Here is a 144,179-nt window from a genome sequence, read left to right as displayed (position 1 = left end):
TCCGGTGCATCATGTCGCAGCAGCATGTTATCAACGTAAAACTTCGCCACTTCGGCTGCGCTGCCTTTTGGTAGAGCTTTAGTTTCAGCGAAGCGGGTGAGATAGTCCGTCGCCACGACGATCCACTTATTCCCGGATGTTGACGTCGGGAACGGCCCCAACAAATCCATCCCAATCTGCTGGAATGGTCGGTGAGGAGGTTCGATCGGCTGTAGTAATCCTGCTGGCCTTGTCGGTGGTGTCTTGCGTCGCTGACAGTCTCGGCATGTCTTGAAGTAACGGGCGGCGTCGGCGGTCAGACGCGGCCAGTAATACCTTTCCTGAATCCTCGACAGCGTCCGGGAGAATCCGAGATACCCTGCGGTTGGATCGTCGTTTAGGGCGTGCAGTACTTCTGTACGGAGCGCTGACGGTACAACAAGAAGGTTGCTGGCGCGGACTGGTGAGAAGTTCTTCTTCACGAGCAGGATGTTTTGTAGCGTGAACGAAGACAACCCGCGCTTAAATGCCCTAGGGACAACGTCGGTGTTCCCTTCCAAATACTCGACGAGGCCTTTTAGTTACGGGTTTACTCGTTGCTCTTTAGTGAAGGCTTCCGCGCTTATTATTCGAAGGAAGGCGTCGTCGTCCTCGTCGTCTTGCGGCGGGGGATCGATGGGGCACGTGATAAGCAGTCGGCGTCAGAGTGTTTTTTTCCGGACTTGTATATTACCGTGATGTCATATTCTTGCAGTCTGAGGCTCCACCGCGCCAGCCGTCCTGAAGGGTCCTTTAAGTTAGCTAGCCAACACAACGCGTGTTGGTCGCTGACGACTTTGAATGGCCTATAGAGGTAAGGGCGGAATTTTGCTGTAGCCCATATGATGGCAAGGCATTCCTTTTCAGTCGTAGAATAATTGCCTTCCGTTTTTTCAGCGACCGGCTAGCGTAAGATATCACCCGTTCAAGTCCGTCTTTCCTCTGTACTAGGACGGCATCGAGACCTAGGCTACTGGCGTCAGTGTGGATTTCGGTATCGGCGTCCTCGTCGAAGTGTGCACGTACCGGCGGCGACTGCATGCGTCGTTTGAGTTCTTGAAATGCGTCGGCCTGCGGCGTTTCCCAATTGAACTCAACATCACATTTGGTTAGATATGTTAGCGGCTCCGCAATGCGTGAAAAGTCATCGACAAAGCGCCTATAGTAGGCACACATACCAAGGAATCTGCGCACTGCCTTCTTGTCGATTGGCTGCGGGAACTTTGCCATGGCAGCTATCTTCTGCGGGTCGGGGCGTACTCCAGATTTTCTGATGACGTGGCCTAGAAACAGAAGCTCATCGTAAGCGAAGCGGCACTTTTACGGCTTCAGAGTGAGCCCTGATGACTTGATGGCCTCTAATACTGTTGCAAGCCGCCAAAGGTGATCGTCGAAATTTCTGGCGAAGACAACGACGTCATCCAAGTAAACAAGACACGTCTGCCACTTCAATCCTGCTAACACCGTGTCCATGACGCGCTGAAACGTTGCAGGCGCCGAGCACAGTTCGAATGGCATGACCTTGAACTCGTAGCGTCTGGCGTGATGAAGGCGGTCTTTTCGCGATCTCTCTCGTCGACTTCTACTTGCCAGTAGCCAGACTTGAGGTCCATCGACGAGAAGTATTTAGCGTTGCAGAGCCGATCCAATGCGTCGTCTATCCGTGGAAGGGGGTACACGTCCTTCTTCATGGTCTTGTTCAGTCGACGACAATCGACGCAGAAGCGTAGGGTTCCGTCCTTTTTTCTTCGCCAGGACTACAGGAGATGCCCACGGGCTTTAAGACGGCTGGGTGATGTCGTCGCGCAGCATTTCGTCGACTTATTGCCTAATAGCTTCACGTTCTCGCGTCGAGACACGGTAAGGGCTCTGACGGAGTGGTCGAGCGCACTGTTCGGTTATTATGCGATGCTTTGCAACTGGTGTTTGTCGAATCCTCGATGACGTCGAAAAGCCCGCTTTGTATCGTCGGAGAATACTTCTGATCTGCTGCTGCTTACTCATAGGAAGTCTTGGATTAACGTCGAAGTCTGGTTCGGGAACTATGCTCATCGGGGTAGATGCGGCATAATCCGAGAGGACAAAGGTATTGCTGGTTTCCACAATTTCCTCGATGTACGCGATTGTCGTGCCCTTGTTGATGTGCTTGAACTCTTGGCTGAAGTTGGTTAGCATAACTTCCGCTTTCTCCGTGGAGTCGAGCGATCCCTCTTGCGACGCAAATTTCACGGTTTAGCAGTAGATGTTGGTCGCCCTCGTTGACGCCTTCTACGTCAGCGGGTGCTTCGGTGCGATGGAAATAATAATGCCGGAGCGCAGCGGGATGCTCACTTGATCTTCGAGCACACTCAAGGCGTGGTGACTACGAGAGCTGTCCGGTGGTATCGCTTGATCTTCCGACAGCGTTATCGATTTTGACTTCAGGTCTATGATTGCGCCGTGTTGGTTCAGGAAGTCCATGCTGAGAATGACGTCTCGTGAACGCTGTTGGAGGATAACGAAGGTGGCAGGGTAAGTCCGGTCACGAACAGTAATTCTTGCCGTGCAGATTCCAGTCGGCGTAATGAGGTCTCCTCCAGCAGTTCGAATTTGAGGCCCTTCCCATGCAGTTTTAACTTTACTCAACTGGAGTGCGATGTGTCCACTCATTACGGACTATTCGGCCCCTGTGTCCACTAAGGCGGTAACTGTGGTCGTCGAGAAGCACGTCGAGGTCGTTGGTTCTTTGTCTGGCGTTGCAGTTAGGTCTTGGCGTCGGACCACTGCTGCGTCGTGTTGAACTGAAACTGGAACGTCGCGTCGTCAAGTCGTTTTTCGTCGGTGTAGTATTGGCTTCCCGATTTCGTCGGGACGGCGGCGTGTCGTTATTATGTCGTCGAGATGGTCTCTTCTTCGTCGTCTTCGTCAGCGGTGGAGGATCTTCGTCAGTTCGACGAACAGCCAGCGCACCTCCATCGGTTGCTGCTTTTAGTTTTCCGGTTATGGGCTCGCAGAGCGGCCACGGGCTGGGCCTGTGTATGGTGGGCGGTGCGGCGACAGGTAGCACCGCCCACCATAGACGGCGAACGGGACGGTCGTCGAGGGCTCCATTGAGTAGCGGCGAGGTAGTCGGCGATGTCACGTGGGCGTTCTCTAAGCTGTGGACGCGGCGCGTTGACGGCGAACCCTCTCAGTCCCAAGTCGCGGTATGGGCATCGGCGATACGCATGGCTGGCTTCTCCGCAGTGACAGCAGAGCGGGTGGTGGTCGGGGGCTCTCCAAATGTCTGTCTTCCTCGGTTAGCTGCGCTGGGCGACGGGTGGTCGTGCTGGCGGCGGCAGCGGTGGTCGACGGAATTGCGGCGTTGCAGGGCCCTGGCGCGGTCGTGGAGGGGGACCTTGACTGCGGGCGACGGCGGCGTAGGTCATCGCTTCTGGCTGGGGCTGCGATGATTGTGGTTGTAACTCGGGAACTCCGAGCGATCGCTGAACTTCTTCTTTGACAATTTCGGCGACTGTGGCCACTTGAGGTTGCGATGAAGGGAAGATCCTGTGAAGCTCCTCTCGTACGACTGCCCTGATGGTCTCGCGCAGGTCGTCGGTGGCCAGTGACTGAACTCCGGCGTAGTTTGTCGAGCTCGTGCGGCGGTTGAATTACCGGTTTCGCATTTCGGGTGTCTTCTCAATGCTGGTGGCCTCGCGAATGAACTCTTCTACGGTCGTCTGTGGGCTTCGTATCATTGCGCCGAAAAGTTCCTCCTTTACACCACGCATCAGCAGGCGGACTTTCTTCTCCTCGGACATTTCCGGATCAGCGTGGCGGAACAGATGGTTCATTTCCTCAGTGAAGATCGCGATCGTCTCATTCGGCAGCTGCGCTCTGGTCGCCAGTAGAGCTTGGGCACGCTCTTTTCGCACGACGCTTCTAAATGTTTGCAGAAAGCCGCTTCGGAACAGGTCCCACGTCGTCAAGGTGGCTTCTCGATTCTCGAACCACGTCCTGGCGGCGTCCTCCAATGCGAAATAAACATGTCGCAGGTTGTCGTCGCTTGCCCAGCTGTTAAACGTAGCGACCCTCTCATACGTTTCCAGCCAGCTTTCCGGGTCCTCAAATGTGGAACCGCGGAACGTCGGTGGTTCCCTGGGCTGCTGCAGCACGATGGGGGACGCTGGGGCTGCCATTGGAGTTGCCTTGGACACAATCTTCTTGGTCTCAGGTAGAAGTCCGTGCTCCGGGGGCAGCTGTTGAAGACGGCGGCTTGCTCGATGTTGCGGGACGGCGGTGGTGTTGTCTTTGAGGTCCGGGCTTGAATTACGGCTTGTCGGGGGCGTCCGGTACATGAACTTAAAGCGCCTCCACCAGATGTCACGTGGTGGTGACGTTGAATAACACAGTAGCAATACTGTGAACGACAAAGCTAACTTTTATTGGGCGAACCTGTGCCCACAAAACAGGCTACATTTATAGCACAACGATAGCGGCGAACACGCTCGGCGATCGTCGAAACTCTGATCAGCGGGTCAAGCGCGTCGGCTTTTATACAGCAGTCATAGAATGTTCCAGACTAATCGTTGGGACCCGCATGCCTTCTACAAAGTTCTACACCATTCGTGTCAAGCGACGAAATCAGATAACACAAGGTTTGGCGACAACAGACAGCGGATAGAAGCATCGATAACTTTCCAGAAACTTCGGATACATGCAGGCGCGTCCCGCGCTGTGCGATAACATTTGTTAGGCGGCAAAACGTCTCGCCCGATAAAGGCAAGTACACGTGTCACTATAAAGAAAGGGGTCAGACAAGGAGACACAGTCTCTCCAATGCTATTCACTGCCTGCTTGGACGAATTATTCAAGCTATTAAACTGGGAAGTTTTAGGAGTAAGGATCGACGGCGTATACCTCACACTGTTCTATTCAGCAACACTGTGCACGAGTTGCAACAAATGATTCAGGACCTTAACAGGGAGAGTCTAAGAGTAGGGTTGAATATTATATTGCAGAAGACAAAGATAATGATAAATAATCGGGCAGGAGAACAAGAGTTTGAGAACACAAGTTAGCCTCAAGAGTCTGTGAAGCAGTACGTTTACCTAGATCAACTAATCACAGGTAACCCTGACCATCAGAAGGGCATTCACAGAAGAATAAATATGGGTTGGATCGCATACGGCAGGTATTGTGAGATTCTGACTTGCAGCTTACCGTTATCATTGAAAACGAAAGCATACAATCAGTGCATTTTACCGGTGCTGACATATGGGGCAGAGGCTTGGAGACGGACAAAGAAGCTTGAGAACAAATTAAGGGCCGCGAAAAGAGCGATGGAACGAAGAACGCTAGACATAACTTTAAGAGACAGAAAGAGAGCGGTTTGAATCAGAGCGCAAACGCGTATAGACAATATTCTAATAGACATTCAGAGAAAAAAATGGCTCTGCGTAGGTCATGTAATGCACAGATTAGATAACCGCTGGACCATTAGGGTGACAGAATGGGCACCAAGAGAAGAGAAGCGCAGTAGAAGACGGCAGAAGACTAGGTGGTGCGAAGAAATTAGGAAATTGGCGGGTGCTAGTTGAAATCAGTTGGTGCAGGACAAGGGTAACCGGAGATCGCAGGGAGAGGCTTTTGTCCTGCAGTGGACATAAATAGGCTTATGACGATGATGACATATATCAGGGATCCGGAGTAAGGTCACGTGTACGGGCTGGACTTAGGTCCGCATGCGAGAAGCGGAGCTTGGGTCAATGGACGATCAGTCGGCAATTATCGTGCACGCTTGTCAACTTCGCGTGCGCATTTGCTTAGAAGGTGCGGCGCAAGCTCATGCATAAATTTTGCGCAGCACATTCTAAACGAACAGAGTTGCAGAGGCTATGCCACGTGCACATTATCGGCACTTCGCGACGACACGCGACGGGAGAATCCGAAATTTACCAACGCTTGTGACTATCACGAAACTTAAAGTATACATATTATGTTAAGTACAATTTCACGCTGACAGAAACAAAGTATGCAAGTAACTTTCGGCTGTGGTGGATTTCACAAAGTTATTTATTTGCAGCGCAGCATCGCGATCATTGGCAATGCTGCGCTGTAAAAACCTATAATTCTTCACTGCTTCATCATTTTACTTCTCCGCTCAAGCAAGGTAAGCGGCGATGATATAAAACATCGATCTCGGGGCTTGTCTCGAGACATTACGGCCGAAATTACGGAGAGTGGAGACTGTCCAGACATCCCGAGACGCAAACAGCCGAGCAGACGACGCGAGCGCCGGAGCAGTGGCGAACCGCACTGGAGTCGCTTGACGGGCGGGGCTAATCGCAGACTCCGGCATAACCTTCACTCATTTGCTTTTTTGTGTGCTTGTTTCAGTATGGAGTAGATATATGAATCAAATAAAAAAGTTATAGAAACTGAAAATGTGATTTTCGATTAAATCAATTTTTTGACCATTTTTCACGACTTAAAAGCAGCGTCCCCTCTTAAGACACAGCACAGTGAGCAGAGGAACACTTGGAACAGCAAATACAACCCAGATGAAAGAACCTGTTTTATTGCGATAGGAATTATATGGACACTCCAGGCGAATTTTCAGCGTCGCCGTGGGTTACGTGTAAAGTTCAACTCTGATAAGATCGCTCCCTGCGTGCCATATGCTGAGGGTGCGAGGGAAACGTTGAAAGTGTGAGCCAAGAAGGATGGTGGCTTGATGCGCACAATCCTCCCAAGCGCCCACCATTGGAGGTCACGTGATCAAGTGCATACAAGTAGGGGGAGGGGAACGCGCGCCTCCTCCTTTCGCCTGGCAGTGGCTGCGGATGGCTGTCTATGCAGATGAGTGCATACATGACCGATGCACCATACCTTGGAAGTAATCTGCGAAGGCTCATGGCTTCCAAGACCTCGTGTGCAAACATGTGAGCACGCGCGATCTCGGAGACCATTAAAGGCTCGGCGAACTGAGATGGCTGGTAGATTACAGTGCGCTGTCTTTACGCATATTTGCTGTTCGAGGTTGCCTAATGTCAAGTTTCGGTGAAGCATTGAAGCAAGAGGCAGCACGCATCATTCGTTCCCCTCTGTTACACGAATGGCATTAATGTAACAAGCAGACGTAATTTTTCGTCGTCTTGCAGCGGGTTAGACCAGAACTGATGATGCACCCCTATCCAATTTATTATATCAGATTTTTTCTATTTTATTTTTCATAATATGTTTTCTCACAAGCAATGGCTTGCTAATCTGCTGCCTTCCCCAGTATAGATGTATTTTAACTTATTTAATTCTTGATCAATCTCGTTTCTTTCTCCCTCAGCTTTCAAGAAGATGTGCATTTGTACTTTTACTCCTAACCGAACACTTTTTGTTAGAATAGTTCCTTCTAACAATTTCCATTTTCTCTTTCTTTATTCTTTTTTTTTCCACGCGCTCAACCAGCAGAACTTCTTATTCCTTCTTATGCGGAAGATGGGCCTGCGGTATTGTCAGCAACTGCTTTCATCTTTGTATCCGCTCACGTTTCTTGTCGGCCTTGCTTCTAAACCAGTATCAGTTTGCCTATCTGTTCTCTCTCTTTAATGAATAAAGGCCATTCACTGTTTTCTTTTTCTCCTTCCTACCCGCTTTTTGAGCATTTTGACTTGCGCTTACTCGGCACACCAGCTTACTCTCCTCTTCCTTCATTCATTTAGTGAGGAGGAGAGCAAGCTATGCGTACATAAAAATGTTGCCAAGGTAGGCAGTTGTTCTGACAAAATCAAAAAAGGCACCAATTTCCTTAAAGGTTACTCAGCTGTAGCCGAAAAACGCGATTGTCGTGTAGCAATGATTTCTCTTTAGCTGGGTTTTCATAAGCATCTGTCATGTGCAGGCGTGGCCCATATTTATTTATTTATTTATTTATTTATTTATACAAGTACCTGCAGCGCCACAAGGGCATTATTGCAGGGGGGTGTTGCGTTTCGCCTGCGACACGTGGTTTTGCCGGCGCGACTGCGGCGGGGCGGCAGACATTTTGGCCCGATCGTCGTCGCCGCAACGCTCCCCGCCAGATGTTTCCAGGCGCGACTGCGGCGATGCGACCGCATAGGGATCATCCTCGCATTCCAGTCATTGTGCCAGAACCAGGCGATGCGAAAGCAGGGATCATCCTCTCATTACAGTCATTGTGCCCGACGGGCAGCGCTACAATAGGGTGCTACGAGATCGTGCTCGACATGGTGCTACGGCAGCGCTACAACAGGGTGCTACGAGATCGTGCTCGACATGGTGCTACGGCAGCGCTACGACAGGGTGCTACGAGATCGTGCTCGACATGGTGCTACGGCAGCGCTACGACAGTGTGCGTCACCATTAGCCCATTGTACATTCACGTGCTCGTCTTTTGAGGGGTTCCTTCTTGCCCTCAACTGCGAGAGTATAAAAACAGCTGCCCCGGACGCCAAAAAAGGGGCTCCGATTTCTTCTGTTGAGTGAAGTGCTCTCCCGTCTCTCTACTTCGGTCAAACCTGACCGCCAACTCTTTGCGATGTTAAAATAAACAAGTTGTTTCGTTGTTACCAGTCGACTCATGCTTTGCCGGGACCTTCGGATGCTTCCAGTTGTACCCCAGGCCGCCAGGCCAACGCTACCCTTGGGGCTTGCGACCCAGGTGCAACCACGGGCGTCAGCGCCGAGTTCCCAACAGATCGTACCAGCAGTCCGATCGAAACATCTGGTTGGCAGCGGTGGGATCGCCTACGACATCAAACAACTGTCTGCCAGCGGTGAGATCGCGACAACGGAGGCCAGCAGCGAAGAGATGCAGTTGACTGTATGCTGAGCAGCTCAACGACGATCCGGGAGCAGTGCAACGAGCCCTGTGTGACGACTGGTTGCCTGCAGCGGAACGACTGCGCGGAATTCCTGCCTGCGAGGTTTGGTGAGTGCGGGACTTTCTTCTTCTGAGCTTTGCCAGGCTTTTGTTAGTGTTAGAAACAGAGCTGGTAATTGTGGTTGTCGTTGCTGCCGGGTTAGTTTGCGGCAAGACAATAGTAAGCAGTAGAGAAAGCAGCATTCAGAGCAGCCATGGATTTGAAGTCGTTGCGCAAACCGAAATTGTTGGAGCTTGCAAGAGAGTTGGGTCTGGATGTCTCGGACAAACTCAGAAAACCAGAACTGCTAAAGGCTATTCTTGAGTTAGAGGCTGAGGATGACGAGCTGTCGGAATGCCTTGAGACTATTGAGGAGAGGTCAAAAAGACAGGAGCGCGAACTTAAAGAGCAAAAAGAGAAACAAGAGCGCGAACTTAAAGAGCAAAAAGAGAAACAAGAGCGCGAACTTAAAGAGCAAAAAGAGAAACAGGAGCGCGAACTTAAGGAGCAGAAAGAAAAAGAAGAGCGTGACCGTCAACACGCTTTGGAAATGAAGCGTCTTGAGGTAGAGATGGAACGCGCTCGTAATGGAAGTCAGGCACACGGTGCAGGAGAACGCGTATTGTTCAAAATGACTGACCTGATGCGGCCGTTTAAGCTTGGAGAGGACATTGGTTTGTTCCTGGTTAACTTTGAGCGAACGTGCGAGAAGCAGGGGTTCTCTCGGGAAACGTGGCCACAGCGCTTGCTCACTTTGTTACCCGGCGAGGCGACCGACGTAGTCGCTCGCTTGGATAGAGAGGAAGCAGAGGATTTCGACAAAGTAAAATCGAGTCTGCTAAAAAAGTACCGGCTGTCTGCGGAGGCGTTCCGTCGGAAGTTTCGGGAAAATGAGAAAGGCAGAAGTGAGTCATATACAGAGTTTGCGTATAGGCTTATGTCGAACATGCAGGAGTGGCTCAAAGAAGAGAAAGCGTTTGGTGACCACGATAAAGTTCTGCAGTATTTCGGGCTAGAACAGTTTTATAGTCGGTTACCGGAGAACGTGCGATACTGGGTCTTGGATAGGCCAGACGTTTGTACGGTGGCTAAAGCCGCTGAGCTAGCCGAGGAGTTTGTGACGCGTCGGGCTCGCGGAGCTAAGGACGGTCAAAAGGGTGAATTTGGCTCGAAGTTTGAGAGGCCGAAGTTCACACCCATGAGAGCAAAGGGGAACACGCGTAGTGCGGATGCGAGTGGAAGCAGTGCGACCGAACCTAAGGAGACGGCAGCAGCCGAAGCCGAACGCAGAAAGCGGTTCGAGATGAGGCAAGCGCGCGTTTGTTATACGTGCCAGAAGCCGGGTCACTTTTCGGCGCAGTGTCCGGAAACAACACCAAAAGTAGTGTTTTTTTTCAATAGGCAGCACTGACGAGAACATGAAGCTTCTCGAGCCTTACATGCGAGACCTCCTCGTGAACGGGAAAGAGTGCCGAGTGCTTCGCGATTCCGCAGCTACGATGGATGTAGTTCACCCGTCTTACGTAGAACCCCATATGTTCACGGGCGAGTGCGCATGGATCAAGCAAGCCGTGGAAGCTCATAGCGTGTGTCTGCCGGTAGCAAAAGTGCTTATTGAAGGACCTTTCGGAGCGCTTGAGACGGAGGCGGCAGTGTCATCTATGCTGCCCCCCCCAGTACCCGTACCTATTTTCAAACAGGTCCGATCACCTCCTGCGCGAGAAGGGGCTTTTGTTTGGTGAAGCTAGTGTTCAGGCCTTAACCAGATCGAAGGTTCGGGAGCTCGCTGCAAAGGCGGTAGTTGCGGGGCCGACGTTATCAAACAACGAAAAAGGGTCAGAGGCGCAGCAAGCTGATATTCCGAGCACGCCCGAACTGAATAAACTTGAGTCTGTAACGTTAAAGGCGCCAGATACTGGAGAGGAAACGCCCGACGCGGGAAAGTTAGAAGAGCTATCTACTGATTTGCTCATCGCGCCTACGTCAGACGGACTTGATAGGTTGCTAAAAGTCAGCCGGACGGCTTTGATAGCCGAGCAAAAAAAGGATGGCAGCCTGGAAAACGTGCGCTGCAATGTCAAAGAAGGTATCGCCAGGAAAACTGCGCGTTTTGTGGAAAGAGGTGGAGTCCTGTACCGGAAGTATCTAGACCGCAGAGGAGTGGAGTTCGATCAGCTGATCGTGCCTCAATGCTATCGTCAGGATCTGTTGCGCTTGTCACACGGGGGTTCGTGGTCCGGACACCTTGGAGTTAAGAAAACTAAGGACCGTCTCTTGCAAGAGTACTATTGGCCAGGGTGTTTTCGGGACGCAGACCATTTCGTGAGGACATGTGACACTTGTCAGCGGGTGGGCAAACCATGGGACAAATCAAGGGCGCCGTTGAAATTTGTACCTATCATAACGGAGCCTTTTAGACGGCTCGTTATTGATACTGTGGGACCTCTGCCGGTAACAGCCACGGGGTACAGACACATTTTGACTGTGATCTGCCCAGCGACAAAGTTCCCTGAAGCAGTGCCGCTTAAAGAACTCAGCTCAGTTGAGATAGTTAATGCACTACTGTCCATATTTGCGCGAGTTGGTTTCCCTGCGGAAATCCAATCAGATCAGGGCACAGTGTTTACTAGCGCTTTGACGACAACTTTTCTCGAAAGGTGTGGGGTAAAGCTGTTACACAGCTCAGTGTGCCACCCACAGTCGAATTCCGTTGAGAAGCTCCACTCCGTCATGAAGCGCGTGTTGAGAGCGTTGTGTTTTGAACATCGAACTGACTGGGAGCTGTGTCTGCCTGGGGTGATGTTTGCTTTAAGGACCGCGCCGCATGCGGCTACGGGGTTTTCGCCAGCTGAACTGGTGTACGGTCGCTCGCTTCGATCTCCGCTTCGCATGCTTCGAGAATCGTGGGAAGGTAGGGGCGACGACCCAGTCGTGGTGGAGTACGTGCTTAAGCTCCTCGAACGCTTAAGAAGGGCACAGGAGTTGTCGGGTGAAGCAATGACAAAGGCCCAGCAGAGGGCCAAGGTTTATTATGATCGGACGCCAGGGCCCATCGTTTTGAGGTTGGCGATGAGGTCATGATATTGCGCACATCGCTAAACAACAAACTAGACGTGCAGTGGGAGGGCCCAGCACGAATTGTTCAGAAACTGTCGGACGTTAACTACGTGGTAAGTCTGCCAGGAAAGCGGAAAGCACAGCAAGTTTACCACTGTAATCTGCTCAAACCTTATAGACAAAGGGAAGCAGTGGTGTGCATGATGGTAAACGTTCCTGAAGAGCTTCCGGTCGAGCTTCCGGGACTAGGCTCAGTGACGAACAGGGAAGACACCGGTCAAGTCATTAGTGACCTTATCAGTAAAGCACCGCTGTCGCCTGAGCAGAAAACCGAACTACACCAGCTATTACAAGAGTTTCAAGGTCTGTTCTCTGAGAGGCCTGGTAGGACTTCGGTACTTACTCATGATATAGAACTTACCTCCACAGAGCCAGTACGATCCAAGGCGTATCGGGTGTCACCCCGCCAGAGCGATATTATGGAGGCTGAGGTAAAGAAAATGCTACAGCTCGGTGTTATTGAGGCAGGTGAGAGTGATTATACCTCCCCTTTAATTTTAGCTGAGGTACCGGGCAAGGAACCTCGTCCTTGCGTCGACTACCGCAGGCTTAATTCCATCACTAAGGATCAAATTTATCCGATCCCTAACATCGAGGAGCGCCTTGAGAAAGTTAGTAGCGCTCAGTTTATTTCCACCCTAGATCTTGTCAGGGGTTATTGGCAGGTTCCACTTACAGAAGAGGCTAGTAGGTATGCGGCGTTCATTTCACCAATGGGAACATTCCGTCCTAAAGTGTTGAGTTTTGGTTTGAAGAACGCGCCATACTGTTTTTCAAGTCTCATGGATAAAGTGTTGCGGGGACAGCAAGAATTCGCTTTACCGTATCTAGACGACGTAGCGATATTCTCCGCATCCTGGTCTGAGCATATGACACACTTGCGGGCAGTGCTAACCCGCCTGCGCGAAGCGGGCTTGACAGTAAAGGCTCCTAAGTGCCAGTTAGCACAGGCCGAGGTTGTCTACCTCGGTCACGTGATTGGTCAGGGTCGTCGCCGCCCCTCTGAAATAAAAGTGGCCGCTGTGCGAGGCTTTCCGCAACCGCGCACAAAGACCGATATTCGGTCGTTCTTGGGTGTCGCCGGCTACTATCAGAGGTACATCCCTAGGTACTCTGATATCGCGGCTCCCCTGACGGATGCTCTAAGAAAGACAGAGCCTCAAACAGTCGTCTGGGACGAGACAAAGGAAAGAGCTTTTAGCGCCCTAAAGAGTGCCCTAACAAACCAGCCTGTGCTACGATCGCCAGACTATACAAAAGGGTTCATTGTTCAGTGCGATGCTAGTGAGCGAGGCATGGGCGTTGTACTGTGCCAACGGGAAAATGGAGAAGTAGAACACCCCGTCCTGTATGCTAGTCGTAAGCTGACCAGTCGTGAGCAGGCGTATAGCGCCACCGAGAAAGAGTGTGCGTGTCTCGTGTGGGCCGTTCAGAAATTGTCATGCTATCTAGCCGGCTCGAGGTTTATCATTGAGACGGATCACTGCCCTCTCCAATGGCTGCAGACCATCTCTCCCAAAAATGGCCGCCTCCTGCGCTGGAGCCTCGCTTTACAACAATATTCCTTTGAGGTGCGTTACAAAAAGGGGAGTCTCAACGGTAACGCCGATGGCTTAAGTCGAAGCCCCTAACGTAGGAATCAGCCTCAAAATTGTTGGTTACTGATGTTTTTCTTCCTGAGGCAGGATTTTTTTTAACATATTGCTTTTGTTTAGTGTTTCAAAGTGATGATATGCTTTCTAGTGCAATTTTCCAATTTGTGGACGCGTTCTGAGTGATGCTAGACTACTGTAAGGAACTAGGCAGTGGTATAAAAAGGGGAAAGAGCCTGGCAGGGCTTAGTGAGGGTTGTGCCGTGCTTGCTGACTGAGCGGTTGAGTTTCAGCGTAGTTCTAACGCTTGCCGGGAACGAGAACAAAAATGTGAACTCTCCCGAAGTCACTTTGCAGTGTCCCGTGCGAACCTGAACGAGAGAACGAGGCCTTCTCTGTGCGCTGCGCTCAAGAAACGTCGAGGGACGCCCGACTTCGGTTATGTGCATCATCGAGCGACATCCCTCCGGACAGCGGATGCAGTCCCCTGTCCATCGGGATCTCCTTCCCCCGGCGGGGCGGTCTGTTGCGTTTCGCCTGCGACACGTGGTTTTGCCGGCGCGACTGCGGCGGGGCGGCAGACATTTTGGCCCGATCGTCGTCGCCGCAACGCTCCCCGCCAGGTGTTTCCAGGCGCGACTGCGGCGATGCGACCGCATAGGGATCATCCTCGCATTCCAGTCATTGTGCCAGAACCAGGCGATGCGAAAGCAGGGATCATCCTCTCATTACAGTCATTGTGCCCGACGGGCAGCGCTACAATAGGGTGCTACGAGATCGTGCTCGACATGGTGCTACGGCAGCGCTACAACAGGGTGCTACGAGATCGTGCTCGACATGGTGCTACGGCAGCGCTACGACAGGGTGCTACGAGATCGTGCTCGACATGGTGCTACGGCAGCGCTACGACAGTGTGCGTCACCATTAGCCCATTGTACATTCACGTGCTCGTCTTTTGAGGGGTTCCTTCTTGCCCTCAACTGCGAGAGTATAAAAACAGCTGCCCCGGACGCCAAAAAAGGGGCTCCGATTTCTTCTGTTGAGTGAAGTGCTCTCCCGTCTCTCTACTTCGGTCAAACCTGACCGCCAACTCTTTGCGATGTTAAAATAAACAAGTTGTTTCGTTGTTACCAGTCGACTCATGCTTTGCCGGGACCTTCGGATGCTTCCAGTTGTACCCCAGGCCGCCAGGCCAACGCTACCCTTGGGGCTTGCGACCCAGGTGCAACCACGGGCGTCAGCGCCGAGTTCCCAACAGATCGTACCAGCAGTCCGATCGAAACAGGGGGGACAAATTGAAGAAAAGTGAACATGTGACAAAAACTTGATACAGCAGAGCACAGGTGGTAAAAGTAACAAAATACGTAACATAGATGAGTCATCTCGACGGCAAAACGGTCTTGTGAAATGCGGTGCAAATTTGCAAGACAGAAATGGAAAGGGTACACAATCGCATGAAGTGCAATGCCAGCCAAATGATATAAATAAAACGGGATAATATACTACGATAGACTGCGTGACAATAAAGACAGAAACTCTGAACACGTTTTACATTCACCAATGCTCGCAAGGCATGAGTTGCTCGCAAGGCTGCTCCGGTAGGAGCTGACCCCACACCTGATCATTACTGCTTGAACGAGCTTGTGAAAGGTACATATAAATAAATACAGGAATACATAGTTAAATAAATCATGTTGGATGACATTGCATCCATCTTCAATCGTGAAACATTCCGTGATATCCTGAATTCGTTGCGTGTTAATGTTCTATAACGACGTTGCAGTTTGCTATTTTTGTCATGTAATTACTGTTACCCCCCTTACTCAAGACCCTTCAATGGGGCGGTAAGGTAATGTGAATAAATAAGAATATATTCCTTTCTTTGACAGTTTCGGCCCTTGCTCCAATTTTATTGTTTCTTCTTGCATTACTTTAATAGAACACGTATGCTGGTATACTTTCCTGCCTCACAATTATTTCCGTACGTCGTGATGAAGAAAAGTGAATGCCGACCAAGAACTAAAAAAAAGATTAAGTGATGAATTAAAACGCGTTTTTATTACGAACAATCCTCGCGTTTCAAGGTGACAATGATTGTGATCAAGGCTCTTCTGTGGCAGTCAGAACGTTTTTTTTTTTTTTTCATTCGATGTTTTTTTTAACTCTTGGTTGACGTTATTTTCATCACGTTTCTCCACGACCAGGCTAGATTTCGTCAAGGCCTGGGTTTCATTTCCATATTTCCTTTTTTATTCTTCTGCCTTTCATCTGACTGCGAAAAACACCCGTGTACTTAGATTTAGGTGCACTTTAAGGAACCCCAGGTGGTCGAAATTTCCGAAGTCCTCCACTACGGCGTGCCTCATAATCAGAAAGTTGTTTTGGCACGTAAAACCCCATAATTTAAGTTTTTTTTCATCTGACTGAACATTAAACTGATTGTAAAAACGTTTAGGTAATGTGTATAAGGGATCCCATATTGGCTAATATATAATGTGATGTGGTTCTGTTTAACTGGTAATGCAAATGTATCTATATTTTTGTGCACTCATATTTGTGTGTATGTAATGAATCTTGCCTTTAGATGGTCACTGGATACCTATCCTAAGCATGTTTTGATTTCAAGCTGCCCATTGCTGCCAAATAAGGGGGCAGCCCCCTCCTTCAAGATGCTCAGTGCAGTAGCTTCTGTACGGCTCCTACCTTCTTGCTATGAAGAAAAAATAAAGTGGGTTTTAATTGAAACTTCTGATACTCGGCCAGGAAGTGTGGTTTTCTTTTCTTTTAATGAAAAAAAAATAACAGTGAAGGGAGGGACTTATGTGTGGAGTACGCAAGATGACGCGAGCATGGTGCGCCGGAAGGCAGGGAGAAACACAAGATGAAGACGACGACGCGCTGCGTGACTTTGGCACGAGCGCGCCAAGCGTCACAACAAAAAAACATAAAAACAAGTACCAGTCGGCGAGGCACACGGGATGAAAACGAAAGGAGCCGAGAAGAGGGAGAGGAGAAGACACGTCGGCGGTTGGAACAGGTGAAGGCGGATAGGGTGCTGAGGTGTGAGCTGGACGGGTTGCTTGGACACGGGCTCACGAGGCCTCTACCTGGCCGGCTCTGCTCTTGCCAATGACCGGGCGTCTTCCTACAGCAGGCTGCGGTTTGCACGACAGCGAGTGTTCTCCGCTCCGAGGCGCGGAGGAGTGAGGTGGAAGGCGACTGAACCTGGGACCCTACACCTTCCTCTCGACCACAGCGGGCCTGCCGGGGAAGTTCGAGGCGTCGGGCGCTGACGACTTCTCAACGGCAAGGCGTCGGATAAGCACGTCGTCACGTCGGCTCCCTTCCTCACCTGCGTCACCTGCTCCCTTCTTCGGACCTCATGCTTGATTTTGGTGGTGCTATACCGAAATGGAATCCTGGGGAGGTAATTCTGTAAGTATCTACCTAGTGGACATGCCATTTTGTTCTGCTGCTGAAGTTTTGCTTGGCTGGGTTGAGGTACGTGTCAGAAGCAGACAGGTGCCATCAGCTAATCAGCACTTTAGCAGCATATTAAATGGACATGTCCAATAAGTGGACACTTATAAAACCTGGATCGCCATCACCGCCTATAACCGGTGAACACCTTACTTGCACACGACCTCTGGTTTTTTTGTTGCCACTATAGGTAACTCAGTGAACTCTATCTTTGCTCTTGAACTTATCAGTGTGTCTCGTTGTGAAACTGTCATTGTAATTTCTTTGCTTTGTAATTCCTAGCCCGTGTTAATAAGGGAGTGGTATTTTTTAATGATAAGGTTATCTCTGCCTGTGGCTTGCAGTCAGCCTTGTCCGTTATCGGAAGCACCGAAAGGCAACACTTTGGATGCGTTGTCTGTCAATCTCTAAAGAATATAATCATCACAGACTTACACTTAAACAGCAATGGGCGATGACGCATCGTCCTAATTTTCCTAAAGCAGATGACGAATCAATAATGGATAATCTGCATGGCCTTTCAATATGATAATTTTCATACAAGTAAGTCTACTGTTGTTATGTAGCTTTGTTTCAAAGGTACAGTTCAAAGTTGCGTACAGCGTTTCATCCCTTTGATATCTAAAAAAGTTGAAAATCGCAATCCTTGGATAAAAGAGAAAGAAGCTTTGCAGCTGAGGCGAAAGTTGAAGTGGTTAAAGAAAAGTGGTACAAGGCGAGCACTCCTATTTTCAGAACACCGATTGGTGACATGCGCGAAGAAATAAAAGAAACAAGTCCTCGGGAAAAAGAAAAATATTACAATGACAAATTACCAGCATTTATTAAAACCTGGCCAAACAAATTTTGGAGAGAGGTAAGTCCGGACACGTGCTCTACCAACGCATTCCTTTTAAATGGAAAATTAGCGACTGATGACGCTGCTGTTTCTACGGCCTTTAATAACCATTTTAATAGTGTTTTAATACAGGATGACGCCTATATTCTGTCCTTTAACGTAAGTCTACCTCCAGTATAAGATTTCAGCTTTTCTGATGGTGTTTTTAATTTATTGTTTAATCTGGATATTAAACATACCGAATGCCTTCCTAAAACGGTACGCAGAATGGTGAGCAAGATAATTTTGTTTGTTGTACGCTATATCTCTGAACGAAGGTGCGTTACATGAAGATTGGATGATTTTCAATATTAAGCCTCTGAATAAAACAGATGACAAAACATAATTTTATATTTACCGACTAATTTCGATAACCTCAACAGCCTGCAAAATTTTAGAGTACATAGTTCATAAACACATTGTTCAATTTATTGAAGTACACAATGTACTAACAACTGTACAGATTGGTTTCGACGTGGATATTCAACCAGCAGGCAACTTCTTGAAATGATCCGCAACTTTGCTACAGCATTATATGAAGGAAAGCAGGTAGATGCCATTTTTATGAACTTTCAAATGTCTTTTGATAAAGTTTCGAACAAAACATTACTCCACAAATTGTAATATATTCTAGAATATGTAAGATTGCTATTATGGATGTGAGCCTACCTTTATTATCGACAACAATTTGTTTCCCTAGATGAACCACATCTTGGTAATGTCCCAGTTTATTCTGGCCTTAACTAGAGCTCCGCCCTCGGGCCGCTTTTGTTTCCGTTGTTTAATAATTCTATTTTTTGCACCGATATTTCTGTAAATATGAACTCGTATGCTGAAGATTGTGTGTTGTACATGAAAAGATTTTCAGGTGAGGATCAGATTAGAATGGAATAATAACTTTGGCAATGGGATTGTTTGGTGCCAGGAGTTACAAATGGAAATTAATTACCGTAGAACATCCTATATGAAAATAAAACTGAATAAAAGCCTTTTATGCTGGCAGTACGGCACTAATAGCGTCTCTCTATCAGAAGTTATAAAATACAAGTATTTTGAATTGGGGATAACAATTCATCTAAGTGGCAGCAATTAGATTACATTGACCCAATTACAGGAAGCTGCCTTCGTAGAGCCTCGTTCGCATGCTAGCAGATAAAACAATTATTCGTCCAATTTTGGAATATGCACTGGTAATAGGGGATCCTTTCAGTAAGTGTAATATTAAAAAACCAGGAAATGTGGGAAAAAAAGCCTTGCGATTTATCTACAACTGTTACGGTCAGACATCAGTCACTGAGCTGTTGACAAGTGGCCTGCAATCTATTGTGGAGAGAAACCGCATTGGTTGTCTAAAGTTGTTCTTACAGTCCTTGAATCTACATATAAAATTCAAAACCTCAGGAATAAATTGCGTATTCTTCGGGTTACGTCTCTCGCAAGCGACACAGTAAAATAAGACCTTTAACTTCATGGATTAATTGTTATAACACTTTTTTCCTAGGAGTGTTATTGACTGGAATAATCTTTTTACTGATGGCGTATTACGTAGCATACGGTCATTGTTCGAAAGCAGCATGACTTGACCCTCGATAATGATTGCATTATACTGTAATTACTGTATATATATTATTGTACTTTTATTCTTTTCGTATATTAATTAATTATGGGGTTTTACGTGCCAAAACCACTTTCTGATTATGACGCACGCCGTAGTGGAGGACTCCGGAAATTTTGTCCACCTGGGGTTCTTTAACGTGAACCTAAATCTAAGTACACGGGTGTTTTCACATTTCGCCCCCATCGAAATGCAGCCGCCGTGGCGGGGATTCGATCCCGCGACCTCGTGCTCAGCAGCCTAACACCATAGCCACTGAGCAACCACGGCGGGTTTTGTATATTGCTTTGTTGTATTCTATCTTGGTTATTCATTCATACCTGAACCTTTTGTAGTCTTCTGTACCCACCATGTCAAGAGCTATTTAAAAAGATCGCAGTATTCATAAAATGAATTAGGATGAAGCCTGAACGTCTTGGCAAGTTTTACTGAATATAACGTCATCAATACTTAGCCGAAGATAGCATTTTCGTTTTGAACAAAACAGACATTATTTTCGTACAAGCCTAGCAATTACATTAACGGACCGAAAGCACTTGATCTGTAAGCCGACACCACTCGACAAGGCTCTATTTCATAGGTGAGGTATGAGGCCAAGCGCTGGCTTCACAGATCTGCTTGTAAGGGGCGGGAGCTTCCACTCCAGCAAATTTGGTTCTATGGGATGTCTGAAACAGCTAGTTAGTGACGGCACGAGAAACGGACACGTGCGATTGTGGTCTAAGGTTGCGAGAATATACATAGTTATCGCCGCGTTCATTTGGAGCTCGCGATGTGAGCCTATATGAGGCGTGATAAGATAATGTTTTCATTCCGCTTGAACGTCTTAGGTTGCGACTTGCTCATCTCTTTGCTAGATAAATTGCTTCTCGGTTGTTCTAACTTCGTGGAGTCGAAAACCCATTTTTTTTGTGTCGAATGCTACTTCCCCAAGAGCAACCACCCCGAATGCAACTGGCCGAAATTCAACTGGCCCAAATGCAACTACCCCAAATGCAACTACCCCAAATGCAACTACCCCTAATGCAACTGAAATGCGACGTGAAATGCAACCTTGGGGTTTTCTCAAAGAATTACTTGAAGCAATTTATTTTTTTAAAGTACGATTAAGCCTCGAATTTATTCTCACTGGTTCCGGCAAAGCAATCTCTCCTGCATTGGTGTAACTGGCCTTTCTGGTTCACTTCTATCGCGTACCTTTAGTGCAATGTCATTATCAGGACGTTCTCTGGAGATGTGCATTCATCTTAGGACATTGAGCCACAAGAACATTTAATTGGTTCTCTTCCATTTAGAAATGCCGGTGACCTGCCTTACGATACGTTTGTGTTCCTCGTTTCGCGTAGCCTCTGGTGGAACAGGATGCGTGATGGGTGTCCCAAAATCCCGATATGTACCAGATCCTCTCTCCTGGACTATAGAACTTATGTGCATGTGCGGGGTACTTATGCTGCTCAGGAGGAGCCGCCAGAATTTATGTCGATGCGTAATGCATACGCATGCTTGGATGGATGGATGGATGGATGGATGGATGGATGGATGGATGGATGGATGGATGGATGGATGGATGGATGGATGGATGGATGGATGGATGGGTGGGTGGGTGGGTGGGTAAGTGGGTGGGTGGGTGGGTGGGTGGGTGGATGGATGGATGGATGGATGGATGGATGGATGGATGGATGGATGGATGGATGGATGGATGGATGCATGGATGGATGGATGGATGGATGGATGGATGGATGGATGGATGGATGGATGGATGGATGGAAAACTTTAATGAAGGTTCTGAGGTACGCGACTCAGCGCGCTGCGGGCCGCTCCCACGTTGGGACAGTCAGGCCATGCCCGACCGCCGCATCGTGGGCCTTCTGGACAGCCCATAGGTGCGCCCCGGCATCGGGGCTCTTGATAGCGGAGAGCCACTTGCCCTCATTGATTTGTTCTGTGCCTCGCAACGAGGGGCAACGCCACAGCATATGGTCTAGACTAGCGAAGTCATTGCAGTTCCTGCAAGAGCTAGTGGCATAGGCGTCGGGATAAAGCTTGTGGAATAAAGCCGGGCTGGGATACGAGCCTGTTTGCAATAAAGTGAGGGCCAAAGCCTGTGCTCTATGTAACTTCTTGTGTAGAAGGGGAAAGTCTCTCCTGCTGAGGTAAAAGTGCTGCGTAATTTCATTGTATGTGGTCGTTTGATCTCTGTTCTCCACCACTGCGGGCCGGCGTTGGAGTTCTCCGTGGTCGCGGAAAGCGAGACCTCACGCCTTGGAGTGAGCCAGCTCGTTGAGGTTTGTGGGGCCTCCCATGATGGATCCCATGTGAGCGGGGAACCACGTGAGAGTGTGGGTGGCGATGCTTTTGCCGTCGACGATGCGACAGGCTTCCTTACACACGGCGCCAACGCTGAAGGCGCGGATGGCTGCTCTGGAGTCGCTGAACATATTGGCACGTTTGTCGTCCAGGAGGGCCAAGGCAATGGCCACTTGCTCGGCCGCACGCGACAACGTGCTTCGTACCGAAGCGGCGTTAACGGTCGAACCCCTGTGGTTGATCGACACTACCGTGAAATTGTTGCTGTTGCCATACTTGGCCGCGTCAACGATGCAGCTGCCGCCAGGGAGTTCTGTCGTTGGGCGTAGGAGCACCACCGCCCTGGCCTTCCCTCTTTCTACGTTGCGCTGGGGATGCATATTGCGCGGGGCGGGCGATATGATGATGTTATCTTTCTGCTCTTTCGGAAGGCCCTGGTAGGCGTCTTCGACTCTGGCCGGGGGGACGCCCATCTCTGTTAGGAGTCCTCTGCCCGCCCTGGTGCCGGAGAGTCTGATAATCTGGGCCCTCTCTTGTGCTTCTGCAATTTCTTCCAGGGTATTATGAATACCCAACTACAGGAGTCGGTCGGTACATGTGTAGTTTGGTAGTCCGAGCGCGCTCTTGATCCCCCTCCTTATCGTGGCATTTAGCTTGTCTCGCTCGGCCCTCTTCCAGACGTGCATGGCCGCTACGTACGTGAAATGGCATAACAAGAAAGCGTGGACTAGCCTTATCAGATTCTTTTCGCTCAGGCCTCTCCTTCTGTTAGCTACCCGCTTGATTAGACCGATGACGCTATCCGTCTTCTTTGCTAGTTTGTGAATGGTGATGTTATTTGTGCCCGCCCCTTCGAGTGTCATTCCCAAGATTCGAATGGACGCGACTTTGGGAATCGGATCTCCGCACTTCGTGTAGAGATTAATGTCGATTTCAGTGGGGGGTTTCCAGATTGCGGTCCTTTCTAGTTGGGCTGTAGAGAAGGAGCTCCGATTTCCTTGGGGAGCACCGGAGTCGCTTGTCTGTTATAAAGTGCTCTGTTGTGTCGACAGCTTCTTGGAGAGCGGCTTTGACTTGTCCGTCACTGCCACCCGCGCACCAGACAGTGATGTCGTCCGCGTAGATCGTGTGAGCGGTGCCCTGGACCTTGCCTAGTTATCTTGAGAGGTCGACCATTTAGATGTTGAAGAGGAGCTGTGAGATGACTGACGCCTGGGGGGTGCCTCTTCTGCGCAGCCCCATTTTCTCCTATTCCAAATCTCCAGCCTGAGGATGGCGCATCGTTTACTCAAGAAAGACCTGATGAAGGCATGGAAAGACGAGCCTAGGTCGAGTTTGCAGATGGCGTCGTGAACGAACTCGTGACGGATGTTATCAAAGGCCTTCTCTGGGCCCAAACCAAGGATGGCTCTCTCGTGTCCCGAGGGCAGCGTTCCACTATTTGGATCTTGACAAGCTTCATGGCGTCCTGGGTGGAGAGGCCTGGCCTGAAACCTACCATGTCGTGAGAGAGAAGCTCATTTTTCTCGGTATACTCGGCAATTCTATTATGGATGGCATGCTCGGCCACCTTCCCTACACATGACGTCAAAGAGATGGGGCGGAGGTTGTCCAAGCTCGGCGATTTACCGGGCTTTGGGATTAGTATGACCTTCGCCAACTTCAGGTATTTTCTGTACAAGTTGCACTGTTTTCAAAACTGTGTTATCTGCACTAGTCATCTTCCATATATAAATGAAAAAGTAAGTGCGATTTTGGCCTGTAATTTAGAGGATGGGGCTGTCGTGCCGGGCGACTGAGGTTCGATCCCGTCATCTAACGGTTGATTCTTTTTTTTTACTTTTTGTTGAAGAAGCGCGAAACGATGCTAGACATGTAAGAACCTACGCCTACCTACCTACTTACCTCAAAGTGCCTAGAACTGAGCCAAAGAATATTTCACACTGAAAGGAAAAAAAAAGGATATACTTTGCTCTTCAGATCCACTCATCTCTCTATGCGACAGCTTCCACCACTACGAAAAAAAGTGAATTATAGTAATAACTATAAATGCATAACTAGATACAAAAATTAATACGGAAGAAATGAGAGAGCTAGAGTAATCTTTTATTTCAGAACCCATGCAGGCAATCGCAGTAGCCATGCGGTTCATGAACATATTCAGGACGCCTCGTCATACGTGGGCACCAGTCACTGCTGGGCAATATCGAAGATACGTGTATCTTAGATACTCTTTGAGTATCTCTATCACGATACGTCTGGCAAGGCGTGTATTACAATCTGTGTTTCTGATACATTAAATAATATATCGTGTCTCTTAAGATAAATGATGCTGGCTCTCGCAGCATCACCGTTCTAAACTATAAACGCTGGCTCAACTCCGCTTCTCAAGCTTTTACTGCTGCCATTAAAAGCCACCTGAATAAAACTAAACGCAGCGACGTCCTTTTATCGTTGCGTCAGAGCCCTCCAGCGAGGGCCGGCGATGAGGTCTGCGCGTCCCAATTGGTGGAGCAGAGTCACGTGGTGGCGGTCACGCTGTCACGAAAACAAGCACGCGAACATCTGCGTGCAGCCGACTTTTCCTTTATTTCTTGTTTTTGGTTGCGTTGAGGCTGTGACACTTGCTCGTCGCCACCGTACCGTGCTGCGTAGGCCAATGGGTGCGGAGTATTTCGCGCTAATTCTTGTGCCGCTATATGGTCGTTATCGAAGTTTCTCTTGCGCGGTGCTTTGTTGCGAAGTCCGAAGAATGCAACAATTAGGTTGCCTATAGCGTCTAGTGGCTTTCACACATTCTTTTGGAATGAAAATATTGCACCTTGAGCAAGAAAGACAGAATATTGAGATACAGACATTTCATTCAAATGAAACAAGATTGGTCGGAGTTAAGAAATTTCGAAAGCAAAACATGTTGCGCGTACGCCATTGCGGCTACATTATAAATATCTATAATAAGAAATTTGCGAATGCATTGAAGCATCCTAAAATCTATGTGGGAAGTGTCATTTCGGATACAATAATTGCGGTGGTATCTTGTATCAGTACATGAAATGCTTGTTGTCCGAGTATCTTGTATCGTATCATGATACAATTGCAAAACGTCTTTGCCCAGCCCTAGCGGCAGTGAAGACTTCACTTACGCTGCATGCTTTACCAATGGTGGGGGCATACTCAGGCAAAATATGTTTCTTCGTTAAGAATTTCACCTCACAAAACCCAAGCACCCTCCATCCTACTTCAAGAAAGGAAGAACAACTTGTTGATCTTTATATATGGCCGCGGAGATTACATCCGTAAAAAAAAAAAAGGTGTCATGCGAGTAAAATAACATATTTGTCACTAACTGAACTAGGTATTTAGGACGGAGAATTCGCTTCAGCGCATGAAAAACTCCGCTATTTGTTTGCTTTCAATAAGAAACTTGAGGTACATCAAACTCAACTGAGCAAATACGATACGTTGGGTTTTGTGGAGAAGCACACACAAACGGATGGTGATTGGTATCCGAGAGAGAGGCGTATACGAGGGCAGGTTTGACCGTGCACTGTCGTCTCGTCTCAGACATATCTGCAATGACCCTGAGTCTATAGTGAGCTTATCTTTCTAATCAGCCGCCGATGTTCAAGCAAAAGAAGATCACGCTATGAGATTCACTCCGTCAACCGAGTTGTTCGTATTCGTCGGTTATCCTTTCCGTCGAACGTCGGGCGCTTCACAAACATCAAATTCTTGCGTCGCCAAATTTCCCGCCGCGCAGGAAGATTGCGGTAATAACTTCCTAAAATTGTTCCTACATTTATTAAATCTGAAAATTCCCAATTATTAACGAAATAGTTTGAATTTTCGCAATATTTCTACCTTTCTCGGGAAATTGTGTAGAACCTTTCGGTTTAATATTGCAAGTTTCCTTTGGACATTTACGTATTCCTTATTATTTACCGTACGTCCGCTTAACTTAAAGCTTATGTCCCTCCTTTTCCTGCTATACCGCCTGTTCGATCCTCTGTAGCGGGTCAGCGTCAATAATTGGGAGCACCCGAGCAGGCAAGGAAGAGAAACAAAAGGCACGGCTGGTGGTTGCGAAAGGCATATAAGTTATTTCTGAAAAAAGAAGGCAGATGTAGTCCTTGTTGCTGTAAATCATATTCAGAGTCACTAATAACGTAATCACCAGCGCGGGCTGAGCGTAAGATGTCAATGAAAAACTCGGCGAAGAAGGAAGAAACAGACAGGAAGGTAAAAAATAACAAATGCTGCATTGAAAAAAAAAAAAGCAGGTCTCACCGAGATTTGAACTCGGATCGCTGGATTCAGAGTCCAGAGTGCTAACCATTACACCATGAGACCGAAACTCTTCCGACGCCGGGAATCGAACCCGGGCCTTCTGGGTGAAAGCCAGATATCCTAGCCACTAGACCACGCCGGAGATGGCGGCGATGGAGCGAGCGCTCGAACCGGCCTCCGTTTGCGGCCGCCGCGCCGCGTCGCCACCGCAGCCCTTGCTGCACGGAATTCGTGTGCGGGTTGTCGCTGCAGGAATAGACACTCACTGCGGGAGACCTGCAGCTATGTTGGCGCCGGTGCCGCACGCAAGTGCTTGCGATAAAATATCTTTCAAGGTTTTTGAGGATTTGTGTTCGTGGTCTTCCTCTCTCTCATAATCGCGGGTTCAAGTGGCGAAATGACCACGTTACCAAAAAAAAAAAACCTTTGGAGGCTTAATACGACCGGGCTGCCGGCCTCGAAACGACACTGTAGGCAATGCCAAAGTGCTCTAGATGTGTCTGTGGGTTGCTTACCACAGTCACGCGCTATCAGATGATCGGTGCTAGAATCACACGAGGCTCTTCAAAGGCTTTTTTAGGTATGTTACAGATTGATTGTTTGGCTTGCCTGCACCAACAAACAAACATCAAATATATCGTCCACATTGTCGAACTTCGTTATCTAACATTTCGCCCTTAATCCCCCCCCCAACCCCCATCCAGCCCTAACCTTAAAGGAGCATCGGACAGGTAGCTGCCAGCCGAGGATCAAGTCGGCACTAATGAGGAATGGTAAATGAAGTTGTATGAGTAAATTACCCGCTCAGGATAGCAAAAGGGTTATTTTGAGCGTGACGGGAGGCCTTGGACATAGCCCAGAAAAGACGCAGGAAAGAAAGGCGCATGGTTCCCCGCCACATCGATATTATGTCATGGATTTAGAAAGCGACAACCCTGGTCAATTGTTTATCGGCAAATAAAGATGGTTTAAATGACGTCATCACGCCGCCATCTTGAGGTGCTAGCATGTCGAAATAAAAAAATTAAATTATAGGGTTTTACGTGCCAAAACCACTTTCTGAATATGAGGCACGCCGTAGTGGAGGACTCCGGAAATTTTGACCACCTGGGGTTCTTTGCCGTGCGCCTAAATCTAAGTACACGGGTGTTTTCGCATTTCGCCCCCATCGAATTGGGGCCGCCGTGGCGTCGGAATACGGTGATATATTTTGATATCCTTGACATCACGCTAACCTACTCGGGCTGAGGTATATATAGGAGGAAAACTCGAGTGAAGAAACTTTTCCCTCAGTTTTCTTCAGTAATCGTCATTTTCCCACTCGTTGCTGCCCTGGCACATCTTGGTGAGCGACGAGGGCTGTATGGACCCTTTTCGCGGAGATAGTTTGCTACAGAAGAACGAAATGGCGCTACCGGCGAGGCGCCGCGCGATTCCTAAGGCGAAAGCGTGCAAAAGCGCACGGATCAGGAACCATTACTGCGTCTTCCTTGCTTCCGTGCGATCAGCTGTCAGAAATGCAACTGGGTGATGATGGCGAATTTGTTGTTTTATGGCACAGGGGCCAAGTATGACCACAGAGCGACACTGCAACTGGGTAATCGCTGAGGCACGATGGTCAATTGATACTGCAGCGTGCGGAACGGAAGAGGGACGACTTGTGCTGCAAGAATGGTGACTGCAATGCGCGAATAGTGTGACTGGCAATAGAATAGTGACTGGCATATAGAAGAATGGGACGAATCTGTGTGTCCAAGTTCACGGACCGCTGCTACACAAGTACTGCCTGTGTTGCCGGCCCTTAGCGATGCACGGCTTTCCTCGAGGATAAAAAGAATTCGCTCATCTGCCAACCTTGCATCGCTAACCTCCAGAGAAATGACTTCAACCCCGTCACACCGGCAAGAGTAAGTACTGCTGGTTACACAGTGACAAAGGAGTAGCGCCGTTTCCTGGCATAGTAAGTTTTTCGCACGTTATCTATGCACATTTTCCCCGACACACACTCATACTTGTGCCCCCTCTCGCCCACGTATCGAGAATAATTAAATGGAGTGAACGCGCTGAAGCGTGTCCGATGACGAAGACACCAACGCTCATGAATGTTCGAAGCTGAAAGTTTTGTGACGGTGCTAAGGAGCAAGCGAGTGGCTAACGATAATGCGTATTTGGTACAAGCTATTACAATGTCTAAAATATCTACGTTTCAAGCCTTTATTATGTGCGGCAAGAACAAATCTACCACAACTTATCACATCTGTGAGCGATATTAGCCAGAAAATAAACTATCAGCGACCACACCGACGAACGTTACTGAGTCAGAACGTGACAAGCCACTGCTTCGAAGCGATTTCCGAATAAAAAACCAAGAACAAAAGACACTATAATACTGATTTAAGTCAGAAGCGAAACGTTTGGACAGCTTGGAATACATTTCTACTCCCGCTTCTAGTACAAACACTGTATGCGCTGCATGTCCCGTTTGGGCAAGGTGTAATAAGCCTAGAAAGCGGTTACGTGTCCTCAAAAGCTGCGACCAAAGCATCGTGTCATCCCCCCAGTCAGAGACCACGATATGCACCCAAAAAATAGATTTGCTGAGCAGCACCAACCTCATGCACATCCATTGCAAACACGGAGGTAGCGGAGACAACTGAGGTAACTAATGGTCAAGTTACCACGTGATCAAACACGGCGGCTCCTGTGGGAACGCCGTGAAAATGGTCTCATGGCCGCGGGCTCTATCGCACGAAGAAATTATATCGGTGAGATCGCACGAACGCGCAATGCGCTATATTGCTTTCTTTAGCTGATACAAGAAACTCGCTGTAAATTGGAAACTGCTTGAAGCTGGCGCATATATTTTATCAGAAGAGGCAATAAGAGATGCCGTACCAACAAGTCCATGTAGCCACACTCATCGATATCAGAAGCGAGTCACACTAAGAAGCTCAGCTATTTAGAATGAGGCGTGCTCATTTGTACCGCAACGACGCCAGTCCCATCAAGAACCTCTGAAGCCGAGCAGCAGTCGCGGTTTTTCTCTAAACTGGGCGGCCTTGAACGAGAAGATGCGCAGCTCATTCCGGGTCGCAGCTACACGCATATAAGAAATTCGCATGTCGTACGTGTTCGACACCGTGGTAGCACCGTATATTTAACTATCTAAAAAAATAGTTTACCATCTTTAACTGGTTTCAAGCGGGCTGCAGTGGAGAATCTATACATTTCTGGCTGTTCGTTTCCCACCGTTTCATACACAGGGTGTTTCATTGAACACTTTCAAAATTTTTTAAAGGTTGCCTGTGGCAGATAGCTAGAATTCTAGTTTATGAGCCGTTCTACTCGAAGTGGCGGACAGCACTTGCAAAAAAAAAATAAAAATTCGTCGATTCATGCACTGTTCTTCAGTGCATGAATCGACGTTTCTTTAACAAATCAACTGGAACGCCAATGCATTTCTCCGTAAAGTTCGGGAATGTATATCTCAAAACTGATGTCATCTTGAAAATTCGTTCCAACTGGATCCGCCTTGCGAACTCCACGGCTATAATTTGTAAACTGCAATATGGGCCATAATGTAAACAGTTAGAAACTTAATTAGTGAATTTCTTATTAATTAGTCGATTTCGCATCTCAATTTATTGAACAAGTATTGTCCACCGCTTCGAGTAGACCAGCTCATGAACTATAATTGCGATATCTGCCACAGGCAACCTTTAAAGATTTTTGAAAGTGTTCGCTGAAACACCCTGTGTGCGTCTGAAAGCGCCCACATGTTTGAGACAGTCTTTCTTTTTTCTTTTTTTCTTTTTTTTAACCAGTGCGTGTTATCTGCTTGACCTCGTGGCGCACAAAAATCTGAAAATCTGAAAAGCTTAAGTTACTGAGGTGTGCAGGAATTGCGCCAGCCTCCGCTTTCTAATAGAATAAGGTGCTCAGCTTCCATGACCGGTAGGCTAGAATTCCGAAGGCTCTAGCAGGAACCTCCGAGCCAATAAATAAGTGCGGTATTTGCTATAGAATCTTCACATTTTGCGAAAGCTTTTAGAAAAATATCCTTGCATGCACCATCATATGCTGTTATTCTACTTCCGTATGCTATAAGAAAAGCTAGGATACTATTCCACTGCTCCCGAAATTTCCGGAAAATGCTTTCTTTTTTTTTCTTTTTCTTTTCTCGTGCACGTTTCGAAATTTCCGGAAATTTTACATCTCTATCTACAAGGAAGTATTCTAGGACGGCGTATACGCGCTAGTGTCAGTTGCGCGGTGAAAGACCTGGCAGACTGCTATCCTTGCGGTCCCGTGACGATTGAGGTGCCCTTGAGCCGTGGCAGGCAGCCACATGCATTTTGATCAAACAACCATTAGCACAACCTCATGTGAAGTCACGTGTTCGCTCTTCACACACACACACACGCTCTTCCTCTCTCTCTCCCTCTCTCTCTCTCTCTGGGTGCTGTGCCGCGTTGGAGACTGGCGCCAAAAAACAATTGCCTCAGCGATAACTTGTTAAGGCCTGCAAAATAAGCAGACAAGGAAGCGAAATTAAACGCCGAAAGATTGCACGAGAGAAGCCTAAAATGAGAGGAAAGGGGCATGGGCCGCGGAGAGTCGTCTGCTATTTTCTTTTCGTTTCCTCGTGCGTAATTCGTGAGCTTTTCTGAACCAAACGATGACGGCCATGAGATCACGGCCGCCCCAAGTTCGTCGCTGTGGTTGCAATTGTCCAGATTTACGATGGGGAGATAAAAAACAACCAAATACTTGGGAGATTGCCATAGGTTTGATCCTGAATGAACAGGCAGCGCACAAACGTGAAAATAAAAAGAAAAAGCGTACGCGCAGTGCTCAAACGAATACGAGGAAGACTACTGATGCGGGAGAGCGCTAGCTTAAGTATTATATATAGTGTTCTGTGGCGAGATGGCGGGTCATGGAAACGCCGCTCTCCCTTTGTTATCTTATTTTTTTCTTTTTCGGCTCGCGGTTCATGCGCTTTCCCGACTCGTAGAAAGTTGACATCCGAGAGCGAAGGCGTCAGGACGCCACGTTTGCCGAAGCAAGGCAGCTGACTCGAACCCGGGTGCTTGTCGCAAGGGGCGGTGCTTTGGAAATGCGTGGCATTCACCGGCGAACCGATCGTGCGAAGAAAGATCTCGCGTGTAGTGCACGAGAGCCCAATTCGTTCTTCGACCAAGAACTACGTCCTGCGTATTTTCCTGGTGAGTGTCATCGACCAGTTGCTATAAGATATATAGCATCGTACGGAACAGCTAATGAGACCAAGACATGACATTGTAAATATGGCACTGAGTGACTATCGAGTCCTCCTCGCTAGCGAATTCGGGTAGTGCGCAGGATATTCAGCAGGAGTTCCAGTATTGTGCACCAGAACCCATATTTATGCAAGGAAGTGTATTAGAACATCGTGCATGAGATGGTGCAGATAAGCCCTGGTCGTTGCGCCTAAAATTAAACAAATATGACGACCAAGAGACTTGCGCCGGCAAGCTTCGGGAAAGCAATAAGGATCCCGTAGAAGTTTACTCGTATCTCCTACTTTCCCGAGCGCATTTAGATGTAAAAATTAATGTGTAGAATTAATGCATGCCTGAGAGGGGGAATCCTTACAGCGAAAGTACTTACTTGAAATCAGCGAGAGCCAAACGCCTTTATAACGAAGCGCTCAGGACGTTTAAAGTATTTCGGTATATGCAGGTCACTTCGTTGTAAGGATCTGGTGCCGTGCCGCCTCCGACAGAGCAGGGTAAAGCACATCCAGCAAAAATAAAACACTTATTTACCGTGAATTCAAGATAGGCTTAGTGAAAGTTGCTAATTTTCTTATGCGCACTTTCCTCCTGCTGAACGTCACGAGTACGGCCGACCCTATGTTATGGAGATTGACGCACGCTTCGTGTCGAAACCCGGCAGTTATGCAGTGTGTGGCTGCAGAGCGTCGGATGACTCTGTTGCCACCGTTGTCATTAAGCATTTCTTGTTCGTCTTCAGGCGGTTAACTACTGTTGCCATCGCCCGTAAGGGCCTCTGCATCAGCAGGTGCTTGGTGTGTTCACCCGAGCACACGAGGCTTGGACCTTCCCATGCCTATCTGCCCGCGGCTTAGCTATGTCCGGGTAGAAGGGGATTCTGGGGTTTGATCCGATGCTGGGGGTGTTGAACTTTAATGCCCCTCTGCGGCGGGGGGCAACACACCCCTTTGACCTCGGCTTCACGTAGACGGCGCCTCCAGGCTGACCCTTGCGGGGGAAATTGGTAGTTGAATTTTCCTGTTCCCCTCTCCAGTCTTCGTCTTTCTCTCTTACTTTCAATCTTTCCTACTCACTCCGCTTTACTTCCAATTTGCCAGGCAGCAAGGGTTAACCTGGTATAGTTCATTAGGTTATTAGGTTATGTTAGGTTATAGGTTCCGTAGGGTTTATTAGTTTATAGCGACTATGTACAGGCGCGTCCACTGCTAGTGGGAACACGGGAGTCGTGGCGTCCCCCGACGCCTTGTGGCGCAGGTGCAATAAATGCGATTGGCGAAAAGCCCTGTGAGTCCTCTGCTGTGGTGAGTCGTCTGCCAAGGCTTCACGAGGCTCCGGTGGTGGTGCTTCTTGGAGACGTCTGCCCAGCGGTCGATTTAGGCACCACTGGCCTCCTTGAAGCTCTTGGGTTCAGCGAGAGCAATGGAAAAGTAAACATATCCGCAATAGGGATTAGTAAGAGGCCCAATTGGAGAATTGGTGGAAGAAAAGTAGGGAAACGACAAAAAAACGGATAAGTACAAAAGCACAGTTGGCAATAGGGGATCAGAAAATTTGGTTGGGGGAGTTAACCGTGTTTTTTTTCTTTTTTTCTTGTTTTAGGTAGGTTATTAGGCAGTATATATTAAGGGCTTGGTGGCGCAACCCACCGCCCGTTCCAAAGGGTACGCTCATAACATCCATCCATCCATCCAAGGTCCATCTAAATAGGTCGCGAAGCTTGGAACGAAAAGCGTGCCAAAACCCATCGCCAGAGATATCAGTTAGTGGTGCACGGTTGAAGCGCGACTATGTGAGGGGAGGGGGGGGGGGGGACACAGACTGAAACTAGAAAACCTATGCAAAAGAAAAAACGTTCGAAAATTTTTAATCAGAATGCTGTTGTACGAGTAAATATTCCGTTTCAACCATTTTGGCTGTGCTATAACAACAAATGTTTTTTTTCTATTTCTCAATTTATTAGCTTATTCTTAGTGACCCCTACCAACCAGCGAACATGGCGCGAGACTTGGCAAGGATGTGCAAACAGTCTACTATGTCGTGCGGAATGGCGTTGCACACTTGAATGCGGTGGTGTCATACGAGTTTTTTTTTTTATTTCCTTGCGTGTTTGTTCAAAGTGTGGCGTGCGCTCGAATTCCAACTTTGCGTGACCTGGCAAACGGCATTCATTGGCGAAACGTGTGAGTGCAGGTTTTTTGTGTTCATGCAAGTTCACGCTGCGTTATCCTACGCGCTTGTCTCGTCGTCGCGGTGAATGCGGAACGCTCCGTGAAGAAGCGTCGCGATATGTTCGTTTACTCTCCGTAACACAGGCTCTGAGGCAGCAGAATTAGTAATCGAATGTTTCCTAAATGATAATATGGGGCAATGTTGACCTGTCTGATAACTGTTGCATATGAATAGATGGTGTCGCAAGGAATAACGTATGATTCTGTGAAAAGGATCCGCATATACAGACGGACGACAACGAAGTGTCCTTGCTAAGGTGGCTGCTAATCGCTCCTGTGAAAACTGTCGCCGTCCGCGTAAATACGTTCCATACTTCAGGGGGTTAGACCACAAGCCATCCAAGGACGCTCCGGACGCTCATGCACAGTCTGATTTCCTGGCATTCAGCGAGTGTGACTCCGTCGGTCCTGCAGCTGAATTGTGCACCGGCACTAGGCCTAGTGCCTCCGGTGACGCGCTGGCAGCGGCAGATTCGCCGGCGCCGCTCGTCACGACGGAATTACTGGCGGCACAATTGACGCCTGAGCCTGGCTCCTGGTTCCTGCTCCAAGTCCTTCGGCTACAGCCCGCCCGCCGCCTTCCCAAAATGTACATCCGACCGTGAGTGATCTGCCCTCAGGTCGGAGCCCGGCGATGGCTTCCCAGTCACCGATTGGGAATGGGGCTCCAGTTGTTGTGCATGACGAACCGAATACCCCTATGGGCTTTTCTTATGTGCTACCATCTGCGCCGTCGGCTCCCCGTGGTCCTCAGAAACGTCCTTCGGGAAAATCTGCACCACATTCGTCTTCGGCGAACAGCGGCTCCCTAGGCAAGCGTTCCTGTCTAACGGCTGAGCGCCCAGTTGTGTCGACACCGGGCTCGGTTTGCTATAAGGCAACCATTAAAGCTCTGGCCCCCACAAGCCCCACGGAGATTCCGAACAGGATTTTTCAGGCGAATCTAGACGCTTTTCTTGGCACCACAGGCTTCTGCTGCTTCACGGCCAGGAAGAAGTCAAATACCATCGCTGTGTGGCTCCCGACATTGGCTGCTGTCGAGCGTTTGCAAACGCTTCAGCGTCTCTCGATCACAAGCGAAGTCACCGTGCCGGTACAGGTGTACCTGGCAGAGGGCTCGGACTTACAGCGCTGTGTCGTTTACAACGTTAACGTTGGCGAGGACCAGGCTTCTCTCCAGTGTGAGCTCTACTGTCCTACTCACCGTGTCATTCAAGCGCGTTACATGGGAAAGGGGCTCTCTTGCATCGTCACTTTGCAGGGCCCACCGACTCCCCCAGCCCGCCTGTATAACTATGGCTGCATTCTACGACCTCAGCTATATAAACCCAGTGTCTATTGTTACAACTGTTTCCGACCTGGCCACATGCGCCGATCCTGTCCGTTTACAGCGCCAGATGAAGCTGTACTAGCTGGCACAGTGTCTTACCGATGTGGACTCTGCAGGACCGACGACCACGAGATCACTTCTCCAACTTGTCTCACAAAGCAAAAGGCCACTCAGAAGGTTTGTTGCGGGATTCATAAGCAATGGCCTCAATATGCTGCCACACAACCAGTGTCGACATCTAACAGGTTTTTAAACATTTAACAGTGGGATGATGACTACTGGCCAGAGCTTCCCGAGCCCGACCCGCCTTCACCCCATTCCCAACAGACTTAGAGTGACAAAGTTCAAAAAGAACGCCGTCGCCCACTGGTTACACAGAATCAGAGCGTGCCGGAACATCCGTGTGATTCTATGGTAGCAGTTGACGATCAAATTTCCCGCCTTTAACCGCAGGTTTCCAAGCTCCGACAACACCGTGAACTACTTGCGCGTCGCCGACGTGCAATGGAATCTCACACCACTACAACTATCGATTCCGCGGCATCATCGTCTCTGTCACGCCCTGCTGTATCGTTCAAAGATTCTACCAGGTATTCTGCTCTGTTGCCAGATAACTCTACAACATCCCTTCTGAGGTTCATTGTCAGCCAGTTATCCAACCTAGCTGACATCTGTGATTTTACAACGCCTGGACTCGTAATCAAAATGGCAGGTACAGGTGTTTGTGGTGTGCTGCAGTGGAACTGTAGAGGTCTCTGCACGAAAGTGGGGGAGCTTAAATCCCGTCTTCGTATGAACCAGCAGCAGCTGTGGGCCCTGTTACAACAGGTGTCCAACGCCTTGCCTGCAATTCCGGGCTTCAGTGGATACGTGTCTCCTTCGATGAGTGACCGTCACGTGCACACAGCTGCCCCTCCAGGAAAGGAGGCAGCGTATGTTGATACGCGCTGTGCTCAGGCCTGCCTTTCTCTTGAAAACTGGTGTAACTCATATCAGGAGGTAGTGGCAGTAGCTGTGAAGTTACCCAAGGCAACTGTTGTGGTAGTGTCATACTACGTAGGACCACCCAGTGGCTCTTTTTCACACATTAATCTGGGCTGGTTACTGAATGTCCGTCGAAAACACCCAGCGTGTCCTATTTTAGTTGGTGGTGATTCCAACGCCCCTCACCCAGATTGGGGGTACCCCACTTCTAGCCTCCGAGGTAGGCGTTGAGAGACGCCTTCACGGATGCGTTTCTACTACTGAACCATCCCGATTGAGCAACGCGGGCTGTGCCTCAAGCTCGACGTACAACGTACGCACCAGATCTTACGTGGTGGTCGGTTCCCGGCACTCCCACTTGGCACCTGGAGTCCGACTACTGGGGTAGTGACCACTACCTTATCGTCACCGGCCTTCATCCGTCGCAGGCCCGCCGTTTGCTCCGCAAGTGCCCTGTGGTCAACTGGGACACCTTTCGCTCCAATCTCCAAGATACCTCTGTGGACTCGTCACCACTACTTGTTGATCGCGCTCAATGAAGCCACAACCATCAGCTGGGTAGACATCGATCGACCGGCACCGGATATCGGCCTGCTCAACTTGTGGGCTGCTCACAGACAAGCTGAGCTGGCAGCATCCCGAGACCCCACTTCTGCACAAGCACGTTCAAGACTGAATTTCCTTACTGCTAAGGCCCTAAGATATGAACGCGACCTCTCGCGGTGGCACTGGCATACGTAGTGTGAGCGGTTTTCATCCAAGACATCGAATGCTTCTCTCTGGCGAGCATTCCGTGCCATGAACACGGTTGCCGCCGTCCAGACGCGGCGGCCACAGCCTGCTTCGCTGCTGGCTTGTCGCCGGATGATTTGGCCACAGAAGCAGCCCGGAAGTTTTTCCCCCAGTTTGACCTGTTGCCTTAAACAATCAATGGGGCGTCCTTGGCAGGCATTCCGACACATATCGAGAGGTTACCATCTACAACAGACTCCGAGGGGGTTGCAAGCTCTTTCCCCATGCCTGAGTTGCTTGCAGCGATAGATGGTACAAGTCGCAAGACAGCACCCGGTCCAGACTCTATTAGTTCTGAGGCTTACAAGAACTTGGGGTTGAGCTGTGCTGCCTCAACTCCTTGACCTCATTAACAAGGTATGGCTAGATGGCGTTGTCCCTCCGGGATGGAAATCGGCTATTGTGATCCCGATTCCGAAACCAGGCAAGCAGCCGACCGACCTTGGCAACTTCCGACCCATTTCTCTAACGTCAGCGTTGCGCAAGCTTGCTGAGAAAATGCTAGCAACACAACTGTAATGATGGCTAGAGCCCCGCGGTTTCTACCACCTTGCTCAAATTGGCTTCCGTCCATCCATAGGTACTGAAGATGGGCTGGCCGTCTTGGCATCCTCAGTTTTATCGTCAACTCTTAGCCACACTGTCCATACTGTCCTCGCTATGGACGTCGAAAAGGCGTATGATAACGTCGGTCACGCTGCCATCTGGGCTTCAATTGACGTGCTGCATTTCCCCCTACGGTGCGCAATTTTGTCAAATCTTTCCTTGAAGACCAACACTTTGCGATTCGCCTCAGTGGTGACGCCGTCGGCCCATTTGTCCCTCTTCGCGGCGTACCCCAGGGATCGGTATTGTCACCCACATTATTCAATATTGCTTTCATCCCGCTTGCATGGCGCTCACACGATGTACCCGACATAAAGTTCTTGTACGCCCATGACATGATGTCATGGGCGGTTTAGAGCACTCATCGTGACCTGCAGACTCAAGTCACTGCCCTTCAATCAGTTTTAGATATTACGTCGACTTACGCTTCTTGGGTCAGCCCTAAGCTTTCCGTCAGCAAATCTGCTTACATGTCAGTCGCCAATCGCTGGACCCGGCGTAAACTCTCTGCAACACCCATTCGTCTTCATCTATCCGGAACCACACTTCAACAATGTTCAACAATAAAAATTCTGGATCTGACGGTCCACGAGTCGGGAACCGGAACTGCTCGGCACTCCAGCGCTAAGAAGCAGGCAATTCAGACATTGGGCCTGATTAGGCGCGTTGCTCCTAAAACGGGCGGCGCCCGCTCATATGTTGCGCGACAGTTGCTGAAGGCGGTAGTGCAACCATGCCTTGTTTATCAAGCCCAATCGCAGCATTTGACGAGGGCACAATGGGACCGCCTTGAAGCTGTTAATCGCGAGGCAATAAAGGTCATCACCTGCCTTCCTCGCATCAACCCGATCGTGGCTCTCCAAGAAAATGCACAGCTGAACACACTAGATGAGCTGGTGCAGCAGCGTCGTGATGCTCGCAGGCATAGGGCCAGCCTTTCACACGCAACGTGTGCTCTCAGGGCTTCCGTTTTCTCGTGCTTCCTTCTACCACCACCATCGCCAGTTCTTCCTTTCTGGAGTTTCGTACAGATGAGCGATAACAAGCCAACTGATACACGTCGCCCGACATCAGCTCACGCGGCAGCGTCGCTTCGTGACCGAATTATAGCTTAAGACGCCCACCTGTCGCTTGGATCCATCGTGCTTTACGTTGATGCAAGCATTCAGGACTGTGAAACGCACTTCATTGCCCTTGCGCACCTGCCCTTAATAAGACGTCCCGGTTTCAAATCCAAGAGCCTCCTTTCTCCTTTTGTGCTGAGCTCCTCGCTCTTCGAGAAGTGTTGTGCTCTGTGGCCGCCTTTCCCATGGTCCCCACAGCCCGCATCGTCATCCGCACTGATTCCCTCCAGGTGACGTGGCTTCTGCGACACGTCAGTCGCAGCCCTGTAATATGTCAACAGATCCATCTTCTAGCGGCACGCATCCCGCAGCTAACATCTATCGACTGGAACCCACGCGACCTTCTAAGCTTTCAAAGCCGTGCGGATTCTGCGACCCGTCGAGCGACCTCTCCATCGTCACTGCCTCAACTCTTTCACCTAGATGATGCCACCCTCCTTTTAACAAGAAAGGAGCACCTCCGGCGCCGCACACGTGCTCTCATACCTCCGTATGCGGTAAACCTCCCCCGCGGTCTGACCCGGGCAGAGGAGGTTGCGCTTCGGAGGATCCGGGTCGGGGTTACCCTCACTCCTGCCGTGATTCGGAAGTGGCCGCACTTTCGCCTTATATCCTCGCCCTGGGTGTCCAGTCTGCAAGTCGCGAAATGCTGAAACCGACATTCACCATTTGCTGTGGGTTTTCCCTGCATTGAAACCGACGAGGCTCCGGCACCTCGCAGCAGCGGGACTTTCGCCGCATAATCCTAGCGATTACACTGCGTGGACGCAGGGACCACATTATCGATCCCTATTGGAGTTAATTAGATCCGCAAATATTTTTTGATTCATTTAATCATCCTTATTCACCCCCACTCCATACCCCTGTATGCCCTGAGGCATTTACCGTCGCATTAAAAAAAATATCCGCATATGTTGTTATACATACGACTGTCTGCTCGCCATAGTACTTTTCATGCATTCAGACATGTTTTGTTTGGTTATATATATTGGCTGCATTATTCTAGGCGAATAACAGCGAAGTTGCTTTGTAAACCTCTGTGGCAGTGTCATTTATCCTATTCGTTCACTTTCCTAAGAAAGCTACTGGAGCAATAGCCGTGAATAACAACCTGATTACGTTCACATTAAGAGATACGCCACTCCTGTAGTAAAAGGACACGCTGACGTTTCAGCTGAGGCGAGTCGCAAGCTCTCCTCAGCCTCAAAAGAAAAATAACTTTAGCGTAGCGGTCGAAATGCCGAACGCTAAAAAAAATTCAAACATTCGCGCCAAACAGCATAAAATGGTGACGCCACTGCCATTCTTGGCTGTGACGTCACTTTTATTTGGCTTGCTGTTAGTTTTCCCCACGATAGGTAGATGGCGACGGTTGCTACGAGCCGCCATTCTCTTGACATGTGGGCTTCTATGGAAGCTTCACTACCAGTTTACATACACCTTGCGATGCCACGAGCTCCCGTGTTCCCGCTAGCAGTGGCCGCGCCTCTACAGTTGGCTCCTTCGTTTCCTTCGCGTCTTGTAGCGTCCCCTTGTTGGACACGATGGTGGATGGCTGGCATGGCCACCAAAATTAAATAACTATGTGTGGATCTATCATCCCCCGTCTGCCTGATCGCCCTCTTCATGCTCATAACAGTCTTTGGAGAGACTCGCGGAGTGATTCGAGCAGTCGATTGATCGAAACCTTTTTTGTGACGTCTGGCGTGTTTCTATTTAATAGGAAAGAACCTACCTGCTATAATACTGCACATAATTTATATTCATCGATAGATTTAGCGCTTGGATCTTCCGTACTTTATTCTTACAGTGCAATGTAGTAGAAAATCCATTGGGGAGCGGCCATTTCCCGGTGACTCTGAACTTACTAACACAATACGAGATTCCTCTGCTTGTTCCTCGCTGGAAACTTGACTCGCCTGACTGGAAGCGTTTTAATGAATCTATTTACTTATCACAAGATTTTAGACGCGATTTTAGCGTAGATTACGCTGAAGCATATTGACACGTCTATTTGTTTATCTTTCTTGGTCGACCACTTTTCGCCGTCTAACAAATGTTATTGCTAAGAACAGGACGCGCCCGCATGTATCGGAAGCCTCGGAAGTTTCTGGAAGGTTATCGACGGTTCTATCCGCAGTCTGTTGTATCTCAACCTTGTTTAATTGATCGTGTGCGCGACACGAATTGTGTAGTGCTTTCTGGAAGACACGCAGGCGCCAGCGATTACTCTGGAACTTTCGATGACTTACGTATAAAAGCCGACGCGCTTGACCAGCTGATCAGATTTTCGACAATCCCCGACTGTGTTCACCGCTGTCGTTGTGCTTTGAGTGTAGCCTGTTTTTTCTGGGCACAGGTTGGCCCAATAAAGAGTTAGTTTCATCATGCACAGTTTTGCCACTGTGTTCTTGACCGTCGCTACCACGTGACAATAATTTAACCCTTTTATTTTTGATGCAGCCACAAGCACACTTCATTCCACAAGCAAACGGCCAGTCATGTAAGAGACGTGTTCCTTGGTACAATGAAGACGGCAGAGATGCACGAAAGAGACAAAATAAGGCATGGAGCACACTGCGCCATTATCCAATGGCCGGAAATCTCAATGCATTTAAACATACAAAGTCACAAGGACGGCGCACGAGGCGGCAGCCTAGAAGAGCAAGCTGGCAGAGGTTACTCTCAGGCATGAATTTCTATGCCCAGGAGGGTAAAGTATGGAATGGGCTAAGAAGGCTAAAAGGGCAACAAATCAACCCACTACCTTTGATCGATGACCAATGACATACCTTGGAAAACCAGACCGATGCCCTTGGCATGCATTTCGTGCGTGTATCCAGCTTCATAAACTACTCGGAATCAATCCTTAAATACAAGCAAGTAGCAAAACTTGAGCCAATGAAACTAAGTGCCATTCCACTCTGTGAAGAAGGATGACTAGCGAAACTGTGTATGTGGGCCCCTTAATTACGAAATGCACCTCCGCCGCCAGTCAGCCCGGCATTGCGCTGTCTTCGCGGACGGCTCACGTGTGGGGAGCGCTTAACGCCTGCTCACCTTTGCCGTGGGTCAGCCCGGCATTACTCTATCTTCAGGAGCGGCCCACTTAAGGGGAGTTTTGTGTCTACACATGGACACGATCCTGGGGGAACAAGCCCTTAACAGCTTCACTGTAAAATTGGTTAAGTTTGGGAACTAGCCCTTAACAGCTTCACTATAAAATTGGTTAAGTTTTTGTTTTTCTAAGTTGTTTATTTATTTACTGATGACGACGAACGCAGGAGCAGTTGCGCGATCACGCGGTAGATACGAAGGGCGCCAACGAGCCAGCTGTGAAAGGAGACGACGACGCTGGAGCCAATCCTGATGGCGATAGTTTTGTGTCTACGCACGGACACGATCCTGGGGGAACTAGCCCTTCACAGCTTCGATGTAAAACCGTAAATACAAACCAAGCCTGCCGTACAACTGTCCTTTTATTATTGCCGAGCTTAGAGCCGCCTTGGGTGTATGTGTGAGCTCTACACCGAGAGTTGACAAAATCATGTATGGCATGACTAAATACCTACACACTGGCACACACACGACATTTCTGGCACTTTTCAACTCTGAAAATTATGGTGTTTTACGCGCCAGAACCATTTTCTGATTATGAGGCACGCCGTAATGAACGACTTCGGAAATTTCGACCACCTAGGTATCTTTAACGTGCACCTAAATCTAAGCAAGCGGGTGTTTTCGCATTTCACCCCCATCGAAATGCGGGCGCCATGGCCGGGAATCGATCGTGCGACCTCGTGCTCAGCAGCCCAACACCATAGCCATTGAGCAATCACGGTGGGTACTTTTCAACTATATTTGGGCTGCTGGATATCATCCATCCTCATGGAGGGAAGGTATCATAGTCCTGGTTTTGAAACAGGGCAAAGACCCATCCGACGTCTCAAGCGCCGTCCAATAGCACTTACGAATTGCTTATGCGAACTCTCCGGGAAAATACTAAATCATCTTTCACATGTCCTTCAATCGAAGAGAATGCTTTACCCTTATCACTGCTGCTTCAGAGAGGGTCGGTCGACTATACTGACCATCTCGTGCGAATTGAGGCAAACATTAACTACGTCTTTATGTATAAGCGGTTCTTCGCTTCTGTTTTCTTAGACATGGAAAAGGCATATGACACAACTTGGAGATATTGGATTTGGCGAGACCTCTCGGAAATGGGTACTCGAGGCAATATGCTTAATGTAATTGAAAGTTACTTATCACACCGTACATTTCGTGTTATGGCTGGCAATAGTCTGTCCAGGCCATTTTGCGTAAGAAATTGGGGACCACAGAGTGTGGTATTAAGCTGTACCATTTTTATCGTCAAAATTAATTCCTTGCGCTTATCTATACCGGGTATGTTTTATTCGGTATACGTAGATAACGTACAATTAGATTTCAAGTCATGTAACCTTGCTATTTCTGAGAGACATGTCGAGCTTGGCTTGAACAAAGTGTGTAAATGGTCACTGAAATGGTCACTGAATGGTCACTGAACTGAATTCTCTTAAAAACTCCTGTGTCCTTTTCAAATACAAAAAGAGGCTTACTTACAAAGTCCAATGTAGAACTGCATAGACAGCACACACCAGATGCCACAAAGCACAAATGTTTAGGTGCCATATTATACTCGAAACTAAGCTTCATTCCGTACTTAGGACCTCTCAAAGAGTAATGTCTAAAAACAATGAACCTTCTTAAAATTTTATCAGATACAACATGGGGCAGCGACAGGAAGTATCTGATGAACGTGTACAAAAGTCTCATAGTGTATGGGGCCATAGTGTATAGTGTAGTGAGCCTTGAAGATGCTTGACCCTGTTCACCACCTAGATATCCGCTTGGCGGCCGGTGCCTTCAGAACAAGTCCTGTAGAAAGACTCTACGCTGAAGGTAATGAGTGGTCGCTTCATACTCAGATGTCGTACTCCAGTTTGATGTACTTTCTGAAAGTGAAAGCAAACCGCGACCATCCTTCTTATATAGCCATAAATGTCGTGAGATCTGCAATCCAGTTTAATGACCAACAAGCAGCTAGAGAACCATTCTCTTTGCGCGTAAGAAAGCTTTCTGAGGAAATGGGAGTTCCAATTCTCGAGCATAACCAGACGTTCCCAATGAAGCCACTGCCGCCGTGACAGTGGCAGCTCCTGGAATGAGATACATCATTCGTAGAGATGAGAAAACACGCCCTAGTGGCACATATTCGAATGTATTTCCTAAGACTTCAATCGAAGTACTCGTGCATAGAGTTTTACACTGACGTTTCTAATTCACATGCTGGCGTGTTTCATGCAGCAATCGGACTGTCCTTCTCAGAATCCGATGCCTTTGACCCGGAAACAAGCATCTTTACAGCGAAGGCCTATGTACTATTGTGGGCTGTATAACATATAAGGAAATTAAAACTTCAAAAAAGAATCATTATATTTACAGACTCACTAAGCGTCGTAAAAGCCTTAATGTCACTGCTTGAACGCGGAAACCCTGTACTTACCGAGCTTTATTCCCTTCTTGCAGAATCATTTAAACTGAATCCTATTAAAAGCTCCTGAGTTGTTTTCACGCGAAAAATAGGCTTATTTGTAGAGCCCTATGTAGAACTACATAGACCGCACATACCAGAAGCCACACAACAGAAAATTTAGGCGTCATATCGTGCGTGTGGTGATGCAATGAAACGGGCAGCATATATGCAGAAAACTCGTTAAGTTCCGCACCCGCCTACGCGAACATTAGTGCACCCTAGACTGCATTCGTGAATGAAAGCGCTGAACTTTCCAGTAAGTGGTGTTTGTGTATACGGTTTGAAGCAACTCCGGCTACAAACTGGTCTCTGACAGCACCGTCCTATGACATAAAGCAGCACGACGATGCAAGTTCTTGTAACACAGTGACAAAGTCAGCAACAGAATAGCCTGTACTTTGCCAGCGGCAGTGCAACCAGTGACATTCAACGATGAGACTGCTCGCTGTGAACTGGTGCCCCAAGGCAGCGATGACCTCGTAGTATACATTCAGTGCGGTGACCGCGCCTGACAATGATAGTTGCAGCATCATTGGCCCAGGCATTGCCCAAGGCCAGCCATTGCCCAGGCAGTGTATAAGAATGGCCTTGTGTCATTCTGGTGAAATGTCAGCAGCTCCAGAAGCTAGAAGGCAATATTCAAACATGTGGTGCCTTTTTCTCGAGGCGCAGCTAGACTGCGGTAGGAAAGGCGGCGAGGCAGACCAGCGCAGCTCGCGGTGGGCTGATCCTGATAACTATGGCAAGGAAGATTATTTGCGGGGAGAGGTCAGGGAATGATGTCAAAACGGCATAGCCTTCAAACCCTCGTCGCCATTGTACTGTTTGACGCACAATGATACTCACACTCTTGAGCCTGGACTGAAAATGCACCTTTTATTCCAAACACACACAGATATTGATGAATGTGCAGTGATATATCTACGATAGAAATGCTACCTCTCGGGCAAGAACAACAAAGTGAAACTGAAACAAATCGCAACAGGCATTTAAGATGACAGTGCTTGGAAGTTTATTGCTGTCAAATTCAGCACATGTTCCTGGTAGGTGACAACCATCACTGCGACAGTTCAACCTCGAACAGGCTTGGAGTGACGCATGACACCGGCGAAAGATGCCAAGGACGAGTGGGGCTATAGTAATAGAGGTACAACTAAATTAGGTAGGCCCACTAAGCTTGAACAAAGACACTCCCTTACCAGAACAGGAATTGGCCTCCCTGGTGCATTATTCGGCCGCGGCCTCACTAATGATCTCCTCAATGAACCAATGGCCCTCAGGCCCCAGCGGCTGCGGAGCACCTGACCAAGGCGGCGCTCAGACTTGCAACGCAGCAGAGGGTGCTAAGAATCTCTAGGTCCGGACAGGCCGCCAATGGAAATTGACCCTTGCAACGTTTAACACCCGAAGCCTCTCGAGTGAGACTATAGCTTAGCAGGACTCTTCGAAGAACTATCAGACATTGTTTGGGATATTATCGGCCTTAGTGAGATTAGAAGAACTGGTGAGGCTTACACATTGCTGAATAACGGCCATGTCCTCTGCTATAGAGGTGTCCCGGATAAAAGGCAATACGGGATAGGATTCCTAATCCATAAGGACATAGCGGGCAACGTTGACAAATTTTACGGCATCAACGAGAGCGTAGCAATAGTCGTAATCAAACTCAGTAAGAGGGAGGTATAGATTAAAGTTAGTACAAACCTACGCTCCAACGTCCAGTCACGACGATGAGGAAGTAGATCAGTTTTATGAAGATGTTGAATTAGTGATGAGAAAAGTGCAAACGTGGTATACAGTAGTAATGGATGACTTCAATGCAAAAGTGGGGAAAAAGCAGGCGGATAAACAGGCAATTGGTCACTACGGTGTCGATTCGAGAAACGCTAGAGGAGCGATGTTGGTAGAATTCGCAGAAAGGAATAAGCTTTGAATAATGAACACCTTTTTCAGGAAGTGTAGCAACAGAAAGTGGACCTGGAAAAGCCCTAATGGTGAAACAAGAAATGAAATTGTTTTCGTACTTTCTTCCGATCCCAGCATAGTGCAGGATGTAGAAGTGATAGGTAGGGTAAAGTGCAGTCATCATAGGTTAGTGAGGGCCAGGATTCACCTCAATTTGGACAGAGAAAAAGTAAAATTGGTAAAAAAAAGAACAGGTCAACTTAGAGGCAGTAAGGGTAAAAGCAGACAAATTTAGGCTGGTACTTGCAAACAAATATGCAGCCTTAGAACAGAGAGATGATGATGATGACATAGAGGTAATGAATGAAACCGTAACGAGGCTGGCTTCAGAGGCAGCAATTGAAGTGGAAGGCAAGGCACCAAAGCAACCAGTAGGCAAGCTCTCCCAAGTAACAAATGACGTAATAAAGAAACGACAAAGAATGAAAGTGTCCAACTCAAAAGATAAGATAGAATTCGCGGAACTGTCAAAACTGATCAGCAGAACGAAGATATGCGATATTAGAAATTACAACGTCAGACAGACTGAAGAAGCTCTAAAAATGGACGCAGCGTGAAATAAATGAGAAGGAAACTTGGCATAGGACAAACCAAGATGTATGCACTGAAAGATAAGCAGGGAAACACCATCAGCAATCTCGAAGGTATAATAATAGCAGCAGAAGAATTCTATACTGACCTGTACAGTACCCAGAGGACTCAGGAGTACTCTATTCGAAACAATAATGAACAATATACAGAAACTCCTCCTATATCTAGAGATGAGGTCAGAAGGGCCTTGCAAGGCATGAAACGGGGAAAAGCGGCAGGAGAGGATGGAACAACAGTCAATTTAATCAACAATGGAGGAGACATAATGCTCCTGACTGGGAACTTACCGTTATCATTGAAAAGAAAAGTATACAATCAGTGAATTTTACCGGTGCTGACATGTGGCGCAGAGACTTGGAGACTGACAAAGAAGCTTGAGAACAAGTTAAGGACCGCGCAGAGTGCGATGGAACGAAGAATGCTAGGCATAACTTCAACAGACAAAAAGAGAGCGGCTTGTATCAGAGAGCAAACGGGTATAGACGATATCCTAATAGACATTAAGAGAAAAAAATGGCGCTGGGCAGGTCATGTAATGCGCAGATTAAATAATCCTTGGACCATTAGGGTGACAGAATGGGTACCAAGATAAGGGAAGTGCAGTAGAGGACGGCAGAAGACTAGGTGGTGCGACGAAATTAGGAAATTTGCAGGTGCTAGTTGGAATCGGTTGTCGCAAGACAGGGTTAATTGAAGATCGAAGGGAGAGGCCTTCGTCCTGCAGTTGACATAAATGGTATGATGGTGGTGATGATGATGATGATGATCATGATGATGATGATGATTGTGACGATGATGATCGTGCGTGTGCCCCGCTGAACAATTATTCAATGTTCTGAAGTTTCCTACGTGCGACTTTTTGTAATGCGCCTGTTTGATATGTATGCGAATGTTTAATCATTGTCTAGCTTATTGTGCGTCACTGCTTCTTCCACGCCCTACGAGATGATGGCCCAGTGACGAGGCTAGTTTGCCCTTCAGTCCTGGCTCATGGGCTCATTTCAAGTCTATTGCCTGAAACAATAGACTTGAAACCTCAAAATGTCTCTGTTTTTCAGCAACAGTGAAGTGTACATAACTGTGATGAATAGATCCAAATATACCGTATCCCTCACAAGAAAGATTTTTTGCACTCGCAGCCCTGTAAACGCAGACAAAAGTAAATGACAAATCACCAAAACATGTTGCGCAAACAAGACCGCTGATTGCTTAGAAGTTGTGGGAGATTGTAGCCGCAAACAGGCACGAGTTTGCTGTATCCACTGCTTCCGCACAACAAGTAACTTTGGTTGCACGTCAATTTAATCAGCTTATCCTGCAGTGGCACTCTAGCTATCTCCTGTTCTGTTTCGCGACAAAATGCTTTAAAGATTCCGATGAGAGATAAGGCCTGCGTTGCGCGTATTCACGTGGCAGACGTGAGAAAGGAAGAGCCATACTAAGCCGCAGACGACGCGCACGAAGGCACTGGGAAGTCACGAAGTTGCCAATTCATTTGAAGACAATTACGCCCACGTCTCTCGCCGTAAGAATTTTGACTTTTTCGGTAATATACGCGAGCGCATCGTATTTCATCGTCCAGCAACAGCGCTTCAATGATACTAATGTTACGTTGGGTGCATAATGCGTAGAACAAGTTGGCAGCGAGGCGGGTATGTATGTACAGGCTGCGTGTGGCTGATATTTGTTGTATAGGAGACAAAAGAATGGTGCATGCAAAGGTTTTACAACTCAAAGTGAACACATGTATCAAAGTGTTCAGTTTTCATTCGTTCGGAAGACCAGCTCCGGTTGAGGCAGGTTGCCAATAAGATAACGCACGTTTCTCTGACAGTTACAGCGCGAGCAAGCAAATTTAACTTAGGAGCATCGAGCTTACTGGTTTCTCCTGCATGCCGGGCTCTCGCAGATGGCTGTACAAAAGTTCTCGGCCGGCATGACTACCAACCGAATAAGAAGATGACTGCCTGCCGTCAGCTCTAGAAGCTGTTTCCTACCTCGGAGACCTGCACGCGGGCTATCTATAAAGACATGGAGGGAAGCCAGGGGCATCAGCAGCTGCGACAGTCTCAACAGCAGCGCGAGCGGAAGGGAAGGCCGTCGCCGGCTGAACCTGACGACATGCGATCCTGGTTGGTGGCTGTCGCCTGCGGGTGGAACCTGCTCTGGAGTAGTCTCTTTCGTCGCTCCACTGGAGTCATCTACGTCGCCCTAGTCCGCGCGTTCGGCGCCACACGCGAACAAAGCAGCTGGGTACTCAGCGTCAGCACCAGCATCGCTTGGCTGATCGGTAAGTCATCTCTTTGCAAAGACTGGCAGCTAAGTGTATATTGCACGCAGAGTTCGTGCCGTCTGTCACAAGTGCATCATAGTCACGTTTGTCATCACGATGTTTTCTTTCCAGAGGGAGCCACTATAAAAAAGGCTCTGCAGAAATAATTGACAGTTACTGTCAATGTAAGCAAATAACCGGAACTAACTAAAGAACGAGAGAACGAGTAAGCGAACGAACGAGCAAATGAACCAGCGAATAAACGATCGTTTTCCTTTCCCAGTCCGACCACCAGCCATCGACCACCGTTCACTGACCAACTACGAAAACGGGGGAAAGCAGCACAGAAAGCTATCTTCGCTTTAAAAATGCCGCCATTTCTTCTCACTTAGGATTGAATCCTGCGAGTCCACGACGTTGTTGTTACCGCCGTGCCATCATCGACATCGCCGTCGCGCCATTATTGACGGTCATTCTTACTTCGCTTATTTTCGTCACCCGTCGCTACCATCGTCGTGCCGTTATATGCCCGTCGTTGCACTATAGCTCTAGTCGTCCTCTACAATTTCTTTTTCATGGCCCAGAAAGGGGGCTGACATATTTCTGAAGTTCATACTGCCAGATCAAACCAACTTGAAGTCCACCGCTTCAACCCATATCCCTCTGGTGAACTTGTCTAGAAGAAAAACCTTAAAACTGCCCCGGATCGGTAGTATAAAGACATCCAAACGATCGTTAGAAAAGTACAGTGACTGGCGAAGCTTTTGTCGGGATTGTCGCGATCACATCCATGGTCCATTAGGGAAACGGCGGACTAATAATAGCCGCAGCCAAGCGAGGACGCCAGAGCAGATGCAACGGTGGTGAATTTGTCATACGGGGTTCACTACGTGACTGGCGTAGCGTTTCTCACGGCACTCGAGAGCCCGGCTTAAGATATATACTGTATATCTTACTCCGTGTTTCGAGACATAGGGAAACGACGGGCAGTTGCGTGGTGGTGCGTATATGCCAAAGCAGAGAAAGAGCTGGCAAGTTTGTCAGGTAACATTCAAGTAAGCGCCATCCATGCTCGTTGGTGGAAGTGGCGGGAAAGGAATCTCTTTAAAGTTTGATTCAAGCTTGTTCGAGACCGCGTCATCCTTTGTGGCTATAGTATACGCTGGTCAGCAGCACAGTTTTGAGGAGAGCTGGACAAACATTTACGCCGTTTCAACGCCATAGCGTTAAAAAAGAAACCTTCGTGGAGTCTTCGTTGATACTTAGCGCATTTCCGATAGCAAAATGACACTGTTAGCATGCGAACAGTCTCGAAGACACGGGAAAAAGACTTAGAAGTGAAGGACTGGTGGCGGTAGCGTTCTTAGATAACGCAATTTCTCGCCGCTACGTCGCATCTATTTTTGTTGGTAGCGTTTACTGGCGAGCTTAACTTCGAAGATGGACTTCGTTGCATTCGAAACATACTCAACGTAGGAAGCTCCGAGAACTGATTCTCTACGAGGGCCCGAACACATGAAAACCGTTCTAAAATTCTTGACGTGCAGCAAGTTGACGCACCAGTAATGAGGTTCCGGGCGCGAACTTAAAAAAAAGAAATTATAATAATCGGCGCATCCCACGCATATGTGCAAATCAGTGATAAGGTGATCTTTCTTTCTTGTTTAGAGAAATGTATTCACTTCTTCATGTCTTCATCGACGCCGCTACGCGCGCACGCTAAAGAGACGAGGTGGTGGGCGTCATCGCTGCACCTTTAGGGGATGCCCCGAACCAGCAATTGTAGCAGAGTATCTTGGACCGCATCACGGCACCTGATAGCGGGCGTCTTCTAGCACCTCCGAGGAGCTTGGAGATCGTCGCCCTCCCAACTGTTCAACAGCATGCGACGGCTCCTGGGCTCAAGCAACGAAGGCTGAACATTCCTCGCGCGGCATCTTCTGTCACTGACTTATTCATCACTTCCTGTAGCCGACTTCTCCAATTTTCCGTTGCCATCTTCTTTACTTCTCTGTAGCTCAATGCAACTAGCTGAATGCACGCTATCGTCCGATTTTAGTCCCTTGCCTTCCTTCTCCGCACTCGGTTGCATCTGTTGCTGAATTCATAACTTCTCTATAGCCGAATTCTTAACCTTGCTCTTGCCGAATCCTTCATTTCTCTGTAGCTTAACGTAACTCGATCAAAGCATCATCTGGTCTTAATTTGTTCCCTTCACTTTCTTCTCAGCATTAGGCTGTTTCTGTTCCCCACTTCGTCACTTCTCTATATCCGACTTCAATTTGACGTTCGCTTTTTCCAGTAGTAATAACTTTTTTATGCAACTATATGGACATGCCAGGCGTATTTATGCCGTAGCCGTCGTCGTCACCATGATGTTTCATTGGAAGTTCAGGGGCGATAACACCGTCGCCGCGTGTCGTATGCTGTATTTGCGTGAAAGCACGCGAGGGAAGCCGACGATCGCGGCGCATGTGGCGCGCGCTAAGAAAAGCGGAGAGCAAACGCGCCGTCTTCCGTCGCGCGAAAGGCCCTGGGGGGATGGGAGGAAGCGAGGGCAGTTGGCGTTGTGCTAGGGCAGCAACTGCGCAGTTCGCGACCGGGCGCAAGGAGAACTACTGATCGCGGCTCACTCTCAATAAAGCGGGGAAGTAGCGCGGAAGGGACGGGGGGAGACAGCTTCAACTCCGCCAACAAGTGCGTACTCTGCACGTCGGCGTGCAGTCACGGGTGCCGTATCTCGAAAGCGATCTGCAGACAGTTCATACCTTTTTGCGCGCTGTGTTCTCGCCGCGCTTGCGTTGAAGCGACAGACCGCACGAAAGTCAGTTCGCTCCCTGCTGCTGCCGCGCTTCCTCACACCAGCGTTTTGAGAGCGTGTGTCGGGGCTCATCGCGTGATGTGTTCATGTTTGCTTGTGCGCGTTGACACCATGCTTGTTAATTCAGTTAGTAAGCTAATGTTTCGAAGTTCGTACGGCCGATAAAGCTTGCTTCGATAATCCCTACATCGTATAACTGGCTACTGATTTGCTATCGTAATCGATGCTTTGCCTTTCTTGACAAATCCATGAACATAAAGTTTTGAAAACTACTTCAAAAGTCCAAACTTTTCTAGTTTTAGCCTTTGATGTCATTTTAATACCGTGCAGCAGTCGAGAAAAAAATTTAACAGAAATATGTTGATAAGCAAGTTGGTAGCGCTCTAAATTATTTTATTCTGCAGTGCATCTATTGCATTGTTTCTGCTGTGCTGTAGTAAGCTCCATAAGCTACTCGCAATCATTCCTGAACTCTGAATTCTGAATAGCGGAATGGAACTGAAGGTGGTGTTGCATGCATTGCGTCATTCTGCAGGTCCCCTCGTCGGCTTCCTCACGAAGCATGTACCGCTGATGGCGTTGTCTTTCGCGGGAAGCCTCGTGACTGCAGTGAGTGCCATAGGCTGCGCCTTTGCCGGGGACATGACGGCCGTCTTCCTGCTGCTTGGAATCTGCAGCGGTAAGCGTATCACTTTCCAAGGCGGGCAAGCACAGTCACTATGCGTTCGTCGCAACAGAGCAGAACGTAAAACCAACAAAGCCAAAGCAGGAGTGAAGGGTTAAAAAAATTTATTAAAGGCCATAATCATCACCATAATCAGCCTGGTTACGCCCACAGCAGGGCAAAGGCCTCTACCATACTTCCCCAACTACACAGGTCATGTTCTAATTGTGGCCATGTTGTCCCTGCAAACTTCTTAATATAATCCGCCCACCTAACTTTCTGCCGCCCCATGCTAGGCTTCCCTTCCCTTGGAATCCAGTCCGTAACCCTTAATGACCATCGGTTATCTTCCCTCCTCATTACATGGCCTGCCCATGCCCCCCCCCCCCCATTTCTTTTTCTTGATTTCAACTGATATGTCCTTAAGTTGCGTTTGTTCCCTAACCCAATCTTCTCTTTTCTTATCCCTTAACATTACACCTATCATTCTTCTTTCCATAGCTCGTTGCGTCGTCCTCAATTTAAGTAGAACCCTTTTCGTAAGCCTCCAGGTGTCTGCCCCGTACGTGAGTACTGGTAAGAAACAGTTGTTATACACTTTTCTCTAAGGTAAAATGCCCCAAATCAACACACGCGGGGATCATGAAGGACGCCGTGTAGTGCAAGTCTCCGGAATAATTTTGATCGCTGCCTAAACCCTAATTCCCTAATCAAAATGACCCCAAATTCCCTAATCAAAACGCGAGTGGGAATCGAACCCACGACGTCGTGTTCAACAGCAGAACGTCATACAGCTACGGAGCCAACGCCGCAGATCATGCGGCAACGTGTCTGCAGCTGGACTTGTCCACTTCGGGGTCTCCGAGGAACCAGTTCATTTGTACAACAACAGCCGCTCGATCAAAACGCATAAGGCTGTGCGCTTTGATCGAGCGGCTGTCGTAATGCTTACACCGAGCGTTGCGTAGAGGAGTTGTCACCAGTTATGTCGCTGATAAGCCCTTGTCTTGTAAACGCGTACACGGGATTTTGTCGACGCTAATACCATTGCAAACGGTTTGTCATGTTTGCACGAGTACCTTTACCTACGAACATACTTACGCGAACTCTGGCGTAAGTATGTTCGGTTCTACTGCCGGAACGCGTTGTCACCGGGTGTGCCGCCGATAAGTTCCTGTCCTACAGACGAGGACTCAGAACCTTGCCGACGCTATAAACAGTACCGGAATTTTATCAAGTGGCCTTGCCAGTATCTGGACCTCATGCGTATCCGCTATTGGAAACGTTGCCACCGAGCCACTGCAATTTTCGGGGTCTCAGCTGCTGGCTAGTGACGTAGATGTATAGCTGCTAGTTTCTGTTCTTGGTTTTGTTCCAAAAACAATTCCGCTTTTTCTGAGTGTACCTTGGAGTCCGAACGAAAGAGACACTTTCCAGTTTCTCTATGCAATGCGTTACTGGGAGACTCTAATGATAGTTGCATCTACGTCTCTCTTGGGCATCTGTAAATGTCATGAGCGATTGTTTCGTTTGCGGAAAAAATAAAATGGTGTGATCAATGAGTCCCTGTATCGATCATATAACACATTAGTAAAGAGTCAAACGTAAAAGGAACGCCGACTACAAGCATTAATAAAAAGACGTCTCGGTACTTGTACGGGGGCCTCTTTGACAAACTTGAGACAATAACTGCCGAAACGTCTTGTTATTTTATGTGCTTGTGGTAGGCGTTAATTTTACCTTTGGCTATGATTAATACCGAACAGAGGACTTTTCGTCAACCAATTAAAATATTTTTAAAGGAGAATTGGCATGGACGACTGTATAACCAGCGAACGGCATTCTACTGGAAAAATAGGGTTTCTCATATGAACCAAAAAAATTTTGTTAAATATCACCAACGCGCTGTTATTTTACGCCTACTGCGAGTCCGAATGAATTCGATAATCATCCATTAACGGCATCAGCTTTTTAATGTCAGATAAATTATTAAATTAAAATGAATATGATATGTTCCACACAGACGCGAGATCGGTACTTACGCGCTCCGTATAAGCTATAAGGCCCGAGTGCGTGGCTAAGCGCTCTCCCAGGTTGGATAGATAGCACCGATTGGCACCGTGTTCCCGACATAAAGGGAGGTGGTTCCGCTGTTCTTGGTTGGAACATCGCCTCTTCGAGCCTGATTTCGCCCTCTCTCCCAAGTTATCCCTGGCTTGAGGGAATATTTGTCCCGCGAAAATGGTCGCCACAGGCAGGTGGTTCCCTTTGTGCGAGCTGTGCGTCATTTATGTTTCTGAAAGTGAGAGCTGCCGTCACCTCATAATTTAACGTTTGGTTTGTCAGCCCTCGATGCGCTGACACAGAGATTTCTGTAGTACTGCTTGACGCCTAATTTACCATTTCTCTCTTTCTAAATGGAATCGCAATATAAACGTCGCTGCGAACTCGCTCTTTCTTATCTGCGGTATTTCACAGCACAAAAAGCGGCCGCCGTCTGTCCAGACCGTTTTCATCAGACCAAGAGTTGTCACATGAAACTATGAGAGAGGGCGAGAGAAGGAGCGATTCTCGAAGCAACAACAGCGTAACTCTCTCCCATTAGGTCAAGGATACCGCACTGATTGGCGCCTCTATCCGACCTGGGAGCGCGCTTGGCAACGCCTAGCGCGTTCTAGACCACATTGAAGAGCAGTGTATGTACCTATGGAGGTCCTGCCCGCCATGTCTTGGGATGTCTGGGTTGCCCCCAGAGACAAAGAAGCCACGAAAGTGGCATATACCGAAGAGAGTATGCTTCCATCTATAGATCTAAGAATTATGAAGCAGCTGCCTCTATACAACCTCCGTCTCCCAATTTCTTGATAACTCTTACGTTGCGCATTTAGACCACGCGCCTCCGTAATCACTTACTGATTGATTAATTCACTTAATAGTATCTTTAATTATAGCCTCTTTCTCTCTTTGTCTTTTTTTTATTCTTTAAGCCAAACTTCTTATCCAGATGTTCGTCTGACATTTGTAGCGTCTGGTCTGTCCTTCTTCACATCTGTTTTTATTACCACTAAGATTAAGTTAACTATACCGCCTAACCAACTGGCCCAACAATATTCAATTACATTGCTTCGATTTCGCGTCCCGCCCCGTTCCTTCAAACTAAATTTACATTGTTTAAACCTGTAGCCTTAGTATACCGCTTTCAACACCTTTCGCGTATATGTCGCGCGCACGCCCGAATGTCCTATGTGCCAAGATCTTCTTCACGGGATCTCAATCTCTCGTCGTTGCAGGCATCGGCAACGGCATCGGTATGTCTACCAACGACGTGATCATTGGCAAGTACTTCAAGCGATACCGAGGCTCGGGCAACGGCATCTACTACACGGGTGGCACATTGGCTGGGTTCGCTTTCCCACAGATCCTGCACCTCCTGCTGCAAGTAAGGCATTATTTGCGAGTCCAGGCCCGCTTGCATATAGTACTTCCTCTTGATTATGCGAGATAAACAGAAACTAAAAGACAAGCGTACTTGTAGGCTCAAAGAATAGGTTGAAAGCCCGTTGTATAACGTTAAGGTCTACTGCATAAAGCAAATGCCCTATGCGCTTCTCGATGACGCTCCGGTCACATGCCTGAAAACATTCGTTCGTGATCCATATATTGACACGTGACGCGTGGTGGTCGTCCCTTGCATGCATCGGGTGGACATCGTTCGAAGTTATCTTGGCCCCTGAAAAATGACATTTCAGATGTTAGTCTTTTGAATGCCTATGCATTCCTCTGTCCCCAGCCGTAAATTGTGAAAGTTTTGAGGTTGGAGTGTGAATTGCACCGAATTAATTGTAGAAGCCTGAAATGAACAGGGAATTAACCGGGTTTGTTTGGCCTAGGTCATACAGGTATACGTGACATTCCATTCTTGTATGGAGCACCGACGAATGAGGACTACAGGACAAGAAAAAGGAGGACATGAACAGCGGCGCAATCTAAAGTGGGAGCACCTCAACGATGATATTTACGTTCTCATCACTTGCGAGGACTCCATCTCCCTCTCGTGCCATCCCCTTTCTCTTTCCGGTTTTCTGGTCCCAAACATCCGCCCGCTCTCATGTTGATGGCAACGCCCAGCTTTACCCTCCTTTGTTCAGGCGCATCCTCATTCCAAGCCTTTTGCCTGCTGGTGCATCACACTGAAGAGTTGCAACATGCAGAGGGCTGTGTGACAAGGTCACTCAGATATGGTTTGAGTCCACTTTCTTGAAACTTCGATTGTTTGTGGCTTTTCTGTTCTATGTCTTATTTTTCTACGGTTTTCTTTTTGAGATGTTTGAGTTTGTCAAACTGGACAACGAAAGGTTCTTTCCCACTAAAACATAGCTGACTTCGGGATTCTTGCCACCTTCCGGTTGTTCATTAACGTGCATACAGGGCACAGCTTTGTTGAATGTCACATGGTGCTGTAATGAAAAGATGTGGTTGACAAAGCCTTGCTGCACCTCAAAATAGCTTGTTTGATGCCTGTTGCGAATTTTTTCCTTTTTTTTTTACTTACCCTTCATTGTTTGCTAGCCTGACAGGCTCTCTTCGAACAGTTTTTTTCCACGCACGGCTGTCTGAGAATTCAGTATCTTGCTGCACTCGACAGAAAGCTTTCGTAATGCGTCGGCACTACTAATGAGAGAGCCTTGCCTGGTGTCAGCGCTAGCTCTCTTATGTGCACACTATGTGTGCTGTGTGTTGTGTCCCTGTTGTGTTGTGTTGTGGCTTTGGAAATCAACAAAAGAGGAGCGGGTCTCAGCTGCATGGGTGGGACTTGTTGGCCTCAATGTCTGGCATCGTGCTGGCGCATGCAGTTTTTCTAGTCAAGTTCGAAAACGCTTGAACACGCCTGGGCTGCGGTGAAACTTCTTTCTATGCAGCTGGAATAGTGTTCTTGCAATTAAAGTCCAACCTGTCTGCGCAGAAGGCAGCGTATCACAAGACGAACGACAACATTATCTTTGCGCTGAGCACGCATGCAAGTCCACTGTTCCTTGTGTAGAGCGGTCGTAGAAAATGCCTTTGCATTTCATCGCGTAGATAACTTTTCTGTAAACAGAAACATCTGTGGCCACTATGCCTCGCTTAACATTTACCGTCTACTTCATCAACCCCGAATGTCCAGGCGCCGTCCTGCTCCTCGCCGTTCCTTTGTCTGCGTGTGCCGAGTCAAAGTGCACACTGGCGCGAGGCGCACGGTCGGTGTTTATGTCTTCTTTCTTGCGCTGTCACTTCGATTAGTATACCACAGAATGCGCCGTCGAACAAATCGTTCCGTCTGTCTGAAGTTAGCCGGCCTGCGCACAAGCACTGCGTGATGCAGCCACCAAGCCACACAGGGCAGTTCGTAACCACGCTATTTTTTTTTCCTTTCGCTCCTTCCAATTTTTCACAATTAAGCCTACATACATCGACCTATACGCGTCGATGTCTAGCTCGAACAAGTCATTTACAGGTATGTTCATGGGTGTGTGACAGTCTCCTGTAGTACCTACAATTTTCCCACCATCCGCGGAGACACACAGGCAGCATCTAGACTTCGGACTCCCATACTATACCTCCCTGATAGTCAAGCGACCTCCGCCATCTTCCTTGGGAACGTCAGAAAGCTCCAACAATTGCGACATGAGGCTAGAGAATTCTGCAAGTCACTTAGGCGAAAACAAGCTGGAGTGGCTCACGAAACTCTTCCGGGGCACCTTGCACAAAATAGTTTATACACGTGGGTTAATTTGGCTGCATGGATCAGACATCAAATACCCATAGCTGTTAGTTTACAGACCTTTGAGGTTAAGTGGCAGCAGCAGGATTGGGCAGGTCACGTTATGCTTATAGCACACAAACCGTGGTGTCCTAATAGAAATGGGCGCCGCGGGAAGGTATCACCACGGGAAGGCGCCACGGAAAGTTATCACCACTACCACCACCACCTTTTTTTAAAGGTGGTGGTGGTAGTGGTGATAACTTTATTGCACACAGGGGAGTTGCGGACACGCAGGTCCTTGGGCCCCCGCACGGCCCCACTGCACTCAAACGTTCGTGTCCCGGAGGCTCATGACGCTGGCAGCCCGGCCTGTGGCGATGGCTAGCTTGGCCGGGCCCTCGGAGCGCAGTAGGGTCTCCCGAGCCTCTCAAGTGGTAAGGTGCTCCAGGCCCCGCGGGGGAGGATCCGCCGGGCAAAGGAAAAGGATGTGATCAAGAGTGGCTTTGGGGTGGTGTCAGGGGGTACAGGAGGGTTCGGTGTGGACGTGGTGATAGCGCGAGCGTATATAAGGGGAGGGTAGGGTGCGTGTTTGGAGCCGCCTCCAAAGTATCTGGTGATAATTGTCGAGGGAGGGATGGGGTGGGAGGTAGAGCCGACGCTCGGCTTTGCAGGCTTGCTTCAGTTCACTGAATGAATGCATGCGCTCCCGTGAGAACCTTGGATCGGAGGCCGCCGGTGCCCGGTTGAGAGAGCCTCGGGCTAAAGCGTTGGCAGCCTCGTTTCCAGGATTCCCAGAGTGGGCAGGCACCCATATGAGCTCCATGTGGCGGGGCGGGTGCGCGGCGAGGGAGTTCAGTATGCGAAATACAGGGACGTGAACTCTCCCGCGAGCAAATGTAGTATCGCAGTTTTAGAGTCCGATAGTATATACCGGGCCTCCGTGCGCGTAATAGCTAGGGCAATGGCGGTCTCTTCAGCCTCCTCCGAAGTGGCAGTTGGGGATATGTGAAGGGTGGTAATCGGTTGTAGGGAGGGATTCGTGATGGCAACAACCGCATCCTCACCTGTGCATGCGGCACCCACCCACACAGCATCCGGTTCCGTGCCATAGTGTTTGTGGAGCGCCCGTGCGCGAGCTCTGCGGCGGGGTTCGTGGTAGGTGGGGTGCATGTTTTTAGGGAGAGGTTTAATAACAAGTTCGCGGTGAATGTGATGGGAAACCTGGAGCTGTGTGGGATCCGTGGCTGGTATCCTGATACCGAGGGTGTGTAGGATGTGTCTGCCGGTGGTGGTTCTCGCGAGACGTATGTATTGTGTCTGTCGGTTGGCCTCAATAAGCTCACCTATCGTGTTATGTAGGCCTAGCTGGAGGAGTTTTTCGGTGGAGGTATTTAGGGGTAGGTGTAGTGCTGTCTTAAATGCTGTTCGGATCATGGCATCCAGGGTGGAGATTTCGCTGCTTTGGAGTTTAAGGTAGGGGAGCGTGAAGAGAAAGCGGCTGAGGACGAAGGCATGAGCGAGACGACATAGGTCATGCTCCTTCATACCCCGGTGGTGTGCAGAAACTCGGCGGATTAGGTGGGATATCAGCACCGCCGTCCGCTTGAGTTTGTGGATGGTGAGAGTGTTTTTCCCGTTATTTTGGATGTGGAGGCCCAGTACCCGGAGAGTGTGTACCTCAGGGATGTACCGGTTTTCCAGTGTCACGGTTATAGGGGTGGTGGGGCAGTTTCGGGTTGTGGGTCGGAGTATGAGGAGCTCCGACTTCTCCAGAGAGCATGAGAGTCCGATACTCCGCGCATATGTTTGGGTGAGGGTAGCTGCCGACTGCAGAGTATTCTCTCTCTCCATCACTGCCATGGGTGGTCCATAGAGTGATATCATCAGCATAAAGTGTGTGCCGAAGGTGAGGGATGGTTTGTAGTTTGCGGGCAAGGGGAATGAGAGTGACATTGAAGAGAAAAGGGGAGAGGACAGATCCCTTGGGGATGCCAATGCCACTAAGGGTGTATGGGCGGGATGTGTGGGGACCAAAGTGAATTTCGGCTGTGCGGTTAGTAAGGAATGCTTGAATATAGGTGTACATACGTTCACCTATGTTCAAGGGGGAGCGCGCCGCCATTATCGCTCGATGGTCTAGGCGATCAAAGGCCTTGGAGAGATCCAAGGCGAGGACGGCTTTTGTGTGGCCCAGTATGAGGGGATCGAAAATATCCTGTGTGAGCTGGAGCATGGCGTCCTGTGCCGACAGGTGGGGACGGAAGCCCACCATGCTGTGCGGGTAGAGGTCTTGCTCCGCCATGTGTTGGGTGAGTCGGGCGAGTGCGACATGCTCCAAAAGCTTGCCCAGGCATGAACTTAGGGAGATGGGGCGAAGATTTGCAGGCGTAAGGGGTTTGTGGGGCTTGGGTATGAATAAGATTTTGGCGTGACGCCAGGATTGCGGAAGGGTGCCCTCCTGCCAGCATGTGTTGAAGTACTCCGTGAGCTGGGCAATCGAATGATCGTCCAAATAGCGGAGCATGCTATTGGAGATACGGTCAACTCCTGGAGTGGAGTTAGAGCGGAGAGTCAGGAGGGCCGCTCTGACTTCTGCTTCCGTAATCTCCGCGTCGAGATTGGCATTCGGGGTGCCTGCATAGGGGGGCAGGGGGTTTGAGCTACCGGGAGTTGTATGTGTGTTCCTAAGTATGTCGATGAGTGCGTCGGGAGAAAGGTCGGTCTTGTGTATAAGGCGTGTGACGTGTTGTTGTGTGGCTGTTTTAGATTTCGTGGGGCCAATTAAGTGACGGAGGAGTTGCCAACTGCGCTTGGAGGACAGATTGCGAGCCATACTATCGCAAATCTGTCCCCAGTTGGATCGGCAGAGCTCCTCAGAGTGCTCAGTAATTTTTATTTGCAGTGCGGCTAGCCGCTTTTTAAGGGTCCGGTTGAGCTTTTGCCCTTTCCAGTGCTCTAAGATGTTATGGTGGGCCTCCCATAGGTGCGCCAGGTGAGTGTCGAGGGTGGGCGTATCTGGTGTGGTGTCAAGGGTTCGAGTGTGTGCGGAGACATCGTTTATGAGTGATGCCACCCACTGGTCGATGTCTGTAATGGGAGCGTCAGGAAGGGCCACCCGTGCGACGCGGACTGCATCCCAGTTGGTGAGTTTGTGTGTTAGGTGAAGGTTCGTTCTTTGTTTGTAGGTTACTGTAACGTAGAGGATGTAATGATCGCTCCCTAATGTGTGATGTGTTGTGTTCCACGTAATACCCGCAAGGTTGCGGCTCAGTGTCGAGTTCGGGCTGGTGTCCGCGCTGACACTGTTGCCAATTCTCGGGGGGGGGGGGGGGTGTTAAAGTTGTTGTGTATTGTGAGGCGGAGCTCTTGTACCAAGGACCAGACTCGCCGTCCTCGTCCCGTGGTGGTGCGGTAGCCCCAGTCAGTATGCTGACTGTTGAAGTCCCCTCCGATTATCAATGGATGCTTGCCTGCAATACGATGGAGATCTCGCAGTAGCGCTTCCAATGAAGCCGTCGGATGAGACGGTGGGTGGTATATGTTTGCAATAAAAATAGATGGTGTGCAGTGTGTATGTTGTATGATTTCTGTGATCACGCAGGGCGTCTCGGAGGTGATCTGATGCATTTGGTGTGTAATGGAGCGATGTATGAGTGTGGAAGCCCAGGGTGTATTCGTTGCGTCCGAGTGAGCGGATGTGTAGCTGGGAAGTGTGGCAGGGGCATGTGTGTCCTGAAGGAGGAGGATGTGGGGCGTGGGAAGTGTGGGGAGGAGGAGTTGGAGGGGTGCGCGCTTGCCCCGGAAGCGGCGGCAGTTCCATTGCAGAATTGATAAGGAATTAGGTGGTAGTCCCGCCATACTGTAGCTAGGGTGGGGTGAGTATAGGTGGGTTGGGTAAGGAGTTCTGTGAGGTAGGCGGGCGGGATTGATAGGGGCGATTGGGGTGCAGTGTGGTTTTGAAGTTTGGCGAATAAGATGGAGTCGGCTGGCACGAGAATGGTATGTAATTGAAGATTGGCAGTTTAGTAGGCTGACGATCGGACGATCACGCATGTCCATGACTAGTGTAAACATTTCACTGTGTTTCTAAGGTCTTTCTAAGAAGATATTAAGTAATATTTAAAAATAGCTTGTTTTGACATAAAAGGACGGTACCTTCGGAGACATACCGCAAGTGATGGCGACCATGAGGTGACAGGTGATACATGTTAATTAGTCGCCAATTAACACTTTCAAACTTTTATCACCGCGTTCATCGTAATTGGGAAACTGAAGTGATCTCTCGGTTCAAGCCATATCAACCTTTGGATCTAGAAAATTGAGATTACCCCCGGAATTGTGGCACAACGAAATCAGAGGGCGCGAAACAGATATTGGGAGGCTGCAGCGAGCGCAAAGACGCGGCCCTCGTGGCGACGCACTGTTACGTCACCCAGCAGTGGGCAGCCAGAGAGCGCTGGGCTGCGTGCTCCTCACTGTCGTAGCACGCTGGCTGCCCGCTTCCCCTTTCCAACTTGTACTAGCGTAGCGGGACAAAGAATTCTCCTCCGGCCGTTTCTGCTGCCGTCCTCACACATCGAAATTTTCTCTTTTCTTTCTGTCTATCTCTGTACCAACTGATGAAAAGAGTTTACGTTAAGTGACGCGGCTCCCAGTGAAAATGTGTACAGCTGGGTTGTGTGGTCTCTACTTGTAAATGATCGCTAAGCAGAAAAAGCGTTCCTTACAAACAACAATGAAAGTTCCGCTTTAACGGGTTCCCACAGCGCGCGCAATCCGCAGACTTCGCCGTTTTATTGCGAGAGCAATTACATGGATACTACAAACGCACTTCCGCTGTCGCCATCACTATCGCCGTAAGGTTCCGTACGAAGTCCAAGGGAAATAACACCGTCGCCGCGCGCCTATACGCTGTATGTGCGAGTGAACTCGCACATACTGTATACGAAATCAGGCAGGAAGCGCGCCGTCTCTCGTCTTGCGAGAGGCACCCAACGTTGCGACGAAGTGGGAGGAGGGGACAGGGGGGCGGCGTTCTACTCCGGCTGCAACGGTGCATGTAGCGACTACGCGCGGTCACCCGGCCGTATGTTAAGAGCTTACTGCGTTGAGGGCAAAGTCTAGCTGCGTCCGCGACTCGTAGCTTTATGTGTGCTGTGTGCTTTCGGCGCTCACTTTTCGTTCAAGCTATGACAGCACGAATGTTACTTCGCTCGATGCTGCTGCCGCGTTTCCTCAAGCCAGCGTTTTTACTGCGAGTTCCCGCTATCACTGAGTCAGATGTGTTCATGTTTGCCTGTGCGCGCGTGACACCATGTTTAATAATTTAGATAGTGTGCCTGTTCACAAGTTTATCCGGCCAATAAAACTACTATCCTTACTTCGTATAGCCGTCCACTAATTTGCTATCGCAATCGATGCTTCGCCTTTCGGGCAAAAGTGCAAGTTCGTTTTTTATTTGCCATTGAAGTGCGCCCCCATAGCCAGTGCCACATACCCAGTGACCCAAGTTGGGGTCAAAGAGGTTCAATTGAAGCGCGGCACATACGCAGAGTTACATATTCAGTGACCCAAGTTGGTCCCAAGGTTGGTCTCGAACGTGGTTCCCTCAGCACAGCAGTCCGGTGCTCTACTCATTAGACCATGAACTACACAGTCACTCAAGTTAGCGGAAAAGCCGTTAAAGACCCCGATATAGACACCGGAAAATGCCTGAAGCATCCCAAGACTGCCAATCGCAGTAAAGAAAGTTTCGCCCAAATGTCAGTTTCTTCTCACTCAACAGCTTACTACGTATCAACTCATCGTTACCTAGTCCGGCTAAGTAGCCAACGAAGGGTTTGAAGAAAATTCGTCTGGTGAGGTACCATGGTGAACGATGAAGCTGCGGTCACTAAGCAAGTCAAGTTGAAAACGCAGAGACATTGCGGAGCCCGTCCAGGTTCCTTAGTTACACTCTAGTGCGAGCAAGTGCAGCCAAGGAACCCGTATGGGTTTCGCACGTCTGTGCGTCTTCACCCTGACTTCGTAAGTCTCGCATAGAATAAGCGGAACTAGTCAACCTGAGCTCGTTCGACAATTTCATCTTCGTGTGGTCCCTCCCAATCCCGCGCAGGAGTACGGCTTCACAGGCGCCTTCCTCATCGCGGGCGGTCTTATGCTCAATGCCCTGTCAGTGTGCATCATCTTCAAGACGCCACCCTGGGAGGTCTCGAAATCCGCGCGCGCCAAGATCTCGCCCGTGACAGCTCCAGCTAACACATCCGGCGATGGAGAGCAGCGGCGAGGATCGGCAGCGAATCTGGAGCGTTCCGCACAAGGTACTCGCGTTTTCTTTTATTTCTGTTAAAACGAATAGCTTCCTTTGGCTTAACAGTGTTAAGGATCGGGCAGGTTGATACTCCAAGATGTAACTTCGTAGCGCGGAAGCAAATGTCGATGCAGATGAACATGTTTCGCTTTTGTCTCGTCTTTGTTTTCGCGCGACGAAGTTACAACTTTCTTTGGCTCTTTCGCCTGTTTTCATGGCGGCCGGACCTTCATCGCCTACACAAAGGCACTGATGCAAAGTACACGTGTTTTCACGCAACTGAGTTGCGAAGTTTGTGACGCACGTGCTGTCATGCGAGAGCTTTGGAGCGCCTGGAGGTTTACGCGTAACATGATGTGAGACAGTCATTGTAGAGAGGAAGAGGCGCTCTCGGGGAAGGGGAGGGGCACATAAAGAGGAAAGAAGAGAGAAATAAGCTTATCGCGGTCACAGCACACATGTCCGAGAGCGGCAGGCAGGCTGCGTATTTACAGCTCAGAAGCCACCCCGCGTCCTTCATATGCAACGCTCGGGAAGACAGTCCTCCTCTTCTCCCGCCGCCCTCTCTTCGTGTGGCGGAGGCGGGAGAGGAGGATGGCAACTAGTGGCTTTCCACGCAGGCGCTCGCGCCATTGGAGACACACGCATGACGAACTGACTTCTCTGTACCCCCCTATATTACCGCTATAGATATGCTGGTTAACGGCCTTGTTTCCTTTGGGATCATTGCAAAAAAAAAACAGAAGTTATACTTAAATGACCTCACTCCCTTCAAGCACATCAGTCTTATAATAAAGCGAACAGCTTTCTAGAAGCGTACGCATGTTCGCTCACATTGACATCATCGGTGGTTTCTGCACTATATTAGAGCGCAGCGTCCCCCGTTCATGCGACGAGCGTCGGCGCCGTCCGTCGGCGTCATCGTAGCCGAGCGAACGAGCGCAGCAACAGGATGAAACAGCGAACGCGGACCGCGGATGAAAGACGGCGATAGCGAAGAGGGCTCGAGGAGGAAAGCGGCAGAGGAGGGTGCAGTGGAACCATGAGACGGAAAGTGGAGCAGGAGGGTATATATGGCCAAAGCGTGAGAAGAAAAGCGGAGTGCCGCGCCCGACGGGCTGTGCGGCGATGATGGCTACGAGATGGCGCAAAAGTAGCGCGTCGTCTGTATGGAATCAAAGCGCTGCTTGAGTGGAAGTCTGTATGCGGCGGCTGCAGTGAATCGCTCCCAACGCGTCACGATTAGCCAGGCAGTCGCGCCACATTTCGCTCCGTTTACAACTTGCCGCACTGTGCAGATTGTCCGCGCCAGCCAATATATCGCGAAATGAAAAGACGTATAAAGCAGCGCTAAAATCTCGCATTAGTGAGTATCGTAATCGTCGGTGAATTTTTAATATTTCATAAAACTTCGACGTACTTTTTTTGCCCCACACTTCGATTGTTACTTCAAAAAGAAGAAATAACTCGGCGTTTTCCCCTTCCATGCCATGCTCTGTTTTCTCCCTCTCAAAAAAAAAAAAATCCGGCGTACTTTTTCTTTCTTCATGAAGAGCCTTCGGTTGATATTACTGAAAAAAAATCTCAGTACTCCTCCCGCCTTTGATCAAACAAAATTAACTTCTTTTCTTTTTCGGCGGCTGTATTGTGCGAATGAAATCTTATCGGGATTTTTTTATCTTGGAAGGACGGAGCCCCGCCTGATCGCCAGATTTTAACAATATTTATTTAGAAAGCGCCAGTTATATTTTTCCCAGTAATCTCTACGAGAAAATTTTTCGGCAATTTTCGCTTTTCTTCCATTTGAGCGAAATGCCATGACCCACGTTTGCTTTCTTTTGTTGGAATGAGAATGATGCAGTGGTAACCAACACAAAATATTGAGGTTGCTGCGTTATGAGGTGCATGCAAACGCCTCACGCACTGCTAACGCATTCAATGAATTGTTGCTCTTAACATATGGCCACAAGCTTTGGCAAGCAGCAAGACAAACACTACCGCGATTAAACAGCCTGCGTAACTTCTACAGTATAGTATACAGACGTTTACTGAACAATGAAAATGTGAGATGTATAATTGCTCCGCCTCATTTATACCTGGGACCGGACGAAGTGCACATTCCTTGATTTTCGTAACAGGAAACAATTTATGATTGCATGAAGATCGCAAATGTGCTATATTGACGATTTACTTACGATTCAAAATAGTTTGCTGCATTCGCAGAGTTTAAATCTTCTAATGGACGGGAGCTACCAAATTAGCCGAACTCGCATGGCCGTTTCACACGCATACATGCACCGATCGTGATGGCTAAGACTGTAATATTTGCGAGGACGCTTAGTTGGTGAGTCGCTTTACTGCTATAGCATAAAAAAATTGTGGAGTTGACTGCTAGCGTCAGCTTATGTCAATCTGTAAGTCAATATTGGCGCACGCTTGAACACAGACAAGGGCGGCAACAGTCTGCTTTGATGAAAACAAAATAAAAGAAATTAAAAAGTGTTTTCGTGACAATTTTTAGCGTTTGAAGCAGACGTGTTTTAGTAGCGAAATTTTTTTAGTCGAATACGAAAATTTGAGGGAAAGTGTCTTGGGACAAGTTATCGAACACGAACTTATGGCCATTTAGCAACATAGCAGAGTTCTCGCTGATACTTCGTTACCGGGTGTAAGAGCCATCGTTTCGAATACGTGTTCGTTTTTCGAAAGATGAATATTGGAAGAAGTTGAATCCTTAAATCAAATATGAGTCGAATAACAAAGCGTATTCAATTCGTATTCGGATAAATTTCGTACATTCGCAAACATGCGTTGTTCGAATGCCAATATTCTATCGAGACATCAAACAATAGAACAACATAAAACGGATTTTAATCTCACACTTACGTCATTTCTCTTTCTTTCGTTCATTCATGCTCAAGCTTGGCTACAGTAAGGTTTTGCAGTAAGAGCTAGCCCTGTTGAACTCGTGAGCTAAGTCAGACGCCCTGTCACTGCGGAAGCCACACACTCTCATTCTGAGAGGTTCTTTTGCCTGGACGAGTCCACGGCAGCGTAAAATTTGTTGGCCCGCCCTTGATAAAATTCTAGCACTTACAGGCGACATTCTTATACTTGCGGAGTTTTCAGACGCAACCGACAACCGCCAGGGCTTTTATCTATAAACAGCGAGAGAGTCTACAGATCATTTCGATGCTTACGGACGAAAATCCCAATAACGTGCCAGCCTTATACGTTACAAAACCTTCGTGCCAAATTTAGCGGACTATGTAATGACTGGTGGACTGCATGACCATATACTGACTTCGGTTGGTGTCTCCAGTCCGTTTTACAGCAGCAGCCAAATCCGGAGCCGTTTTCAATTTAAGGGGCAGTAGCAGCTCTCGTTCACTTTACCAGAGCATATCGGCTATTGGGAACGAGGACTTACGGAGTCACCATCTGTCGGAAGTGCCTCCCTTGCGTAGTATGAGGGATCACGCAGCGCGCTCCTCATAGGTTTCGCTTACAGCGCTCAATAAAAACACCACGCGGCAGCCCTCCTAGACATTTATGTAAGTAGTCTCAAAACGAGGGAAGTTTTTGACTGTCGATATAATAATTTTGGGCAAACTGAAACACGGAATCGTTTTCTGACGCTATCTCTTTACCGAATACGTAGTGAACGCCACTGCGCGTGGTCGCCGCGATGGAGTCTCCCGAACCGGCTTCTTGCGTGAAAGGTAAGCAAACACTGAAAGAAAACTATGTGAAATATGTTCTTATAGTGCACTGTCTGTATAACCGAATGGACCATCACAGAATGAAGCCTCAATGCAGCGATCGCACGGGTTTGCAGCGACCGACTGCGCGTATGCATGTATCTCTGCGCATAATGTTTTGCTTTCGCTGTGAGCGCGTTTTCGCACCGTGCCGTGAGCTTTAGGCCGCAGCATAAGATCATTTGACAGTACACTAGCAACCATTGTTGTGTGGGCGCTATCAGAACTCCTCAAAAATAATTTCGGTATAAAGACTTCAACGCCTACGGCGACTGTGATGTGCCGTCACGACGATCCAATCTTTTTTTTTTTTGTCTTATAAGTTATTGGACATTTCAGTATTATTTCTCAAGTCGCGTCGTACTGTATGTTTGTCAGTCTTCTCAGCGTGCGATTTCCCTCTGCTTCTTTTTCGTAAGCTAGTGCATTAATTCATAACATAAACATGATCATATGCCATGCCTTTTTTTTTAATGTGCGTCTTACCGCTCCCTTTCCGTTCCAGTGAACTTGCCAGTATATATCATCAACAAGTTCATAGACCAAACCGTCATGACATTAGCCGGGCACCGGGCGCGGGCGAGCTTCGTAGTACGCGTTTTCTGCTGCTCACCGAACATCGCAGTCCCGGCGCCGTAGCAGAAATCTTCCTTGCGTGTGTGCTTGCTGCATACCCGAATTGCAGCCGATGGCTGTCTGCCGGTTCTAAGTTTCGCCAGCCAAGCTTCACGCAGCTCCTTGCCCTGCGGCTACGTGTGAATAAGGCTGACACTGAGCTACGTTGCGTGCGTCCAGCACTGCGGCACCGAGCAGTATAGCCTACCATGCTGCACGCCTCCAAAGGTAGCCACTACCTATTATAGTACTTTCAAATGTTGCCAAGCCAGCACCCAAGGCGGTAGAGCCTCACCACTTAATTAGAACCGCAGCGCAGCTGGGACCTTAAACTTTCGTTTTCAGCTCGCTTCGGCGCTTCCGAAGCAGCCGACATAGCCGCTGTGTCCACGTGATCCCACATTCCACGTCACGCCGACGGTGGCGCCAGCTTTTCCAGTGGTGGAGCTCACCCCCAATACCTCGGTCTAACAGCTATCGCCTTTTCAGAGCGAGAGCGAGCGAGAACGTTTGCGAGGGCTTGGCTGCAACGCTGCTACAAAAGATGTCTCTGAGCGTGGTGGAAGGAACAAGCTTCAGAACTCTACCCTTATAATCATACATATATATATATATAAACTGGGATGGACCTTCTGGGCCCATTCCCAATATCTGCTGCCGGAAATAAGTGGATCATAGACGCGACAGATTACCTCACGCGATATGCTGAAACCAAGGCAGTTCCTAGTAGCACAGCAGCCGAGGCCGCACATTTCTTCATCGAAAACGTCGTCCTGAGGCACGGTGCTCCAGCGGTCATCGTAAGCGACAGGGGAACCGCGTTCACGGCTGAACTTTTGCGAACTGTACTCACCCTCAGTGTGCACGGCAGACAGAAGGACGACAGCCTATCACCCGCAAAGCAATGGACTTACCAAGCGCCCCAACAGGACTCTCGCAGACATGCTGTGCATGTATGTCGATGTGGAACACAAGAACTGGGACCAAATATTACACCTACGTAACGTTTGCTTATAATACGGCTCGGCAAGAAACAACAAGAATGACGCCATTCAGTGTCCTCCACGGTCGAGAAGTGACTACAATGCTGGATGCTATGCTTCTTCATGATTCCAGTGATTCCGAGACTGACGCCGCAGATTTTACAGAGCGCGCCGAAGAAGCAAGACAGCTCGCGCGCGTTCGCATAGCTAACCAGCAAGACCGTGATGCCCGACGTTACAATCAACACCATCGATGAGAAGTACCGTGTATGCCGTAACCTGTCGAGGGAATCGTCGATGCGTGGTAAGGGATGCACATCTTTTTTTGTAACCCGATTGAGCTTACGATAATCGATACAAAACCGCAGGCTACCATCCTTCTTAACGAGTACCACGGGCGATGCCCAAGGGCTTTTTGACGGCTGGATGACATCATCTTCTAGCATTTTCTTGACTTGCTGCTGTATTGCTTCACGCTCTTTCTCAGCCACGCGATACGGATACTGTCAGATGGGTATTGCTGTTTCCTCCGTAATGATTCGGTGTTTCGTCAGTGGTGTTTGACGCACTCGGTACGTTGTAGAGAAGCAGGCCTTAAAATCGTGAAGCAATTCCCTGAGACTTTGTTTCTGTTGCGGCGCTAAACCTGGGTCAACGTCGACGACAGGTGCATGTGGCATCGTATCGGTGGTCGATTCCTCTTTTACAGCAAAGCAGTGTTGAACGTGGTCAATTTCATCAAAGTATGCCACAGCGGTGCCTTTAATGATGTGCCGGCGTTCATTGGTGAAATTTACCGGAAGTACCTCTGTGCGACCACCGATTAGGCTGACGATACCGCTAGCGATGGCAACACCTTGATGGAACAGAAGTGCAGTTAGTTGTTCAGCTACACCGTCCTTGTTAAACTGTTTACCGAAAGTGACGGAAACAAGGCTGCATGATAGTGGTGGTATGCAGACGTCGTCGTCGGCGACACGTAACGATGTACGTTGGCGCTCTTCGTCGTGGATCGTCTCTGTACTAGTTGACAAGGTTATTTCGCCGTCCCGTATGTTAACTACGGCGCCGTACTCACGCAAGAAGTCCATTCCAAGGATGAGTGATCTGCAGCATTCTTTTAAAATCATAAAAGTGGCGACAAAAGCTGTATTTCCTATCTGTAGTCGTGCAGTACATTTTCCTGCAGGTGTCATTATCTGGCCCCCGGCATTTCGAATATAAGGGCCCGTCCATTGCATTTCGACTTTCTTAAGCCGGTCTGCCAACTGCTCACTCATTATCGAAAAGTCTGCGCCAGTATCAACTAAAGCTGTCACGTCGTGCCTATCAATCGTTAAGAGTAGGTCGGCACTCACAAATTCGTCGGCGTTCCGTTTCTCCGGGTTGCTCTGCTCGTTTCTCTGTAATGTTGGGGGACTTTCGGCGGTTCGACGACGTGCAATCTTCCCCCCGGAGGTCGCCGATTTCAGTTTCCCCGCCGTGGGCTTGGAGAGCGGCCTATCACCACGTCGGCGAAACTGCGACGGTTCGGCGAAGAATAACGCAACGGAGACGGCGAGCGCGACCGGAGATTAGTTGAGCTGCCTTGTTTCCGAGTGACACTGTCGTCGAAGCGTCGATGTCTCTCTGGAAACTGTCGCGGAGTGGCAGGTGACATTTCCTGGATGCCACCCTGGCGATGAGGGCAAAAACGATAAATGTGCCCTGGTTCGCCACGTTGAAAACACAATGGTCGGCGATCAGCAGTGCGCCATACGTCGGTCCTACGAAGCTGGAGTCGCCTGAAATGCTCTCTATGTATCCAGGCAGCAATAGGTGGCCGCTGGTCGTACTGCTGTACTGGCCCGGTAGAAAGCGGGCGACGTACAGCATCGGCATAGCTGTATGCGCGCGGCTCGAAGCGTGGCTCGGGACACGGTTCAGGGAGTGGCTCAGGTGATGCAAATGCTTGCCGGATTTCTTGGCGGACAACTTCAGCGACCGAAGCAACAGTGAACTCCTTCGGTGTCGCAGTTTGCTTCGCAATCTCCTCGCGCACAATGTATATCTTATTAGTTCGCGCAGCGAGGTCTCATCTGTCACTGTCAGTACCTGCGGCTCCTGCAGGTGCATCGTTAGTCAGGCGTTCGTATTGCCGACAACGCTGCTGCAGCGCCCGCTCAATTGCTGTGGCTTCCTTAATGAACTCTTCCACTGTTGTAGGCGGGTTACGCACGAGAGCAGCGAATAGCTGTTCTTTGACGCCGCGCATGAGATGGCTCAGCTTCTTCGAATCAGGCATGTTGGGATCCGCGCGGCGAAACAAACGAGACATGTCCTCGGCAAACATCGAAACACTTTCGACGGGCTTCTGAATGCGCAACTCGAGAAGGCGTTGTGCATTATCTCGGCGATCAGTGCTTCCGAAGGTGTCAAGTAGCCGACGGCAAAATTCGTCCCACGTTGTGTGCCTCGCGATTTTGGAACCACGTCCTTGCGCTACCTTCAAGAGCGAAGTACACATAGGAAAGCTTCTGGTCCGGACGCCACTGATTGACCTTAGCTACGCGTTCGTACTGGTCCAACCAGTCTTCAGAGCCTTCATACGTGTCACCGTGGAAGCTAGTGGGGACTAGATTGTTTTGAACAGTCGCCTGTGTTGAACTTGCAAGCGCCATTTCCTGAGTCGGTGAGGTCGCTGACAAAGTTCCTTGGAAGAGGCCGAATTCCGGGCACAGACCTTTCAGGCGGCGGCTTGCGCGGTGGACAGGTGTCTCGACGCGTGAATGATGTCTTGAAGGGCTGGATGCAGGGCTACTCGCAGGAGTCGTCCCTATCATTAGGTGATGATGCGATACCCATCACCTCCACCAGTGTCACGGCTCACTGGAGACAAGAGCGGAGAGCGGTATTTAATTGAGAGAATTACGGCAAGCGCTCAGTCCAGGCTTCTTCTTCTGTAGCGCCTCGCTTGCACACACAAGGTCGTCGTCTTCATCGTCAACGTGGTTGAGCACAGATGGCGTCGCGGCAATGTGCAGCTTGCCGAAGCAGCGTGGCAGCAGCACAAGACTCGGAAGGCACCCTTGCCAAAAATCCCACAGTGCACGCACTGTGAAAATCGATTTCGCGCACTGAACAAGCCGAATGCTTGTCGAGGGCACCTTTTCAACTTATGGATTAGATTGCTCTCTTTCTGCGAGTGACGTCGTTTTTTTTTTTTTTACCATGCACCAATGGAGTGCAAAGTACTCTCGAGAAAGATTTATATATTTGAAAAGCAAGTATACTCCGTTTATGGAGTCACAATCACGCCTTTCGTATACTCTTCGTTTTTTTTTTTTTTCAATAGTACAGCTTAGGTGAACATTTCACAGCGCACGAAAACGACCACCCAAATATTTAGAAAGTTACACCGCATATGAACATGTAACTAAGAAAATAATTAAATTCTGGGGTTTTACGTGCCAAGACCATGAACAAGTAGCATCACAAGTTTAAGACCTGATGATCGATGTTGCCTTCATCGAAACAAAACGACAACAAAGGGGTGCGCGGAAATTAGGAAAGAGTGAGAGACCTTTAATTGTCGGTTCTGCGGCCGCGATGCGAGCCTGCGGAGCAGTTGGGCATACGTAAAGGGCCACGCCCGTAATGAGTGCCAATCAGCAGGGCCAATATGTTCCAACAAATATCTAAAATAAGCCTCTACATATCGCTAGTCAGACACGCGCACTTACACCTCCTAAGTATTGTCTGGCTGAACCTTCGGTAATAATCTGAATAGCTGGAGCAGGACGTTAAATGTTCAGTACTGATACTTGTTACAGTCCAAAATATTTATGTGTTGTCTGTGCGCCTCTGCCCCGCCTGAAAGGCGTCGTTGCGCTTCTTTCGGAGAATTGGTCTTGGGAACAGACTTTAAGTAGTGCCGTATTCTCCTCTCCTTATTCTATTTTCTTTTCTTGCTCTTCTTTCCTTTTTTTTTTCTAAAATCTATTTTCTTGCCAAGGTTGAAGACAGGGCGTGTTGGTATAGCATATTAGAGGTCCAATCCAACCTCTAATACCAAGACGCACAGTCTTCAACCTTAACAAGTTTCGTCTCCACTTCAATGGGCCCTTTTAAATGTCTTTCTGTTCACCCTATCCTTCTCTTGGCAGCGCTCTGTGGTCCGTTTCTCTTCTGTGTGTCTCGTCAAAACGTTGGGCAATCCAACCTCTAATATCTATTTTCCATTTTCTATTTTACCCCTCGCCATCTTTTCCCAGCGCAGCGTAGCCAACCCGTGGCTATGGTGCTGGGCTGCTCAGCACGAGGTCGCGAGATCGAATCCCGGCCCCGGCGGCCGCATTCCGATGGGGGCGGGATGCGAAAACACCTGTTTGCATAGATTTAGGAGCACGTTAAGAACCCAGGTGGTCGAAATTTCCGGAGTCCTCCACTACGGCGTGCCTCATAATCACGAAGTGGTTTTGGCACGTAAAACCCCGTAATTTAATTTTCTTTAACAGCGTAGCCAACCGGTCTGGGAACTGGCTAACCTCCCTGTCTTTCCGTCTGCACCTGCTTCCTCCGCCTCGTGGTCTGTCCAGAACCAGCGTATGGAGCGTCACGACATGGCCTATCGATTGCCAGAATTGCGGCGTCGTGAACGCATGATTAGTTGAGGCACCCAAAGTAAAAAACGCGTGCAGACAGCACACACGTGTGCTTTGTTTGCTCGCATGTGTTACGTGTACACTTAAACGGAGATATATGCAGCGGCTGCAGCATCTGCCTCCCTTCTTTTCCGTTACAGTGGCGACGATTAATGGTACCTACAAGGCCGTCATCGAAGCAGGCACGTCCGCCAACGACGAACACAACGGCACCAAGTCCAGGGACGTGCGACTGAAACCTTCGCTCAAGAACACGTCGATTTCGCAAAGCTGCGAGGATTTCGGCTCTTACGCGAACGTGTCTTCACCCGACAACCAAGCGGGCATCGTCGACATGTCTACCCGCGAAACCTCCGACGGACGTGCTCCAGCTGCCGCAAACAGCACGGCGACAACGCGCGAGCTTCCTCCCCGTCCTAAACCCATACAGTTCGGGCGCATTTCCTTCCGCTTCCTCAAGAGGAAACAAAGCGGCGGCGGCGACACTCCTTCGTACTCGCGCTTCGACGGCGCCTACAAGATTCAAGATGGCGAAGTTGGTAGCACCGGCAGCAATAGTGCCGTCGCACCACCGTGGTCTGTGTCCGAGCCAGAAGTTATCATAGCCAGCGCATGTCCCGAAGCCGCCGCCGTCGACGCCGCGGTCAAAGGACTCTGTCACCAGACGTCGGCCCGTCCAGACGCTCTGGAGGCCAGCGGTGATGGCGGGGGCTCGTCGTACTGGAGCTTCCTTCGGGCGCCCGTCTTCTACATGGTGGCCGTGACGTGCGCCTTCTCGGTCTACACGCTTCTGGTTCTGATGATCCTCGTCGACTTCGCGGTCGAGAAGGGCTTCACGCGCCACGACGGCGCAGTGTTTCTCTCGGTGTCCGCCATCGGCGACGCCTGCGCCCGTCTCGTGGCCGGCACGCTGTCGGACCGGGCCTTCTGCGACCGGCGCGTGCTGATGAGCGCCAGCGCGATGCTCACGGGCGCGGTGTGCATCGCGATGCCCAGCGTGCGATCCGACCGCTATGCGGTGGCGGTGCTCATGTGCGCGTTGCTGGGCAGCACCAACGGCACTGTGGCCGTGCTGTTCGTGCCCGTGCTCGCCGACCAGCTGGGAGTTGAGAACTTGGGACTTTCGTCGGGCGTCACCCGGTTCGGGATGGGTCTCGCTTACATGGCGTGCCCCAAGATCACCGGTAAGTGTGCAGCAGTATATATACGGTTGATGGGACACAAATTTTCCTCCATACAGCTACTGGCAACTGTAGAATCTGCTACTTGACCTGGCAACACTGTACAAACAAAGATGGCTACGGCAGCCAGGTTCATGGCGGCTTTCTCGCTTGTTGCTGCAGTCGCATTTCTCTTCTGCGGCGTCGAATCGAGGTGTATCGTGGAAGCAGAATGAGGCCTTGCTGCCGATCACCTAATTTTGATCAGTCTCCAAAATTTGAGGGTCGAAATTGCGAAAATAGTCGTGCTGTGCGTGCAAACGTCCGGCCTGCCCAGCGATTAGATGAGATTATATTAGACAAAGAGCTTTTCAAACGGACCCGAGATTCGAAAAAGAAAGGAAGCGTTTGTGCATTGCTGGCCTCCGAAATGTGCAAGCACTTGTTTGCGTGGTAGGTCGAAAGCAGTAAGGTATTGTACCTGTAGCAGTGGAACTACCACGCAAACAAGTGCTTGCACCTTTCGGAGGCCAGCAGCGTACAAACGCTTCCTTTCTTTTTCGAATCTAGGGCCCGTTTGAAAAGCCTTTTGTCTAATATAATCTAATCTAATCGCTGGGCAGGCCGGACGTTTGCGCGCACAGCACGACTATTTCCGCAATTTATAATCAACTCCGCACAGCTACTCGTGTTGCAGTATATCACATATAGCATGCCCCAATATATAGGCAGCAACGTCTGTCGTGCTTTCAGAAGCTAAATGCGGATATTCTGCATGGATAGAACAAGGCTAAAAACAGTAAAGCTATCTGGTCAATGTGTATTGGGATAAAAACAAAAGAGTTACATTTGCCAGTCTGGGTGCACCTTTTCTTTATATTTAGCTGATACACAGCAGACACCTGCCACCTGTAGAAGTTCTCAAACCCGATGAAACATGACTAACAACCATTTGAACCAAGTTGAATTTCCTCCAACAGGTTTCTGAAATTTTGCGAGGGTTTTTTTTTGGCAAAGTGAGTTATTAGTGTAAATACATGACTTAGAAACGAATTGAACCAGATGTAACGGAATTTAACTCTTTGTGCAGTGTTGGAAAACAAACTAGCCGCGCTGCACGCAGGTCGACTGTTTCAAAGTTGGAAGAGCGCTGTTTGCAGTTGCTTCTAAATTTTTTGTGGGCAAATCCTCTGGCAACTCACCGAATTGACTGAGAACACAACACCTTCTGCTTGTACCGCTATAGAGTGAAGCATAATATTAAGACGATATGTTGCTTCGTAGCATAACATGTGTCATGACCAACTTCAGACCTTCCGAGGCAATTATGATTCCTGCTACCGTGCCTGCCCACAAAAGTACATTCGCGAGAATATTTCTGCTGCCTAAAGCATTAGTACCACTAAATTTGGGGCACAACACTATTAAAGAACACAAATCAAATGAAGCATAGGCGTACATCACTATAATTTATCAAAGCGTGTGCCTAAACAAAGTACACTCTGCCCTTTGAAACGCCAGCAAGATATCTAAATTAAACAAAAGGAAAGCGATGTTCTACTCGCAGGGAATAAAGAAGTTGATCCGAGTGAAGTGTTTCGATACTCGTATAGTGGTTTTGGGAAGTTACCGCAAGAAAACACGGGACTTGAAGAAAGGGACAACACGAAGCGGTACTGGCAACTGATGATTTAATGAAATGAACGCCGAACTTATATATATCAGACACACGTCTGCATATGAAAAGAAATGTAATATCCAAAAAATACACACAGCGACCTTAAACAAGGGTGCGACACAAAAACTAAGATAAACGCAAACAGACTGAGGCACGAAACACGTGTGTATCACATGGAAAGAAACAAAGGTTAATTCTGAGAAACCGAAACTGACAGCGAGCTAAGGCAATTATCATCCTTAAAGCGTCGCATGGCCACTTGCCTCTGCAATCTCCCTTTCCATCTGGCCATGTTTTTCTGCCGATAATCTCAGTCTTTGAATAAAAGGGAGAGCAGCCCAAGCAACTACGGCAATGAATAGCCAAGTTGGACCCTCCAGACCCCAAGGAACGTTCACGCTCACGCAAGCAAATGTTAACTCACCTACCGGTTTGTCCAATGTAATAATTTTAAATATAACACGCGTCGTGCAAGGCACACACGAGTTTGTATGCTTGATTTCACAGGAGGCCGAGACCATGCTTCCTCTTTCCACCATGCTGCAGAACTTCGAAGCGTGGCGTTAGTTTCATTAAATGATCAGTTGTCCGTACCACTTCATGTTGTCCCTTTCTTCAAGTCCCGTGCGGAAACTTCCAAAAATCATGCATAACCCACACTCTCCTATGTTACCGGTATAGTGTCAGTCACCCGTTTCCAACGCTGAAGTTTCTTATACAAGTCGCTCTCCGATGCGCATCATCTGCTTTCCAGAAATTAATCATACATTGTCGTCTTTGCACGGCGATGAGATGCATAATAGCACACAACAAAAGTCTTTCAACATCCGTCTTTTTTCATTTTCGTGCTTGTGCGTGCCGGCATCACGACGATTTGAGAACTACGAGGAATTCAGCGCATGCTAATGTTACTGTATAGGCTCCATCCCTACAGGGAGCAAGTACAGTAACTCTTGCGCAAGATAAGACACCCTCTTTCGCTTCAAATCTGAAACTGGATCGTCTGTTTCTCTGCGCGGCAGCTAGGTAGCGAGCATTTACTTGGAGTCGCCAATAGTAGCTCCGTAGAATATGGTTGGTTACTATTATCAACAAGAGCTCCGTGTCCTATCTGATTAAACTCTAGGCCACAAGATAGCGCTATCAGCATTGTTGCCGACACTGTGTTGAGCTGGCACAGACAACCTTCATGGGCGCACATATGAAGGGTGCTACCGTCCACCTTTCAAGTTAACTGTATTTTCACAATGGCCAACACGCTTACGGATATGCTAAAGCTCGCTGACTCCCATGAAAGCATTTTTTCATAATAATTTCGAAGGAGTTTTCGAATGCGCCTTGTACTAACGCCAATATAATGCTGCCATGCTCTCGCACATTCCCCACCTTCTTTCACACTCACGCAGACCACGCTCTGCCTATCAACGCGCCGAGCTGTTGTATCGACATGACTGTGGAATCTCGCAATAGTGGATCATTCTGAGCTACATGGTTCATACATACTAATTTCTAACAGCAGGATACAACTATAAGACTTCATCTAGGCAAACACGACACAAGGCCAGCCCGTTGCAGTGTGTTCCTTCATACAGTGATGTGCACAGCATTTGCATTGTGCTCGAAATGTTGTGGCTCACACACACACCATGCATCAGAGACATTAGATTCCAATTTTCATGGCTGTGTGTTATACATTGTGTTTTGGTCCTTGATCCCGCTATTCTAACTATTTTGAGGTACAAAATGAAGCCGACAGGAAAAAAAAGATAGTCGGTCTCCCACAGTAATTTGCTGTTTCTTTCTTTTTTTTTTTTGTGAGTACAAAACTGTTGCATGAAGGCATGAAAACCAATTTTAACGCATCAAGGTCAGCCTAAAGCATCATTTCAGCCATAAAATATTTTTTGTGACAAGTACAGAAGTGCTTCAGTTATATTTGCTTTATTACCAAGTGTTCTCTTTAAGAGTGGCTGTACCGTCATAACCAGGACTGAATGCACGGTTTCAATGTGCACATTCTTCTTCTCCTCCCTCAGGTTACTACAAGGACACAGTCGGGTCGTACGATGGACTACTTCATATGATCAGCATTGGCTCTTTCTTGGTGTGCTTAATGTGGACAACGGACTTCATTTACAGACATCTCAAAAGATGCTGGATGAATAGTGCATCTTGACGTAGCATGCTTCATGTGTACATGCTTGAAGTGATAATACCATAGACATTAGCTGATCACATAGCATTTGCTGTGCAGACAGTGGAATGTGCCTTGAGCATCCTGACCCTTCCTGCATTCAATACAAAATGTCCGTGCAGGATCCTCCTAAGATGCCCTTTTTTAAATAATGTTTAAGAATAAAATAGAGAGTGCTGTAGTGCAATTAATCACCAGATTCCTGCACGTGATTCCTTGCTTTTTCTCATGCGGCATGTGGCTGTACACCCTTTGCAATTTCAAAGCTGGCTATGGAAAAACCATTACACAAAGCCATGTTTAGTTAAATATGCACGAATTTCAGGAAGCCAGACAGGTTTATGACATGATGAACAAAAGAAAGGGCGTCAACGTATAACAGGCACTTGGAAGCAACCATAAAGACATTATGCAATTTGTAACACCACTTATACTATCAATACAAAACACAAGCGTGTAAAATCACCACCAAAACTTTCAGACTTTAATGTGGCACCACTTCTACTCCATAGTGCACCAATGTATCAGGTGTCTGTATGAAGGCTTTAAATAATATTTAATAGTAAACGTTTTCAAATAAATGGATGGTTCCTTCAGATACATGCCGTCAGTGGTGGTGACCATGGAGTGAAGATTGGTGCATGGTAATCAGTTAAGAATAATCTATTCACTTTCAAACTTATAATTTGACTGGGCTCAATGTAATTAAGAAATTACATGCTGTATAAACTTTTGGGTTCGAAAGAATGTGATTACCTGCGAAACTGTGGCACGTCGCATCTCATCTATCAGGATGTGTGAAACCGAAACTGGGAGGCTGCAGCGAGTGAAGCCACGCCCCTCGAAGTGACGTTCTGCTTATGTAAGCCAGCGGCGGGCATCCAGCGGGCTGTAGCTCTGTGCTCTTTGTTGTCGCAGCGCACTGGCTGACGTAAGCATAACGTCACTTTGAAGGGCGCGGCTTTACGCCCGCTGCAGCCTCCCAGGTTCGGTTTTGCAAGCTCTAATAACCGAAATTCGTCGTGCCACAGTTCCGCTGGTAATCGCATGTCTTTTACAGCGAAACTGTATATGGCAAGTTTCTGTGTATTTTTGAATGGCTAATACCTCCATAAGCAAGCAAAAAATGCATTGGCTCATAGCCCCGTAGGCAGAGACCACAAGCACTCAGCAAAGTGAAGCAAACAGTGCTTATACATTCTTTCTAATCACGCATACAACATAGAGAACAGCACGTCGAAAACTCTCATCAATGGCTTATACCCTCATAAGGAATAGCTCATATCCCCCTAAGCAATAAGAAAACGCAATGGCTCAAAGCCCCATAAGTTTCAAGTCGTTTGTGAACAGCACATGGACTCACAAGCAGGAGGCATTGCCTTATGCACAAAGGACAAAACGTATGTATATTTCTCCTCTAAACTCACAAGAGGAAAATGCCAGCAACTGTGCGGATGGATGTCAGACCCATATAAATGAAAGACGAAATTGTGATATCTACTGTGCATGTATCTCCAGGCACATTGAAGTGTGATATCGAGAAGTTCATGACCACCCACTTTGCGTGGGTTAGTCGTAATGACCTGCGATCATCGTTGGAGACTTCAATGTGACCATTTCAATACCATACAAGAAATGGGTCACCCAGCTGGTGCTAGAAAAGTTTGAAGTGCCACACCAATCCAAGCCACTCCAACCACTCAACAACGGTTGTGCATAGATTATCTTTGACGAAGATTCTGTTGTAACCTAAGCAATCAGCGTATATCACAAAGCTATCGTCACTGCCATTAGCAAATGATGAAAATTAATACATTTACCCTTGTCTGTTCGCTGGTTATCCACTATCACAGAGTGGAATGGCCCCTCAATTCTTGGTTCCAAAAGTTTATATGACTTGCACGGAGAGTTTGCTTAAGTTTCCCCAATTACGATGAACCTGCTGAAACTAAAAGTTTTAATGTTAATTGGCAACTAATTGCCATGCATCAGCCTTCGTTCCTTGGCAGGCGCCGCTGGCATATACTGCACGTCTCCGTAGGAACCGTCCTTTTATTACAGAACGGTTATGTTTAAATATTACTTAAAGCCTTTGTAGAAACGAAATTTTGGACACTGCTTGGTGTGTTGCTCGATTTTTCGGACAGCATTTCGCAAACGTGCCTGCCACCAACAAAGTTGCCGCAATTCAGGCAGTTGTTCGTGCTGTCATTTTCACAGCTGAGGCGGTGTCTCGGCTTCACGAGTGCCGTACGGCCTCCGCGAAGAGAAAGTTTTGTCGACTAGGCACCAAACCGCAACTTTGTTCATCGAATTTAGATGAAGCAAAGGTGGTTATAGGCAGAGATAGCGGGGGTTGCGAAGGGCAATTTGTCACGAAAATCTCGTCCTTGACATGTTCTTACCTGTATACTATATATATAGGTATCAGGGATCCGGAGTAAGATCACGTGTACGGGCTAGACTTAGGGCCGCGTGCTTGAAGCAGGCAATTATTGCGTACGCCTGCCAACTTCGCGTGTGCGCTTGCTTGGAAGGTGCAGCGCAAGCTTGTGCGCAGATTTCGCGCAGCACATTCTAAACTAACAGAGTCGCAGAGTCTATGCCGCATGCGCGTTATCGGCGCTTCGCGACAACGCGCGACACTTCGAGCTGCACGACGGGAGAATGCAAAACTCACCAGCAGTTGCGACTACGTATCACGAAATTTAAAGTATACATATTTTGTTAAGTACAATTAAACACTGACAAAAAAAAAAAAGTCTGCAAACAAACTTCCTGCTGTGGTGGCTTTCAGAAAATTATTTATTTACAGCGCAGCATCTGGATCATTGGCAATGCTGCACTGTAAAAGCCTATAATTCTTCACTGCTTCATCATTTTACTTCTCCGCTCAAGCAAGGTAAGCGACGGTGATATAAAACATCGATCTTGGTGAATGCCTCGAGATATTACGGACATTACGGTCGACATTACGGAAAGTGGAGACTGTCCACACCTCCTTAGGTGCAGACAGCCGAGCAGACGACGCGAGCGCCGGGCCAGTGGCGAACCGTGCTGGAGTCGCCTGGCGGGCACGGTCAATCGCAGACTCTGGCTTAACCTTCACTCATTTGTTTTTGTGTACTTGTTTCTGTATGGAGGAGATATCTGAAGCGGCAAATTTTAAGACCAACAAATGCACTTTCCGACGAGACCAAGATGGCGGCGCTCAGAGGCACCGCTCCGGAGACACTGTGGCTTGAAAAACACTGTTCTTTCGCAATTTCTGCGAAATTTTTCACCACATTGGCTGATACAACAGATTTTAGGGCACTTCTATGTGGTTTTCAGTGATTATATTTCGAAATCAGATAAAAAAAGTTATAGAGACTGATAATGTGATTTTCAACGAAATCAATTTTTTTACCATTTTTCACGATGCAAAAGCAGCGTCCCCCCTTAAGACAGCATAGAGCACCAAGCACCAGCACACTTGGAACAGCAAATACAACTGAGAAGCAACAAACTGTTTTATTGCGATAGCAATTATACGGACACTCCAGGCGAATTTTCACCGTCGCCGTGGGTTACGTGCAACGTTCAAGTCTGATAAGATCGTGCCCTGCGTGCCATATGCTGTGGGTGCGACGGAAACCTTGAGAGAGGGAGCCAAGAAGGATGGCGGCTTGATGTGCACTGTCCTCCCACGCGCCCACTATTTGAGGTCACGTGATCAAGCGCGTAAAGGTCGGCTTTGGCCTGGCAGTGGCTGTGGATGGCTGCCTATGCAGATGAGTGCATACATGACCCATGCACCGTACCTTGGAAATAATCTGCCAAGGCCCATGGCTTCCAAGACCTCGCGCACAAACATGCTTGCATGCGCGACCTCAGAGGCCATGAAAGTCTCGAGCTGAGATGGCTGGTAGACTCAAGTGCGCTGTCTTCCCGCGTGTTTACTGTTGGAGGTTGCCTAATGTCAACTTTCGGTGAAGCGTTGAAGCAAGAGGCAGCACGAAGCATTCGTTCCCCTCTGTTCGTGCTCTTCATCACACCAGCATTGTGCCGGCAAATGTTCGCAGTACCGAGTAAAACACTATGCTTCTCAAGTTAAAAGCAAATGTTTACTACAATTTATATGGCAATACTGTATAACAATGATCTTTACTACATAGTTGCTTAATGCTTTCTCATTGTTATTAGTGCATTGCCACTTTAGGTGAAACTGCAACTTTTTGAGTAACAGTGACTTTTTGAGTAACTTAGATATTGTCAATTTCCCCTGCTTAAGGAACTTTTTTTGCACAAGCTTGCTTAAAGCAAGTGTCCCTTTTGCATCCTTTCACCATCAAAATACAAGATACAACGGAAGGTACGGAGCCCGATGAGGAAAACATTTTCAAACAAAATTATTTTTTTTAGAACTTAACGCAACATTTGTAAAACCTTAACACAGGTGGAGCCAATATTAATAAGCTTGACCAAAAATTCAGATGGTTGCAGGTATGTTAATGAAAAACACAAATGCGAGATCAGGCAGAGGCACGGAATGTGCTGCAGACTCTTTGTTAACACTTGAAGTTACATTTAATAACAATGCTGCAGAAATCATTGGCACTTTATTGAAATGATAAAGGTGTTAAAGAAATGTTGAGGCAATGAAGACATACACAACACCTTAGGCACATCAACACTTCGCAAAACGTGTGAAAAAGAAACACCATAAAATCGAACACTCCATTTTATTAATGATATAAATTAGGCAACATGCCAAACATAATTCACAAGGCGGCTTTAAGAGTGACAGTGGACAACTACATCAGGAAAAATGAATGTGACTGAAGTAAAAAAAGAATTACTACGCGAGTTCTTGCCCACACAAAGTGGAGCCCTATATACAATAGCCGCGTAAAAAGAATGTGATGTTGTTAGACAATGATGTGATCCACAGTGAATATCACATACCCCTTGGACCAGTTAAAAAAAGAGCGCGCCGACCTTGGGTGGGTCCTATGGGAAATGCCTGGATTCCGAGACACCTGTCCCTCAACAATGTATACGATGTTCACACCCAGTTCGGCAAGTTGGATTAATGCTCTTATTAGGCCTGTACAAAGCAGGAGGCACACTGGTGATTCCAGTAACCACACAACATGCAACAGCGCCAAACAATTCGACCACTGTAGTCGGTCTAGTAGATAGTCCGGTTGAGCACTGCATTGTCACACAAGTCTGCAAAGGACTTCTGGATTGCACTGCAGAGGGCGCTGTTGCTCGGAACACGACCTTCAAGAACGTCCTTCTCATCTACGTTAACTGCTGACTTCTCCAGCTGATTGGCTGAGAAACCTGCATCAAAGAATGCACCAAAACTAATCACAAGTCGAATGAAAGTGAAAGACAAGTGCACAAAAACCTCATTACATCTGCTAGAAAAAAAAAGAAAGAAAGAAAAGAAAGAGAACGGCAGAACCTGCTTTCAGTGTCAGAAGCAGTGGTTGTTTAGTGAAATTGACAAAGTATTCCTGGCAGTTGTGTGGTTGCGTGACTCTCGCGCGTCCCCTGATATGTTTTTCCCGCATAGCGCGTCTCCTGTAATCCGGCTTCGCGTCGTGGCCTGTAGCCTGCGGCGGTCGGAGTGGTTGAGGTGCAGTACGAGAGATGGCGCGAGTGTTGCACTGCTAACGCCGCCGACAGGCGGGGTTACTTGGGCGCTACAAGACAAGGCGCTCTCTCTTGGGTTCGGGACAGCAAGCAGCACGGACGTGCTGTGCCACGCGTGCGCCGATCCATGCTTCTGCGAGACCGTCTCGCGTGGCCGCCTTCGAACGCGCCACCGTTTGCGTGACTGTACACGCGAATGACCAGGCGTTGGGATCCAGCATGGGGCGAACATATTCGCTCGCTATCCAGTCGCGGTGAGTCGGACTTCCTAGATTTGTCGCGAGCCCATCGGCATGTTTTGTGGATAGCAACTCGGCTAGCAGGCATTGATCTATGAAAGGTGCAATAAATGCCCTTGTGATTGTTTGCACTACTGTGTTGTCGTGCCTTTGCCCCAAAAGCACGGGTGAGAGAACCCTACACGGTTTAGTAACACTTGATACTATGTGCTTTGTATTTGCTCTTTTTCATTTCTCTCTTGCGAGCCACTGCTTGCCTCCTCATCAAGTCTGTACAGGAAGGACCTTGACTTCATGCAACATAACACGCATTGCCTTCAATCTTTTGGAATGTTAATTCAAAAGCAATGCATGAGGTACTTTTATTGCTTTTGTCGAAATTGATGCCTATTTGATCTAGAGGAGTGAAAGCACCCATAAAGTGCACTCTCAATACCACGAATTGACATAAAAATCCAGGATACAGCAACAACATACATAACTACCACACATAGTTACACATTACCATTTGTGTCTAAACAAAAAAAAATGCTTCTTATAACAAGGAACATTAGAAGATGTTTGCTTTCTCCATGTACATGAAGATGCTGCCTTTCACATCTACCAGTAGTATTTAAACAAAAATAAATTTTCCATGTAAGTAATGTAACAGTCGGTAATAAGAACTAACTTGAAAAGCAATTAGGTATATGCCCTTCGGCTGTCTGCCGGTTTGAGGAGGCTAAGCACCACAGTTTCATACAGGCCTACTTAAATTAGTGCACAGTAGCAGGCCAGAGCAAGCTACCACACAGGACGACCTCTGTGCCTTTCTCTAAATAAATTTCGCTATCTGTCTGCTATAGAATCATAACTCGCTCTTTTGGCAATGTTTGGTTCTACAACTGACTACAACACGGTTACTACAACACGACAATGTGTAATGTCCATGCGAGCAAACTTACATATTTCACATGCCACCCAACTCCTGAATTGCTTTATGCCTTTATCAATGGGCCCTCAACTCCTGTCCAAATAGATACAGTTACACCTCCGATACAACATAAATACTATAACTAAGAAAATCTAAAATTTTCTCAATTTTCTGTCGATAACAATGCGTACGCTTGTAACAAATGTTGGATAATAATAATGAATGTACTTTCATGTCAAGTGAGACTTCTGGGTAAGGAGTTACGATTGTCATTAACGTAATAGGCTAACTACAAGAAAGAGTGCATGATTGTCAATGTTTTGTATATAGACTGCCCGTTACTCCCACCACTGGTCTGTACGAGTGGTGGCCCCAGCAGGGCTACTCACCCAGCTGAGGTGGCGCCGTGGTGCATTCTTGGGAAAGGCAGACACGGCCCAGCTGCAGCAACAGCACTGCCACGTCCTCGGCCAGTGGCGGGAAGGCTTGGCACATGCGCACCAGGGCAGGCAGCGCGGGCAGAAACAGCAGGGGCCGCTGATAGCTGGGAAGCACTGGGGGCGGGGGGAACAGGAGAAGGGAATGGTCACTCGCTGGTGGGGTCACAAAAAGGTCTGTCAGGCTGTAAGGGATATTGACTGCACAGTGAGCTCCTCTGCAGTGCGTATAATTCCCCAAAGAAATACAGCGACTGAAATCCTCAACCTGGCAAATACAATATTTCTGAGGGTTTCTGGACTACTATGCACGGTAATCTTTTGCACATCACCTGTGCAAAAGTTCAGAAAGCTTAAGTTGAGGCGAGGATGCATGCTTCACAGGAATTTCACATTCAGGTGCAGTTTAATGGCAATGTGCTCCACAATGTGATGGAGCCACACTGCGCTAGAAGGGAATGATAATTTGCTGTGGAGTTGCGAAGATTGCTTGGCAATAATGGGTTGGCAAAAAGAGGTAGTCATTATACAATAAACAAACTCCTCTGTAATTCCTACCATATTTACTCAATTCTAACGTGCCCTCGTTTGTAATGCGTGCCCATTTGCCTTTGACCTGAGGCAAATGTAAATGTATGGGAATGAGGTGTGCAGTCCTTTACAGTACTGCACACCTCATTCTTTCATACAAAAATACAACTATCTCTCCTTTGGAAAAAACAGATTTACTCCCAACGTACTAAAGTTGCGATAAATAAGAATGTTGCAGTTTCACGCAAAAGGTGAAGCATTGATTACGATAGCAAATTAGTAGACAGCTATACGAAAAGCAAGGATAGTAGTTTTATCGGCCGCATATAAATTTTAAAGACTTGCCTACGAACTAAATTAACAAGCATGGTGTCACACGCACACAAGCATGAATACGTCTCACTCAATGACCGCGGGAACTCTTTAAATGCTGGATTGAGGAAGTGCAGTAGCAGGAACGATGGAATTGACCTTTGTGCGGCCTCTCACTTCGACACAAACTAAGCGACAAGAACACAGCGTAGTGCGCCTAGATACGTAGATTCTCGTTTTTGCCACAGATCGCTTTCAATGTAGGGTCCGCATGGTTGTGCCGTATGTAGCATCCAACGGTGTAGAACACCTCTCCTGTTTGCGCCAGTCCTGCACACTAGTTTAGAGAACTCCGAACGCCCGTGATACGGCCCGATTTCCGTCCGTCTCCGCATACGTGATCGCTTTCCTTTTAATTGTGGCATCGTGATGAACTCGGCATATCTTTGCGGTCGGCACTCCCATGCTGATAGAGCAAATGCGGAAAACGGGAACATGGATGGTGCACTAACCTAATCCAAGGGAAGCATTGACTAGGCACGCATACTACAGCACATGCAGAAAGCTACGGCAACCAGGCTCGAAGCATGTACGAGGCGGCCATTTTGAAATGTCGATGGCGATATGGTAACGCAGATGTAGGGTCGTACTCGATTCTAACGTGCACACAATTTTTGGACCCGTTTCATCAGAAAAGAAAAGTGTGCGTTAGATTTGAGTAAATACGGTAGTTACGAAACAGAATGCAGCAACTGAATTTCTCTACCTTCCACATACTGTATTTTTGCTGTTTCTCAAATAAGCACAGTACTGTGCATATTAGCTATGTCAAAAATTCAGGAAATTTAAGTATATAAAGTGGAGGTGGACGCTTGACAAAACTCTTTGGCGACAATGGTACCAGGTTTCTTTTAGAAAAGCAACTGTTGCTGTATGTGGCTATCTGCTCGAGTTTTACATCTGGTTGTTTTTTTCTTTCTTCTCAAGGGTTAAATGTGGGCATGAGTTATAAGCGTGACAATACAGTATACAGTAGCCAATGCAAACTCAGACGCTACATTTCCACATGCACCCGTTCTGCATTCTTGTTAACGATACTGGGCATAACGTCACAGCTCATAACTGACAACTTTTTTAGCAGAAGCAGAATACTACCAAGACAAAGACGAAAAACAAAGGTGCCTTCTTTTCTGTCAGGATCTACGGCACCTTCAGAAATATATTCATACCAACTCGCCCAATCGCGTGAATGATTATACTAAAGGTTGACGGTCACTGCACCGCAGGCGCCTTGTAATTGTGGGCAGCTGTGCCTAAAGTAGAGAATTTTTTCTGAAATAATTTATTGTGTAATTTACTATGCTTCGTCCTGGCTGTGGGCAAGATTTTGCAAGTCCATGCACAAACCTCTGGTTATTCATATGCATGGGGTAAAATATCACAGAGAAAAAAGATACTTCCGGTAACCTATGTGAGGTTTTAGTCCCACACATTGGACACAGCCCTTAATGAATGTCAGTCAATGATTACCATAACACTAAGCCAGATGATAAACAGAAAAGCTCACCTCCTAGTAGTGTGTGCGTTACATTGATGCACAAGCGAGCAATGCTGAGTGACTTGGCGATGGAATATTGCAGACAAAGGTAAGATGCCAATTCAATAGCAAAAACCTGAAAATAAAATAGAAAAAAAAGTGTATCAGCTAACAAGAACAGAAGCAAAAGTCTTAGCTTTGAAATGCCTACGTGAGTAGTTTCTCTGTGGCGGCGGCATTGTTTGTGGCAATACAGCAATCTCATCACTGATACAGCCATATTCAAACTAAGAGTTCTCTCTCTAATGTCCATGCATGGAAATGTGCACATACCACAGAGAGAATGAGGTGCAAGACAAACAAGCCTGCGGCATTTAATTTTGCTATTCCACACATTGTGAAGGCTTGCAGTAACTGAAAGGACTGCTGTACAGCCTGCACTAAACTATGCTTGTATGTTCAAATGTCCTTTCCAGTTGGCCACTTGCAGTGTCAGTTTAAAGGTATATATTTTTTTGTTACATGCTGTGGGACAGCTACACTCTTCAGCCTAATATGTTAAGCCAACAAGACATTTAGCAAAAGATTGCACCAAGCATTTAAGATGCTGTACCAGCAGAGTGAAGATGTACAGTCATACACAGCATGCTCTACCTGTTTCTCCAAATGAGGCTGACTCAGCAGTTCTGGAATGAAATCCAAGCAGATGTGCATTGATGGGATCAGCGACACAGACACCGGCAAGAGCTCACTGGGATAGCCCTGCAGGGAGACCAGAACAGTGCAGCATGTAAGGATGGTTCAAGAACCAGCAGAGCTACATTTCATACACACAGATTATCACATCATGCCAAAGACAGTTAAGCACATTCTCACATATGCACAGTATGCACTACTACTAAAGGGAACACATGGTTTACCATAGTCAATTCTTGGACTGAAATTAAAAAGTATCTGTGGTGCTTTCCCAAACATGACAACAACTTCGAGAACATTAGCGAGTAGTGATCCAAACTACACTTCTGCAGCAATCGTTGGTTGACGTTGCCACCCCCTGTACTTTCATGCAGCATGGTCAGCATGAATAAAACCAACACAAACAGCCAGGAAAATAGAAGAGAAAATTTGAACTCTTCATCAATTATAAAAGTGGTGCCAAGACATTTAGCCAGTGCTATGTTCTTGCTCACCTGGAAATAAAAGAAAGTGTGTAAGTTGCACTGAACTCACCTTGTTGTGGCCAGTTTGTCAGTAAGGGTGTAAATAACCATTCATAGACAAGTTTACAAAATATATATGCATAAAGAAATAAATGAAGCTGCCTGGAGGCATATGTTCTGCTCAATGCCTTACAATTCTTTCATATTACAATTACAATTCTTTCAATTCTTTTATAAACCTGATCGCCAAAGACAGCAGCTGAATGTTCTCAATGGAACTAGAACTAGAATTCACAAGCCTGGGTTACTCAATGACATTATTGCACACAGATTAAATTACAGAACTCCATAAACTGTGTTAACGTAGACAAAGATGACAAAGAGAAAGGGCAGAATGGGCCTGTTTACTCTACACCAGTACTATTTCAATATAGACCAAAGGTGCAAGTTCAGCAACAAATATTTTCCACTGTTCACTCATTCCATAACAAAATGTTGCCTTTTCACTTAGGTTAGGTTTGGTGATACATTGAAATCGTTTAAATGGAACTGCTTCTTAAATGGAACACCATCCTCATGGTTGGTTGATTTTGTATTCATGCAATGCTCTTTGTAATATGTCTCAGTAAATGGAACTCCTGCTAAACACAACCAATTTCCTTGGTCCCTTGAGGTTTTAAAAAAAAATTATGGGGTTTTACGTGCCAAAACCACTTTCTGATTATGAGGCACGCCGTAGTGGAGGACTCCGGAAATTTCAACCACCTGGGGTTCTTTAACATGCACCTAAATCTAAGCACACGGGTGTTTTCACATTTCGCCCCCATCGAAATGCGGCCGCCGTGGCCGAGATTTGATCCCGTGAGCTCGTGCTCAGCAGTACCTCGTGCTCGTGCTCAACGGTAATAACGTTTATTGCTATTAGCAATAATGAACACTCGCAGAGGGACGTCCTCTCAGTAATAGTAGTAAATAGGCTTGCCTCGTTGCCTGGGTGGGTCACACAAACGAGATCACTCACGGGTTGCGGCAGGTGCTTTCGTCAAGGCGGCAGGTGTCTGGCATCCCAAGAGAGAGAGTCTCCCCCGGTGGCGTGCTTTTATGCCTTTTCACCTTTTTGCGAGGGGAAGTCCTTCTCGCCCACCGGATACGTTTCCCTTTCCCGTGAGCCGCGTGGGGGGAGAGGGGTACGCACGTCACAAGAGCGACGGAGAAAGGGAGGGCGCGTAGTGCCTCTCTCCCTTGTCTACACCGGCTCAACCCGTCCGCCACGTGCGAATGGGACGACGCGAGTATGCGGGAGGAAATGGGGGCGGGTGCTCCCCACAAGGCACGTCTTAAATAGCTCTAAAGGCCTGTCAACAACTTATTAGACGTGTACACTTATTAGACGTGTCGGTGCTCATACTGTGATAGGAGACGGTAGGTGCACGCGTGTGTAATTCCAGGAAACATTTCCTGTCCCGTGACAATTGCCCTTTCCAACTTTTGGCATGCTACACTGGGTAACAGCTGTATTGGGGCGAAGCTGACTTTCAAAACCCGGCATTATGCAACGCGTCATGCTTTCCACACTCTGAAGCCACTGGCGAGTATTACAAAGGCGGAGCCGGCGCCATCGCTAACAGCAGTGAAATGAGAAACATGGCACCGAACAGCAACAAGCTCGGTAGCGAACGCTGAAGTACCTAGGCCTAGCGTTGCTGCGCTGTGGCTACGTAGCTGCCAGCGCCGGCTCGAGGCGGCGAGATAATCAAAATGGCGGTGTTGGTGGCTTCGATTAATGCCGCTGGGACCTGCGCTCATGGCAATATGTCCAGAAAATTGGACGGCGAAGGATTTTTGCGTCTGAAATATTAGATGCCACGAAGGCGTCCGAATTATCGGGCATGTTTCCTACAAAAATTACTAGAGGGAACTCTGGCGCTGCAGTCGTTGTCCTACCATGGGAATGATGGGAAGTACATGGATTTGTCTGATCTTCATGCTTGTGGATTCAGACGTTCTTGTGGCTTTGTATATTACGCTATATAAATCTTATTGTAGTATATTTCAGGGCAATATATATATTCTTCGAAGTGCAGAAGATGCCGGGAATGCGTAAATTTGCTATTAATTGCAACAACTGAGCTTGTCCAGGTGGGCAAATCGAAACGCGCCAAGCTTCTCAAGGCACTGGTATGCCCGCGATAAATTCATCAAGGCGTTGCACTCGCTTGTCGTTACATGCCTCCGTGGCTTAATGGTTTCAATATCAGACTTCTGTTCTAGAGTTCCTGTGTCTGAATCCTGTCGTCGGACGATTTTAATGTTTATTTATTTATTACACAGTATATTGTTGAAAATGACTAGTTTACAAAGTCACAAAGTCGTTTGAAGCCAAAAGGACGAAGTTTATGCAAATCCATGTACTTCCCATAATTCCCATGCTGGGACAACCACTCCCATTACAGCTCCCGTAGACACTGCCGCCAGAGTTCCCTCTAGTAATTTTTGTAGGAAACTCTATGGCTCTTTGGGACCTTTCGTTACACTTTAGGCGACGTGGTGCTAAATGAGAAAACTCACACTAAAAAAATGGTGACAGACTAAAATAATGTTTTTCGAAGATGTAGATTAAAATTTAAAAATAACTTGTAAAACATGATTGCTTTAGTTGTATTATAAATAAAGAACAACCTTAATCTATAGTAACTAAAAAAATAAATATTTTTATCGTAATAGTGTTACAAGTCAAGGCCAGCCAAGACGAATGCCTAGCCAATCCAAAACAAGATGGTGGCGTGCGACGAGGCGGAATTCGATCCTGCTAGAACAGAATATCAGCAAATACTGTTCTGATTATTTCGTTAAAAGCTGTTCAACAGCTAGAATGAACTTCTGTGTCCTTTTTCTATGCATTATATTTTGTATTGTTGAAACCGCTGGCGTCGCGAGGCTATGCACTCGACCAGCAAAGTGCATTCTGTGAACGCACTCCGACCGGAGTGCACTCTTCTGCGAGTACACTCCGCTTGCGACATTTAGATTTGGGAAAGTGCACTGAAAACCAAGTGCACTCTCCGTAAGTGCACTTAATTTGCCCGCTTGACAGGGGTATAAGTTTCGCCATTTATTTTCACCCAGAAACTTTATTGCCAAAAACAAAGATACACCATGATATCATGTACTATAGACCTTTTCATCGGAAAAAGAGGAAAGAGTGTGCAGGGAGCGGTTATCATCCTCTTTCTCGAAAAAGAAAGAGAAAACGGGCTAACGCCGCAGTACGATCTCGCATAGTCACGCCGCACAGCATTTATAGATCTATAAACGCTGATGCCGCATGCTTGGACCATGCGCTATATATAGAACAAAGATATCTGTAATCCAGCACCTACCACTGCTTTGGATGGTAGCGCAGTTCGTAAACAGTCGCTTTGCTTGAATAGTTCACACTGTAAGGTATGCTGTTATTACTCACAAAAGCTATTTTATTCTTGGGTGGAAACCTCATACACCGAACCAAGTAGTCACGCAATGTAATCTCCAGCTAACAGTTTGAATGCTTGTCAAAGTATATCAGCACAGCTCCTATCATATATCAGAACGGTACCCAAGCTGTTACGATCGTTGCGTATGGTTCATCGCTCCTAAACCACAGCTTAGAACAAGAGGATAATACTGCAATAAGATCACATTAGGGAATGAAACTTTCAGAAATACACAATTGATCTGCGAGGCTGATTGTAGGCTGAAACATGCGTGCACACATCGCACTGCGTGCTCCGTCCGCCTCAACGCCAGCAGAAAGTCCGGCCATACCGACTTAAACCACTCAGAGAACATCTCACAGAACTGTTTTCCACGAAGAAGACACCACGTCATACTAAATAGACCGCACAAGCGCTAAAACAAACACCAGAAACTACCATCAAGCATATACCTGCCATGCAAAACGGAGCGCTCGCCCAAGCCAACATGCCGACTGCCCATAGATGGCACCACTGCGTAGCAATATGGTGGCGGCCATGAAAGAACAGTCTATACACCTTGCACTATTTTTCCATAGTCACCACCGACATTGAGACATTTGTCATAGCATGCAATCACTTTGAAGAAGACACTCTGGTAAAACTCGGTGCCCTGTGATGCAAGGCCTGAGCCATGACCTCTTCACCATACTACATGACCTGTAGGCGTTCATGGATGATGGACACACTAGTCCCACGTGGCCATTCACACCGGGTAACAGCACGCACTTCCACTGGCGAACATGTTGTCAGTACACATCTGTCTGCCATCACGATTTGTTCTCAGATAACCTCAGGCATGCCAGTCTGCTGCTACTCTCTTATTTGGTGCTCTGCGCAAGCGTCATTCCTCCTCCACTGACGCTCATTCAGTCGTTCAAGCAGCCACGGGCATGGATTCTTATGGCAATTGTTTGTTTCACCTGGTGTACCATCCTCTCTCTAAAAAAAAATGATGAAACTTAGTTTCGGAACGTCCCTCGTACATTTTGGTTGTTGTTGTTAGTGTTGTGTTGTCCAGGATATACCGTCAAATCTCATTATGACAAAACAGGATACAACAGAATAATATATATAACAAAGTAAGCGACATTCCCCTTGAAATTCCCGTAGATATTCGTATTGCAGTATCCATGTAATAAGGGATATATTAATGAAGTAATGGATATAATGAAGTAATTCTGGCTCCCCCTTCAACTTCGTTATAACAAAGATTTACTGTATATCCCTCAAGTTCAATTTATGTTGTTTTGTTGTCCCAGAATATATATGTGGATATATATACTATATACTAAACGTTATATACACATCACTTGCAAGCTCCAGCAAACTTGCTTATGACCTGTCCTTACCTCTCTCTCTTATATAGCACGGCATGCTGGCTGACAAAGTAGTGCCAGTGAGGGCACCTTTTTTTTTGTGTGCAATAGAACAATAAGTTTCAACATAATACCTGTACATATTACGTTGGCTCACAGGTGGCTCTAAAGCACATAGACCTCTTAATGGAATAGCACATCATATTGAATGGCTTCTTTGGTTTATTTGAAACCTAGGGCAGCACCGCGATGCATAGAAAGACAGGATTAACATCCTTACTAACTTCTCTAGTGAAAGCTAGCTCTAAGGGACACATGACATGCAAGTCATGCTAAATAGCAACAATATAGCCATGAGCCCACACTCTGCTAGCCGACAATGAAAATAAGTTTTGCACCTGAAAAAGAAACCCATGCAGCTGTGCCACCATCATTTCATACACAGCCATATTTACAGAACCCAAATTCAACAGCTTCAATCAAACAAAACTAACTGCAGTTGGGAGGATGTGTTCAGTGAAGTTTTCTCTGTGGTGTTCGAAGGTTTGGATGCTGCCATTGGCAACGGCGCTGCGCCGCATTTCTGCCAGGTCAACTGCCGTGACTGAGGACAGTTGAGGGAAACATTTGTCGCCGAAATCTGCTGCGCATCTCACGGATTGCGATGCATTGTTTTGTCTTGCTGGATCATCAAAGCTTCGCTTGAACTGATTTTCGCAGTGCGTAGGAGCTGCATTACCTTTAAAAATGCATTTGAACACCGTAAAAGTCAAGAGTACATTATATAAGGTGGCATTATTATACAACCAGAGGATACCAGAATGAATATAGGATATGACGATGACATTTTAGAGTCAAATGTGTCTTCACTGTAATGAGCCTAACCATTATGATGGTACAACAGAAAAAGAATAAACTAATAATAATAACAATGCAGGCAACATCAAGCATGCTTCGTGATGCCCACAAACCTGGAAATGAACTAGTCGAACCAAGTTCGGATCGGCGATGAACATTTGGTGCAGGTGTGTGCAGACAAGAGTACGCACCTCCCGAAGGTCTGTCAGGAAGCCATCGCTGGCACTCTGCACAAGATTAATTGCACAGCAAGGTGTCAAAGCAGGCACTCAGTATGTACAGCTGGCACCAAAAATATTTTTCCTAGCAGGCAAGGTTAATAGATGAGGTAATGTGTTCACAAGTTATCTTACAGAAATTCTTGCTTGGAGCAGAGTGTGAACAAAGACATGTGCGCTTTTTGCCAGTACTACGACAGCTTGTTTACAAACGTGAAGCTTGTCTGTAACCCCACTGACTGCTGCCACACTGCACAATGACCAGCATGGCACAACTGCCACCCCTGTCCCTACATAAGCAGCCATCAGCGAGGTCTACGCGCATTCAACGAATTATGAAGGGAAGACATCAAAGACTGGCTTGAGAAGTGTGGCAGAGTCGGCGCATTTAACAAGTAAGATGGGCTTGTAAGACTGCTTTGCTTTATTCCAGAAGGTTCGTCATGTCCCAATGAAGATTAAATGCAAGCACTGCACTCACACTACAGGCTACCTGTAGCTCTAACCTTCACGGGGACAATAACTTTGTGTCCCCTTATCTTCCTCTTCCCAGCACGACCCCCACGTCTCCTGGCTTTCCTGCAGCACACACATGCAGCAGCGGGAGTTGTAGTTTATGCAGCTGTAAGGGATGGTATGCGTGCTCCTGTGCTAGCACCATCTGACGAGGTCGACAGCTCGAGCAGGAGAGGAAGTTACTCGCTCTACTTGGGCGTAGGTATGTGCAAACCAACCGTGGCGCTTATTAGTGCACTCTGAGGGACTGCCACACGAAAGGCTTGAGCTTAGGAGCATGGCACCAAGCATTGGTGAACATTCGCCCAGTATCCCTGCGTGGCAAGTTTAACGCCCTCGATTCCTCAGCGTGTCTACACTGTACACTGTACATCAGCTAGTTGGCACCGTTGTATAAAAGGAGCAATAAATGCGTCTTTTCTAAGTCTGCACTAGCGTGTCAAACTTGTTAAGCCGCTCATCGTTCAAACATGCAGAAAAGGTGGCGTGACGCACTAAGTATACAAGCAATTTCTCGGCTCGCCATCAGCACGGTAATTGACTGTGCATGAATCGCTCGATTGCAGGGGTAATTACCTACATATCCCTACTTATGAATGTGGAAGTGATGACATCTTCACCAGAGGTGGGGGGAGATGATTGCGCACACCATTTTGTCAGGTCTAAACGCCTACGGCAAAGGACCCACAATTACGAGGACTTATCAAGCTGTCTACGACCTGCACGGAGACAGTGCCGACAATTCCCTAAAGGGAGAACAGCCGAGCCGTCGAAAGCTCATAAAGGCCAGTGTAGGGACAGCATAGGATTTGACAAAAGCGCTCTTTTGACGGAGTGCTTGTTAATTGCCGGTTAATTGAGAGCGGCCTGCGAACAAATTATGCAGAAACGTGACAAAAATTAGAGGCAACCGTGCAGCAAGGAATCACTAAAAGCGTGGAAATAGGAGAGAGAGAGCCGTAATGGGAAAGAGTGCCAAACGCTTGCCTAAAGTCTAACAACTCTGCAAACACGATTAGACATAACCCAGTAGGTAGTTTAAATTCAAATGCAACCTCACTGGTTAGGGGAATGTTGAGGCAGGCCAGCAGTTGCCGCCTCCCCTTTTTTTTACTGTTTACTGAAGTGTAACTGAAGACTGCCTGGAACCCATTCCTTACAGTCTAGGCTAAAGTGATAAATCAGTAAAGGCCAAACTAAATGTACGCTCGCCGGCGCTTGAAAGCTCGTGTCCCTGTGCCTGATGCATGCACAGATGGCACAGGATATATTGTACGCATCAAAGCGCGATGTGAGCACAGATATTGTCTCAAGTCAAATCAGTCTTTGGCTGCCTCAAAAAGTACAAGACAATGTCTACCAAGGCAACAATAGTGAGCCATGTGGGCACCCGCTGGCATGCATCTTGTAGGTTCAAACCACCGTTACTCGCGTGGCGCAGCAAACACAAGGCGCATGGGCGTGAGCTTTCGCGTGCCGACACGCATATGTCTAGTTTGGCCTTTTAAGACTTCGTACGATACAACGCTAGTCTGGGCCGTAATGACTTGGCGGTCAAACAGTGAAACTCCGTTGGTCGTATGTAATGACAGTTATCCTAGGCTCTAACTTAGAGAAATGTAGAAGAGTAAAGCACTATTTACTTGCGTGTTTTTCATCACTGTTCTTCTGCAAACTCTGCATTTGACTGCGTAAATATTTTCACTGCAATATATATCCAAGTTTGTTGCCTCCAACGTGCCTCCTGCATTATCTATGCCGATTATCACCTTGAAGTGACTTGATCAAGTTCAAGAAGAAAAAACAAACTTTACTTGCCCCTTGTTGCCAAGAAATAACAAACCCTCTCCCCGCACCTTCTCGGCATCGGTAGGCAGGCAGCACTCGAGCAAGATCTGGACGGCAGCGCTCTCCTGAGCGGCCACCAGGGCCAGCCGCAGTTCCTCCCGGTCTTTCTCTGCCTCTGAGCAGCCCTTGTCGAGCCCCGGTGGCGCCGCCGTTCCCCCTGCCACCGCAGACGCAGGAAGTGTGGTGGCGGGTGGAAGCTGTGCAGCACCAGAGGGAGTTGACAAGATCGGGTGCTCGAGCTGGTGGTGGCTGAGATGTGTGCGTGACGCCGCCAGCAGGGCCCGAAGCATGTGCAGCACCAACTCCAGCACAGGGGCACACCTGCACAGATTTGATTGATTGATTGATTGATTGATTGATTGATTGATTGATTGATTGATTGATTGATTGATTGATTGATTGATTGATTGATTGGGTTTAACATCCCAAAGTAACAAAGGGTCTTTGTACATTGCAGCCTTTGGGCAACATTTAGGAACTGGGTGTTTACTTCTTGCTGCTCCTTACTAAAGCACATTTGTGGCGTGCCTGACATAACGAGTAAATTAAAGGGAAGTCAACTGTAGAAGCAAACCGTACTGCGATAGCAGAATGTTTGTAGGCTTTTTCACAGCAGCCATTGCCTGGCACCTTGCCCCACTTACTCACCGCCCTCATCGGCACAGATATAGCAGGTGGATTTTGCACCACTTGAAGCTGCTTAAAAATTAAATTAAATTATGGGGTTTTACGTGCCAAAACCACTTTCTGATTATGAGGCACACCGTAGTGAGGGACTCCGGAAATTTCGACCACCTGGGGTTCTTTAACGTGCACCTAAATCTAAGTACACAAGTGTTTTCGCATTTTGCCCCCGTCGAAATGCGGCCGCCGTGGCCGGGATTCGATCCCACGACCTCGTGCTCAGCAGCCTAACACCATAGCCACTGAGCAACCACGGCGGGTGCTTGAAGCTGCTTGACGATACCGATAAATTTACACTAGCAATCAATGAAGTCACCCGGGACTGTGCTGCTACCGTATTTACTCAATTGTAGCACGCAACGAATTTTTGCAAACTTAAAGGAACTCCTGAAGCACAGCTTGGTGAAGAAAACACAGTCCCCGGATAGCGTACACTGCTGTGAACATCTCAGCCAAATTTTGCAGTCGTGCATGGTGCTCGGAGCTCGTAAGCAGAGCGCAAAGTCAACTTTTTCTCAAACACTCTCTTTTTGACAGAAGCCTGCTCCTCACTATTTTTCCGGATGCTTTATTTTATAATATAGCAGATTCCCATATGCAGCTGTTATTGGCTGCTATAGTAACACTATAGTGTTACTGTGTATATTTATTGATGCAGTTTAATATATAGGCTGAAGTAAGCAAAAATGTGCTTTTGAATTTTAATAAGAATTACGTACTCCTGAAAGAAGCCGACGATCATCTGGTCACATTTGGCTGCGGCCGCCCGCGTAGGAATTAGGCTTTGGCCGCCCTGTTTATGGGTGTCGCAGCGGTCAGGTGCCACTAAATTAAAGTAGTTTTGAATACTCAAATAGCCTCGAACCATGCAAAACATAAGGTCAGACCACATGCACGCATTCAAGAAGAAACGGGAGCACCGCAAAGGGCATCTAACGCGCCTCTTGATTGCCCGTAACTCTGCTTCTGCTGAACGAACTGAAGTACTTTTTAAGGAAAAGTATTTCTGAAATAGTCTGCTTTAACTTAAAATGCATTTCTCAACTTCGATAAAAAGTGATTGAGGGCCCCTTTAAAGTAAGAAAATAAAAGTGAACCTTAACATAATACCGGAGTCAAATGGCCACTTTCGCGGACCACATCGAACATATCGGTCACAGACCGTATCGAACTTTCGCACTCAATCCATATACTGGATCAAGCGCAAAGCAGATCAAAATTCTCGACTGTGATTGGCTCCCTCCTGTAGGTTGAGCAAAGGAGCCAAGTGCGACTGAAAAATTCAATTCCAATCGTGTCTGATCCTGACAGAAAGTGCGCCGCGTGGCACCCGTATAACCTGCTGCCGATTTTAAAAAAACATACATGGCATGCCCCGCACATTGGCGATCAGAAAAAATAAGATGCGCAGGATCATGGCCGCTAGTTAAAAAAAGAAGTGCAGTCTGCCACATGCATCGAAAACACTATGACCCGCCTCGGAGCCACGAGTCAGGGACTGGTGGCTCGGAGATCTGGGATCGGCATAGAAAATGCGTGAGGAATGAGCTTTGAGCGCCGTCGCCAGTGGAAATCAACGTGTCCCCGTCACCTAGACTTAGTGCCGTTCAGCCCAGCCAAGGAACCAAGAAGGCAACTACGGATCAGACATTCGCTCCCATTGTAGCCCACCTGACATGGCAGGCCGCACGCTTTTTTTTTATCCAGTCGCCGTGGCATAATTTACTTTCACAGAGGGGAATTCTTTTTTAATGAGCTGTCATAATGAAAGCACCACGCTGTCGTCATCACTTGCGAGTCACTGGCCACATATATCGAGCACATAGGTGTGGTATTCTCAAGCAATCACATAGATACTGCTATCACGTCGTCAAAGTGATAGGACTCGCCGAAGTATGCGGCCGACAGCGTTCCTAGTACTGTGCAGTGATAGCGAGCTTGGCACAGCACCAGAAATGCTGGCGCCCTATTACGACATCGAATTCAGTGCCAAGAAGTGCGCAATCTCGCGCAAGTGATAGCATCCCCGAGAGTAATTGAACAAGAATACCACTCTAGATCGTAATCAAGCACAAAATGAACCTATAGCAACTTTCTCAAAAATGTGCTCTGTAGCTATTTTGTGTTGGCGATGACAGGGCAGCCGACTGCTCGGACGCTATGCCACTAACATAGTTTTGCTTTCATATCCAGTTGTGGCGCACAGGCAATTTTCAGATCCATTTTCTCTGAAAAAAGGTGCAAGCTAGATTAGGATAAATACAATACTCAAAACATAAATAAAATTCTGGAAGCGCAGGACTCGCACAACAAACCGCAGATGCAGTCTTTAGAACTCAGTGGGATGGCTTGGCTTGTCCCGTGCTGTGGGCACTTCCAGTGACTACTGGATTGGCTAGGCTTGATTACAGTGGAATCTCGATAAATAGAAGTCGCTTAAACTGAACTGCCTCTTAAACGGAACACCATGCTCATGGTTGGTTGGTTTTGTATTCACGCAATTGTATTCAGCTTTGTCTCTCAGTAAATGGAACTCCTGATAAACGGTACCAATTTCCCTGGTCCCTTGAGGTTCTGTTTAAAGAGTTCACTGCAGTTTCAGTTTTGTGAAGGCACCGATAATATGGCCAACGACCGTGCCAGTACCGTATCAAAACAAAACTAGTGCCCTTTCTGGTCAAATCTGTGGCCAAATTAGCATGCAGTCGTGCAAGCAGAGCCCAAATTATCGAAGAGCACACTGTAAGGTATCTGAACTTTAAGTCGTTCTTATGCATTAAGTTTATGGGACCAGTGGCAGTGCTGCGAAAATGTCCGAATTATTGGTTGGCGACAGTATTTCACTTATGAAAGATTAGCTGGCATGAATTGTGAATGCTGGAAAAGTTTTGCAAGACGATATCTTCTGCAGTTTCCAGCCTTACTTTCATCGATATTTGTGACTTCAAAATGATTTTCAAAGTGCAAAGATGGGAGTGTTGGCAAATAGCGACATGCTGTAAAGTTCGAATTTTATTAACCCACTCACCGGAAGACACGAGTGTCACATCGCAGGACATGCAGAGGGTCCAGCACAAGGTCATCTAAGGTAAGAGGTCGCATGCGACAAGGTAGGCGCAGAGCGTTGGCTGTCAGCACCCAGAGTCGACGAGGAAACACTTCGTTCAGTCGCCACCACACCTGTTTTGCTCGCTCCATCACCTGAGGGCAAGACAGCAAATCACAAAAGCAACTTCAAATAAATCTTGGAAATAATCTGCAGCAATAATCACAGCTTTCAAGCAACTGCTTTCACAACATGCATTTCAGAAATGCTAAGCTTCGTAATACAAACATGACTACACATAATGTGGACACTAGCAGTAATAAGCACGGAAACTGCTTCATTAGATTAGATAAGTTTAAGAGGTACAGAGAGGTGAAGAGAGGTGTACGCACCCCATGAGGCTCAAAATGCTATTCTCTGGCTACCTATACAAAAGGCTTCCATTAAACTCCAGTTAACTCAATTTCTCGGTTGCCCATACATTTCTATGGGCCCAAACTTGCAACATTTTGATCCAGAACTTGGCCTCCGCTGAATAGTTTGAACTTGGCTGAGGTCACCACATATGTGCCGACCCCAATGGTGACCACAGTTGGTGACTTCGCAAGCGGCAGCGTCCTTCTTGGCAACGTTTAGGGTACAGTGGATGCGTCGAGCACACGTCATCTCCAGTTGAAAACACCTATTTTTGGCCTGCCCAAGGAAGATTATAAAGGGAAAATGACAGCTCACAATGAATTTGAGCTACAGCCAGAATGAGCTATCAACCTATATTTGTGAACAAAGCCAGCAAACATACCAAGCTAATACTTTGTCATTCTTGCCGTAAAGCCAGTTTGGAGATTATCCAGGAATGCTCTATAACAAACGCACTCAACTGCACTGAGGACTATGTTGTTTGGGGTGCAGAGGACGCCCGCAAAGCATCCAACGAGAAAACTTCTTGGCAGTTTTGATGAGGATGCAGCTTCTAGCATCAACTAGCAAAATTTACTAGCCGATCTTGTGGTAAATAAAGGTGTGTTGTGCTCAAAGTTTTTCCTTTTTCTAAAAAGGTATGGGTCGACCTACATTTGAATTGTAATTTTTTATTTCTTGGCAAGTTCAGTATATCGATGTCGACCTATATTCGTGCTCGACCTACTTTTGAGTAAATACTCTAGTCTAAGCATGGGCCAACGTCCCGTTTGCAATTGTTGCCAAGTCATTTGAGAAGTGCAAACTATCAAACACATTACGGACCGTACGGAGGACAACGTGTCGTGGTTCTTCATATACAGCAATAAAGTGCTATCTGAGAGTGATGAAAATGGACATCAAGTCAACAAATTTCTATTTCACAAAGGTAAAGTTTGCTGGTTTCATCTTTTTCTTATTGCCATAAGGCATGCTACGTTTTTCTTGCTAAAAAATTCAGTGCGTGTTTGATTTCTAATTTGTTTAGGAGCTCTAATGGCCTTACTACATTAGTTTTCTACTTTGATTCCATAAAAAGTGGGGGTGGGTGTTGGATTCTGGGGTACTTTAGAATCTGGGCTAATACTGCCATATGTGTAAGTTATCTGTTTCGACACTTTTTCTGCCTCTAGTTTAATTATGCCTGCCGGTTAATTCGGCCAATTACATCGCTCCCACCAGGATCGAATTAACAGAAGTCGACTGAGCTTTGTTTCATACCTAGCAGGGAATGCTGCGAAGGCTAGACAAACTTCTCTCATTGCTCGTATTTTGCAACCGAAAAATAGTTCATCACACATGAAGATAAAGGTATGCATCATGTAACTAATGTAACATCATGACATACCGTTATGTCCCAAAATATAACGTCTTGGTTCCATGGAAGAATTCACAGATTTCTTCTAAAGAAGCAGAGTGACACATTTCCGTGACTGGCCACCACAGCATACTGCTTGCACTCATGACCAAAACAAAGCATGTTGCATATTAAAAGCACAAATTTGCAGAAATAATACGTGATTTGATGTAATCTTACACCCAGAAGTTATTACTGTAATACAGTGGAACCCCGATTACACGACTTTCTCGGGACCGCGAAAAAGCGTCGTAAAATCCGAACATAAATTCTGCCTATAAAAATCATACTTTTTTCGCGAGACAGATTTACGAGAAACTTCAATGTAAACTACTAACATACTTTGCAGGGCTTGGAAACCCAAATTACCAACAAAGTAAATGCGATAAGAATTAATGCTGAAATACAGCTACCAATCATGCTTTATTCAAACGAACCTTTATTTTACGGCACTCCACTGCCTACTGCCGTGAACGCCACAGATCGCAATGTTGTCGTTGGCCTCCATATACTCGGCAAAGGTCATGGTGAGGTTTAAACCCTCGAAATTGTCGTCGGCGAAGCCTGCATCAGCCTCGAGTGGCATCGAGGTTGTTGCGTCCCCAGCAGAGGAGGCAGTCTCTCGCTTAAAGCCACAGTTCTTGAACGAGTTAGCGATTGTGTTTTGCGACACTGTGTTCCACGAACTGGCAATAACATCCATGGCGTCGAACACAGTGATCTTTTTCTCCGACTCGCTGCGCTCCATAGCTGCCAGCCGATGCTGCACTAACTGCTCCTGGTACCCTTGCTTGACGCACTTAATGATGCCAGCATCCAGCAGCTGCAGCCGGCTTGTGGGGTTGGGTGGAAAAAAAACAACCTTTATGTTCCTCAGGCTGGACGTATTGGGTGGGCGGCATGGTGCGTTGTCCATGAAAAGCAATATTTTCCTCGTCTTAGCACCGATTTTGTTATCCAGCTGCTGAAAAAAATTGCTGAAGAGCGAAGATGTCATTCATGCCTTTTTGTTGAAGTTGTAGCTGCACGGCAGCATCTTCAAGTTCTTAAAGCACCGTGGCTTTGCAAACTTTCCAACAATGAGCACTGGCAGCCTCTCGGAACCATCCTCAATAGCACAGAATAGTGCTGTCACACACTCTTTACTGTGCTTGCCACCATGACGGCTCTCACCCTTAAACGCAAGGGTTTGCTCAGGCTGCCATATGGTAAAAAATACCACTCTCATTGGCGTTGAAAACGTCGCAGGGCTTGTATGCAGCAATCATCTCCGGCAGCAACTTCATCCACTCATTCACCGTCAAAACGCCTACGGAAGTGCTTTCTCCGCAGGAGTGGCTGTACACAATCCTGTTTCATTTCTTAAAGCGATCCAGCCAACCGTTCGATGTCTGAAAGTCGTCGATGCTCAGACACAATGCCACAAGGTCCGCCTTTTCTTTTAAAATGGCGCTGTCAATGTTGATCGCAGGGCTCTGTGCTTGATGCAGCCACTTGACGAGAACATTTTCTAACTTCTCATCCCGTCCTTCTTTTGCCGCTTTCCGCATGAGCCCGAATTTGTTGGCATTCTGCAATATCACCGCTTTGTTTGCCAGGATCGTCTTAAGCCTATCCTGTTTGCCAGGATCGGTATCTAAGGTCCCGGGCAATACTGGATTTCCTGGCTCCATGCCGTTTTTACGCTTCCTCGATAATACAGTGCAGTCCACTTATAACGATACCACATATAACGATATATCGGTTATAACGATGGGTCGACATGAGAGTGTCATTTTATGCATTAGGTCTATGGGGAGAAAAACCATTTATAACGATAGGTTATTCACCGCATATCGGATATAACGATCAAAATATTGCCGCCCAGATGGCTTTTCCCGTGCCAAATAATCGTAACATTTGCGTTGCTTAGTTCCCTGAAACGAACGATGTCGAGACGAGGCGATGTTTACCTCCGTAAGTTCGTATCTGCCGCCATTACCACGCTGCGCGTCCCGCGCCGCCCGCGCACCGGAGAGTACTTGAGTAGGCGCAGCGCGCCACAAGATGGCGCTAGCTGCTTCATGCGCGTCGGCCACAGTCGCTCCGAAAGAGAGAGAGAGAAAAAAAAGCAACAAGCAAAGCGGCGCGGTGGCGCCCGTCCCGCACTCAGTCTCTCTCTCTCGCGATAGCAGGCTGACGCCACCGAAGCAGCGTGCAACCAACGTGACCAACGGTACAACCCAGTTCGAAGATGGCGCCGACAAAGCTTAAAGCTGTGTAGCTTGACACGAAGATGGATATTTTGCAGGACTCTCGACGCGGCTTCAAGGTGAGCGCCCTCGTGAAGAAGTATGAGCTCGCCCAGTCGACGATATCAACCATCTTGAAAACCGGGAGCACCGCGATTGTGAAGGCAGGAGCTATCAGCGGCCATGCCGATCAGCGGAAAAGGGTTAGAGACCCTTTGTACGCCGATGTTGAAGAGGCGCTTTACCAGTGGTTCATCTCAACCCGCACGCATAATGTGCCTATTAGTGGGCCAATACTTGCCACCAAAGCGAAAAACTTCGCTTTTCTTCTGGGACGGCCAAATTTTGAGCCTGGGGGAGGCTGGATTCAGCGCTTTAAAGAGCGGCATGGAATCGTTTACAAAAACGTGGTAGGGGAAGCGGCGTCTTTGGACACAGAGGCAAAGCAGCAGTGGCTGCAGACAAAGCTGCCCAGCATGCTGGAGCGCTACGCGGAGAAAGACATATATAATTGCGACGAAACTGCTTTGTTTTTTCAAATGTTGCCATCGAAGACTCACGCTCTTAAAGGAGATCGATGCCACGGCGGGAAGCACTCGAAACTTAGGGTGACCGTGTTGCTGTGCGTTAGCATGGACGGGAGCCATCGTCTCAAGCCTTTCATGATCGGGCGATCAAAGAAGCCAACGTGCTTTAAGAATCAGCACATCCCGGTCCGCTATCGCAGCAACAAGAAGGCGTGGATGACCCGCGACCTGTTCGAAGAATGGCTGCTCGAGTTCGACAGTTTAATTGAAGGCCAAGGAAGAAAAGTAGTGTTGCTACTTGACAACTGTAGCGCACACAGCGTTAACCCGAAGCTAACATCTGTAGAACTGATGTTTCTGCCTCCGAATACTACGGCAGGCCTTCAGCCGTTGGACGCCGGCGTGATCGCCAACTTTAAAGTCCTGTATCGGCGGCGCATGCTGGAGTGGCTAATTTTAGCCATTGACCGCGCAGCTCCGGGAACGTCGGGTCATGCAGATGGGCCCCCTGACCTGAAGATCAGCCTTTTGAAAGCCGTGCGCTTCGTTTACGGTGCATGGTATGAAGTAAAGCAGTCAACCATATACAACTGCTTCAAAAAGGCGGGCTTTGTGCGTCAGGACGAACTTCCCCAACCCACTGAGACCAACACGGTGGAAGCCGCTGACATAACTGAGCTCTGGGAGCTCGTTCCTACTGGTGACACAGGTGGTGCGTCGATGGAGGAGTTTTTGACTGCAGACAGTGCTGCCTCGTTCTGCGATGAGGTCACCGACGAGGCGATCGCCGAAGAAGTGCTGTCTCGACAGACGGCAAAGTTGTGCGACGGTGGCGACGGCAGCAGCGACAGTGACAACGAGATTGGCAGTGGCTCCTTGACCCCGACCACGATGTCCACGCAAAGTGCACTGTCGTCGATCGACTCCTTAATTGATTTTATGCATGCCAAAGGATTGCCACCAGTGTTCGCGCAGCAGCTGGAATCCATGCACACCACGGTTGTGAAGCTGAAGCTGCCGCAAAAGCAAGTGCACATTTCGAACTATTTCGGCGCGCCTAACCCTTGACACGGTCATTGGCGCTACAAATAAAGTTTGTTTTTCACAGCCGACTTTCTACATCATCTATTCTTTAGAGCAAGTAGCGAATTCGAGTTCGGAGCTGCAAAGGTATATTCCGCTTTTTTTTTTTTTTTAATTTCTTTATAACCAGTCCAGATATAGCGATCATCGGTTATAACGATCATATTTTTCGTCTTTCTCGATATCGTTATAAGTGGACTGCACTGTATTCAGCTTATCGCCGAGCGACAGAACTGTCCGCTTTCGGGACATTGTACGTCACGTTGCTAGTCACTAGGATTACAACGAAGAACACATACGATAAACTTAGGCCTCTCTGAGCAACCTTGTTGGCGATCTGCTGCTGGGAAACTGGAAGGAGAGAAACGCTTCCCCAACGTGACAAGAGGCGACGCCGCCGAGAAGGGAGGGAGAAAGTAATTGTGGAGAGATGGAACGGAGAGACGGAACGAGGAAAGAGATCTGCGACACTTTTCTTTTGTCCGCCATTCCGTCGCACGCTTCGCAAGGGTCGTCGTATAATGTGGGTCAGGCGTAAAATTGTGTTGGATAGCCGGGATTTTTAATGCACTGCTTCTATGGGGACATCGCCGGGACTGCGCTAATCTGTCGTAAAACCCGGATCGTCGCAAAACCGAGGGACATACAACCAGGGTTCCACTGTACGCAATAAAGTTTTGTGGATCCAAAATTGCTGCACTGTAAAACACGCGAAGTGACACTTCTGTGAACGGCACTACTTGCGTAGCTTTTACAGCATTGCCTGCTAAGTACAAATTAGAGCGTAGACTCCTCAGATCTTGCACTGACGAACTCTGGCCTAAACACAAACTACTTAATAACAGAACCATTAGAACAAATGAGACAAGATAGACTCGCCTGTCGAGGGCACCCTTGCTCCAGGAGGAGAGGCAGGTTGGAGACTAGTGGTTGGGCATAGGGCCACAGCTGGGGCAAGGGCATCGTGTTCAGGCGGTCCAGCTGGGACATCAGGTCGATGGGGCACTTGTGCAGGCGGCTGAAGGCTGCGCAACAATTAAGGAGACACACAGTTATTTCATCTGGAAACGGCAACACTATGATGCTCGAAATTACAAGGAGGCATAATCCAAACACAAAGGAAATGCATTGATTACACTATTCTCCTTACACTCTGCACAGTTTCAGCCTAAAATGGAAAGTGAACCTCTGCGTTTTACGTTTTGCGGGGTCACAAAGCACAGCAGTGCTCATCAATACACCAACTGTCCTTTGTCATGTCAGAGAAATGCCTAAAGCATTTCTGAGAGGTTCAAGTGCTTTCACCTCTTCCATACTGGCACTAAAAGAACTGTGGTTTTCTTGTTTCCTAATTCATTCCATCCGTATTGCTTTTTGTAGTTCTCACAACACAAAGAAACCAGATCAGGTACAACTTCCACTGAGGAATTTCAGTAATACTACACTGGTAAAAAGGCCATGTTTTCCGACCCAAGATTGGCTTTACACTGTATGCAATCAGTTCTTAGACGTGTATCTCACGAACAGCTGACGCACGAAATCGTCGAACTTCACCATGACACCAAACAAAAAGGCCACAATATTATTTTCCAGTGGTTACCCAGCCATTGTGGGATCAGTGAAAATGATCATGCAGATAGAGCTGCCCGAGCGTCACATTAAGAACGCAGCGTTTCCGTACCCTTTTCCAGGACAGGTGTTGCTAGGCAATTTCGTCACCTGGCTTGCACATTCTCATTAGCAGAGTGGAACACCCCAAATATAAGGCGCACTAGGTTACACGAACTGAACCCTTCACTGCAGTTGCAACCTCTACCTGGGCTTCATTGACATGAGGCATTGCTTCTCTGCCGGCTGTGGCTGGGAGTGGCCATCAGATTGGAATGACCAACTGTGCTGCGTGAGAGACATGTGGCAACCAAGAGATCATCGAGCATATATTGTGCCACAGTCGACGAATTCAGTCGCAAAGGCAAATACTCTCTATCACATGCATATGCATGAGTTTCAAGGCCATTCAGGCATTACTGAACTTTTTAAAAACAACGGGCTTGGATTGCAGACTTTGAGCATGCCAAATTGCTTGCGATATGTTCTACTCCTTTTTTCTATCGTCATCGTCACCCACCATGCACCTCTTCCCTCTTTCTTTCCCTCTTCCCCTTCCCCCAATGCCGAGTAGCTGGCTAGAGGAATATACCTCAGGCCGACCTCTCAGCATTTCATATCATTAAACTTCTCTCTCTCTCTCTCTCTCTCTCTATCACATTGCGACAATTGGACAATCAGCCGTAGTCTGTGCAGGCGCTACTCGAATACCGTCCCTATCGCTCGTCGGCCCACAAGGCTGTGAAGGCACTTTTGTGTTTTTTGGGGCCACTAGGCCTGTGTGAGCGCCTTTGACTTAGTGGTGCCCTCCATGCGCATGCGCGAACTCATTGCATTCTTCCTTCCCTCCCTCCCTCCCTCTCTCTCTCTCTCCCCTCTATTCCCCTCTCCTACCCCCCCAACATAGGGTAGCTAACCAAACATTTTTCTAACAAGCTTGGCTTATTTCCCTTTTTTTTCCTCCTCCTCCTCCTCCTTCAGTAATACCATATACAAAGGTGCCACCACAACTTCACTTGTGTAGATGATGCAAAACCTCTCCTCTGGTGTTGCATGTAAATGTGCAGTATAGCCACAAAGATAGTGATGGCACTTTACAAAGTCCTTGTATATTCAAATGTTTTTTGTAGTAACTATATGATGACATTGCAGCTAATCTCTGTGAGCTTTGTGACACCACTGCACTTTTGTACTAAAGTGGGCCACTTGATCTTTTGGTTGCACTTACAACAGCCATCATGGCAAAATTAAAGGGGCTATGCCTGGTTTGCATGAATGCGACAGTGTCACATCGAATTTCTAGCACATCGCATTCATGTAAACAGCGGTAATGTACTGGGAAGGCGCGTGTAACCATTACAACCATTACACCAACCATTACAGGCGCATGTAATGCGCTGGGAAGGCGCATGCGCCAGGCGAGGGTAGATTTACGGGCATGAGTCAACTCACGCGGAGCATGTAAACGCAGGGTTGTTGCATTAGGAATTATAGAAAGGAATCAGCTGTGGGACTGCCGCGCTGGTGAAGGTGCGAGACAGCAGTGCCCGAAGCAGAGGCAGGCTGCACTTCCCACATATGATACCATGTGGCGCTACGTTCTCGCAAGAGTTAATGCGCTACATGTAAACAGCGTCGCATCTCCTTTCCCCGGCGCACTTGGAAATGCGATGCGCCGCTGTCGCATTCATGTAAACAGGGCTTATGACACCTAATTTATTTGCTTGAATTGTGTGGTACATGTTAAACTGTACGCATCCAACGGCAATCCGGCAAAACTTTAGTGCATTTGGTATGGGGGACAATTCGTATTTGAAGTTTTTCACATTGAAGTTGAACCGTATGGCAGTCTGGCAACACCGACGGGCAACGAAATGAAGTGCGTTGTGCAGTCAATGTGTGTGGTACTATACGCATGGTTTCATTTTCACCTGTGCATCTTGGCAGTAAGCCCAAGACAGATTTTACAGGTGTTCTCTCATTTGTGCTCTTTTTTTTCGCACGAGTGAAACAATTGCAGTCACAGTGCAGCAGTGGCACCGTTGCTGTGCCCTTGGGTGCCACAGCCTGTGGAGCAAAGGGAGTCTGGTGTAGCATGAACATGGTCTTGGCATGTTGCAGAGAGCAGACAACGCAGTGATGGCCCCACACTTCTTGGTGCCACCCAAGCCATCCTGAAACGGCGGTCGCCATTAATGGGAGGAGCTTGGAGGCAGTGATTTCAAACTGTAATTTCTGGTTAAGATGTGTGGCGACAGCCCAATTTCTTCGTGCGTATAACCATACTGAACTCTCTCCTCTTAGTTACCATAATAAACTGAGAATAGTTGGACAAGCATGTCACGGCCAGTTTTACTTAAATTACGGCATACGGCGTCCCCAAGCAGCCCAATCGACTATGAGGGACAACACAATTGGGGGGCTCTGGGCTAGTTTCTACCTGGGGTTCTTTTAACAGGCACCTACATCTAAGCACATGAGCGTTTCTGCATCCCACACCCATCATGGTGTGGCTGCAGGGACCAGCGATCAAACCCATGACCTCTTGCTCAGCAGCACGAGGCCATTTCCAGTGAGCCAACAAAACGGGTATTGTGGCAAAGAGGCAAGGTGATGCGAGACCAACTAACCCTGCGCAAGGCTGGGCACAGTGCACGGTGCCCTTGGCCCCAACCGTGGGCCAAAGCGACGGTGCGGCAGGGCGGTGACAGCAGCAGCACTTTCGCCGCGGAGCCAATCGTCCACCATGCAGAGATGCGGATGATGCGAGGCCAGCAGGCGCAGCAGCGGTGGGAAGAGGCCCGCATAGCGTTCCTCCCGTTGTGCCCGCATCACTAAATATCGGATGGGCAGCTGGGACAGCAGTTCGGCCCCGTACCGCTTCACCTGCACGGCCAGACGTAATGAATGAATGCAAATTTTGAACATTTTGCCCTAAGGGCTATTACACAAAGAACTCGCCCATCCCCACTCTGCACTGGAGTAGGAGTGGAGTATGTGGTGCCTCCTGGGCATGGTGGCGGAAGATGCAGGCTGTGATGACATCCCTCCGTAATGTGTGAGCAGGTGTGTGTGTGTACGCGGTAGCGGGCGGCGGTGTGGAAGTTGTAAGGTGTGGAAAGCCCAAGTTAGGCCTAATAAACCTGACAGTCTCCTGATTTCTTGATGCCCTCAATAAATCAACATTCGGTTAATGCGGACATTCTTTCAGTCCCGTGAAATTCGAATGAACAAGGTTTTACTGTACAATGCCTCACACACGTGTGATTGGTCAGCGATCTATCGCTTTTGTTCTTTGGTTTTTCTTACTTGAAATCTAAATTAAATAGAGGAGTGCCATCCCTTTTTTCTTAATTGCCCGCTTCAGGTGCTGTGTGCACAAGTGTACATGCCAAGATAGTGCACCAATACCGAAAGCACAGATGAATATAGTAATGTTTAAAATGTGATTCATACATCTTAGAACATTTCAGACTAGACCAGTGCTGCAAGTCTCCATACTATGCGTAAAGCGTTTTAGTAAAACAAACTGGAAATTTAAATGGCTGGGTGTTTTACTCCCAGTGTCAGTATGCTGTCATGCAACGGGTTTACTTGTTTTTCACAATATTTGACATCAGGAATAGCTTTCAAGTGGCTGGAGAAATATTTTCCAAATATGCTAAACATGAAATATTTGATGTTCTCATATCTGATGTTACTGCAGAGAGTACTCACATGGAGTCCATATTCTGTAAGCTTGGCAAAACTCACTGAAGAACTGCAAATTCTTTACTATTCCGTAACTGCACGCATTACATGACTCTGAAGATGCAAGAAATGCGTTGAAACTAAATTTTTGACGGACAGCATTAATTGGCACCTGAAGAAGGTTATTCCTTTATATTCCCATGCTTAAATAAAGGCTACTACACCTATCAAGTGCCGCAAGAAAAAAATACTCGTAGGCTTCACTACCTCGGGGAATCAAACACACCTTGCGACCAGAGGACACAATCGCCTTCATGTTGTTGAGCCGGGTGTCCTCGTATAGCAGTAGGTAGTACAGCAGCAGCAGCTGAGGTACCGTCATGTCACCATTGGCATCTCGGGAGCTCGAACCTGCAATGGAAGTAACAAGGAATAAATAACATTGAATTGGACAGGCACATCATATTAAGGAAAGACTAAAAGGCAACCATAAATCAGTTTCGTCTGGTGAACTATCATTGCAACACCCCATCCCCATTTTTTTATGGCAGAAAAGGGTTGGTAATTAGCAGAGAAAATGAAAGGCAAAGTTTCTTATTTTGAATTTCGTGCCCATACGGCCGTGCCTGTACACCATTGCAATACCTTGAGAGAGAAGAATAAGGGAAGCTGCGGGGCTCCTATTTTTGTTAGTTATGACCACATGAAGCCAAGAGAAAATGAAGCCAGAGAAAGCATAGGGGAAATTAAATTTGAGACTTTGTTTAAATGTAATATTAATAAGCAGGAGGGAAATGAAAGCAGATGAAAGGACAACTTGCAGGTGATGGAAGTCAAACCCCTGGCATCTTTTGCTTTACGTGAGCAATACTTTGCCACTAAGCTACAGCAGTGGCCATCCTCTCGATGCAAAGGGGCACGCGTGCTTGCGAAACCAAGTTGCGAGGTGTGTTCACTGCCGAACGCCAATCACTATCACAGCTCTTTGAGATGCATGTGATGCCCATCTATAGTACTGCTGCAGGTGTGACAGTTAACAGCTCTGTTCCCTATGGAATTAAACACTGAAACAGTAAACGCTACCTAAATATCCTTGCTGTAAGAAATATGCGCCTTGAAGTGCATTTTTTCTTCAATAAATCGAGGAGCTTTCTTGTAGCATTTGGCTATTCACATAAATTGACAATCATTGTCAATGATTTCACGACACATATATATTTTTTTCAATGTTGTCTGTATGGGCTGTTTTTTAAGTTGAATTGAATTCAGGGTTTTACGTGCCAAAATCACGATTCGATAATGAGGCATGCCGCAGTGCGGGACTCTACATTAATTTTGACCACCAGGACATTTTTAACGTGCCCCCAATGCATGGGACACGGGCGTTTTTGCATTTCGCCCCAAATGAAATGCGGCTGCCACAGCCAGGATTTTTTTCCAGCGACATCGTGCTTAGCAGCACAATGCCATAGCCGCTAAGCCATCGCCGCGGTGGGTCGCTTTTTGGGCAGAAAAGTTCTTGAAAGTCACTGGGTTGGGTCTTTGGTTCCATTAGAATGCAATGTATTCCTTGTTTATTAAGCATCTATTAACTAGCCTTAAGACGACATTGATATCTAAGACACCACTAGGATATAGTGGTGGAATTGAAACGTGCAGTTGCCACCTGTCTTTTGTTCTTTATTTCTTGACTTACTAAGCCTCGGCCCATAGTAAGAGCAACATTGTGGTATTCAATAACTCAAAGTTGACAATCGAGCGCAACTCTATATTTCTCGTTACTGTCCTTTCAAGATATATTGGCAAACTGAACTATTGGAATTTCAAATTCACTATGTCAGCCATACTACAAGTTTGGTAGACCGGAATTCAGGCTTGCTGGCAAAATTACGGGCATTGGTCACATCCAAAAAAATAATTGGCTGATTTCTCTTTCAAGGGAATTGGTCATAACACGAAAGTGAAATGTGCATTCTAAGAACCAGTGGAAGCTTTGCTGCACATTCACAGGTACAAGTCTACAAGCGTGCACAGTATTTTATTACGTTACAAATTATTAAGATGCCTAATGGAAACATACGGACTGCGCCACCATGGAGCCAAATTTAATGGCCATTACCTTTATGCACGCCAGCTAACATAACCCTCAGAATTATTCTCGCCAGTCATTTGGTTTTGCTTTAAAGGAGCCCTGAACCACTTTTTATCGAAGTGGAGAAAGGCATTTGAAGTGAAAGTAGGCCCCATTTAAGAAATACTTTACCACAAAGAGTACTTCAATGCATTCAGCAAAAGCAGAGTTATTGGCAATCAAACACGGCCTCCGCTGTGCTTACGCTCCTTCTTCAATGCCTTGCATTTCAAAGGCTATATGGCACAGTGGGGCATGCCCATAGCGCTCCGGCTTCTAAATGTCACCGTGGCACGCATTAAAAATTTCATTTTGTATGTTAACATAGGCGCCACGACTTTCTCGTTTGGTCCCTGCAATGCGCTAAACATAAGCCGAATGCAGTTGTTCTCAGCGAGCAGCAGTGTGCTTAGCCAGTGGACTCATGGCGGCACCCCACAGAGGGCACGGTATTTACGTCCTGTAGCCGACCGCAGCATGATGTCGGCTATCGTCCAATTGCAGGCGTGTAAGACAACAAGGAAATAAATCATCCGATGACACAATAAAGCATCTAGAAGAGTGTGAGGACAGGGCCTTCTGTTCAAAAGAGAGAGTTTGAGAGAATATAGTGACTTCGCAATCCACGTGCTAGCTCTACACACCGTGTACGACAGCAAAACTTACTTGGCCGAGATGTTCAAAGTAGTGCATGCTATGCACGGACTATGTTATTTCATCAAGCCTTAGGGGTCGTTCAGGGCCCCTTGCACAGTTGCTCATGTACTTTTCACGTGCTCACTAGGTATGAACAACAACAGCGAAACATTTCATTTGCGGCATACCCTTTAATTACAGTCAAAACCCGTGATAATGAAATCCCATGGCTATGAAATTTTCGCAGCAAGGAAATATTTTCGTATCCCCGGTGAACACCCATAGGATTCAATGCATTTTGTACCTCTCGGCAACGAAATGTTGCTATACTACAATCCTGCATCAACTAAATTTGCCGGAACGCAACCCCACATATCACCTACTCGCGCAAGGCGAGCAGGCTCCAAAATGTGCTCAACTGCTATTGCTTTGCACTAATTGCGTAAAATACCACCACATTACGCTTGCATGGGTGCCACCATTTTTGTTCACAAAAACAACCAAGTGCCAGAAGTGACCGCGTCTGAAGCGATCATGCCGGAAACACATCATCACCGCCATCTTGTTCATTGATGCCCGTTTGAAGCGACACATATGTTGATACCGACACGTGATGACAGTTTTTGCACAGCTAATGCGGTGCGTAGTGAGAAAAATGCACCAAAAACAAGCAAATACACGTCCCACCGACATGGAATTGTTTATGGCGCTCGAGATGGCGGTCGTAGCGTGGAGTGGCACACATCGCGCTGTGATTGAGTGATTGTCCGGGAGTATGCATTCCTTGTGTCAAGAACGCTGGTTTCGGTGCCGCCTGACAGGCATCACGTGGAGATTCGGTGTCGGACATAAATTTCAGCTAAGGGGCCGTAATCTCGATTGACTTCCTTTGGGTATACAAGATATGATCACTTTCGCGCTCTGCAAAGGAAGCGTTCGTGTTTACCGGTGACAGCGTGTGCTGGATAACTGCTTCTGCGTGCGTGGAGCGCTGTTGCTCTGCGTACAGTGCCGAGTTCTGCAAGCTTTCCAAAGTAGGCTAACGAAATTTCGTCAGTAAATTTATGTTTTGCAACGCATTACCTATCTGTGCTGTCTCATTTCGCAACAACGAAATTCTCACGAAAGCGAATTTTTTAGCGTTCCCACCAATCTCATTATTGCGAGGTTCAACTGCGTATTGTTTCCAATGACAGTGCAGGCAGCCATCACACAAAAGACCACAGTAACCATTATTTGCCAGGTGTGACATGTTCAGCGGGAGTGCCAGGATATTTGCATGATGATGATTGTGTGATGCACGTACATGGAACAGTTTTTCACTGAAGCTCAGCAGAGAACATGTTTGTGTTATGATTGAGCACCACACTGTGCAATGTCTGCAATTTTGTGTGCCATCATGTGTTAATTCTTGGGTAAGGTAGCAGTGGCATAACAAGTCTGAATAAGCACACAGGTCTGAAAAACGAGGCGTGTGAAAAATCAGTCAACTGACATCTTTGCAATCAGAATACACATATTTTAGCCATATTCGAGCAAGAAGTTTACTTCACTAGAGCCAATATCGTGTTTGATCTAGCATTTTGTGACACTAGAGCAGGAAAATACCTCAGTGAAATAAAGCATGACCAATCAAATTTTATGACTGCTTTGCAATATACATACTCATTATAACATTCCACTGTATTAGCAGATGTCTGGTGAATCCATGAGATACTAAACAATGTTTCTTAATCTGTTTAGTTTACCAGAGATTTAAGCCTAGCAAAATTGGTCAGAGGCTGCAGCATCACATCTACAGATTGACAAAAAATGCAAGATGCGTCTTACAATTCTTTCTTTTTCTCACAATCTATTTGGGGTGCTTGTCACAAGATGGTCAACGTAACTATTATTTTGTCTTCTTTTACATAAAATTAAATTATTTCTTTTAGTGTTGTGTAAATGATGCGGTATCCGGTCGTGAAGGCACAAAATTCTTTTGTGCACCCTTTGGTGACGAACAAATTTGATTGTCTGATCAGCATTATCTTCGCATCATATGGCATGCAAACATGTGACAAGTGTCATAAGCCAACATCCCATCACAGGCACCGTTCAAGGCTTCTTTGTTAGTGGTTATCAGGAGACGTAAACCATTTCCTTATTGCTTTTAGAAATTATTATCTATACGACCTGAAATTATTATCACCTTGAATGTTCTCGCTCTTCATTATCATTTCTCTATGTATGCTGGCGTCACCAATCGAACATTCTGCTCATGATGAAGTGCATTGGCACCAGTGGCCAAATCATTCAAATGAAAATGTGGTAGGAGTGCGCGAATACCAGAAATTTCGAATGCGAATTGAATTGTTCTCTCTATTCGATTTCTAATCGATCTGAGAGTTCACTATAAGAACTTGTCAAATATTCTTTTTGTTCCAATACTAAGGGGGAAAAAAACATTTTTGAAGTGTACAGGAGGAAGGACTGATGCAAGTGGAAAGTCTTTCAAACGGTTCTGCTGCAAGAGAACTGCAGTTGTTGCGCAGACCGACAAGTTCGCGGGTGAACCCATAGAGGAAATCATTTATGCACAGTTTTCAGTTAGATATGCATGTCTCACCTTGACAGCCTATGGATTTTCTTTCCAGCTTTAGGCAAATCCACCGTATTTGCACGAATCCACCATCATTGCTTATCAGGAAGTGTTGGCAGAGCCCATTTTATTGAAGGTTGTCATGGGTTCATCTTGAGTGCTCAGCTACAATCACTTTGCAAGATAACATACCTTGTGCGAGATTTTGTGAGACTGGACACCGGATGCGTCGGCTTATACGGCCGCCAGCGTTTCTGACGCTGTGCCAAGCTCACTATCTGCGCAGAGTGCCAGGAATGCTCTTGGCCCTATATTTCAGAAAGGCTAATGAAGAGTCATGTAAAATCTTGTGAAAGTGATGATAGGGACGAAACCACTTATAACAATGTTCAAGTGCCACGAAAACTCCATTGTTATATCCGGGTTGCATAAAAAGATCAAAATAGGGGTATGGCAGAGCTGATGTGAGAAAACTACAAAGGTGGGGAGGCCAGTGCCCCTCCCCACCACCTTTCTTCATCCGGCTGCTTATTGTGCTCACTCGTTTAACTGTTTCCTGGGCGCTCCAATCGCGTGCAACAAGCCACAGCTGTCGGCATTAAAGAATGGCACTACTATAATAACTGCAAGGAGGGGTAACGGGCGACAAGCGATATGCGAGCACCGCCGGGGCATTGCTTTGGTGGCCCCTTTAAAAAATGGGAGACGGTTGCTGCGGCAGCCAGTCAGCTTGAGAAATCCAGAAGAAATGCTGAGGCGAGCTTGCCACAAGCTCCTCACCATGTGCTTCTCACTGGCTAGCATGAGAAAACCCTATGCCCGTCAGCCTTGCATGATATATCGCGTCATCGCCGGCAGCGGCGCCGTCGCTATCTGATGCAAACATTCTCGACGATCACCTCATCGGTTAGAAGCACTTAGTTTCCAAATCTATAGCCGTGCGCTTTCTTTTCACCCGCAACGTCGTGCATTGCCGATGATCAGCGGGTGCATCAGCCATCTTCCGTTTCGGCGACGAGTCAAACCAACTGTTGGTCAAACGAGGCTGAGAAACCACAGGGCCAGGAACAATTTCGACGCAAGCAACAAAGACGAACGTGAGTGATTACGCCGTTTGCAGAACAGCGCCATGACTGCGCTGAATGAGAAGCCAGCGAGCAACATGTGAGCAATCTGCGAGCAGCGCAGCTGGCGCGATCCATTCGCGTTTCGGAGAGTGGGGTGGCTTAGAGCTATGAGCGCTTCCTGTGCGTGTTCAGAGGGGTGGAAGGGCGACGGGAGAGAGGCGCGCAGAGACGGCTGGAAAAATTAGCGCACGGTGGCTGTTGAAGCAGCAGCCCGTCATGCAGTGGCTCGAATTGCCCGTTTCCTTTTTTTTTTTCTTTTCAAGGATTTCGCATTTTACTGCCTTTTGACTCGGACACCCAGCAGCCTGACATCATCATTATAACCGATAATGTGGCATCGGGGCATTGTAGTAAGTGGGTTATTTCACCATGGAAAACATACAAAAAGTTGATGGCGCAGCAGCTTCTCGTTGTCATAACCGATATACAGTCGCCGACCGATTTTCCGGACTCAAAAAATTCGGACATGCTCGATTATTAGGTCTGCTTCGCGGCACCGCTATTCTCCCCATAGACCATAATTTATAACAACTGCCGAAAGTTCGGACACCTTGCAACCCCTCGTCTGATTTTTCGGACACTCCTTGAGCCGACTCGATCGAGAGCACCATGCACCGACTCTGACCAGTGCATGGTTCGACTTGCTGAATGCCATTTTTGTTTCGAACGGAGTCTCCTTGCTGCCCCACGAAATGGTGCTACTGCAAATCCCCGCTCATCATCATCGTTTCTGCCTGGTTCGATAGAGTGGCTCTACAGCAGTTCCGATTTCAGCTTAGTAAGCCATGTCAAGACAATCCAGCAGCTGATTTGTTTCTTTGCGCACGACGGCGACGACGCTGCGAGTAGACCACGTCTTTCGTTTGTGCGACTGGTGTCGGTATGGTGGTGTTTGCTCTGTGTGTTGTGTCGAGGCTCCGGTGATCCAACGCAGCATACAGAAACATCGCGTCAAGTGTCTAGTGGCGCCGACAGTGCCCGCGGAGACTGCACTGGGGAATGCCGGCAAGCGGGTGCCGGGAGGCCTAAGATTTGTCACCTTCCGCAGAATGTTCGCGAAAAATGTTCTGCTGAGACCTGCGCAGTGGTTGCATTGCGATTCCGGACACCGTCTCATTTGACAGTTTCACAGGTGCTGACACTGCTGTACTGACATGCGCAGAACCTGACGACGGCGGGATCAGTCGTTAGGTTTCTGCTGCACTGCTGGACGATGACTCTGAGTCGAAAGATGATGCACCATGTGCTACGCTGCCGTCGCATGCGGAGCGTGTACAAGCAGTGACTGTGCTTTCAGCCACCTATAGTGACCGTATGACCCTCCGAGATTCAGGCTTATCTGATTGCGTGTAAACGGAACAGCGTGCAACGGCGCGCATTCACGATTTCTTCAAGCCTACTGCAGAGCCCAAATAAGTGCGTGGAAATAAAAGGATTTCTTTTTTTTTTTCTTCTTAATCTGCTTTTTCGGACACCTGTTTATTCGGACATTTCAGCAGTCCCTGTGAGGTCCGAATGAACGGTTGGCGACTGTATTGTTAAAACCGGTATCCTTATAAGTGGGTTCGAATGTAGTACCTCTAAAAGTGATTGCTCAGGAATACTGTCTTGTGTGTTGGTATTTGTGGCCAACGAAATGCAAGTGGTGACGACGATACACCACCTTCATTATGACAGCTCAATTAAAAACGAAAGAAGATTCCCTTCTGTGAAGGTAAATTCTGCACGTCTCCTTTTTTTTATCGCCAACATGGGAACAAGCTACATTTTTCTTTTATACCGTATTTACTCGCATAATGATCGCACTTTTTCGTCCAAAAAATTGACGCAAATTCAGGGGTGCGATCATTACGCAGATTAAATTTCCCGCGAAAAGAAAACATTTTTTTTTTCCCATCCCATGTTTGCTGCGGGATGACAACGGGTCAACAAATAGGTGGCTGGGGCTGTATCAGTGCAGGACAGCAAAACGAAATGGCGGCCGACGGTGCAAGCCGAACATGATTTTTTTGTCTTCTCGTGAGTACATTACGGGCATTGAAACAGTTTCTTCCATATCGGTAATGAATAATATTGTTACTATGGGCAAGTTTGTGGCAATAACGTAGCCATGACCACTTTGAGGGGACAGAAACAGAGATGGGTGCGCTTAGCTGCCAGTGACTGAAACCCATGGAGGGCACGCTGCGGAAACTGCGGCATTTGTCTTCGCTACTATCTTAATATGGCACGCTTCCGCTATGGGTGGGCAAATACCTTAGCTGTGTTACAAGCGTCGTCGCGTGTTACAAGCGACTTCTAACATATCGGTGTAAACGTGGCTACTATCGTTGCCGCTCGCGATTTGTTGCATGCCCACGAGCGTAGACGAGAAGAATCGAAAAGCGCCTTTTTTGTTGTTGCTGTTGACCACAATTGTAATAAAACCTACAAATAATAAAGCCAATGCAAGTTTGGTTGTAGCTTTTTTTTCATGGAAGTGCGGGAAGTGATGAAAGGAATGAAATGGGACATCTGCCTAAGAATGTTCAGTGCGTGCAGACTGCTTGGTATGTCTTGGAAGAGTCGTTTGCGTAGCATTCGACAGCATTCGACAGATGGTAAGTGTAATCATCATTAGCTAGGCTTGGCAAACTACATATCGCTGTGGCAAGTTCGGGGTACAATCATTACACGGGAAAGGAAAAAAATATAATTTTGAAGATAAAATTCAGGGGTGTGATCATTATGCAAGTGCAATTTTATGCGAGTAAATATGGTAATTCAGGTGTATGTTACATTCAGACGCACTTTTATCTATTTATTTTAAGCCCACAAAAATTGGGTGCATTATATACAACATTATATGTATAAAATAATGTAAATATGGCTTTTGTTGCCAAACCAACTACACAGGAGCTTTTATATTTTACTTTGTTTAGAAGTGATAAAATATTCCATAATCAATTCAATATTCGAAGTCCGTTTCTTTCTCTTTAGAAAGTTCGTATTTAATTCAAAATTTTCACTACTACCACACCCATAGAATGTGGGCAGGTGCAGGCTATTAGTAAAGCATACATGCTGATTTGAGATAGCAGCTGCACAACTAATGAAGTTGTACTCAGTTTTGGTAGGCACCCTCAAATCACACCATATTAAATGACATCCACAGCCAGCAGTGCAACACTTCATGCAACACACCAAGATAGACATGCATGTAGTACCACTCTCAGGATAAATTCAAACACGAACAATTCGGAAACTGCTCCAATGTGTTGTTCGGTTTCCAAGTTCACTTCCATTTGCGAAAGTGCCTTAATGTGACCTCGAAAACATACACTTGAGACTAAGTCACATGCTTAGAAACTGGCTATTGATCGATCACACAATGCACTTGCGTGTAATTATGCATAACAGGTGTTCTGATAAGTCATTTCCTGTTTGCATTTCAATCAACGCTGATGGAACATCCACACACATACACACACAAAACATACACATGCGGAACGGGTACGGCACATGCACGTGCAACACACACACAAACATACCTTGCTTGCCACCATTGGGGCCCGTGCCATCCTGAAGAGAAGTGCCGAACATAGATGCAATCTCTTCCTGAGACAGCGGCTCATTGGTCATCTCCTGGGCAGAGCTCTTGCAGCTGGGCACAATGACGGAGTTGACGTACACCTCAACCAAGGCCGGAAGGATTGGGTGCAGAGGGGCCGTACTGGCACAGATTTGCTTGAACACCCAGTCCTTGATGCGCACCTGCAGCCACAATGACACAGAACATTGGCGTGCGTTCAAATTTGCAGCAAGTCAGTCAGTCAAGAACTTTATTGAGGTCCTGAGGAGTTTTAAGCAGTTGGAGATCCCACGCGGGCAGCTCCTTGGGCTGAAACCGTAGGCGACGCCCAAGTCGGGATGGGAACGTATAATTTTTTTTCCCTGATCAGCAATGAACTCAATGGCAAACCCTTTTCCTCATGCAGTCGACTCCCATTAATTCAACCTCTGTTAATTCGACGTTCCGCTTAATTCGCATGTACTGGAAAGTCCTGGCAAAAAACAATACTTGTGATGGAAGGAAAACTCATTTAGTTTTAACACTAAAGCATGTTGCTTAGGTTCAACTCCATGGTACCCAATCTTGTGTGAAGCAGTTACTGAAAGCCTGAAAACACAAGAAATTCAGCACACGACCTAACTGATTCCCTTGGTCACAGCAGTGATGGCAGCAACCTGCACACCAGTGATGATGACAACTTGCACTGTAGCCTGGGCGACGTCTTTTTTGAGTATTTTGTCGGTGCCAACAATAGTGTTGAGGACATATGGGCAGAGTTTGTCCGTAAGGTAATGAGACTGGGTCTGGTAAAAAGAATTTATTGAACCGATCAGTACATATTATTAAAATTCTCCAAAATAGTTTCCTTGGGCATCAATACATCGCTGCCAATGTGGTTCCCATGAAGCAAAGGCTCCTTGGAAGTCAGCTGCCGTAACCTCAATCAGAGACTCTGTGACAGCCCATGCTATGGCGGGAAAATCGTTGAAGACAGTAACCTTTCAGGCTTCTCTTGGGCTTTCTTCTTTCTTTGTTCTCTTGAACTTCACTGTGTCATAGCCCAAACGCGACTGCCGTCCGGTGCGTTACTTAGCTTACAACTCCCACCACAAATCCCACCTCAAGGGAACACGCTACTGGCGATTGCAGTGTCATGCAGCAGGCAGTCTCATTACTTTATGGATAAATCTTGTTTTTATTGTATTACTGTACTGACAGTCTGTTGAAGACTTCCGACTATTAATCCAACCTATTGGATAATTAGACCAAGACTTGCTGTCTCACAAGAGTCCAATTAACAGGAGTCGACTGTATATATTTGTGTTTGTCTGTCCCCCCCCCCAGCTCACAAATACATACAGTTGACTCGTGTCAATTGTATATATGTATATATTTGTGTGTGCCATTACTGAACGAGCAAGCCAGTTAGCGAAATACTGCCTCGCGTAAGCAATGCCATGCACCACTCCGGGCAAGCCTTCTGCGCAAACGTGTACTAGGCTTTCCCTCAGAGCTTTTTCAATCACAGATTAGTGACTGATTGATTCATTGGGTCTAGCATCCCATAGCCTTACTGGATTTATGAGAGATGCTGCAGTGTAAGGTCCTGGACTAATTTCGAACACCTGGGGTTTTTAGTCCCAAAATATGTAAGTCCAAAAAATATAGATACGCAAATGTTTTTTGCATTCTGCCCATATCAGAATGCGGCTGCCAAAACTAATAATCGAAAACCATGACCTTCTCCCCAGCAGTCGGAAGCCACCGAGTCACTGTAGTGTGTAGCTGCTCTGACTACAGAGTCTACAGCATGCATGTTCTACGAGCGCAGAATGCATACTTGGAAATAGCCATGCTAACATATATTTGCATTAATATTGATGCAATGGCAGGAAAAGGACAAGAACACGAAGACACATGAAATGTACACCACCATATCTTTGGGCACAGCCAACTATGCCATTTTACACTCCTTAATCTACTCACCTAAGGGAATGACTCTGAAATTAAACCACACAATGTGCTGTACTTGCCTTGTGCTTGGTGAATGCCCTGCTCTTGAGCAGCTGGTAGATGCAGTGGACAGGAAGGAAGCCAGCAGTGTTGGCGTTCAGGTTCGGAGTCACAGCGACTTTGACTGCATGCGCTGTGACCACCTGAGCACGACAAAACAGAAACACATCGTCGGAAAGTACGCAGCACACGATAATACTGAGCACAAGGCACTTACGGGTAAGGTGGTTCTAGCAGAAAGAAAATGTGAAACTATAGCAAACTATGCTCAAGAAAATCCAGCAGTCCAGAACAAATCCGTACTGCAGCCACTGCCATATTTGCAGCATCTTATCAGACTCTTAGATATCTTCAAAGATTTTGTTCTCCTTTCTTTCCTACTTTCTTTTTATAGGTTATCCCTGTGATGACCTAATAAACTTGTCATATTAACCTGCATAAACCCTGCGACATCACTGTACCCATGCACCAATCTGGGCAGCTTGAATAACTCGCCTGGTCCGTGAAGAGCTCTTGAGTAAAGATAGTCTTCATCTTGGACAGGCTGTTAGGTCGAATGGGTATCTTCATGCCCAGTGTGGAGCACACCAGGTCGGCTATGGGCGTCAGCTGGTTGCTGTGGAAGTGGATCGCTATCAGCAGCAACATCTCTCCGAAGGAAGCACTCACACCACTTGTCCTGCAAGCAAAATAAATGAATAAATGTCTCAAACCGGTTCTTCCAGTGATAACAGAGGAGGCACTCCAGTTGGCTTTCACTTATCTGATAGAGGTTAGACAAACATACATAATCTGTTTGAATTAGATCGAATAACTGTGGACAATAACACTACAATCAATGCTTAAGAAAACGACAGCTGGTTTTCCCGCAAAGCTGTTACCTGGAGGTTGTGCTTACTGCGTTTTGAAGTGTGAAACTGGAAGAAAATAAGAGTAAAAATCTCTAGTTATATCTGAAACGTGGTTGCTAACTGAATGATGCTGATTATAATTATGTGCATATACGAAAGGCATGCAGTAAAACGCATTTTTTAATATTATTTGATGACATTCAATTTCCTGGAGCTCAGAAATATAAACACACACATTACAGAGCTTGGACAAAGCAAAATGCCAGCAAAAAACTTGCAGCTTGAGAAATGCCTGTGCAGTCAAACCTCTATATTATGAAACACAATTTTACGAAATTTTCAGTTTAACAATGTGCTTTCTATTTTCCAACACGCGTTCACAAATCTTTACGCACTGCAATCCTTGAAGCAACAAAGTGAACTCAACATTTCATCTGGCTTAATAAAGTTTTGGGGGAAGACAAAGAGAAAATATTGGTATGTCAGATTTCAATTAAGATGAATGACGCCACTGGCCTATTTAAGGGGGTTTGCTGCTCCCATAAACAAAAGGCGCGCTCAGCGGACTAGCCTACGATAAGCGCGTATACAAATAAAAACTGCATTTCTTCTTGCTCTCGAACAAATATGTTCTTCACATGAGTGTTTTAAGGGTTTTTGATTTACAAAAAAGTTCTCGGTTTAATGCAATAACTCTCAGGTTCCATCAAGTCAAGTAAGTTGAGGTTTCACTCCGTAACAACGACACAAGTGCAGCCCAACCTGCCAAAGTAGCTTTCCTCCTTCATGAGCCAGCGTATCCACTGGGTGGCCTGGCGCTCGTGCTCCTGGCTGGAGACCAGGGACGGGCAGGCCAGCAGCATGCACAGCCCAAGGGACACAAATCGAATGCCCGCTGCGCTTGGGGGAGGGTGTGACGTCAGCAGCTGCATCAGCACCACTATCTCGTCCTCTGTGAACCTGCACCATGAGGCACGAATCAGTGCGACCACGTGCACCAAGGGCAATATGGCTTGGCATCATATTATCGGACAAGTGCCGCGCACTCTCTCGAGATTATGTATAAAGAAATTCTTGCTGGAATTTTTGTGGAACCATAGTGGACCCCAACCAGAATTAAACATAGCTATAACCGCCTCCAATGTATAGCTGTAGTATACTAAGGTCGTCATCATCACCATCATCTCGTTGCGAAGTAAGCAACAAAAGAGGCACTTTCAACCAACGCTGTTGGATTCTCTATTTTGCAAAAAGGAAAATTTAAGGTTGCCAACCAAGTGAAAAATTATCATTTGATGTGAACAAGCAACTCACAGGTGTTCCAGTACGTCAAATAATTTTTCAGTTGGTCAGTGACCCGATTTTTTCACTTTTTGTGACATGTTACCTAACCAAACAAGCTTTCGTCGGACCCTTGGTTATGCATTCTCCATTCCCGGCACTTTACTGTATACCATAGGGTAATATGCACAGAGACAAAATTTTGTTTTGTTGATGACTTGGGGGGGGGGGGGGGCGAGGTCTCCACCAGTCAACTAAACTAGGCACGTTGGAATCGAGAGTCTTTAAGAGGAGCTTCGGAGCTGGCCCAATTTGAGAACTCCACATCAAACTACAAAGCAAAAGCCGACAAAAAAGGCGCAACTGACTTGAGGGCAGCGATGCCTCTTAGGGCGCAGAAGAGGCGCAGAAGGGCATTGGCCTGCACCACCCGGCAGTCGGGCAGGTCATGCTGCTCGAGGCTGGTCAGGAGCAGCCCCTGCAGCCGTGACAGCAGCTCCTCCCGCAGGGCCTGCAGGGTGCTGCCCTTGCCAGATTCTCCTTTCTGAAAAATTTGCGCAGAAATCATCAATAATGACTGTCAACGTAAGCAAATAACCGAACGCTTCATTATTAAAGGGCTGGTATGCTTGAAGGCATATACTTACTGCAATGATGGTATTTATGCAACGTATTTGTCTATGCATAATTCCATAGAGAGCAGAGCCATTAAACAGCACATCTGTACAGTAGTACAGCTGGATAGCACGCGCACCTTAAAGAGTGTTAGGCAACAGACGCGCCAGGCAACTTGGTTAGGCCAAGCATACGTACTATTAGCGTCAGCTCCTTTGTATCAGCAATGAAATTTGAACGTCCAAGCACCAACCAGTAACCACGAAACACGGGTGAAAGAGCCAAAGAAAGCTACTCACTTTAAAAACAGAAAGCATCACTGTAATGTTACACAGCAGCCAAAAATTTGTGCAACTCTCTCATCAGACCTACAGCACTCTGTCAGCACGTTCACCAAACACAAGTAAGCTGAATGATCGCCGAGAAACAGAAGGCAGAGACTGTACTTCGCCTCGATCCAGTTTTGCCTATCATTCTTTCCTCCCTTGAGCATTACCTTGGGCGTGACTTTGATGTCATCGCACTGCTACTATTGCAGGAACCGGTCACTCGAAAAGACACTGTTATCATTTCTCACAGTGAGTGGCCAATTATGGCAACAAAGGCAATGCAGCTTCGTCTGAGGCGACGACATGCGCACAAAGCACAGCAGAGATTTAGTGTCAGCTGCATTGCTGTGTTGCAGCAGCGAGGCGGCACTGGTGCAGCACTGGCGTTGGCCGCCGACTCAGCATTTGGATAAGTTACTAGCGGCCACGAGCACCACCAGATTTCAGCCTAATCAGTGCGTAACGGCCAGTAAATATTTATTATATTCATTCTGTAGAAAACTATGACTTCACTAAAGTGAGATTTTAAATGAATGCACTTCTGCCAGAGTTTCAAGGGAAATCACAGTTACTTTGTGATAATCATTAGTTTTTTTACAACCAGTTCCATTTTAATGAGAGCCGACTGCATTACCAGGTCAGACATCACTGACCAGGTCATGATCACAGTATGAGATATATTTCTTTAGGTGTGGCAACAGCGTACCAAATCTGCAGATGTGGAAAAACAATGTGCAGTCACGGTGTGGTCAATCCACTCGGCAGCACAGCGAGGGTCAGATTTGTACAAACCTTGGTCCGATGTACCGCTGAGCATTGCGCGCATGCGCCCTGGCGTTTCAGCAAAGTGGCTGAGTGCAGTTTGTTAGAAAACAATGCTGTAACAGTGCACATTTCCCCAAGGTAAACAGTTCAGCTTCTCAGGCAACAAAACTATGATCAGAGTGTCTTCTTGCGGCAGCATTTTGCAAAAAAGCAGGGGACACTATCAGCCCTTCTTGCAAGGCAGTCTCTGTCCACACCCAAAGAGGTTGTGTTACACCGTGGTCCTGATGCCTTTGATGTGGGATCAATCCCATGAAGCATGTTGGTTAGCCAGGTAGCCTCTATAAAATAGGCCCCGTGGTTTGTTGGAAGGTGCCCTTAATCTGCCTTTATTGTCTAGTGTGCAGAGAGCTATGGACGGGCCTCGCTGAGTTGCCAGGAAGACTAGAGAACAATGTTGAAGTGCTGCCACATATTTCACTGCTGTGCTACCACAAATGTAAGCACTCAGAAATTTCAGAGACTGTTTGCTTTCTTAGGAGGGCAGTTTTTGAAGAAAGTAAGGTTTTTCAGACATTGCACACAGCACATTTAGAGAATGTTTGATCCAAATTGCTAAAGAAAGCAAGTAAGAAGGCATTGAGAAAGGTTTTGAATGAGAGCACTGAGAGAAGTCTTTCTAGGCTTAGTAGCCTTGTTTACTGTATGTGAAACAGAGTATAAGTGCAACAAAAAACAACAAGACATCATGCGGCCGCCATTGTCAGTCACCTTTCTTGCAGGCTGCCACAATGAGTTCACGTGCTCTTCCTTTTTTTTTTTCCCCTCAGGCAGTAAAAAACAAACAAAAAAACTCTTGCTTTTTTTTACTCACTTTCTGGCAACTTCGCACATACTGGGCAAACCAGGTGCGAACTTTGTCGTCACTGCCCAGCAACAGGCCGCTTACGAAAGCCACCAATTCTCCAGCTGAAGTGAACTCGTCATTCTGCTCTGTGCTGCGGCAGTGGTCCAGGCTCAGCAGGACGGCCAGGCCGGGCATTCGGCACAACTCCACCTGCGAGGGCCCAACCACGCAGAGCACAAAGGTTGGGTCATTCACAGAATATTTTCTGGAAAGCTTTGAACAAGCAGTGCCAGAAATAAGTATACTATGTATTAAAAACTACACCTTCCCATTTTGACCCTGTATACACAAACACGGTTCTATATCAAGAAAATTGGAGCAGTTTGTTTACTCTATTTCTGGTCACGGAGAGTACATTTGCACAAACACACAAACAAAAAAGAAAGAGAGAGAGAGAGAGAGAGAGAGAGAGAGAAAAGCAATGAAACATTATTTAGGCTAAAGCTCAATTAGTATATTAATAACGACTAATTAGCTTGCCAAACTGTCCCAACTGAAAACTCGTTCCACACATTAAAGATACAATTAGAGGCTACATGTTAAGTTTCCCATGCTTAAATAAATATATTGAGAAATCAAACATAGGGTGTCGTAAATTAAACATTGGGCGTCACAGGGTTAATCCACAGACCAACAAAAGCCATAGCTGCAGCACCCTAACAAACAAATGTGCAAGAGGAGTTTCAAAAGGGTAATACTACGCTGCACTAGCCTAATATATTGTGCATATCTCTTTTGAGCCAGCTTAAAGAGATGCATGCTAGGAAAAATTTGCAGTTCTGTCCCAAGTGCAAAGCAGTGGCCGTGACAGCCAGCAAACTGTTGGACACCGCTAACTGTCGGACGCAGCTGCACTTTGTGCTATACTTTTGTCGAGGAAAATCCTTATTTAGCGCACAATTCACACAGAAGCAAGAAGGCAACAGAACAAGTGCTTCCCGCTACGTCACCTTATGATGCAAACAATCCGCTTAGGAAAACCAAGGCTTTTGCTTTTCCTCTTTTGTCCCCTGTGCTGCACTGCGTCCTCTCTGGATTCAATTACACATTTCTTGCCCCTTGATGCTGGTTCCCGAGCCTCTCATGTGCCATAGTTGGCCTCTTGGATTATCCGTCCCCAACAATCCCGGGCTGCTCGAGGCAGTTCTGGACAATCCGGGACGACAAATCAATGAGGCCCAATGTCCACTTTGCCTTCGCACTTCTACTATGTTCTGGTGGTGAAGGTTTGAAACCAGTTGAGATGGTATCCTCAAACTTTTGTATCTAGTATTTTATTTGTTTGTAATGATGTTGACGTGCTAATGATAGTTACCAAGGGGCTTCTACCGCCTACGGCAACAACACAAAACAGCAATCTAGGACCTTCCCATTTAACCTCATTTAACAGATATAATGATGATGGCCGACAACAACGGCAAACAGCAATGACCTGCGGTGATGCTACAAATATGGCTGAAAAGTACTTGACACAACTTTGAAGAAAAAGTAAGATAGCACTTCGGAGTTGTATAAGAATATACCATTGCGCATAACTGTCAGGTCGACCAACAAAGCCAGTAAATTATTGGAGTACGTAAAAAATGTAGTTTCCGATAGCACAGATACAGAGTAGCCTCCATGCAAAATTTTATGTTTGAAGTTGGAGTTACTGAAAACAAAGAGCTCATAGAAATAGGTGTTTATGATACCAAGAAAGGAAAAAAAAATAGCGCCCCCATTAGCGCTCACCATCCAGTGAGGCACGACTCAGTGTGTCGAGAACCACCGCGGCTCCTTGGTGTGACCTCTTCAGATTAGGTGGTGCCAGCAGCACACTGAAAATCACAGAGGCAATGTGCTGGGATTTCCATTATGTACGCTAAACACCAGGTGCAAGCGTCGTCCGAGTTCTATTTAAAGGCTGTTAATAAGGATACTGTACAATTACAAGCCCTGCATCTATTGCCTCGATAGCTTACACTACTTCTTTAGCCCGCAAATCAATTCTGAAGAAACACATGAAATTTCCCAAATTATTGCATGTAGTCATAATTTTTTCTATGTCCCCTCCATTTCTGATTCTGAAGATATAATACTTGATTCTTGATTACTTCCTTTTTCCAGACTTCTACAGTGCTCTCGTGTTGAACATTGAAGCTAAATCCAATAACCAACCGTAACTCCTCTTTGGCAGTGGGAGCAGCACAACATCAGGCTGCACAAGTGTGACCAGTACTTGGCAATACTGGTACAACCTTCCATGACGAGTACAGCTTGGAAGTGAGGGTTAAAGGGTTGATAACCAATTCAGGCAAAGAAAAAAGTTTGCTGCAGCTGGCCTTTATTCAGACCTAACGTTCAACACGCACGAAACAGGAGGATCTCGACGGGGCACTCACCGCTTTGGCTCGCACTACCAGCGATTGTGCTGGGTTCATCCTGCACAGCAGATGCAGCGCCTGCATGCGCACACAGCCACCCGCTGTGTCCTCATCTTGCTTGTCCCCATTGGAGATCAGGGCAAGGCACACTACAAGGAAAACAAGGGAGCACATTCATTTTCTACACCTCCTACGCTTAAAGAATACTGGGGTAATGGTAATTTCAATAAGTCACATCAGCGGCGCACTAATCAAAAAAATTTGTTCTACTTTCATTTATTCCCTGTTCAAACAGCTAACGGGCAACTTTAGCGGATTTTTTGACACAAGGATTAACAATAATTTGCAAGGTGTTTTTCACACAGGCACGTGGATCCTGCATCAAACAGCGCAAGTGAGGGTTTAGATACAGTTCCTCCACAAATTAAATATGAAGACTAGTGTGTGCACTCTCTGTATGTCCTCTCAAAATGGATGACTTACACTGGCAGTTCTGTGCTTGCTAGTAACGCAATTAATTGAGGAGCTTAACATCCCGAAACTGCCCAGTTGGTCATCAAGGATGCTGCAGTGGAGCCCTCAGGATTAATTCTCACTACGTAGTGTTCTTGCCGAACGTGTCACCACAGGCACAGAAGTGCGGGCACTGACACCATGTGATTCTGCATCTGAACAACGTCTGGAAAACTATTATCGCTGTGAAACAAAATGTTAAAGAAATGGTTTTAGGCGCAAAAAATAAGACACAGACAACAGAACGACAGACACAGACAGGTGCCAGCCCGTGTCTGTCATTCTGCTGTCCGTGTCTTACTTTTGCACCTCAAACCATTTCTAAAAGCCATGTATGTACCAACTAGCCCAACAGCAGATGCTGCTAAAATATGTTAAAGGTTAACCTGTTTGTGGGCATAGTAGTTTCAGTAGCAATGTAACCTTCTTAAAGGATGGGTTTTGTTTCTGTACAAGTGATGTCACACAAGAATGTGTTGAATCTGGTGTGCATGAGCACACTGTATAAGGATCACTGCAAGTGCTCCTGTTTCTCGAATCATCATCATCATCATCATCATCATCATCATCATCATCATCATCCTGGTTACGCCCACTGCAGGGCAAAGGCCTCTCCCATACGTCTCCAACTACCTCGGTCATGTACTAATTGTGGCCATGTTGTCCCTGCAAACTTCTTAATCTCATCCACCCACCTAACTTTCTGCCGCCCCCTGCTACGCTTCCCTTCCCTTGGAATCCAGTCCGTAACCCTTAATGACCATCGGTTATCTTCCCTCCTCATTACGTGTCCTGCCCATGCCCATTTCTTTTCTTGATTTCAACTAAGATATCATTAACTCGCGTTTGTTCCCTCCCCCAATCAGCTCTTTTCTTATCCCTTAACGTTACACCTATCATTCTTCTTTCCATAGCTCGCTGTGTCGTCCTCAATTTAAGTAGAACCCTTTTCGTAAGCCTCCAGGTTTCTGCACCGTACATGAGTACTGGTAAGACACAGCTGTTATAAACTTTTTCTCTTAAGGGATAATGGCAACCTGCTGTTCATGATCTGAGAATGCCTGCCAATTGCGCCCCAGCCCATTCTAATTCGGATATTTCCATGATCTGGATCCGCAGTCACTACCTATCCTAAGTAGATGTATTCCCTTACCACTTCCAGTGCCTCACTACCTATCGTAAACTGCTGTTCTCTTCCGAGACTGTTAAACATTACTTTAGTTTTCTGCAAGTTAATTTTTAGACCCACCCTTCGGCTTTGCCTCTCCAGGTCAGTGAGCATGCATTGCAGCTGGTCCCCTGAGTTAGGTACTAAGCAAGGCAATATCATCAGCGAATCGCAAGTTGCTAAGGTATTCTCCATTAACTCTTATCCCCAATTCTTCCCAATCAAGGTCTCTGAATACCTCCTGTAAACATTCTGTGAATAGCATTGGAGAGATCGTATCTCCCTGCCTGACGCCTTTCTTTATTGGGATTTTGTTGCTTTCTTTATGGAGGAATGTGCACGTCATAACATTACCAGCGGTGTCGTGAGGAACAACTAACCAGTCAGCCTATTGTGGTGGGCTGACTGGTTAGTTGTTTCAGCTCTAATGCTGTGTTTAAAGCTTATTAAAGGTACTTTGTACACTTCTATACAACTATATCTTGTGTGGAAAGAGAGATAGTATATAGAACTGCTCCACGACATGGGCAAAAAAATTTCTTTAGTTAATTTTTGAAGGGTCCCTAAGCAGAGCCCACCGAAAATTTTTTTTGTGTCTAAACACGTTATAACAAAGTCACAAAACATGAAAATACTTTTGTTATATCCGATATTTGTTATAAGCATATATATTCATGACATGCTGATAAAGGAAAGAAACATTTTAGATTTCCTTCATTATATCTGATAATTCGTTTCATCCTTGTTCGTTACATCAAGATATTGTTACGAATGATGTTTATTTACAGGGTAAAACGGTGAAACGAGGTCCGAGAGGGAAGCTACAGGCTAGCCCCAGCCGGCGCAGAGTACTGAGAGGTCACGCGCGCACACTCTACTTCGTCTTTCTCTGCCTCAGCCGCAGCCGCGCAGTGCTGCGACATTTTCCCCGGGGGCAGACGAAGCTCGCCGAGCGAGTTAAAGGGACCTGTGATGGCACTGCTTGAGTCTGGCCTCGTGAACAACTTGCGTCGCCCGTGAACGCCGATTACTTGCCGTCACTTTGGCGACGACATAGTTCACATCGCTCAAGCGGTTGAGTATAACGAATGGTCCGGTGTAAGTGGCGAGAAACTTGCGGTACAATCCCTTTTTGCGAACAGGTGTCCACAACCAAACATAATCACCGGGAGTAAAACTGACGGGGAGATGCCGCGCATCATAGCGAATCTTGCTGTTGCCTTGTGAGGACAACGTCCTCAGATGCGCCAGTCGACGTGCTTCCTCAGCACGACACAGAGTTTGGGCGATGGAAGGATCCTGTTGGCACGATAAAGGTAGAATAGTGTCCAGAAAGCTCTGGGGTGCGCGGGCGTACAGCAAAAAGAACAGCGCATATCCAGTAACTTCGTGCTTGGCACTATTGTACGCGTACGTTACAAAAGGTAAGACGGCGTCCCAATTCTTGTGGTCAGCAGCGACATACATTGATAACATGTTGGTAAGGGTTCGATTCGTCCGCTCCGTGAGGCCATTGGTTTGCGGGTGGTAAGGAGTGGCATGACGATATGCAGAACCACAAAGCCGCAAAAGTTCTTCAACGACGTCGGCGGTGAATTGCCGTCCACGGTCACTGATGACAACACGGGGAGCGCCGTGACGGAGTATGACGTGATGCAACAAAAATGAAGAGACATCTGCTGCAGTGGCAGATGGAAGTGCCGCCGTTTCCGTGTAGCGAGTAAGATAATCTACGCATACTATAATCCAGCGGTAGCCAGCTGACGTCTTTGGGAGCGGGCCAAGCAAGTCGATGCCCACTTTTTCAAAGGGTAACGTCGGTGGCTTAACTGGTTGTAAATAGCCCGCTGGGGCCGTCGTCGTTTGCTTGTGGCGCTGGCAAACAGTACAGCTGGCGAGATACTGTTTCGTTGTTTTCCAGAGCTTGGGCCAGAAAAATCTCTGTCTAAGTCGGTGTAGTGTGCGTGTAAAGCCAAGGTGCCCGGACGTGATATCGTCATGCATACAACGAAGGACAGCCAAGCGCAGGTTTTCGGGCACAACTAGAAGCAATGGGGGACCATCAGCCGAGTAATTTTTTTTGTACAGCAAACCATTACGAAAAGTAAACGGTGTTGTTCCTGCTGGCTCACGTGCAGCTGCCCATAGGGATTTCAAGGTAGGGTCGCAACGTTGCTCGGTCTCGAAGGTACGCAGGTCTGGAAATTCGGAAGAGATGGAAACTAGGTAGTCGTCGAAGTCATCATCCTCAGCTTTAGTGTGCGGCGAAGGGAGACGGGATAGGCAATCAGCATCCGTGTGACAGCGTCCGCTCTTGTAGTTAACGGAGAAGCTGTACTCTTGAAGGCGCAAAGCCCAGCGGGCCAACCGGCCAGATGGGTCACGCAGCCCAACCAGCCAACAGAGTGAATGATGGTCAGTCACTATCGTGAATGCGCGGCCATGTAGATAGGGACGGAACTTCTGAATGGCGAAGACGACTGCTAGGCACTCGAGTTCAGTAACGGTGTAGTTTGTCTCCGTTTTTGTAAGCGTCCGACTAGTGTAGGCAATGACATGCTCATGGCCATCGCAGAGTTGAACAAGCACAGCACCAACACCCGCACCGCTGGCGTCAGTGTGCAGCTCAGTTGACGCCTCCGGATCAAAATGCCGCAGTACCGGTCCAGAAGTCAACAAAAATTTCAGCTGTTGAAACGCTGACTCGCAGTCAGCAGTCCACAAGTATGGGGTGTCTTTGTGAAGGAGAGACGTGAGGGGAGAGGCAAGCTGTGCGAAATTCTCGATAAAACGTCGGAAGTATGAACAAAGGCCCAAAAAGCTTCGCAGATTTTTCACCGTTTGTGGCTGTTGGAAGTCGCGAACCGCTGCTATCTTTTCAGGGTCTGGTCGTATGCCGTCTTTGTCGACCAGAAAGCCTAGTACGAGGGCTTGACGCTCACCGAAATGACATTTCTTCGAGTTTAAAATAAGGCCAGCTTGCTGGATACAGTCAAGAACGATCGACAGGCGCTGATTGTGCTCGTGAAATGTCCGGCCGTAGATAATGACGTCGTCTAAATAGCACATGCAAATTTCCCATTTGAGTCCGCGGAGCACGGTATCCATAAATCGCTCGAATGTCGCTGGAGCGTTGCATAAGCCAAAGGGCATAACGTTGAATTCAAAGAGACCGTCAGGTGTCACGAAGGCTGTCTTCTCCTTGTCTGAGGGGTGCATGGGAATTTGCCAATATCCTGACCGCAAATCAACAGAAGAGAAATACGACGCGGAGTGGAGGCAGTCGACGGCGTCATCTATTCGTGGTAGGGGGTACACGTCTTTCTTTGTGACGGTGTTTAGGCGGCGATAGTCCACACAGAATCTCCATGAGTTGTCTTTTTTCTTGACTAGGATCACAGGAGCAGCCCAAGGGCTAGATGATTCCTGGATCACTCCTTTCTGTAACATTTCTTCGACCTGCTCGGCGATGACTTTTCTCTCTGAAGGTGAAACGTGGTAGGGCTTCTGACGAATTGGCGTTGCTTGCCCTGTATGGATGCGGTGTTGCATACGAGACGCCGGTGGTGTATGGGACGCTCGTTGGCCTTGAGCAAAATCGAACACTGTGGCGTAGCGAGCGAGCACAGCTTCCAGCAGACACTGCTCACTAGAAGACAGCGACTTGTCAATCATGCGCTTAAAGTCAGCAGAATTATCATAGATGGAGTCGGGGTTGGATTTTTTTTCGGCAGTTGACATTTCGACCGTTCCGACGCTGACAATGGCTTGTTCATCAAAACTGGCCAGTTTAAGTCCTAGCGGCAATGTTATAGATTGGGTTGAAACGTTCACTGTCCACAAACGAGTACAACCATCAGTGGTAACCACGAGGGAGCGAGGGACTATCGCATTTTTCTTGAGCGCGTTGTTATAATCGGGCTCGGCTAAACCACAACAAGAACCTGTACGAGGGCGAGAAGTAGTGACTGGTACAAACATTGCAGTCTTAGGGGGCAAACACACATCTTGTGACACGGTGAGAACATCGGCGGCATCACTGGTGCTATCTGTCATTGAAGTTCGCGCGTCGCGGCGAAGAGAAATCGCGCCACTTCCACAATCCAAAGTTGCCCCCCACTCACGCAAGAAATCAATTCCTAAAATAATGTCATGCGTTGTACGTGCAAGCACAGTAAATTCACTTCTAAATGTCTGCTCTCCTATAATAACTGAAATAGAACAGACCCCAAGTGGGCGTAACATTTCCCCGCCAACTCCACGAAAGGTAGCGTTCCGATCCCAAGAAAACATAACTTTTTGTCCAAGACGATTTTTGAAGGACAGGCTCATAACAGAAACTGCCGCCCCAGTGTCAACTAAAGCAAAAGCACTCACATTGTCAACTAAAACGCACACTTTGTTTTTAAACAATTTTACACAAGGGGGTCTGGATGAAGATGAACATATTGCGGCCTCACCCCCGTCGGTCGCACCAGCTAGTTTCCCAGCGGCGGCGGTGATAACGAGCGATGACGAGGTGATGGAGAGCGTCGTTGTCGTGTCGGTGGTGGTGTCAGGCTGCGATCGGAAATGGGGGAGTCACTGCGGTTTGCGCGTCCCTGCTGCAGCCGCTGGAAGGAAGTGGGATATGGCCAGGGCTCATCAGCGGGCACGCGGGGCGTGTAGGAATTAAACCGTGGAGCACGCTGCTGGCGGCGGTGGCAATACCTAGCAATGTGTCCAGCCACACCGCAGCTGTAGCAAGTGCGGGAGTCGCGGCTTGTCGCGGGTGACACCGGTGACATGGGTGTCATGGGTAGAAACGCACTCTCAGGCTGGTTGTAGGAGGGAATAGCCCGCGGAACAAATCGTTGTGGTGCATCTTGTCGGCGTCCCAGACTTGTCGGTTGCGGTGGCAAGTTGCTGCTCTCCGTACGATCAGCATAGGTCCTGCAAGGTTCTCAGAAACTCTGAGGTGCCCAGGTGGACGGTGGCACACGAGAACGATGATCAAATGCACACTGATGACATACATGAGCGTCGTCAACAACTTTAAGGCGTTGAAGCTCTTCTTTAACTACTTGCCGAATCACTGAGGAGAGGTCGTCGTGGGTTGGGACGGACACACTGGCAACAGTAGTAACATTGTCCAATCGTCCAAACTTTGGCCCAATCCTTCTCATTTTCAGCGCTTCAAACGCCCGGCAGTGTTTCTTCAGATCAGACGGAGTACTAAGATCGTCCTTCGTTATAAGAAAATTATAAACATCTTCAGCGATTCCTTTAAGCAGATGTCCTACTTTGTCTTCGTCTGTCATGGTAGCGCTGACGATTCCACATAATTTCAGAACAGCCTCTATGTACGTTGTACACGTTTCGCCAGGTAATTGAGCTCGTCGGGAAAGCGTCTGCTCAGCCTTCTTTTTCTTAGAGATTGGGTCCCCGAAGCACTTGGTGAATTCTTCTACAAAGTTATCCCAGCTTGTTAGAACGCTCTCGTGGTTTTCAAACCAGAGGAGTGCGGTGCCAGCGAGAAAAAAAACCACGTTATCGAGCTGCTTCGTAGAGTTCCAGTGGTTGTGGCGACTCACTCTGTTGTAGTGTTTAAGCCAGTCGTCGACGTCTTCGTTGGCCTTCCCCGAAAAGGTGGGTGGCTCTCGCAGCGGTGTCCAGTAGCCAGCCTGACCTGCGTGATTGCTGTCTGGTCCGCCACAGGTGGGGTCGTCATTGCCTTCTCCGGAATCGGCCATGTCCGCTGCTTGTGGTCGTAAACCGGCCAAGCGCCTACTCCGTCGGACAGTTGGTAGAGCTAGGTCGTCCAGGATCGTCCAAGATTTACCCCGCACCTCCACCAAAGATGTTACGAATAATGTTTATTTACAGGGTGAAACTGTGAAACGAGGTCCGAGAGGGAAGCTACAGGCCAGCCCCAGCCGGCGCAGAGTACCGCGAGGTCACGCGCGCACACTCTACTTCGTCTTTCTCTGCCTCAGCCGCAGCCGCGCAGTGCTGCGACAATATGACTGTACAAACTGGTAGTTTTAGAGCACCACCTCCAGGGAATACTTCAATGCAAGTATTCTTTGAAAGGATACAGTAACAGCAGAGATAGAAGCAAACTAAGAGTAGAGGGGTAGCCTATTTTCTCTATGGTGTAAGGACGTGGATTATCCTTCCCACAGCAGAGCAGGAGCTCTACACCACTGCCTCAACCAGCAAGTACAAGCAACATTGCCCCCCCCCCACCCCCGCCCGTCGGCCTTCTCCCATATTAGAGCCAAGTGTTCACACTATGTTTAGATCACAAGTGCTGCCTCCTTTCCTTTTTTTTTATTTGCAATAGGAATTATACAAACAATTGCAGTGTATTCGCACTGTCATGCAGTACTGGTATCGACAGTGCATGCACATCCTGCGCGTAGAGGGTTAGGAGGCCTCCAGAGATGTGCAGTGTGTTTGGCTGCAAGAACGACAAAACCAAGTGAACACAAAGTCACGTTCCACTCAATCCGCTCTGCCAGAGCCAGGGCAGCGTTCTGCTGCCCTGGCTGTTGCTGCTGCTGCTGCTGCTGCTGCTGCTGGCATGAGCATTGTCCACACACACACCAGCGTTCTCGCTGAGCAGCTGTGTGCGTACCGCATCGTAGTGCATAACACTGGTCTAAGTGGAATACACAGTAAACGTCAAGCTAAAACAATCTAATCTTTCTTTTCTTTTTAATGCGTGCAGGCAAACAGCCACGGTCTTCCTTCAGTCTCATCTCGTGCATCATCAGGGTGCGACGCCCGTAACACTGTCACTGCGTTGTTGAGATATCTCAACAATGCACTAGCTGAATGCATGCGTATGAGAGACACTGCTCACCCTCAGAAAAGCTGTCCGGAGCATTGGCAATGAGTCGACAGAGGAGGTCTGGCCCATTCCTGAGGTGAATTAGCGTCTCTGCAATGTCCTGAATATGCAGGATTCCCGGGAGCTCTGAAAGAAATTGCATTTTTTTTTTCATTTAATGGTGCTACAAAGAAATATGCAGTCACAACATGTGAATGCAGCCTTGCTGAAAGAAATGGCACAGGCCAGGGGAGGTTCAAACAATGCAAGCGCTTTGCTTCGTTTAGTGGATACTAATAAGCAACACTGTGTTTGTTTATAAGGCAAAGTATTCTTCTTTTAATTGATTTGCATTGATTTGGCAGGAAAAGGTTGGTAACCAGAAGAAGAAATGTAAGGCAAAGTTTTTTTTTTTACTTTGTTCTCGCATCACAGTGCTGGTACATTAGATATCACATCAAAAATTTGGAAGTACTTTCACCTGTCTAGGTCGGTTGTTCAGAAAAAGTAATAAAATAATTACAAGGTTGGACGTTTCATTCCCTTAGAATGCGATGTAATTCTTTTTTACCTATGAACACACCGACTAAAGTCCCGAGAAGACACTGTCCGAATATTGTGACATCACAAGGCAGTAGCATGGAGGGCACTTCACGAGTCTCTCATTGTTGTCTTTCCTATCTTACCGAGACTCTCCTCACAGCAAGACTGATGCCCCTAGTATTCCAAAGTCTAATTTGCAAGCAAATATTGCCTGAAAACATCAGCGTTACTTCAGAATGCTGCTTATAAAACATGCTGTTACCACGCGTCTGCAGACTATGCCTGCTCAGCATGCTTGCCAAGTATACTCAAACCTCAATATAGCAAGCATGGATGCAACAAATCATTGGACATACTGAAGCGAATCTGAAATGTTTCTCGTCAATATCGGAATGTGAGGATATGTGCTTATACCAAACAGCGGATATAATGAAGGTGTTTGTGCTGCTTTGTCATAACCACATTTGACTACACGTCGAACATCAGAGCACTTACCTGCATGAGCAATGCACATGACGTCTGCAACTTCATCCAGATAGACATCATTGTCAAACAGGTCCGACGACTTCGTGCCCATTTCAGTTCGGCTATCCTTGACCTAGTAATGTGAGCATTGAAGTTAGTAGATGGCACTGTAGGTTTTGAAGTGCAGTACAATTTATTTCAGTTCATTCAATACTCAGAGGTACTAGTGCATTTTAAACGCTCCTCCTGACGAGAGATTAAGATAATTCAAAACAAATCTGCATGGTCTACAAGGGTTGAATTAACGGATGTCGACTGTACACAGCTAACGAACAAGCACAGCGGCTTTTAAATACAATGAATCTGTGACGTGGACTAACAATAAAATTTTCCTAGTTATGTGGACAAGTAAACCTACTGTCTTCTTTTTTTCCTTCGTGCACCATGGAAGACTGGAGAAATACAAGATGATGTCAGTCAAATTAGTCACCAGTTATCTGGTCACTACTGTGTATCTATGCAAAACATTAGACGACCATCTCACACAGGCAAAAATAGGTACAACTAATATCCGAGTCAGACAAGGGGTCTTAATGGCGAACGTGCGTTTTAGTCGATAAAATTGTCAAGGCCCATCAGTTCTGGCGCAGCCGAATCCAGACATCAAATGTCTCAGTTGCTCCCAAGGCCACTACGTTCAGTTGTGGCGGTTTTTCAATTTGAATGAACAGTCTCGACAAGTCGACGGCGACAGGGTTGAGTGACCAATGAGCGGGCAACACTTCTCACTTGAGCAATGAAAGCCAAAAGTTCGCTGAGCACCAGTCGCAACTTCCTGGCAGCGTCACTCCTTTCGAATTCGAGTGCCAAGGAATTTTGGAGCGACGATACCAATATGCTGTCCCCGGAGTGGGGTCCAAGTTTCAATCTGGAAAAAAAAAAAGAAGGGTGGGAGGGGAATTTATTACACGACCCTGAACTCAAACGAGCAGCAGAGAGGACGCGCGTAGTTTTACCGAAGCTGTTGTTCCTTCTTCACATCGAGCTCGAGCGCGTGGAAATCGATAGACAACAGGGCCACCAGTGAATTAACGAGCTCTATGCCGGAGAGTATCTTCAGCACAGTTTTCTTCTTCTGTCCCCAATCTTTTCGCTGGTCCAGAGGGGAACACAACGCCATGCGAACGAGACATGGAAGTAGAGGCCGCAGCTCCCATTCTGGCAGAGCAGCCAAGCTATCAACGTCAACGTTTTGTATCGCGTCGTACGCTCTAGGCGTGACTGGAACTTTAAAGCTGGAGGCAAAGCCTTCTCTAGCCATTGTCAAAAGCCGAACACGAATTCTGTAGTTGAATACACACTTTAGCACGTCCGCCCGGCATCAGACATCATAATCGATTGATGCTCATTGCACTGAGGCTGACTGAAACAACGAAAGCATTTCAGTGAAGATGCAGTAAAGCCAGGGAAGCCACGACGCCACTTGAAGCTCTAGCTTATTGTTTATAAACTTGTTCAATCTTACGATCTAATATTGTTTCAGTTGTTTACTTGCTTCGCTTCTCCGTTCTACATCAGCAATGGCACTTCGATTCAAGGAAGGCCACGGCACCGCAAACGAAAAGGCGCAGGTCACAGATTCTCTCACTATAACATTGTGAGAAACTCTATGGCGCAGGTGGTGCCAGTTTCGGTATGCCGGGCTGCACCCACTCACTGCAGGGTTCAAGGGCGCCCTACGGCCCTATGCCTCCTATGCCTACACCGCGGCGGCACCTAGCCTCGCACACCGTTCAATCGAGCACGGAGGTGCAGCGTGCACCGCTGTACCTCGGGGTACCTAGGCGCAGAGAAACTTGGCTGAATCGAATAAGATAAAAGAAACTCGCCCAGTTTCCATCTTGCACATCACGGTTTTCGTTCTTTGTTGCGTGCACTATGTGGAAACAAAACATGAAGTAATGAAATGCGCACAGTAAGGATAAATTAAGAAGTGTATGTGTTTTTCTCGTATACACCACCTTCGTCCATTAAATGTGAGCTGCATGTGGATGCCCACGCATCTCGGTCTTTGTTTCAGTGCGCCTGCATACCGACAACAGCAGCGCGTATCCTCACCCAGTTTTGCAACGTTGCATTACGTAACTTCTGTTCACTGCGACAGAGACAATGCCACACCGTCAAATTAGCTGACCTGCCCCTACAGAACACCAAGTCAAAGCAGTGGAGTTGCAAGCCATGTACCGTTTCTCTTTGGCAGGCGGCAGCAGCAGTGTGGGTGGAAGTCCGCATATGGGCCAGTCACCATGCAAATATGTATAGGTGTTCTGTGGTCATAGCAG

At 47.4% G+C, this 144,179-nt stretch overlaps 2 protein-coding genes and 2 non-coding genes across 4 annotated transcripts; 1 reads left to right on the top strand and 3 right to left on the bottom strand.

Annotated features, from left to right (window-relative positions):
• Positions 1-26,124: 26,124 nt before the first annotated feature.
• TRNAQ-CUG (transfer RNA glutamine (anticodon CUG)) lies at positions 26,125-26,196 on the bottom strand. Its single transcript has one exon. It is a non-coding gene; the product is annotated as a tRNA-Gln (tRNA).
• A 7-nt stretch (positions 26,197-26,203) lies between these two features.
• Positions 26,204-26,275, bottom strand: TRNAE-UUC (transfer RNA glutamic acid (anticodon UUC)). The gene has a single exon. It is a non-coding gene; the product is annotated as a tRNA-Glu (tRNA).
• Positions 26,276-52,243: 25,968 nt separating this feature from the next.
• On the top strand, positions 52,244-79,653 carry LOC142576092 (uncharacterized). Its single transcript, XM_075686032.1, has 5 exons — positions 52,244-52,382; positions 55,658-55,806; positions 64,226-64,430; positions 74,563-75,606; positions 79,297-79,653. Exons 1-5 carry the CDS (start codon positions 52,277-52,279, stop codon positions 79,434-79,436), a joined length of 1,644 nt encoding a protein of 547 aa, XP_075542147.1. The 5' UTR covers positions 52,244-52,276; the 3' UTR covers positions 79,437-79,653.
• A 4,315-nt stretch (positions 79,654-83,968) lies between these two features.
• IntS2 (integrator complex subunit 2) lies at positions 83,969-143,257 on the bottom strand. The gene is made up of 21 exons (XM_075686029.1): positions 142,854-143,257; positions 142,627-142,765; positions 141,868-141,970; positions 140,863-140,976; positions 132,353-132,483; positions 129,939-130,121; positions 127,724-127,899; positions 126,837-127,034; positions 125,719-125,902; positions 125,244-125,366; positions 123,188-123,410; positions 113,469-113,593; positions 112,123-112,378; positions 108,764-108,909; positions 102,213-102,385; positions 98,509-98,821; positions 96,032-96,145; positions 89,724-89,831; positions 89,100-89,205; positions 86,642-86,806; positions 83,969-84,785 (listed from the first exon to the last, which is right to left on the bottom strand). The coding sequence occupies exons 1-21, from the start codon at positions 143,156-143,158 to the stop codon at positions 84,628-84,630; spliced, it is 3,543 nt and encodes a 1,180-aa protein (XP_075542144.1). The 5' UTR covers positions 143,159-143,257; the 3' UTR covers positions 83,969-84,627.
• Between the last annotated feature and the right edge of the window lie 922 nt (positions 143,258-144,179).

This window comes from Dermacentor variabilis, chromosome 3, assembly GCF_050947875.1.
Source record: "Dermacentor variabilis isolate Ectoservices chromosome 3, ASM5094787v1, whole genome shotgun sequence".
NCBI lineage: Eukaryota > Metazoa > Arthropoda > Arachnida > Ixodida > Ixodidae > Dermacentor > Dermacentor variabilis.
The sequence above is the reverse complement of the archived record's forward strand: the minus strand, read 5'-3'. Positions and strand labels throughout refer to the sequence as shown.

Coding starts and splice junctions, on each gene's coding strand:
- IntS2 (XM_075686029.1), bottom strand. CDS start 143,158: ATGGCTAGAGAAGGCTTTGCCTCCAGCTTTAAAGTTCCAGTCACGCCT. Junction 142,766..142,853: donor AAGAAGGAACAACAGCTTCG/GTAAAACTACGC, acceptor TTTTTTTTCCAG/ATTGAAACTTGGACCCCACT. Junction 140,977..141,867: donor CATGTGCATTGCTCATGCAG/GTAAGTGCTCTG, acceptor AATTTCTTTCAG/AGCTCCCGGGAATCCTGCAT.
- LOC142576092 (XM_075686032.1), top strand. CDS start 52,277: ATGGCGTTGTCTTTCGCGGGAAGCCTCGTGACTGCAGTGAGTGCCATA. Junction 55,807..64,225: donor TCCTGCACCTCCTGCTGCAA/GTAAGGCATTAT, acceptor AATCCCGCGCAG/GAGTACGGCTTCACAGGCGC. Junction 75,607..79,296: donor GGCGTGCCCCAAGATCACCG/GTAAGTGTGCAG, acceptor CTCCTCCCTCAG/GTTACTACAAGGACACAGTC.